Raw genomic sequence first — 137,054 nt, 5'->3', positions numbered from 1 at the left:
GCGTGATATCGGCTCACTGCAAGCTCCACCTCCCGGGTTTGCGCCATTCTCCTGCCTCAGGCTCCCGAGTAGCTGGGACTACAGGCGCCTGCCACCATGACCGGCTAATTTTTTTTTGTATTTTTAGTAGAGACAGGGTTTCACCGTGTTAGCCAGGATGGTCTTGATCTCCTGACCTTGTGATCTGCCCACCTCAGCCTCCCGAAGTGCTGGGATTACAGGCCTGAGCCATCATGCCCGACCTGAGCTGTAGTTTTTAACCAGCTCTAGAGAACAGGAGATTGAAGCCTCTCATGGTTTAGTCAGGCCACCGAATGAGGGACTTGCTTGCTCTTCCGGGATCCATCTTTTTTTTTTTTTTTTTTTCTTTTTTTGAGATGGAGTTTTGCTCTTGTCGCCCAGGCTGGAGTGCAATGGCGCGATCTTGGCTCACTGCAACCTCTGCCTCCTGGGTTCAGGCCATTCTCCTGCCTCAGCCTCCCAAGTACCTGAGATTACAGGTGCCTGCCGTCATGCCCAGCTAATTTTTATATTTTTTAGTAGAGATGGGATTTCACCATGTTGATCAGGCTGGTCTCGAACTCCTGACCTCAGGTGATCCACCCGCCTCTGCCTCCCAAAGTGCTGGGATTACAGGCGTGAGCCACTGCGCCCAACCTGGGATCCATCTTTGTAATCTTTGTCCCATGCTTTCAAATCTGTGCCTTGGGGCCCCGGTGAGCCTCATTTTCCCCATTTGTAAAATGGCAATACGATGCCATTGATGATAGCAGCTTACCATGTGCAGTTCACATATATCATCCCATTTTGTTCTTACAAGTTTGTGAGGTGGGCTCTGTTATATCCCTTTTACAGATGAGGAAATTGAGAGTGAGACAGGAGGGGCCAGGCCAGGCGTGGTGGCTCACGCCTGTAATCCCAGCACTTTGGGAGACTGAGGCGGGCGGATCATGAGGTCAGGGGATCGAGACCATCCTCGCTAACACAGTGAAACCCCCGTCTCTACTAAAAATACAAAAAATTAGCCGGGTATGGTGGCAGGCACCTGTAGTCCCAGCTACTTGGGAGGCTGAGGCAGGAGAATGGCGTGAACCTGGGAGGCGGAGCTTGCAGTGAGGTGAGATTGCGCCGCTGCACTCCGGCCTGGATGATAGAACGAGACTCTGTCTCAAAAAAAAAAAAAAAAAAAAAAAAAGGAGAGGCCAAACAGCTAAGAGGCAGAGCCTGGATTTGGATCTATGTTGCCTGACCTTAGTACCTGTGTTGACAGCCAGCCTCACTTGTGACAATTCAGTTTGATGAAACAATGACTGTCATGATGCTTTTTAGCCTAGAAACTGCAAACAAGCTGAATTTATTATTGTAAAAATAGAATGAGAGGTCCAAGAAACCTGCTTCCCCCCTCCACTTTTTTTTTAGGAGACAGGTTTCCCTCTTTTTCAGGCTAGAGTGCAGTGGGATGATCATAGCTTGCTGCAGCCTTGAACTCTTAGGCTCAAGTGATCCTCCCACCTCAGTCCCCCAAGTAGCTGAGAGAACAGGCATGTGCCACCATGCCCGGGTAATATTTTTTATTTTTTGTGGACACAGGATCTTGCTATGTTGCCCAGGCTGATCTTGAACTTCTGGCCTCCCAAAGTGCTGACATGAGTCACCGTGCCCAGCCCTCCTCCCTTTTTAATTGGAATCTATTTATTTATTTATTTCTCTCTGTGGCCCAGGCTAGATTGCAGTGGCATGATCATAGCTCACTGTAACCTCAAACTCCTGGCCTCAAGCAGTCCTCCCACCTTGGCCTCCCAAAAAGTGCTGGAATTACAGGCATGAGCCACCTTGCCTGACCACTCTTCCCTTTTTAACTGGCCCTTCTCTCCTCCCTTCATGGCTGTTATCCCACAAATCATGGGAGGGTAGAAGATGCCGAGGAGTTGATACCAGTGCCCTAGCATTTCCTGTTCCCTTGCTGGGAAGCTGTGTAGGATCCTATCAAGGTTATTCCCTGATGTCTGGGTGAGCTCGAGGGGAGAGGCTGAGCCCTGGCACTACTCTCTCCTGCAGCGTCCCTGGTGTACCGCCTGCCCCAGTCGTGGGTGGGGCCCAAACTGCCATGGAAACTCCTCCATGCAGCGCTGCACCTGATGGCCTTCATCCTCACTGTTGTGGGGCTGGTTGCTGTCTTTACGTTTCACAACCATGGAAGGACTGCCAACCTCTACTCCCTGCACAGCTGGCTGGGCATCACCACTGTCTTCCTCTTCGCCTGCCAGGTGGGTTCTCTCTGTTCTCCTCCTCGAGGTTCCCAGAGCCATGAGCTCTGGTTGGGGGTTCACTTGCATGAGCACCAAATATTCCTTCTGCTCACTGCTTGGAGAGAGACTTGCAGGTTGTTATCTTGTAGAACTGACAGTTTATTCAAGGGCTGTGGGAGGTCAGTGGCCTGAACTTACCCTGTTCCTTTTATCCCTCCCATTGCCCGTCTCTCGTCCCAGAGCCCTCTCTGCTAACTTGTCATGGCACGCACTATTCTGACTCTAATCAGCCATCTGGCTTCCACTTTCCCCACTCCCACCTCTGTGAACCAAAAGAATTCTTGAAGTGGTTTCCATATTCTGATCTCAGGCCTGTGCGAGTGAAGAGTTTTATGAGCAAGGACTGGAAGGAACCAGAGACAAACAAGGTGGTTGGGTTTGCTGGGAGTGGGATGGTAGCTAAGCATGTCATTTACTGTTCTTGTTGCTTGGGTAATAGGCCACAATGAGGAAGCTAGCACAGTAGTGGGCAATGCCTGGTGGGAGGGTTTGAGTTGTGAAAGAAGAGCCAGGGAGCAGAGATGGGGAGGAGGCGCTGATGGGGTGGGATGTGCTTTGGTCACACATAGCACAGTCGGGTGCGTCCTCCCTTTTGTCCACAGTGGTTCCTGGGCTTTGCTGTCTTCCTCCTGCCCTGGGCGTCCATGTGGCTGCGCAGCCTCCTAAAACCTATCCACGTCTTTTTTGGAGCCGCCATCCTCTCTCTGTCCATCGCATCCGTCATTTCAGGCATTAATGAGAAGCTTTTCTTCAGTTTGTGAGTGCAGTGGGGTCCCCAACTCTAAGGTGAAGAGGAGGGAATAGGGTCTTCAAAAGATACACCCTGTGATCACAGGACTCACCCAAGGGAGGAGAGCTTTTGGGGTTGGGTCCACTCCTGATCTGGAAGGTAACAGAATTGATCTTTCTTTAGGTTGAAATTGATAAGTCAGCAGATATTTATTGAGCATCAGTTTGATTTAGCACCTGCTGTGTGTCAGAAACAGTACTAAGCACCTTACATTTAATCCTGTCAACCACCCTACATCATTGGTATTGATTGGTATTGTTGTCATTGCCATTTTCTTTTTTTTTTTTTTTTTTTTTTGAGATGGAGTCTCACTCTGTCGCCCAGGCTGGAGTGTAGTGGCACAATCTTGGCTCACTGCAACCTCCACCTGCCAGGTTCAAGCAATTCTCCTGCCTCTGCCTCCCAAGTAGCTGGGTCTACAAGTGTGCGCCACCATGCCCGGCTAATTTTTTGAATTTTTAGTAGGGACGGGGTTTCACCATGCTGGGCAGGCTGGTCTCGGACTCCTGACCTCATGATCTGCCCGCCTCGGCCTCCCAGAGTGCTGGGATTATAGGCATGAGCCACTGCACCCGGCCGTCATTGCCATTTTCAATTGAGGGAACAGATTCTGCAATAGGACTGTTCAGGTAAAAATAAAAATAAAAAAAAATGAGGGAACAGAGGGGTTACGTAACTTACCCAAGGGCACACAGCCAGTAAGTGGCAGAGCTGGGACTCAGGTTAGGCAGTCTGACTCTAGAGCCTTACATGCCTGACCACTACTGTCCATTCTTTTGAGGCAATGGGGTGTAGTGAAAAGCAACTAGGACTTAAGGTCAGACCTTGGTTTCGATCTTGGCTGTGCCATTTACTAGTTATGCAACTTTGGGCAAGTTAATTTCATTGCTTTGAGCTTCAGTTTCCTCACGGGTAAAAGGATTATTACAGCTGGGTGCCGTGGCGTGCACCTGTAGTCCCAGCTACTAGGGAGGCTGAGGTGGAAGGAGTCCAGCCTGGGCAACATAGGAAGACCCTCTCTCTCTCCTTTTATCCCCCCCGGCCAAGAGATAGCATCTCACTCTGTTGCCTAGGTTGGAGAGCAATGGTGTGACCATAGCTCACTGCAGCATCAAACTCCTGCACTCAAGCGATCTTCCCAATGTAGCCTCCTAAGTAAGGTAGGACTACAGGCATGGACCACCTCACCGAGCTAAGTTTTATTTTTGTAGAGACAGGATCTCACTATGTTGCACAGGCTAGTCTCCAACTCCTGGGGTAAAGCAATCCTCATGCCTTGGCCTCCCAAAGTGCTGGGATTACAAGAGTGAGCCACTGCACCTGGCTCATTATACAAATATTTGCAGGGACTTAGAAAGGGTGTTAAAATTCAGCTGGGCATGGTGGCTCACGCCTGTAATCCCAGCACTTTGGGAGGCCGAGGCGGGCGGATCACGAGGTCAGGAGATCGAGACCATCCTGGCTAACATGGTGAAACCCTGTCTCTACTAAAAATACAAAAAATTAGCCGGGCGTGGTGGCAGGCACCTGCAGTCCCAGCTACTTGGGAGGCTGAGACAGGAGAATGGCGTGAACCCAGGAGGCAGAGCTTGCAGTGAGCCGAGATCATGCCACTGCAGTCCAACCTGGGTGACAGAGCAAGACTCCACCTCAAAAAAAAAAAAAAAGGGTGTTAAAATTCTAGATCACATGTGGACCCGGGAAGGTTTTCTCACCCTCTGTTAGTGACATCGAGTCTCCCACTAGACAAAAATAGGTGGAAAAATCTCTCGAGGGCTCACATTGTTTTGTCATCTTCAGGAAAAACACCACCAGGCCATACCACAGCCTGCCCAGTGAGGCGGTCTTTGCCAACAGCACCGGGATGCTGGTGGTGGCCTTTGGGCTGCTGGTGCTCTACATCCTTCTGGCTTCATCTTGGAAGCGCCCAGAGCCGGGGATCCTGACTGACAGACAGGTATGGGTTCCAGTCCCACATTCCAGGGTGGGACAGGGCCAGGTCTAGAGAAGGATCTCCCACGAAAGTCTGGGGCCTTGACAAGAAGACTTACCCTGTGGCACAGCAGGAAACCAAATAACTTGAGGGTGGAGTTAGGGTGGCTGATGGGGAGCACTGGTCCCAAACCAGCGCATCCCAGTGAAATGCTGGAACTCCCCAGTCTGTCCATTGGAAGACAGAATTTCCCCCCCAAATCACTGTGGTTCTGTGAGGTGAAGTGTGGCCTTATCTTCTTCCCTAAGGAAGGGCTTGACTGTGACAAGGGTGTGTGATTTCTCCTTTACCAGCCTGGGGGCTAGTCTAGTGGGATGGGTGCCTGGTGACCAGCTGAGTGCTCAGAGCAGGTCTTGATGGGATGTAGGGAGATGGGGTGTGTACCAGGCTCAGGGACTTTGGGGCTTCCTTGAGGGATTTGGTGGCTTGGATGGGGACCACCCTGCAGGTTGGGGGTCTGTCTGAACAGCTTGGGCCTGGTGTGACTCCTGCATCATGTCATTAACTCCTGGGCATCTGCCTCTCTTTCCAGCCCCTGCTGCATGATGGGGAGTGAAGCAGCAGGAAGGGGCTCCCAGGAGCTCCTGGTGGTGCAGCCTGTGCTCCCCTCAGAAGCTCTGCTCTTCCCACGGCTCCCGGCTGGTTTCAGCAGGCGACTTTCTTTGAATGCTGGGCCCAGACTTCTTGCCTGGGTGCTGGCCTGCCCTCTCCGGCCGCTTGCTGCCTGTCTGCTTTCCTTGGTGGCTTTGCCTGGGTGCTGGGCCTGCCTTCTCTGGCCACTTGCTGCCTGTCTGCTTTCCTTGGTGGCTTTGGCTTCTGCACTCCTTGGCCTCAGCCTCTCAGGTCCTCCATTCACACGAGGTCCTCCTTGCTCTGGCCGCTCTTGCTGCTCCTGTCTGAAGAAATCAGACTGATTTCCTCTTAAGACTCCTAGGGGATGTGGTGAAGAGCTGGGACTCAAGTGCAGTCCACAGTGTGAACCATGTGGGAGGTGAGGTGTCCGTCCACTTCCCCCATAAAGGTGTGCATTTCAGTTAGGCTGCCCCGCCACAGAGCAGGCTTCATCTGCTTTGCCATCCAGCCCCATCTGGATGTGAGGTGGGGTGGAGACATCATGGGGTGATTGCAGAAGGGGGGAGTGGCGGCCCACGCAGCTTCTGCTGAGGAGCTGACCGCTCTGAGCTGTTCTGTTTCATATTGCTGCTCTGTGTCTGCATGTATTGTGACCGTGCGGCTCCACCTCTTCCAGCTGCTGCTACAGCTGAGGCCTGGATCCCAGCCTTTCCCTGTGACTTACATGTCTGTCACCGGCAGGCAGCCCTACAAATCCTGGTGACCTGCTCTCCCAAGAACAGAGCCTGTCCCCAGATGTCCCAGTAGCGATGAGTAACAGAGGTGGCTGTGGACTTCCTTTACTTCTCCTTGCTGGATCAGGGCCTTCCTGCCTCCCGCTGGGCAGGTCCGGCCTTGCTCTCTTGGCAGGGCCCCAGCCCCTCTGACCACTCTGCAGCTCACCATGCAACTGATGCCAAAGTTGTGGTGTCCTGTGTGCAGCAGCCCTGGGAGCCACTGCCACCTTCAGAGGGGTTCCTTGCTGAGACCCACATTGCTTCACCTGTCCCCACCATGGCTGCTTGCCTGGCCCAACCTAGCGTTCTGTGCCATGCTAGAGCTTGAGCTGTTGCTCTTCTTCAGGGGAGGAAATAGGGTGGGGAGTGGGAAGGGTCTTGCTCCTCTCCTAAATGTTGCTGCTGTGGCTTTTTTGCCTTCTCCAAAGATGCACTGCCAGGTCCCAAGCTTCAGACTGCTGTGCTTAGTAAGCAAGTGAGAAGCCTGGGGTTTGGAGCCCACCTACTCTCTGGCAGCATCAGTATCCTACTCCTGGCAACATCAGGCCAACGTCCACCCCAGCCTCACATTGCCAGATGTTGGCAGAAGGGCTAATATTGACCGTCTTGACTGGCTGGAGCCTTCAAAGCCACTGGGATGTCCTCCAGGCACCTGGGTCCCATGACCAGCTCCCCGTCTCCATAGGGGTAGGCATTTCACTGGTTTATGAAGCTCGAGTTATATTAAATATGTTAAGAATCAAAGCTGTCTTTGTTCAGGCTGCTATAACAAAAATATAATAGCCTGGGTGGCTTAAACAACAAGTGTTTATTTCTCACAGTTCTGGAGGCTATAGACATCCAAGATCAAGGCGCTGGCAAATGTGGTGTGTGGCAAGGGCCAGCTTCCTCAGAGACCGTCTTCTCACCGTAACCTCACATGGTGGAAAGGGCGTGAGAGCTCTCTGGGGCTCCACCCTCATAACCCAATCACCTCCCAAAGGCCCCACGTCCTAACACTACCATAGTGGGGGTGAGCCTTTCAACACAGGAATTTGGGGGGGACACAAACATTCAGTCTCTACTAACAGCCCTCTGATGAAATGATGCTGTGGTTAAATGAGTTCTGGGCCAATTTGTAAAAGCCTCAGGACAGGTCTGACCCTCACAGACCTAGGGAGGGGCCAACCGGAAGGCACCAAAGATCCACATGATCCTCTGTCTTCATGGAATGGCATGTGTGGATTCACATGCAGCTCATTTATGTGCAGATGTCCTTAATAGCTAATGGCACGTGCTTATCTCACGAGGAAGGAAATTTTTCCTATTTCATAATCTGAGAAAACAAGACTCAAAAAGGGTGACTAGGTTGAGGTCACCCAGCCAGGAAATGACAGAGCTGGGATCCACAGGCCACTGTCTGAGACCAGCCTCCTTCCCAGCTGCTGGGCACATACTCCTGTGCACTTGGATGCCTTGTGGTCAGGGACGTATGGTGCAGCCGACAGACAGGACCCTGGGTAGAGAAGCCCAGGCACTCGGGGAGCCTGCAGCCAAATTTGGGCCAAGTAGGTGACGGGGGTTGGGGGGGCAGGAGGCTCTTTCCTATCAGCTAGTGGTAGAGCAGATGACCTGGGAGGGGCTGGGGGCCCAACCCTTGTGATAACCATAACTCTCAGTGAGTGAGCACTTGGACTGTGCTGGGCTTTATGGCCCATCTTCATCAATTCATTTGAATCCTTTCATGTCCCCGTGAGGTGGGTACCATTCTGATTTTACAGATCCCAAAGGGCTAAAAAATAGGCCTTAGCTCCTGTAGCCGGGTTAAAGCAGAACCAGATTTCAGATCATGTGTATGAGTCGACAGCCAGTGCCTTTAACCACTCCCTACATGTGTGCCAGGCATGTGCTGTTTGTCTCCACATGCACACAGTGCCCCTGCTCACCCTGGTGCCATCAGTGATCGCTCTAGAAAGAGACCTAGGGGCTGGCTTGGCTGCAGTTTCTTTTCTTTTTTTTTTTGAGACAGGGTCTCGCTCTGTTGCCCAGGCTGGACTATAGTGGCATGCTTATGGCTCACCGCAGCCTCGACCTCCTGGGCCCAAGCCATCCTCCCAACTCAGCCTCCCAAGTTAGGACTACAGGCACACACTACTATGTCTGGCTACTTTTGTATTTTTTGGTAGAGACAGGGTTTCACATGTTGCCCAGGCTGGTTTTGAACTCCTGAGTGTAACGGATCCGCCTGCCTTGGCCTCCCAAAGTGCTGGGATTGCAGGTGTGAGCCACCGTGCCCGGCCTGGCTGCATTTTCTGATCTACAACTGAACCTTAGACTATGATGATTTCTTTTCCTTCTGGTGTCCCAAATGCCCATTCGACTCCTGAGGAGCCACTGAATTGTTAATTGAATGCTGAGAAAAGCCCCTCTACCATTCTTACATCCATCAGGTGTGTGTACTGGAAAGGGGATGGGTCGGCGGTCTCAGTGGAAGCAGCCCAGCTGAGGAGACACTGCCTTAGGGGCTCAGGTAATCAAGATCTGCCTGGTAGAAGATGGGTCATGATGCCTGCAGCCAGGGCTGTGGGCCCCCTTGTTTACATGCTTGGGAAAAGGTCCCTCAGAGGAGGCAGTGTCTTTCTTGCTTCCATGTACTATAGTTTATTAACTTTCTTTTTCACGCTCACTGGGGTTAAGGTGCGGAAGGCATTTCACAGGGAGTCTTAAAACCAAATTAGGATTGCCAGGTAAAGGCTGCACAAGGAAAATGCCTTATCTCTGAAGCCCAGAGCTGGCAGGGGAGGGCATGACCCAGGGACTCCACCCTCCCGCAAAGGGAAAGGGCATGCTGGAGAGGCACGGGGACCCACTCCAGCTCGCTCTGGGTGCTGTCTGTAGTTCTGGAAGCTTGGTGGAGGATTTCCTGCTCAACTTAGAGGGTGGGCCAACAGGGCCAGGCTGGGGGAAGGTGAGGGTTGGAAGGCAGAAGGAAGTGACAAAGGCCACCTCAGCACAGCAGTGAGAGGAGCTGAGGCCAAGGGAGGCAGTCACACACCCTAGCTCTGCAAGACCTCCAAGATGGCCCGGAGGATGGCAGCAGCTGCCACCGCCCCGGGGTCTGGCTGCTCCAGCCGTGCTGAGCTGATATAACTGGCTCTTCCGGCTCCAGCTTCCATATCCTTGGTGGCCTCGGCTGCAGCTTCGGCACTCTGGAGGATGGGGTGTGGGAGCAGGTTCAAGGGCAGACCACCAGGCCGCCTCCTTCCTGCCATGGGCAGAACGTCTCTGCTGTGCAGCCTGGCCCTGCACGCCCTTGCCCTGGCTCTGCCAGCACCCTCTGCTCTGTCACCAAATGGAAAGTCACTTCTCATCTACTTCCAGCAGGGAAAAGGGTCACCATTCACTGAGGCCCTGTCACATCCCAGGCAGTGTGCGGGGCTCTACATATTTCCTTAGCCGCATAACCACCTTCTGAGATAGGTGCTCATCTCCATTGTACAGAGAAGGAAACTGCGGTCCAGGAAGGTTATTAACTTGCTCAGGGTCACATGGAGACAGGAGTCTGCTGGCTAGAAGCCTGTCTCCCCAGGTGGCTGGGCCCAGCCTCACTCACCTTGACTGCTTTGGTCAGGACTTGCAACAGATCGGCTCCTGGGCTCTTCCAGGCTTGGAGCTCCTGCCCTGCTGCCCACAGAGAATCCAGCTGGACAAGGTGAAGCAAAGGGGGCTGAGCATGGGCCCTGCAACTGAGGGTGCTCTTTAGACTTACAGGGCCAAAAGGAGAAAGGTCTGGGGCCACAGCCTGAGTACATACCATAGTCCTGTCCCCTGGGGCAGCCTTTCCATACCTGGCAGGGAAAGAGAATGAAAGAGGCTCACTATAGGGTACCAAGGGAATCACTCTGAGGGTTGGGCTAGGGCCTGGTAGGGCGCAGATGTCACCAACCACCTCCTCCAGCCCACCCCTGGTCTGATGCACAGGGCTCCGGCTCACTTCTGCATGGCTTCCAGGCCGGCATCCATGGCAGCAGACCAGGCTGGGAGGCTGGTCTTGGCCTTCAGGGGCTGTGTAGCCGCAGTCAGGAACAGGCCGTAGAGCTGGGGAAGATGACAACGCTGAGCATGTGGTGCTGGCCTGGACCCCAGCCAGCCCAGCCACCTCCCTGTCAGCCCTTCAGCCCCCAGGCACCCACCGCCCCAGATGAGCCTCCCATCTTCTCCAGGAGCAGGACAGACAACTTGGAGAGCAGCTGGGCAGGGCTGGCAGGGGGTGGGCCCTCCTTCAGCCACTCCCGGATTGCTGCAGGCAGAGAGATGGGGAGGAATTCAGAGATCCTCCCTCCATCTGCCAGACTTCCAGCCAGCACCAATGAAGGCTGGAAAAGGCCGACAGGGAAGTGGAATGAAGGCTTCCCAAGATCCCTTTCCACATCCAGTGTGCAGTCTGGAGAGGGGCTGGGCTGCGTAACCGAAAGGGGCCTGGGGAGGTGAGGCCTGCCCCAAAGCCCTCCATTTGACACGCTGTACTCTGCTCCCCGGCTTGGTTTTTTTCTCCTTAGCCCTTTGTGCTAACATCCTCTGTGTTTTACTGATTTATCTGGTTGACTGTCTTCCACCCAGAACATAAGCCATGAGGGCAGTGATTTCTGTCTGTTCTGTTCACTACTGTATCCACACTTGAGAGCAGTGCCTGCCCCACGGCAGGCACCAAATACCTTTTTCTCAAATGAATGATGCTGGACAGTTAAGAGCTTTTCACTGGCGTGGGTAAACTGAGAAAAATGAGGACAACAGAATAAGTTCGCCTTGAGTTGTAAGTTATTCACTGTGAAGGATTTCATTTAATTCTAAGATAACAACCTCATACATTTGTGGTGTTAAGAAGGTCCCTGTCGGCCGGGTGTGGTGGCTCATGCCTGTAATCTCAGCACTTTGGGAGGCCAAGGCGAGCGGATGGCTTGAGGTCGGGAGCTAGAGACCAGCCTGGCCAACATGGCGAGACCCCGTCTCCACTAAAAACACAACAATTAGCCAGGCGTGGTGGCACATGCCTGTTATCTCAGCTAGTCGGGAGGCTGAGGCAGGAAAATCACTTGAACCCGGGGGGGCGGAGACTGCAGTGAGCCGAGATCACACCATTGCACACTCCAGCCTAGCGACAGAGTGAGATTCCTTCTAAAAAAAAAAAAAAAAAAGAAGGTCCCTGCCTTCAGGGAAACAAGTGGAAGGGGGGCTAAGGTTTTGTGAATGACCTCACTTGGCAAAGTCCCTGGCACCAACCTCTGGCCGCACGGCTGTGGGTGGTGCCACAGTCGCCGTCACCAGCAGCCCGGTCCAGGGCATTCAGGTGTTCCTCCAGGCCCAGGAGGGTGCTGCACACCCGTTCCAGCACCAGCGCCATCCGCTTCGAGGCTGAGCCTAGAAAGGGAGGATGCTGAAGAACAGGCCCACCAGGCCCTTCTCACAACCACACTTGACTATGGTGGGAGGTGTGGGTGCCAGGGCCCCTACCCGCCCCACCGTATACTCCTGCATCCTTTGGGAAGCCTGTCCCTTCCCCAAAGGCAGGGGTTGGTACCTCCTGCAGCAGTGGAATCAGGGGCCTCCTGGGGCTCGGCAGGGGCTACCCGGCTCCGCTTCCGCCCAGTAATGGAGACTGCAGCCACGTTAGGCCAGGCTGCTGCAGTGGTTTCAGCATCTAAGGGCAGCAAGATAACTCTCTTAGACACGGCTGTCCAGCCAGGCATTCAGCAGGGCTTGGACCCTCCCATCCTGACCCTGGTGGCCTGGCTTTCTCAGCAGCCCTGGAGGAAGGGAGTCCACCGCGACAAGCATGGACTGAGTGCCTACTGTGTACAGGGGTATGGAGAGAGGGTCCCTGGGAAAGGGTCAGGCCTCTCTGAGGAGGATCCTAATACCAACTCCTCCTAGTCCAGTGAGAGCTGGAGAAGGCTGGAGAAGCCCAGGAAGAGCCTTCTTCACAGGCCCCAGAGCCCTGATTGTCACGGTCAGCCCTGATGGGGTCTCCAAGTCTCCCTGGCTCCTTCCAGTTACAAGCAGCCCTGGCTTGGGTGACCCCAGGTTCCAAGTCTCACCTATCAGTTTCAGGAGAGGCTCATCCACCAGCAGGAGGGTGAGAGAAATGCCAGGCATCTCCAGTGCTGACATGAAGGTGCCCACCAGGGCACGGGCAATCTTCACCCCGCGGCCCTCTGCAATACCAGAGTGTGGCAGTCCAAAAGGGAAAAATGGGCATCAGGGAAAGAAAACAACAGAAAAGCAAGGACCTTGGAAGCTGGGGCTCTGAGGCCGGGAGGGAGATGTCCTGATTTCCTCCTGGCAGGCATCCCTCAATAACCCCACAAATGACCACGTTCACTGGAGGTGTCCCCTACGTCGGGGAAGATGAGTAATTACAGGTCTCATTTACTCAGTTCGTGCCAGGTGCTGGGCGCTGTGTTGAGTGTCTTACATATGTTTAATCTCACTTAATCCTCACAACAACGGTATAAAGCAGGTACCATTATTATTACCCCCAATTTGCAGACAAGAAAACAAACAGAGGCTCAAGGTATCCGGCAATTAGGTGGCAGAGAGACGATTTAACTCAGGCTTATCTGACGCACAGTCCGTGTTCTCTGCCATCACAAGACCCTCCCTCAGCCCTTTCCAAAGGGCTGTAGGGTCCCCTTCCCAGTGCATGGCTCACCCAGGGAGCGGACGGTAGCGTCGGCTATGATACCCAGTTCCAGGAATGACAGGCCACCCAGGTTGTTGACCATCATCACAACTGAGGAGCCTGCGGGTAGACATGACACCCCAGGTGAGACCCTCTGGGCGTCTCCTGCCCAGAGGTGTAGGAGGGGTTGGGAGACGCGGGCGAGAGGCTACCCACCGGGCTGCACAGGCACATGGGACGCATTGGTGGTGTTTGTCATGTGGTCGAGCATGAGTTTCACAATCTCATCGGCGGTTGCCATCTGTCAGAGGGAGCCAGGAATGAGCTGCATCTGGGGGGCCTTGGCCTTAGGGTGGCCTGTGCCAGAGGGACCACCTACCTTTATCCGGCGCACACCAGCTTCTCCGTGGATCCCTGCGGATAGATGTGGTCACTGCTGACCCACTCAAGGCCTGGGGATTTGCTCATCGTTTTTATCAAGGACTCACACAGTGCGGGACTCACACAGTAAGTGGGCGGGAGTGGGGGATGGAAATGGACAGAATAATGAAAAACACGATCTCTGTTCTCTGGGAGCTCGTGGCCTGGTGGTGGAGATAGCTTTAACTAAGACAGTTAAGGTAGAAGCACAGGGGAGGAAAGAAAGCTTTGCAGCCAGGTGATCTTTGAACAGCCCTTGAAAGAAGGGTGTATTCTGGCAGGGACAGGAGGACCTGGGAATGGTAGGCAAAGGCTAGGAGGTGGGCAGTGCACAGAGCTCCACATGGCCAAAGCCGTGGGTATAGACAGCAAAGCAGGTAGAAATCAGGCAGGTTGGGCCAGGCTGGGCCTCAAATGACCAGGTAAAAATACTAAGACCACCTGGGGAGAGGACCAGGTTGATGGCTCTAAGGGTATGCAAGGTGGGCAAAGTCCAGGGCCAAGGAGCAGGCAGGGCTGGGATGGATGGCCACAAGCTTACCCAGGCCCAGCTCCACCTCGTCGGCTGAGAGCTCGAAGGTGGGTTTGGAACCAGGGACGCTGCAGGAGGATAAGCTCACCCCCAGGGTACCTATGAGAAACAAGGCATGAAGGGATGACTGTTCCACTCTTAGCACTGGGCATCAGGAAGGGTGGCAGCAGCATCTCAGAGGCCCTGCCCATAGGTACCCTCTTCTCTGAGAAAGGCTGCCAGACTCTCCACCTCAGCCATGGTACCCAAGGCCACCAGTCCCCAGGAGCTCCCCCAGGGATACATTCCCTAGACCCCTGGGGAATAACCTGGGGAGCACCGCTAGGCAGCCAACAGGAACCTGCTCCTCGTCCCAGGGCTGTCCAACCTTCCCCACTCTCTTCCCCAACTCCCAGGCCAGCACTCACCCATGGCCTTGGCGACCATGTTCACCTGCTTTGTGATCTCCTCCAGCCCCACACCAGCCTCAGCCAGAGCACCTGCCACCTGCAGCCACAAAGAGGTAAAAGCCCCAGGGGGGAGGGTATCACTGTACCATGTGGGGTAGAAGACAGGCAGGGGATGAATTTCTTGTTGGGAAGGGGGAACCTCAGGATTTCCACACTCAACCTGGCCCATCACATTTAGGGCAGAAGAGCAAACTCCCCTCATTCACAGTGTACCTGCCAGGAATCTTCAAGAATTCCAGTCTGTTGGAGTCAGAAGAGACTTTACAAATGGGGAAATGGACCCAGAGAGGGGCGGTGACTTGTCCAATGTCACACAGCCAGTGGGTGGCCAGTTTCCCAACTCTAGAGTTCCAGAGTTCTCTCTCCCATAGCCTTGCTATTTTGGGTCACTTTACCCATCTATCCATCCATCCATCCACCCAATTTTTACCAAGCATCTAGTATATGCTGAAAAGGAAAAAAGGCGACTAAGTCACAGTCTCCACCTTCAAGAACTCACAGCCTGGGGAGAGGCTAGGGAAGCAGATACCCATAAATTGAAAATTTATGTGAGGTGGTAATTACAGTGATGGAGTCCACACTAGGACTGGCTGCCAACCAGCTCAGGGTAGTGGGGAGATGGAGATCAGGGAGAGCCTTCCAGGTGGGGAGACATCAGAGCTGGGCCTCTGTAGAATGGTAGGAGTTAGCCAGGCCAAAAGGAGGCTGGACAAGGAAAGAATTTTCCAGGCCACAGACACTGCATAAGCAAAGCCAGAGATGATCCATAGCCTGGCAGGTACAGGAGCTGGCGTGAATAGACCATAAGAGGAAGGCAGGGATGGCTGGGCGCGGTGGCTCACGCTCGTCATCCCAGCACTTTGGGAGGCTGAGGCGGGCAGATCATTTGAGGTGAGGAGTTCGAGGCCAGCCTGGCCAACATGGTGAAACCACGTCTCTACTAAAAATACAAAAATTAGCCGGGTGTGGTGGCAGGCGCCTTGTAATCCCAGCTACTCGGGAGGCTTAGGAAGGAGAATCACTTAAACCTGGGCAGCGGAGATCGCAGTGAGCCAAGATCGCGCCACTGCATTCCAGCCTGGGCAACAGAGTGAGACTCTGTCTCAAAAAATAAATAAATAAATAAAAAATAAATAGAAGAAAATAAAAAAAAGAGGAAGGCAGGGATGATGGGAGATGAAGGTGGGGAGTCAGGGAGCTACGGTGAGGGCTTGTATTGATTCTAGGCACCTAAGGCTTTCAGTGGATGAATAACCTAGTCAGATACACATTTTAAAAAGACACCTCTGGCAGTAGTGTGGAGAATGGATGAGCAAGGCCAGAAGGCAGGAAGCAGGCAGGGGAGCCCAGTGAGGAGGTGGCTGCAGCCATCAGGCATGAGTAGATGACCCCCAAACCAAGGCAAAGCAGGAGGGCGGGGTCTGAGGAGGATGTGTGTTATGTACACTTGGGAGTAGAAGCACCAGGACCGGGCAACTGATTGGGTGTGGAGAAGAGAAGGGGACGAGTCTGGGAAAATGCCTGTATCTGGGCTTAGGTAGCTGAGGGGATGGCGGGGCCTTCTGAGATCAGGGAACACTGGAGAAAAAGAACTAGTTTCTTGGGGAAGGGCTGGAAAGGTCCAGTTACTGGGTGCTGCCAGGCAAGGGAAGGCTGGAAAGGGCTGGCCAGTCTCCACGTCCCCGGTGGAAGCCCACCTTGTGTATAAGCACCGTGCCGCACAGCCCCCGCCGGCCTGCCTTCTTCAGGACAGTGAAGGCGCTGTCGTCCCCAATCACCACCATCTCCACCGGGATGCCTTCAGCCCGGGCCTGCTCCCGGGCCAGGCCGAAGTTGAGCCGATCCCCAGTGTAGTTCTTCACGATAAGGAGCGTCCCCACTGCGGGAGCAGCCGGCAGGGCTCAGTTTGCTTACTGTGCCCTCCCTGCCGCAGCCCCTCCTGCATGCCAGGCTTACCTGTGCCAGCCTGGGCCACGGCCCTGATGGCTGCCAGGATGCTGCCCACTGCCGGGGAGGTGAACACGGCTCCCGCGATGACCCCAGTCAGCATCCCCTTCCCTATGAAACCTGGAGGTGGAAGGAGTGGAGTGAGCATGCCAGGTGGGACTCGCGCCTGTAGTCACTGGGACTTCCCACACTCCGGGGGTCATGGTTTGGTGAGCCCTACTGTGTGCTTGGTGCTCAAAGATTCCCCAGGTCTTCACATGGCTGACTCCTTCTTAGGAGGCATCTTAGAGAGGCCTTCTGTGACCTCCCAGCCTGAAGCAGTCACCAGCTCCCTCCCCAGGGACTCACTGTTCCTTTGCCCCATTTTACTGTCTTTACTAAGTCACTTAGCACCCTCTGAAATGATCTCATTTACTTTCGTGTTTACCTGGTTATTGTCTATCTCCCCTAAGTAGAATATAAGCTCCATGAGGGCAGGGACCTTGCCTGTCTGGTATCCCTAGTGCCCAGTACAGTGCCAGGTACACAGTGGGCTCATGAGTGTTTGCCAAATGAATGGATTTTGCTGAAGGAAGACAGGAAGCGGACAAATGACGCGCATCCTAGTCCCTGCCCTCCAGCAGCCCTCAAGGAGAGTCTGCGTCCCTGGCTCCACACAGGAAACAAGCCAGGACAGTCCACACGTGGGACACAGCAGGTGGGAATTCAGAAGAGGGGTGCTGCTCTAGGCTGGAAGAGTCAGGAAGCCTTCATGGAATCGGGGTGGGTCTGCTGGGCTTGGAGGGTCCAGAAGATTCATGGAATCACCGACTCTCAGAGCTAGAAGGACTTGAGAGATTGTTTGGCCCAACTTCGTAGTTTTGTAGATGTAGAAACAGATTCAGAGAGGCCGTGATGGGCCCCTGATCCCAGCCGGAGGAAATGGGAGAGTGGGAAGTGGCCCCAGTTCCTGATTCTGGGCTGAGCTCCATCCTGCACTTCATGGCAGCACTAAGGATCCCCCAGGAGGCCCTGTCCACTCCACCAGTACCCCCTGCCCCACCCCAGGATACTCACCAGCATGGGCAGGCTCATGGCCAGAGCCCCCACCTGACAGCAGTGCCACCCGGCCCTTGAGGCTGTCCAGGTCAGAACGGAGGGCCACGCGGTGGCCCTGCAGGAGCTGCAGGTTGGGGTTGCAGGCCACCAGGCCAGCAAGAGCGTCATCAGCACAGCCAGCCACCGAGTTCACCAGCTTCTTGGAGGTCTGCAAGGGAGGAGTGAGAAGGAGGTCAGAATGTGGTCAGTACAGATACCCCCATCCTGCGCAGCCACACTGCTGTGGTGTAGACCCCTCTCCCACATCCACCTAGGAACTCCAGGAGCACAGGACTTCCTTGAGTTGGGCGACATCTTAGGTGGGTATTTCTGTGAGTTTTCAATAATGTGTGACTTTCTATTCAGTACCTAATTTATGAAGTGTCTTGTACCATACCTTCAATTTATTCTGAAAAAATGGCTGCAATACAAATAAAATGGGGGAGTGGTTGCCTGCAGTGTAAAATATTTTAATAAAACTGGGGCCCAACACCTTCTTCTGTCAAAAGGAAGAAAAGCCTCAGGCTGAGGCTCCTATGCTGGGGGAGGAGCTGAGCAGGTTCCACAGCCACCGCTGCTCCCTGGTGCTCCAATGCGGGGCAAACATTTCCCCAGCCTCTTGGTATGCCAGGCTCAGCGCTAGACACTATGTGTAGAGATAACAGCTCAGGTGCAGTGGCTCATGCCTGTAATCCCAGCACTTTGGGAGGCTGAGGCAGGCAGATCGCCTGAGTCCAAGACTTTGAGACCGGCCTGGGCAACATGATGAGACTCCATTTCTACAAAAAATATGAAAAATGATCCAGGCATGGTGGTGCATGCCTGGAGTCCCACTACTCGGAAGGCTGAGGTGGGAGGATCACTTGAACCTGGGAGGTCATGGCTGCAGTAAGCTGTCATCGTGCCACTGCACTCCAGCCTGGGTGACAGAGTGAGACTCCATCTCAGAAATAAAAAAAGAGATAACAACGCTGTTCCTGCCCTCAGTGGAAACACAGCAGAGGTTACAGCCATGTGCAGTGGGCACTGCTACACGAGGAGTGCACGTGCACCATGGGAGCACAGAGGAGGGGCCGCAGCCTCCCGAGGGGCCTGGAGGTCTCTGGGAAGGATAAGCAGGACCGGGGTAGGCAAAAGGGGGCAGGAGACATGGGAGGAGGGAAAAGGGAGGCTCTTCCAGCCAGAGGGGGAGCATAAGCCAAGGCCTGGATGAGTGAATAGTGTGGTGGTGCCAGGAAGCACGGGTGACCAGCAGGAAGGGGTGGGGAGGAGAGGACTGGCCTCAGGAGGGGTTGTAGACAGGCTGGTGGGGGGTTACAGAGCAGTGCCGCCAGGCTTGGCTGAGTGGATACAGGGTGCAGACAGAAGTGAGTAGCGTGGGGGCCACAATGGAGTGTGGCTTGAGCTCTGCTGTTATAGGGACTTGGGTTCAAATCCCACTTCTGCCTCTCATTAGCTGCAGGAACTCAGGGAAGATACATCATTGTCGGGAGCTAAAATTCTTCCTCTGTAAAATATGGATTTACTAGAACAGAGTATATGCCCATGATATAGTGGAAACTCAATCAAATGAAGCTACTCCCTTTTTCAAACAGGCTGTGAAAAGCCAGAGTCTGCTGAACAAGGGCTGCAGCCCCTGGCTTTGTCCTGAAGACAGAGTGAGACTGGGGCCCAACGTGGACTCAGAGGGCTGGGCTCCCACCGCCACCTGGTGGCCCGGTGGGAACCTGCAGCTGAGCCAGGTCCTGGCAAGGTGAACTTCCGGCTGTGGCTTCTTCCTGAGCTTGCTAGCACCAGCTCCTTTGTACAAAATTTGGCTCTGCTGCCTCCCTGCCAACCTGTCCTGCATCTGGCCAGGGCCAGGGCTAAGCCACCTGCTTCAGAGTAGCCTAGGTCTGTAGGGAGCAAGAAGAACAATAAGATTGGTTCCATTTGCTGAGCAGTGACTAAGAGCCAGGCCCAGTTCTAAGTGTTTTTGAGCATGTCTCATTTAATCTTCCCAACAGGCCGGGTGCAGTAGCTCATGCCTATAATCCCAGCACTTTGGGAGACCAAGGCGGGTGGATCACCTGAGGTTGGGAGTTCGAGACTAGCCTGACCAACATGGAGAAACCCCATTTCTACTAAAAATACAAAATTAGCTGGGCGTGGTGGCACATGCCTGTAATTCCAGCTACTCGGGAGGCTGAGGCAGGAGAATTGCTTGAACCTGGGAGGCGGAGGTTGTGGTGAGCCGAGATTGCGCCATTGCACTCCAGCCTGGGCAACAAGAGCAAAACTCCGTCTCAAAAAAAAAAAAAAAAAACCAAACTAAAACAAAACAAAACTTCCCAACAGCCCTATGGAGGAAAAATGAGCCCAGTGAGGAAACTGAGGCACAGTTAAACTATTTTGCCCAAGGTCACACAGCCAGCAGGTGTCCAGGTCTGCCTGGCTCCAAAGCTGGTTCCCTTTTGGCCATATCATGCTGCTTTCTCGAGGGGCTGGAGGGAAGTGGAGGGTGACAGAGGTTGCCCTAGAAAGGACATGGGTTTGTGGCTCTCAGAGCCTACCAGGGACTGGAACACACAATGAAGTTGTGAGTTGGCCTCACTCCAAGCCCAGCCTCCAGCACCACTACCCTCCAAGAAAGTGGCCTGCTCCCCATCTTGATAATCTGTCTTTTACACAGCCAGAAGAGGGTTTAGGGACCAGTGCTATCCCTGGTTTCAGTGGCCTGAAAGGATGGAAAAGGAAAGGAAGTCAGGTGAGGCCTCCAGGACTCTGCTTGATCAACACCACACAACCACTGGAGGTAGGCCTTAATTTGCCTTATAATGCAGATGAAGAAAAAGAAGCGCAGAGAGGTCTGTAAAAGGTCATGCAGCTGGTCAGTGGCAGGCTGAAATTTGAATCCAGATATGTTCAAGGCTTCTTTTGGTTCAAATCAGTGGGCCTGGAGCAAAGCCCAGGGACATGGCCAGCCTCCCACACTGTAGATCCCAGCTCCAGACCAGCCCACATAAGCCCCAAGGTTAGGAACGGTCACATGGTCATTCTTTACGATTCCTTCTGTGACCGGTACAGTGTCTATTACAGAGCAGGTAACTGTTACTGTTTTACTCTGAATGCAAGACCCAGATAAGCGGCAGAGTGGCTCTGAAGGGACTCAAGAGGCTGCAGCCCCAGGCCTGGCTGGGACCAGCGGCCTCCAGGAAACGAAGAAAAGCAGGGATCAGACCCTGGGAGAGAGGATGACCCTCTCTCTTCACCCGTGAGCCTCAGGAGGCAATAGCATCTCTCAGTCAAAGTGTAAGGAGCTTTAGCTTGCCCAAGGCTGGGATCCTGCTTTGAGACCATGCTGCCATTCCCCTGTCCCGGCCCTGTATGACTCACCATGGTGTGGAGGCTCTGAAACAGGCTGAGTTCACACCGTTGCACTGAGCTGCTGGAGGATGGACAATCCTGTGCTGCCTGGGTCTGAGTACAGTGGAGGCAGCAGCAGCACCTGCAGGAGTGGGTAACGATACAAGCTGCGGAAGGAACTCGCAGTCGACTGGCACAATCACGCCTTCAGCACCCTAGTAATTAGGGAGCTGCCCCAGACTTCGGTCCAAGTCCAAACTCTAGTACATGGGCTACGGATGGAGAAGAGTGTGGGGCTGACCAAGGTTCATGCCTGCACTTCACTGCTAGAAGACAGATCAATCCATGTCAAGCACAGGTCTGCCTTTATGTCCAGGAACAGCACCCACTTCATCACTAAAGGACAGTGATCCTCAGAATAACTATCTTTTACACGGGCATCACATGCAGCGAAAAAGTTAACAAAGCTCGTCACACGCTTGCCGTCACTGGCCTTGGCACCAAAAGGGAAGGGAATGGGGGGAGCTAGCCAGGTTTGTGACCCATTTTACTTCTGGGAAACAGACTCAGAGAGCTCTAGGGACTTGTCCAAGGTAATACAGGTAACAGCCAGAATCTAAAACAATGTCTAGTTTTTCTACAGAGTGTGTTTTTACTACTGATAATTCAGTGCCTCCAAAGTCAGGCAGAGTCTCTGCTATGGGAAAGGCAAGATGTAAACCACGATGACTTTCTAGCTTTTCCTCAGTTCAGCCTGGTTCAGCAGCGTGTTGGCCTCAGTGTGGGTGCACAATAGGAAGAATCAATATAGCTCTGCCTCAGCCTACTTGGGGTTGTGGGGAGGGTCTTAGGTAAACCAATTCCTCCCTAAGCCTCAGCTTCCTCATCTGTAAAATGGGGGTTGGCTCCTCTCTGGCATTCTGCGAGTGTGCCAAGCCACGTGGTATTCCCCTTGTTCCCGGCGAGCCTGTTTGATGTGGGGTACCCTGGAGGCTGCAGGGCTGACTGCTCTCCTGGCTCATTAAGGTTCCCTACGGAGAAATATCGGTTTTGTGTTTGAGGTTCGAATTTGTAGAACAATAGGGGCACTAATAACGTTGGGCAAGCAGACCGGTGGGCCCTTCGAAGTCTGAAGAATCAACGCGCAAAAGGGAGGAGGTGAGCAGGTGGTCGTTCAAACGTCAGGCGAGGGCACCAGCTGGATCTGGAGGAACTGAGACAGTGAAACGAAAGCAGGCAAGGTTCTAGTCTGGGATGTGCACGAATCGCGGTCTCCCTTCCCTCTCTAGCCCTCCGCAGTCCTTCCCGTTCCCAAAGGAGGAACAGCCCGAGGGCTCCTGGAGCAACGTAAGGAGGACTGGATGCGGGGAAGGGCAAAGGGCGCGGAACGGGGTGGGGAGTCTGCGGGCGAGCTCGGAGGACACTGGCGCACCTCCCCCGCCGGCTCACGGCCGCATCCGCCACTTCCGAAGGCGCCGCGACTTCCCGGAGACCCCGAAGCGTGCGCTCTCATCCGGGTCCTGCGGGCGCTGGCGGAAAGAGGCGAGGCGGCGCCTCCGGGGGCGGGGCCTCCTTCGGTTGGCGGCCTCGGGCTTCGGGAGTCCTCCAAGAGGGCTGGTGAGGCCGTCCCGTGATGCCCCGCGCCCCGGCCGCTCTGGCCTGCAACGTGTCTCTGGGGCGGAGGCAGCGGCAGTGGAGTTCGCTGCGCGCTGTTGGGGGCCACCAGTCTTTTCGCTTGTGTCCCTCTCTCTAGTGTCGCGCTCGAGTCCCGACGGGCCGCTCCAAGCCTCGACATGTCGTACAACTACGTGGTAACGGCCCAGAAGCCCACCGCCGTGAACGGCTGCGTGACCGGTGAGGCTGCCGGGGCCGGAGACCCCGGCGAGTGAGGGAGCTGGGGGGAGCCGCGGCCTAGGGAGGCCCGCGGCCCCGGGGGCGGCCGGGCAGGAGTGGGCCCGGCGAATGGAAGGCGCTGGCGGCCGAGGAACCTCCCCCAGCACCGCGACCTCGAAAGAGTCGTCCCTGTACGCGCTTTTTGGGGGTTGGAAGCCGCTCTCGAGGGTCTCTTTTCGTCCTGGGGAGGTCATTCGGCCTCGAGAACAGGGCGGGCCCAGTGAGACAGAGGAGTGTGAGTTGGTTGTGCGGTGTCGTTTGGGCCCGGAGATTGGCCGGGAAAAGGGGAGGTGGTAATGATGACTTTGGGGTCAAGATTTTCCTGTGGGGAAGTCTGGGGGGCCCAGGAGGTGGAGGGATGTGAGGAATGCCCGCATTATCCCACAGAGGGAGAGGAGCCCTCTTCAGGCTAACCCCTTTGCCTGGGGCTGTTGTTTACATGAGGGCCCTGCTGGAGAAGAGGGTTTGGTTTGCCTGGCCCAGTGCTGGGTTTGCCTTGTTGACGATGCGCTTGGATTGTTAAGGACACCGATGTCCAGAACCCGGGAAGAGTCATCTTAACCCACATTCTCAGCTGAATATGCAGACCCCAAGCTTGCGTGTTTATATACACCCTAATCATGATTCCAAAACAAAACTGTTGTTCAGAGTTGGAGGTAGCTGAGTGTGGATGGAGGTATTGGTAGACTGCCAGGAGGGCAGGGGGTGTGGACAAAACAGTGTTTTCATATAAAGCTCTGGGACTTTTCTTCATTTGACTTGGTCTGTCAGATAAAAGTTTTGTGAGACTTTAGATGAAGACTGGAAGAAGTGAACACTTTCTCCGGCATTCTCAATTAGAGCCTGCCACTGTAACTGTAATAGAGTAAAATTTGAGGGGCAAGAGCCATGAGAAGGGATTACGCAGTCATTGTCATTTGGAGGACACACGGCTCTTAGGTCCAGTCCAGTTTTCTTAGTCTGATTAGGGAAGTAGCTTTGTTGAATGCATGAACTGAGACTCTGAGGTGCCGGATTTGGCAAGAAGGGGAGTAGCTGGAGGGAGTTGGAGAAATATGTGAAGTAAATGAGAATTCTGGAGGTATTCTCATAAGTGATAGGATAAGACATAAGTGATAGGATTATTTTGAAGGGATGGGAGGCCCTTCCCCTGAGTTCAAAAGTTAGAGGGTCTGTTCTTTCAGGACACTTTACTTCGGCCGAAGATTTAAACCTGTTGATTGCCAAAAACACGAGATTAGAGATCTATGTGGTCACTGCCGAGGGGCTTCGGCCCGTCAAAGAGGTGGGCATGTATGGGAAGATTGCGGTCATGGAGCTTTTCAGGCCCAAGGTAAGTGTTGCAGTTGGGACAAGCAGTGGAGGGGGAACTGTTGGTCGTAGGTTGTTTTATGTTATTTTTGTTTGTTTATTTATTTTCTTTGAGACGGGGGTCTCGCAGTGTTGCCCAGGATGTCTTGAACTCCTGAGCTCAAGCAATCCCTCCACTTTAGCCTCTGGAGTAGAGTAGCTGGGGGATTGTAGGCATACCACCGTGCTTGGGCTGTGTTACGTTGTTTTGCGAATTCTTGGGATGGGTGGAATATGCTTTAGGAGAAAAACTCTTCTCTTTTTTCTCTCTTTGGATGGCAAATTTCAGTGTGTACTCTTGACCAAGCTTTCTAGAAGTAAAAGGAGAGATTCATTAGGGAAACATTTATGAAGTTGACTTCTTTAGAAGGGAGAAATTAAAGCAGTTTGTTTCAGAGGATAGGCTACAGAGTGGGGCAGTCCTGGCTTCATTTCTTAATTCTGACTTTAGGTGCCACTTAAGGCACCTTTCAGATCAAATCCCCTGGGTTGTTGTGAAGATGAAATGATTCAGTAACATAGGTCCTATCATATAGCAAGCATTTACAGTTATGTTAACAATTACCAGGCCGGGCATGGTGGCTCACGCCTGTAACCCCAGCACTTTGGGAGGCCGAGGTGGGTGGATCACCTGAGGTCAGGAGTTCGAGACCAGCCTGGCCAACATGGTGAAACCCCATCTCTACTAAAAATATAAAAGTTAGCCGGGTGTGGTGGCACGTGCCTGTAATCCCAGCTACTTGGCAGGCTGAGGCACAAGAATTGCTTGAACTCAGGAGGCGGAGGTTGCAGTGAGTGGAGATGGCGGCCATTGCACGGTGACAGAGCGAGACTCCATCTCCAAAAAAAAAAAAAACACCAAACAAAAAAAAAAATTACCATCAGTATTTTCATTATTTTAGCGCGAATGTTTTCATCCAAATCACCACCACATTGCTTTATGTTGTCTTAACTGAATCTGGCAAGAAAGCAGTGGGTTCAAAATTTTAATTATAACCCTTTGAACAAAACAGTAATTTTTTGGAGTCTGTGTTAAATAAGTAGGACTTTGTTGATCCATTTTAGCTTCCGTTGTTATTCCCACATTTTTTTTCTCTTTCTTCAAATACTTGGGGAGGAGTGGAGGAGGCATTACATTCATCTTTCAGAATTTGAATGGGATGATTGAGATTAGCTTGAGATTGAAATAGATGAAGACTGTATGTAGAACAGAGAGATGGAGAATCATGAAAGTGAGAACTAGATGTTTACCAGCTTCAGTTCTGGCTTTTTGTACATGCCCTTAGGGTGTATGTGTACCTAGTGTGGGTTACAAGCTCACCATGTATTTTCTCTTTAGGGAGAGAAGAATTTGGAAAATTCTTAAAGAATTTGGTGTGCTTAAAGACTGGACAGGTTGTTCCTGTTTTAAAAAGAACCTCTTTTGATAGCATAATATTGGTTTCCAGGGGGAGAGCAAGGACCTGCTGTTTATCTTGACAGCGAAGTACAATGCCTGCATCCTGGAGTATAAACAGAGTGGCGAGAGCATTGACATCATTACGCGAGCCCATGGCAATGTCCAGGTGAGGTGGCTGCTTTAGGCCAATGAAAGTTTTCTAAGTAGGGCTGTCATGATTCATGGAAAAAATTAAAGTGCTGGGGGCAGCTCTCTATTCGATCAGAGAAATAAGGAGAAGACACTATGGGTTTGAGCTTTTTGGAGAAAGGACTCCTGTAGTTCACTCAAGGCCCAAGGGACAGGGTAATAATTCATTGAGATTCAGTGTTTCATGAAAAAGGCATGCACTGACATTGGGGCTCCAACTATTTGGCCTATCAAATAGATCCATTAGTTTTACTACCTCTCCTAAAATTTTTCTGCACAAGTGGTGCCCAGTGTCCTCTGTTGCTCTGTGGATGTTGAGGTTCTTCCCTAATCCCAATTTTGTTTCTCAGGACCGCATTGGCCGCCCCTCAGAGACCGGTATTATTGGCATCATTGACCCTGAGTGCCGGATGATTGGCCTGCGTCTCTATGATGGCCTTTTCAAGGTTATTCCACTAGATCGCGATAATAAAGAACTCAAGGCCTTCAACATCCGCCTGGAGGAGCTGCATGTCATTGATGTCAAGTTCCTGTATGGTTGCCAAGCACCTACTATTTGCTTTGTCTACCAGGTACTAGATCAGGAAGAGAGAGGGAGAAACTGTGAGGTTGATGTGATAGGAGTTGTTTTTGCTAACTGGCATGTCTGGGTTTGGTAGGGTAGAGAGAAGTGTTTAATGTGTTTGTCCTGAAATGTTTTGAACAACACAATTAATATGGGTCAGACTTTTGTTGCTTCTTGAGTGCAGTAGTACTTATTGTGGAGGCAGCAAGCTCTCTGGGGCTTGTAGCAGGTTTTAATCCTGAGATTACACTCTGGTTGTGGGCCTTGGGAGATTTCATAGGATGACCCAGTTTATACTTTGATTCTCTTACTGGAGTGCTAGGGGATTATTAAAACTTAGTTGTCAAGAAATTATCTAGATCTTGCCTTTATATTAAGCAAAGAGAAATTGTCTTGGTGATGCCTTATATGTGTTTTTTAAGAAGAGGTTTACATTTTGTCCAGTAATCACTTACTGGTGACTTGCTGGCTTATTTTAATTTTATTTTATTGTTTTTTTTTGAGACAGAGTCTCACTCTGTTGCCCAGGCCGGAGTGCGATGGCCTGATCTTGGCTCACTGCAACCTCCGCCTCCTGGGTTCAAGCGATTCTCCTGCCTCAGCCTCCTGAGTAGCTGGAATTACAGGTGCGCGCCACCACGCCCAGCTAATTTTTGTATTTTTAGTAGAGACGCGGTTTCACCATGTTGGCCAGAATAGTCTCAAACTCATGACCTCGTGATCCGCCTGCCTCGGCCTCCCAAAGTGCTGAGATTTCAGACGTGAGCCACCGTGCTCAGCAACTTGCTGGCTCTTAACTTCTATTTTAGTCTGCCTAAAACTGTAGCAGAGCTGATCCTGGGCAGCTGTTCTCTGGTCCAGATCTGTTAAGCGGGGGTGGGGTGGTAGAGCACCAGACTAACATGCCAGTATCTTGGTAAAATCTCAGCCCTTTAACAAAGGGCCATGCAGCGTAAGATCATTTCATTTGCATGTGGCTGAATAAGTGATGGAAGGAAATGATAGTCCAGTTCCACATAGAGTGTGTTGGCACATAAACAGTTTGATAGCCTTGTTATATATTGGAGGTGCTGATATATTTTTGTATATTTCTTAGTGTTACTGTAGTTCTGAAGCTGTTGGAATAAGACCCAATTGAATAAGGTTGAAACCAGGAGATTTTGTTTGATCTTACTAAGTATGAGTTAAAATAAAAACTTAGAATTTCTCTATGTTCTTTAGTTTTGTAATATTAGGTCATTAAAACTTTGATGTTGTTGATTATTCAAGGCTGGTTGTTTTAAGCTTCAGGGCTGCCAGTTGTGATCAGTTTCTGCATGTGTGTCTCAGAGGCCCAAATCCACACTTGAACTTTTTGCGAAGTTGTGTCATAACCCTACTCATTGATGGGAAAATGTTTTCATCAGCCAAAAATTACTATCTTCTGTTTTATGCCAAAAATTCAATTTGACAAATATTTAGGTACTTAATGCTATGTGAAAGGTATTCATGCTTCAGGAGCTGTAACAGTGACTAAGATGTGATCCCTGCCCTGAAACACATTGCTGAATTCCTTCCATAACTTCTTTGTTGAAGCTATCTTCCACTGGCTGAGTGTAGCTTTCTTCCGGTCCCTGCTTTTTAGCATCTTAAAGGTGACCTTGGCAGTCTCAGGACTGACATGAGTCATAATGCAGAAAAAGGAGGGGAAGATGATGTTGACAATGGCAGGACTGAAAGTTTTGACAACTTTAGCGGAGCAATCAATTGTGTTCTCTCTACCATTATTCCATCAGAATGCTTTTAAGAATTGTATCAATTTAAAAAAAATCTCACAGGTGTAGCTTATCAGTGTGTGTTTCACTTAGCTATTTTGTAAGTTTCTTGAGGCTAAGGAACACAGACAGGCACACACACCGTATCTCTTTTTTTTATTTTCTGAGATGGAGTCTTGCTCGGTCGCCCAGGCTGGAGCTCAACCTTCGCCTCCTGGGTTCAAGTGATTCTCCTGCCTCAGCCTCCCGAGTAGCTGGGACTGTAGGCATGCGCCACCATGCCGGCTAATTTTTGTATTTTTAGCAGGGATGGGGTTTTGTCGTGTTGGCTAGGCTGGTCTTGAATTCCTGACCTCAGGTGATCTGCCCACCTCAGCCTTCCAAAGTTCTGGGATTACAGGCATGAGCCACTGTGCCTGGCACACAGTATCTCTTATAGTACCTAGTGCAGTGTGACAAGTTCATTTTTCTAATACTTTAAACCTTTCTTGGTTGGTTGAATTGTTAAGAATGGTAGATCTCAGATGCTGCAGTCTACCTAGGAATTCATCCCAGGCTCAGCTGGTGATTGTCAGTATACTGATGGATAAGGGTGGGAGGGCTGACATGACAGGACTGTCAGATGCTGGGTAGTGGTGGCTTGTCCCTTACAGCACCTCTGTCTAGCCCAAGGCTCACCCTTCCTAAAGGCTAACCATTTTACCTTTCCCCTCCAGGACCCTCAGGGGCGGCACGTAAAAACCTATGAGGTGTCTCTCCGAGAAAAGGAATTCAATAAGGGCCCTTGGAAACAGGAAAATGTCGAAGCTGAAGCTTCCATGGTGATCGCAGGTTGGTTGGGGGTTTAGGAAATGTGCCTCCACCTGGGTCTAGGCTAGTTCCCTGTTCTTGTTCGCTCCCTCACCTTCTCTGCCCTTCGTTTTGGCGCTCAGTATTATTGAAGGTGTGCATTGTTTACCACTCCTTTATGTTTTCTTTCTCTAAATTGTGCTTTGTTTTTTTCTGTCTTTGAGATTTTCTGTTTTTCACTTCTCCCCCCAAAAGTATAACTTGTCTTTTACTTGGGTGGAGGGATTGACTATAAAACATTGAGATTGATTTGCACAGTGGCATATGGAAATGAGTCTCATTATTTTATTGCTGGGCATAACATTTAAAACTGAAAGGAAGCCAGGATCTATAGTCCCAGCTACTCAAGAGGCTGAGGTGGGAGGTTCACTTGAGCCTAGGAGTTTGAGTTCAGCCTGGGCAGCATAATGAGACCCCATCTCTTTAAAAAAAAAAACAACAACAAAAAACTGAAAGGGAGCAGTAGAGCTTATCTGATTTCTTTACCTCATAGATGAAGAAACAGGGCCAGAGGGACCTGCCCATGCCTGTCCATGATTGACAAAGTCTGGGCTAGAATCCAGGCCTCTTCACTCCTTGTCCTAAAGACGTCTGCCCCTACATTATGTTTGTCTCACTCAGTAGGGAAGTTTTAAAACTCTTAAGAGAAAATTGGCTCTTCTCAGTGGTAGCCCTGATAATGGGGGGAAGTTAAGCTAAGGAACAAGAGTGGAAACCAGGAAAAAAAAGTAAAAGCTTTTACTTGGAAAGGATTAGAAGTTGAGAAGAAAAATGGGGGAGAATGCATGGGGAAGAACACGGAGAAGACTCCCCACCCATAGGAATAGTCGAACACCAGAAGAGTGGCAGTAAAAATACTACCAGGATTAGATAATGGCCAGTTAACAAATTCTAAGAGTCTCGTAAAGGCTATCATGTTCCCTGGGCTTTGATGTCGTTTTTAAAATAATGATGATCTTAAAGTTTGCCTTGGGGCTAACTAGACCTGTACTCTTGCCAGTCCTGGTTTGGCAGACCCAGAGTGCTGAGCATTCTAATTTTGCTGTCTTTCCTGCAGTCCCAGAGCCCTTTGGGGGGGCCATCATCATTGGACAGGAGTCAATCACCTATCACAATGGTGACAAATACCTGGCTATTGCCCCTCCTATCATCAAGGTGAGCGCAGTCCTACCTTTTTTTCCTTTCATCTTTTCTTTCCTTGTCCTCACCTTGCTCCTCCCTTTCTCTCATTTGTCAAAAGGAGATTCACAGATGCCTGTTAGACAATTTACTATGCATATAAGATATTGCATTGGCCATTGGGAATACAGAGAGAGATTAGCCTGGATTTGCATACAGAGAACTTGCTTGCTAACTTAGATAAATGATAATCAAAATAGGCTTCCCCTTTTCATTGACTGGGGCAACTTTTTTTGTCAAAGAGACAGGGTCTTACTCTGTCGCTCAGGCTGGAGAGCTAGAATGCAGTGGCATGATCGTAGCTCACTATAGCCTTGAACTCCTGGGCTCAAGTGATCCTCCTGTCTCAGCCTCCCGAGTAGCTAGGATTACAGGCATGAACTACCACATGGGGCAACTTTAAGAGGGGACATTTTGGCTTTTTTTTTTTTTTGAGACGGAGTTTTGCTCCTGTTGCCCAGGCTGGAGTGCAGTGGCACGATCTCAGCTCACTGCAACCACCGCCTCCCAGGTCCAAGCGATTCTCCTGCCTCAGCCTCCTTAGTAGCTGGGATTACAGGCATGTGCCATCACACCCGGCTAATTTTGTATTTTTAGTAGAGATGGGGTTTCTCCATGTTGGTCAGGCTGGTCTCGAACTCCCGACCTCAGGTGATCCATCCGCTTCAGCCTCCCAAAGTGCCGGGATTACAGGCATGAGCCACTGTGCCCGGCCGTAATTTTGGCAATTTCTATTGCATGTAATGTTTTCAGGGCTCAAGTCATATAAAGTAATATATTGATAAATTATAAAGGCTAAAAAAGTCAAAAATGTCAAGGACTTAGAATATCAAGTTGTAAAAATTAAGCCTTAAAAGTTTCATTTTACTTTCTTTTTGAGAAAAAAGAACAAAATCTAGCTGGCTACAGTGGCAAGTGCCTGTAGTCCTAGCCACTTGGGAGGATGGCTTGAGTCCAGGAGTTTAAGGCTACAGTGCACTGTGATCATGCCTGTGAATAGCCACTGTACTTTAGCCTGGGTGACATAGAAAGACCCTGTCTTTAAAAAAAAGAACAAAATCTGTGGTAGCATTGCCGCAGTGGTAGGGGGTAATTAGTGGTATTAAGAATAAATAACAACATTTGTAGTAGCATGCATAGTTCAGTAAATTTTGGCAGCAGCTTCCTATTCTGTGTATTTCTATTTTCCTGCAGAATGACGACATATCAGTAAACATATAAGATATATTGATGGAGCTCCTCAGAAAATTATCTTCAAAATAAAAAAGCTCCCCATTTTCTATTAATGGGCAATAGGATCTATCCTCATTTTCATGTAATGTTATCTGAGCGATTTGTCTGCTGGTAAAATGGCTGGGTTTGGTAAAGGGAGTGGTCCGGTAGGGTTTGTTTTCTGGTGTAGAAGATGCTGAATCTCTAATGACTGTTTCCTTCCAATTGGCAGCAAAGCACGATTGTGTGCCACAATCGAGTGGACCCTAATGGCTCAAGATACCTGCTGGGAGACATGGAAGGCCGGCTCTTCATGCTGCTTTTGGAGAAGGAGGAACAGATGGATGGCACCGTCACTCTCAAGGATCTCCGTGTAGAACTCCTTGGAGAGGTAGAACTTGTTCTCCCTGTTCCTCTACAATGTTCTTTTAGGTTCCTAAAGACACCAAATGTGTGGTCCCACACCTCAACTCTGGGAATTATGTTACTTAACACCTAACAACAAACTGTTGTTCCTGCTGTGGAAGTTGACTATTGAATGAGTTAGGTATTGGAGCATCTCACAGGATCCTGTGATAATCTACCCAAGCAGCCTGTGAGAAAAGGAAAAGAAAGGGAAACAGAAAAGGATATAATCTGGAATTAAAGATCAATCTAGCTGGTTTCAGTGGCTCACACCTGTGATCCCAGCACTTTGGGAGACCGAGTCAGGCAGATTGTGTGAGCCCCAGGAGTTCGAGATTAGCCTGGGCAATATGGCAAAACCCCATCTCTACAAAAAGTACAAAAATTAGGTGGGTATGGTGGTGTGTGCCTGTAGTCCCAGCTACTTGGGAGGCTGAGGTGGGAGGATCACCTTAGCCCGGGGAGGTCGAGATTGCAGTCAGTGAGCCATGGTGGTACCACTGCACTCCAGCCTGGGTGACAGTGAGACCCTGTTTCAAAAAAAGAAAAAAAAAAGATTATTGCTGATTTCAGTTCTGGGAGGAGGCTCCCAAAAAGTTTAATATTAATACTTAGGCAGTATCTTTTGGAGCAGGAATATGCAAGACAAATTATAGATTTTTCTGAGTGTAGGGATGCAATAGATGAAGAATCAAAAACTTCAGAGATTTAGAAACATTTGCTTAGTGTGACCTGGGAATTTGAAACAGAACTGTTCTGAATTATGGCTGCAGTTGGGAGTTTTCTCAGCAGATGTCTGAGATGTGGGTAGTATCTGGATCCTATGTAGGGTCCATTCTCATTTCTTTCACGTTGCTGACTTTCTTCCAGACCTCTATTGCTGAGTGCTTGACATACCTTGATAATGGTGTTGTGTTTGTCGGGTCTCGCCTGGGTGACTCCCAGCTTGTGAAGGTGAGAAGACACTTGTTTCTGGTTTCTTTTTCGCTGTACTCACTGTTTCTTCATCAAATTTCTCCTATGTTTGGCGCCTCTCAGAATCTCTCCATTTTATCCACATCCCTACTATCCAGCTTTCTACTTGGTTAATTTAACATCCTACCCCTGACTAGCTCTTTGCTTTTGTGGTTCATTCAGCAAATTTGCCAGGCAAGGTGCTAGGTGCTGTGGATACATTGATGAACAAGACCCAGCTCCTACATTCAAATAGGTCATAGTTTAATGTAATGGACTTCTTCTAGAATATGAAAACTTCGGACCTTCTCTGCAGAAAAATGCGTGCAAACATTTTACATTAATTTTCAAACATTCACTGCTTCTCTGAAATCCATCCGTGGACTCTAGGTCAGCAATCCTTGGCTGATTAATGGGTCACCTGTGGGACAACCATATTCTTTCGTCAATAGTCCCCTTCTGGAATCATCCCTTGGAACATGAGAATGGCAGATCTAGAAACTAGTTATTGAGAGTTTCTTTTGGACAATAACCATCTCTTTTGGGTGGGTCTGTTAGGGTGTTCTAGGACTAACATAACATTGTTCTTTCTTCTTAGCTCAACGTTGACAGTAATGAACAAGGCTCCTATGTAGTGGCTATGGAAACCTTTACCAACTTAGGACCCATTGTTGATATGTGCGTGGTGGACCTGGAGAGGCAGGGGCAGGGGCAGGTAAGGGCCATTCCGAAAGTGGATAGTTGGTATATGCCCACTCAAACTGTGTCCTCCTAGCTATGCTTATCTAGAATGGGGAGGGTGCACTGAAAATACTTTTAAGAGCCCCCTCATGAATCCCAGTGATATAAGGATAACTACTGTTTATTGAGTGCCTATCTTGGTCTGCCAGGCACTTTATTTACATTATCTCTAATTACACAAGTACCCTAGATAGGGATATTTGGCCATCTCAGAAGTGAGGAAAATTAGGGCTGAGAAAGATTAAGTAACTTTTTCCAAAGTCACCTAACTTAATAAGTGGCAGGTGTATCTAGCAGATCCTGTGCTCATTCTAGTAAACTAGGTCCCAGCGATCTAAGCAAGCTTGCTAGGAGCAGTGGTAGAAGCTTTTTGCTTCCTGGACTAGGATGTCCTGTCTGCTCTGTAAATTTGAAAGACTTTGGAAATCAACCTCTGCCAAGTCTGCATCCTCAAACCTAGCCCCACAATAAAGATTCTTGGATTTAGGTATACTGTGTTTACTTTCTGGGCATCAGTATGACTGGCCCAGTATCTTGAGGGGGTTCTTTAGAAATGTTTTCTCTGCTTGCAGCTGGTCACTTGCTCTGGGGCTTTCAAGGAAGGTTCTTTGCGGATCATCCGGAATGGAATTGGAATCCACGAGCATGCCAGCATTGACTTACCAGGCATCAAAGGTAGCTTTTTTGGTGGACATAGGATGCAGATCTTACATGAGGGACTTTGGCCTTGTTACATGTTGTGAAGGCGTTTTGGTGGGAGCCAGAGGAAAGCAGATCAAGTGAAGAGTGAAAGTCGTAACAACAGATCAGAAGCTTAAACATATCTGAAAGTATAAAAGTAAACTTTAGAAAAAAAAAAAGAAAATACTACTGATCAAAATTGGTAGTGGAATAGAGGACTAGGGGATTAAAAGATTATAAATTAAAATTAATGTTGTTTGTATGAGGCAACTGATAGAATTCATAAAGGAGAGACTGAGGATATTTTATGAAGATATAAGTATAAATGTGGTTTCTAGATAAAAAATATAAATCTTCCTAAATTCCAGGAGAATTTTAATAAAAAAAAGATCAGAGGCCAGGCGAGGTGGCATGGCTCATGCCTGTCATTACAGCACTTTGGGAGGCCAAGGTGGAAGGATTGCTTAAGCCCAGGAGTTTGAGACCAGCCTCGGCAATGTAGACCTCATCTCTATAAAAAAAATTAAAAATTAGCCAGGGGTGATGGTGCATGCCTGTGGTTGCAGTTACTTGGTTCTAGCCTAGGTGGAAGATCACTTGAGCCCAGGAGGTTGAGGCTGTAGAGAGCCATGATTGTGCCACTGCACTCTAGTTTGGGCGACAATGAGACCTTGTCTCACCAAAAAAAAAAAAAAAAAAGAGAGGCTACACAGTGAAAGACATTTAGAATGTATAAGCGTAACCTAAAACAGTATGACAGAATTGATATGGAACATAGCTGTCATGTCAGTAAATGTAAATGTCTTGTTTGAGGACAGCATAATCAGATTAAATCATAAAACAAAACCACCTTAAAGTTGTATATAGGAGGCACATCTTTAAAAGAGTAATTCTGAAGGTAGGTGCAGTGGCGTGTGCCTGTAGTCCCAGCCACTTGGGAGGCTGAGGCAGGAGGATTGCTTGAGTCCAGGAGTTTGAGACCAGCCTGGGCAACATAGCAGGATCCCATCTCAATTTAAAAAAAGGAGTAATTCAGAATATGAAAAAAAAAGTATGGGAAAAGGTGAATAAAGAAATAGAAGTATGGCCAGGCATGTTGCCTGACACCTGTAATCCCAGCACTTTGGGAGGCCGAGGCGGGCGGATCACTTGATTTCAGGAGTTTGAGACCAGCCTGGCCAACATGGTGAAACCCTGTCTCTACTAAAAATACAAAAAATTAGCCAGGCATGGTGTGGGTGCCTGTAATCCCAGCTACTCGGGAGGCTGAGACGGGAGAGGCACTTGAACCTGGGAGGCGGAGGTTGCAGTGAGCTGAGACTGCGCCACTGCACTACAGCCTGGGCCACATAGTGAGACTCCATCTCAAAAAGAAAAACAAAAAAGAAATAGAAGTATATGAAATTGCAAAGGAAGAGATCATGTAACTACAAACCCAAGATAATCAACTAAAAAACTACTATAGACAATACAAATTCACTAAGATAGCAGGATGTAAAAGTAATGTACTGAAATTAATAGCTTTCATGTAAACACAGTCAATTAGAAAGCATAGTAGAGGAAAGGGGGCAATTTACCATAACAAGAAAATGATAAAGTACCAAGGAGTACATTTAACAAAATTGTGCAAAACCTATACAAGGAAAACTTAAAGATACTCCTGAAGGAGGAAAAGAACAAGTTGATCAAATGAAAAAGACACACCAAGTACTGCAAGTCAGTATTATAAAGCTGTTCTCTCTTTATATTTAATGTACCTGAATATGTATACAATTTTTCCTTGACTTAGACGAGTCCAAACGGAAAAAGGAAGAAGCAGGCATAACCAGGAAAACTTTAAAAAGAGCAATGAGAGGCCGGGCGCAATGCCTCATGCCTGTAATCCCAGCACTTCGGGAGGCCGAGGCGGGCAGATCACAAGGTCAGGAGATCGAGATCATCCTGGCCAGCATGGTGAAACCCCATCTCTACTAAAATACAAAAAATTAGCCGGGGGTGGTGGCGCGTGCCTGTAGTCCCAGCTACTCGGGAGGCTGAGGCAGGGGAATCACTTGAACCCAGGAGGCGGAGGTTGCAGTGAGCCGAGATTGTGCCGCTGCACTCCAGCCTGGCGTCACAGCAAGACTCCATCTCAAAAAAAAAAAAAAGAAAAAAAAAGAAAAGGGTAGTGAGACATGTTATCCCTACCAGATACTGAAGCATACTGTTAAGCCTCTATAATTAGAAGTGTAGTATTGCTGATGAATAGGCAGAGTCTAATGGGCAGATTCAGAAGTCCAGAAATGACATAATTACATGTGGAAATTCAGTGTATGATAGTGGTGGCTTCTCAGTTCAGTGAGTAAAGTTGGGACTTTTTAAATTTTTATTTGTATTCATTTTTTGAGATAGGGTCTCACTCTGTCACCCAGGCTGGGGTACAGTGGCATGATCACGGCTTACCATAGCCTCAATCTCCTGGGCTCAAGAGATCATCCCTATGTCAGCCTCCCAGTAGCTGGGACTCCAACCATGCGCCACAACGCCTGGCTAATTTTGTTTGTGTTTGGTAGAGACAGGGTCTCCCTATGTTGCCCAGGCTGGTCTCAAACTCCTAGGCTCAAGCGGTCCTCCTGCCTTGGCCTTCTAAAGTGCTGTAATCACAGGCATGAGCCACTGAGCCTAGCCTAAAGTTGGGACCTAATAAATGGTGTTTTTGGGATAACTGATAGTCATTTGGGAAAAGACAAGTTTGGGTTCATACTGCCTGCCAAAGGTACACTTGGCTAGAATCTAAATGGATGAAAAACTTAATGTAAAAAAATGAAGCCATAACTATGACTCAAAGTACAGAAGCCAAAAAGAAAGATTGATAAATTCCAACTATATAAAAATAAAACACTTCATAGCAAAAGCAAAACAAAACACTATTAGGTAAGTCAGAAGAAATGACAAACCAGATAAAAATATTCTGTAGTTCATCTTATAGACAAAAGGCCCAGTCTTCCTAATTTATAACACATTTATAGAAAGATCACTGAATTTTCTGTCCCCAGACTAGCAAAGGACGTGAATGGACAGGCAACAGTCCTGAGAAATGCACATTAACACCAAACAGCGGTACTCTACTAGTTGACCAAAATCCAGAAGTTTGACCACACATTATGTTGGTCGGGCTGTGAGAAAATAAACATGCTTGTGCATCCTCTATAGAAGGGAATTGGGCAATATCAAAGACAGCAGTTAGCAATTTACTTAGTAGTCCCAGTTCTGAGCTTCTACCTGACCTTTATATGTATAAAGTGACATAAAAATACAAGCTTATTTCTTGTGGCATTGTATGTTATAGCAAAATACTGAATAAATGTAATGAGAAGGGATTTGTTAATCTGCATAATTTAATAATAATGTATAGATAAATGATTTACACAATTAAATACTGTGTTCTGATAAGGGCTTCTAGCATATATTGTTCAATGAAAGAACAAGGTGCCAAATAGTGCATGATAGACTATTTTATATTTGTATTTGTTTGTAATACTCTATTTCCTTAAATTAAAAAAAATTAAGCTTAGTGTTGCATAGTGGGCCTGTAGTCCTTACTGTTCAGGAGGCTGAGGTGGGAGGATCATTTGAGCCCAGGAGATCGAGGCCAGACTGGAGCAACATAGCAAGATCCTCCCACACCCCATCTCTTTACCAGAAGGCTAAACAAGATGCCTTTATTGATTACTTGTTTGGGGGATGGGTTGGAGGGAGGTATGGGAATGAGACTTTTCTGTGTACTTTTAAAAAATAAATTTAGGCTGGGTACAGTGGCTCACACCTGTAATCCCAGTACTTTGGGAGACCGAGTGGGCAGATCATGAGGTCAGGAGATCGAGACCATCCTGGCTAACACGGTGAAATCCTGTCTCTACTAAAAATAGAAAAAATTAGCCAGGCGTGGTGACACGCACCTGTAGTCCCAGCTACTCAGGAGGCTGAGGCAGGAGAATCGCTTGAACCCGGGAGGCGGAGGTTGTAATGAGCCGAGATCGTGCCACTGCGCCCCAGTCTGGGTGACAGAGCAAGACTCCGTCTCAAATAAATAAGTAAATAAATAAATAAATAAATTTAGACTTTGGGTCATGGAAATGTATATCCAATCCCAAATTTAAAATAGGCTCAAAACAGCTTTAAAATTATCTAACTTTTGGCCCGGCGTGGTGGCTCACGCCTGTAATCCCAGCACTTTGGGAGGCCAAGGTGGGCGGATCATGAGGTCAGGAGATCGAGACCGTCCTGGCTAACATGGTGAAACCCTGTCTCTACTAAAAATACAAAAAATTAGCCAGGTGTGGTGGCGGGCACCTGCCTTCCCAGCTACTCGGGAGGCTGAGGCAGGAGAATGGCGTGAACCCGGGAGGCGGAGCTTGCAGTGAGCTGAGATCGGGCCACTGCACTCCAGCCTGGTGACAGAGTGAGACTCCGTCTCAAAAAAACAAACAAACAAACAAAACAAAACTAACTTTTTAGAGCCTTAAAACCAAGAAGGAGCAGAGAGGGGGTTCCAGCTCAGGACTCCAAGTTCCAGCCCTTCCAGTGGTGTCAGGCTGCCATGTTTCTATATATATATATGTATCCTTTTTTTTTTTTTTTTTTTTTTTGAGACAGGTTCTTGCTGTGTCACCCAGGCTGGAGTGCAATGACATGATCATAGCTGCAGCCTCTTTCTCCTAATCTTAAGCAATCCCCCCACCTCAGCCTCCCATGTAGCTGGGACTATAGTTTTGTGCCACCACACCTAGCAAGTTCTTTTGTATTTTTAGCAGGGACAAGGTCTCTCCATTTTGCCCAGGCTGGTCTAGAACTCCCAGTCCCAAGCAGTCCTCCTGCCTCTGCCTTCCCAAGTGTTGAGATTACAGGCATGAGCCACTGCCCCTGGCCTGCCGTGTCCGTAGATATGCATGCTAAGTGTTGGTCTGTCCTATGCATCTGAATCCTTGGTCCTTGTTCCAGGATTATGGCCACTGCGGTCTGACCCTAATCGTGAGACTGATGACACTTTGGTGCTCTCTTTTGTGGGCCAGACAAGGTAAGGATGGGTCTAGTGCCAGCTGTAGGTGCTGGTGAGAAGGTTGTGAGGTGGGGAAGCTGGTCCCAGGCTGACCCAGGCCCTCCATTCTGCTGCAGAGTTCTCATGTTAAATGGAGAGGAGGTAGAAGAAACCGAACTGATGGGTTTCGTGGATGATCAGCAGACTTTCTTCTGTGGCAACGTGGCTCATCAGCAGCTTATCCAGGTGATAACTGAGAAAGGGGCAGGTGTTACCATGTACTTGAATTGACCTAGATGCAGTACAGAGCACCACTGGATTTTAAAACAACCAATTTTTATGGCTCCAAAAATAATGTAAAAATTCTAGGGGAAAAAATTATAGATAATCCACTACTCAGAGATCACAACTCTTAACCTTAGAGTTGCTCCTTTTAGCTTTATTTTTCTTCTGCAAATGTCTGTGTATTTATTTACATTTTCTTTTATAGACTCGGATCATTATATATATAAACATAAAAATATAGTTTCGGATCCTATTTTAGCACTAATTGTATCTTCCGAGACACTGAAATTTTTTCCCTTTGTTAAAATAGTGATACATCCTTATTTATAAAATTAGAAAATACCAAAATGCACAAAAAAAGAAAAAAATCATGATGCTACCATCCAATATGACTCTTGGCAGCCCTTTCCACATATTAATTATAACCGAAGCTTACCCTATTCTGATCCTTACTTTCAATCTATCTGCAATACGGGGGCAGATAGCCGCCTGGCATTTTTGTTATCCACGAGAGCCTCATTTCTGACACCCTTCCACCCCTCAGCAATTTTTTGAAGTTTGGAGTGACCCTGACATCCTTCAGCTTTTAGCACTCTCTCCTTACCTTCTGAGCTGTTCTTCACTCTGTGGCCAGAGTCCGTCTTGCCTTTGGTGGGTAGGGCACTGGAGTGCCTAAGGATTAATGAACTGTCTCTGTCTTTTTATCCACCTGGTTTTCCTTTTAGCCACCTGGCAGTGGTAGATTGGTAAAACCGGAGGGAAAGTTCTGTCAGTTTGCAGACCAAGTGTGGGACGTGCCCAGATACTGAGTCATTGCTTTGTCAGTGTTAGATCTAACTATTGGCCTGAAGACTGGCACCAGCTCACCTATTTATTATTAAAGAGCTTTCATCCTTATATATAAACTCAATTGTGCTAGGTAAGATAAATGAATAGATAACAGTGTCACCAACCTACTTCCTGTTTTATTTCAGTGATAAATTTATACAATATATTTCTATACAATTTTGTAATCTTTAGTAAGGAACTTTAAATAATTTAAATGGCTCATACACAGTAAAGAACTTAAGATATTTTAGAGGTCTGATTTGGGGGTTGAGAAAAACCTGCTAAGACTGGTGGTCACAGTCAGCATAGTGGCTCACGCCTGTAATCCCAGCACTTTGGGAGGCCGAGGCAGGTGGATCATGAGGTCAGGAGTTCAAGATCAGCCTGGCCAACATGGTGAAACCCCGTCTCTACTCAAAATACAAAAGTTAGCCAGGCATGGTGGCATGCGCCTGTAATTGCAGCTACTTGGGAGGCTGAGGCAGGAGAATGGCTTGAACCTGGGAGGCGGAGGTTGTGGTGAGCTGAGATTGCACCACTGCACTCCAGCCGGGGCAACAGAGAGAGACTCTGTCTCAAAAAAAAAAAAAAAAAAAAAAGCCAAAAAACTGGCGGTCACAGGGTCTTACTCTATTCATATCTTCCCACAGGATGCAGTTTGTATTACCCAAGTAAGTCTCAGTTAGAATGAAATAGGCCTTTTCCCCACCAGCTGTAGGTTTGTAAGCTGTAAGCTACTTTTAAGCTGGCCTCCTTCAGGCATTCATGCAAAAATGACATCTATTGTAATCATTAGCAGGACTTTGGGGAATAAGAAATAGAAGCCTCATGTAGCTTATTCATAGGGCTCTATTAGGGCTGCGTTTACCACCTTTCCACTCCTGTGTGGACCCTGGCAGGTGCTTGGAGACATTTGTTCATCTGCTGTTTATCTAGATCACTTCAGCATCGGTGAGGTTGGTCTCTCAAGAACCCAAAGCTCTGGTCAGTGAATGGAAGGAGCCTCAGGCCAAGAACATCAGTGTGGCCTCCTGCAATAGCAGCCAGGTGGTGGTGGCTGTGGGCAGGGCCCTCTACTATCTGCAGATCCATCCTCAGGAGCTCCGGCAGATCAGGTGTGTGTGTTTTTCTGTCTGCTCGCTTTCCTCCTCTTTTCTCTAGGACTTCTTTGATCCTTGGATTCCTTCCTCTGCTGTATTCTTCTTTGTTCAGCCACACAGAGATGGAACATGAAGTGGCTTGCTTGGACATCACCCCATTAGGAGACAGCAATGGACTGTCCCCTCTTTGTGCCATTGGCCTCTGGACAGACATCTCGGCTCGTATCTTGAAGTTGCCCTCTTTTGAACTACTGCACAAGGAGATGCTGGGTGGAGGTATGTGTCATTTAGGGACCTGGGTTGGGACAGAGTCAAAATGTGGAACAAGAACATAATGTCCCCCTTTCTCACAGAGATCATTCCTCGCTCCATCCTGATGACCACCTTTGAGAGTAGCCATTACCTCCTTTGTGCCTTGGGAGATGGAGCGCTTTTCTACTTTGGGCTCAACATTGAGACAGGTGAGAGTAGTATTTAGAGTGAGGGACTCTTTCAAAAATAGAGTATTAGAGTTACACAGAATTCTTAGTCCCAGGGTTCTGCTTTTGAACTTTCACAGGCCAGCTTTTTGTCCTGTTTTCTTTCTTCCTTTCTCCTGATGTCATTCTCTCTGTAGGTCTGTTGAGCGACCGTAAGAAGGTGACTTTGGGCACCCAGCCCACCGTATTGAGGACTTTTCGTTCTCTTTCTACCACCAACGTCTTTGCTTGTTCTGACCGCCCCACTGTCATCTATAGCAGCAACCACAAATTGGTCTTCTCAAATGTCAACCTCAAGGAAGTGAACTACATGTGTCCCCTCAATTCAGATGGCTATCCTGACAGGTTGAGTCTCTTTTTCCTTATTTAATGAGAGCTATTGATTGAGGGGGTCATGATGTTTTCCTCAAACCCTTACCTCAAAGCGTTTTTCCGGTGTCAAAATCATAACTGAGATGGGAAGTATAGTGCAGAGGTTCTCAAAACTGGCTACCCAATAGAAACACTTGGGAAGTTTTTTAAAACTACAGGATTTTTGGAATCCTCAGTGGGTCTGAGGTTGAGCTCTGGAATCTGTATTTTCAGAAAACTTATCAGGTGATTCAGATGATTGTTTCATAATCCCTAATTTAGAGATCATTTTGTGTCCCTCTAGAGCAGGAATTCTCAAAGGGTGTCCCCAACCAGCAGCTACAGCATTACTTGGGAACTTGTTAGAAATGCAGATTCTCTGGCTGGGCATGGTGGCTCACGCCTGTAATCCCGGCACTTTGGGAGGCCGAGGCAGGAGGATCATTTGAAGTCAGGAGTTTGAGACCAGCCTGGCCAACATGGTGAAACCTTGTCTCTACTAAAAATACAAAAATTAGCCAGGTATGGTGGTGTGTGCCTGTAATCCCAGCTACTTGGGAGGCTGAGGCAGGAGATTCCCTTGAAATTGGAAGGTTGCTGGGTGCAGTGGCTCATGCCTGTAATCCTAGCTCTTTGGGAGGCTGAGGTGGGTGGATCACCGGAGGTCAGGAGCTCGAGACCAGTCTGGCCAACATGGCGAAACCCCATCTCTACTAAAAATACAAAAGTTAGCCGGGTGTGGTGGCAGGCACCTGTAATCCTAGCTACTCAGGAGGCTGAGGCAGGAGAATCACTTGAACCCAGGAGGCAGAGTTTTCAATGAGCCAAGATCCCACCATTGCGCTCCAGCTTGGTGACAAGAAAAAACTCTGTCTCAAAAAAAAAGAAACTGGGAGGTGGAGGTTGCAGTGAGCTTAGATTTCACCGCTGCACTCCAGCCTGAATAACAGAGCTGAGACTCTGTCTCAAAAAAAAAAAAAAAAAGAGAGAGAGAGAGGAAAGAAAAGAAAGAAATGCAGATGCTCAAGCCCCACCCTGACTCACAGAATCAGAAACTCTGGGAGGGGGCCCAGCAGACTGTTTTGACAAGCCCTCCAGCCGACTCTGACACAGGCAGTAGTTTGAAAGTCACATTCCTGGAGCGTTGATTTTTTTAACTGGTTGCACATTATCATTAAATGGAAAGCTGTTAAAAATCTCAGCCTAGGCTCACCCAGACCAATGAAATAAGAGTATCTTGTGGATGGGACCAGGAATCAGAATTGTCTGTCTCTCCAGGTGATGTTTAGCATGGAGTCAAAGCTGGTGTAATCCTGCCTTGTTTTTCTTCCTCTGTGGAGTTGCCTCATAGAATCTTTGCCTTCCTTGAGTCTCCTCAGTCTAAACCCAGACCCTTCTTTCCAGCCTGGCGCTGGCCAACAATAGCACCCTCACCATTGGCACCATCGATGAGATCCAGAAGCTGCACATTCGCACTGTTCCCCTCTATGAGTCTCCAAGGTGAGGCCCAGGGTGGGAGAGTGGGATGTGGGGGTTGGTGTAGGGTGCTTCTGACTTTCTAAGTGACACTGTTGTTCTGTACTTGTTCTGCAGGAAGATCTGCTACCAGGAAGTGTCCCAGTGTTTCGGGGTCCTCTCCAGCCGCATTGAAGTCCAAGACACGAGTGGGGGCACGACAGCCTTGAGGCCCAGCGCTAGCACCCAGGTAAAGGCAGTGGTCAAAGAAAGATGACCTTAGAGCAGGGGCCAACAAGCTTTCTGTACAGGCCAGGTAGTGAAGGCTTTCGGCTTTGCAGGCAGTGTGGTCTCAGTTACCACTGACTGTTCAACTTTGCCATCGTAGCCTGAAAGCAGCTGTAGGCAACAGGTGAGCATAGCTGGCTTCTATAAAAGTTTATTTATAAAAAACAGTTCCTACTTGGTGGCCTTGCAGCATCTGTCACCATCAGTTTGGGTCCTTTGTAGGGCAGAGTGGTCGAATAGAGGAGGAACATGGGGTTTGGAGTCCGACAGAACGGGCTTCCAGGTTTGTTTGTTTTTTTTTTTTTTTAAGACAGAAACCAGCTTTTCAAAAGTGCCTACTGGGTTTATTTTATTTTATTTTATTTTATTTTATTTTATTTTATTTTATTTTTTATTTTATTTTATTTTATTGAGACGGAGTCTCACCCTGTCGTCCAGGCTGGAGTGCAGTGGCACGATCTCGGCTCACTGCAACCTCTACCTCCCAGGTTCAAGCGATTCTCCTGGCCCAGCCTCCTGAGTAGTTGGGATTACAGGCGCGTGCCACCATGCCCGGCTAATTTTTGTATTTTTAGTACAGATGGGGTTTCACTGTGTTGGCCAGCCTGGTCTCGAACTCTTGACCTTGTGATCTGCCTGCCTCGGCCTCCCGAAGTGCTGGAATTACAAGCGTGAGCCACTGTGCCTGGCCTGGCTTCCAGGTTTATTGCTAGCTGTGTGACCTTGGGAAAGCCTAAACTTCAGTTTTCTTATCTGCAGAATGAGGCAGATAACAGTCTGGAGCTACACATACTAGGCTCAGTGGTGATACCAGCTGGTCATTTTCTTCCATGTATTCTCTGCCTTTCATGTTTCCACATATCTGCGATAGGACCTCCCTCCGTAGTCCAGAGTTGAAGTCTTCATGGCTTCTGTTTTTATTTGAAGTGCCCCCCTCCTCTTCCCATTGAGGGTAGTGGAGTCTGTCCCTTTATTAGGTCACCTGAGTTCCTTTTTAGCTGTGCTTGATTGACTTGAAGCATCACTGTTTTGTCTTTAATGACCCTTAGATTTTTACTGTTTGGGATTGATGTTTCAACTACATGCCTCCTCTGAAACACTCTCCTCAGGCTCCTTGAGCTGCCAGCCATCAGAGTTCTTGGCTAGCTGCAGCCTTTGTGTCCCGATCTGACGGGTCCCTTCACAATGATGTCTCAGCACTTCTTCTGTGTTTGAGAAGGATGATGTGCATTCTCTCTGTTTGCAGGCTCTGTCCAGCAGTGTCAGCTCCAGCAAGCTGTTCTCCAGCAGCACTGCTCCTCATGAGACCTCCTTTGGAGAAGAGGTGGAGGTGCACAACCTACTTATCATTGACCAACACACCTTTGAAGGTGCACATGAGCTCTTTCAATAATTTTTATCTACGCCCTCCCTAATCCAGGCTGTTCTGGGCTCTGGTACCTGCAAAGCCTGACAGATGTGGCAGACTATCCTAGGAGGAGCAGAAAGGAGGGGTGGGAACTCTGTGAGATGGCAGTGAGTTTGGAGGGCTGGGCATCCTCTCCTTAGCTTAGGCTGGTGGGGGATGGATAATCTGATGAGACAGGGACAGCAGGTGGTACATGCTTTGTCACTGCCTAAGCCACAGGCCTCAGAAATACGGGGTTATGTGTGCGTGCAGATATGGGTAACCTGTCATCACGTAGTCATCTCTTTACTCTCTAGTGCTTCATGCCCACCAGTTTCTGCAGAATGAATATGCCCTCAGTCTGGTTTCCTGCAAGCTGGGCAAAGACCCCAACACTTACTTCATTGTGGGCACAGCAATGGTGTATCCTGAAGAGGCAGAGCCCAAGCAGGGTCGCATTGTGGTCTTTCAGTATTCGGATGGTAAGTGGGTGCAGTCTCCAGTTTCTGAGGGATGTGAAATGCTGAGAAAGTCAGCAGGCCATTGTGAGGTTTCAGAGAGCCTCAGTTAAGCAGTAGAAGAAGTTGGGTTCATTGCTGTAAAGAGCTATTCTCTTCTTTATTTGATTGAATTTTGGAGCATGTGAACAGTACACAGTAAAATTTAGCTTACATTTCTTTCTTTGCTACTCTTTGAAAGGCCAAAAGAACAAAAGGGAGGGGTGGGAGAAGTGAACGATGGGTAAGGGAATCTAGTGACAACAGGTATAAAAATTCAGAATCTTAGGTTTGTTTTCCACTTGGTTGCTCAGGCATTTAGGTGCTCTTTCCAGCTTCAGCTGTGTGTTTATATTTTAATATCTTTTCTCGTTACACCCACCCAAGATGGCTCTAAAGACTATCAGCCCGGAAATCTCAGATCAGATAGCTGAAATGGGATTTGGTTTCCATCTTGAGAGAGAGATCTAGAGTTTCAGGGCGGGGGGGCAGATCGTAGATACCAACTGGATTTCTCTGCACATTATCTTGGGGCTCATACTTCACGTGGTCGTTAACTCCAGTAGATACTGAGTCTGTGTTGTTTTTTTAGATGAGTGGTTTTGGGGGGCAAGAATTAGTACCACAGGGGCAACCAGAGGATTCTTTTGATGAGGTAAAGTATGGGCTCATAGAGACTCAAACATATTTTTTCCGCCCCCAGGAAAACTACAGACTGTGGCTGAAAAGGAAGTGAAAGGGGCCGTGTACTCTATGGTGGAATTTAACGGGAAGCTGTTAGCCAGCATCAATAGCACGGTGAGGCCTGGACCACTTGGTACTTACTTTAGGCTGCCCATCATTGTCTGCAGAATGTGTCTCTCTTAGGTTGTCTGGGGCCGCGTGTGTGTCAGATCTGAAGGAGAACAAAGTAGTGGGTGTGGAGGATAGAGCTCTGAGTTGAGAATCTCGGAAACTGAGGTTGAACCACGCATTAGACTAGGTTACGTGAACCCCCATGTGTTTCAGATCCTGAGTGCTGTGGGACTTGAGAAACGAGTGAGACCTATGGTCCCTGCACGTAGGATGTTCCATGCCAAAAGAAAATGAGCCAAATCAGAATATCCTGAGTGCATTCCTGAAAGCTAGTCCTTTGAAATATTCCACTGCTTATGCCATGACCCTACCTCCTCCCTTGCTAAAAAGTTTTTTTCCATCTTTATTGAGGTATAGTTGACAAAAATTTTGTATATCGAAAATGGACAACTTGATGTTTTGGAGTAGGGAGATAGCAGCAAACAAAATGGACAATGAGCTGCCCTTTTGGAGTTTATGAGCAAATAAAGTACATAGTACGTGAAATGGTGAGAAGTAAAAGGGGTGCAGGACTGAAGGAATGCCAGGATGAATGTGGGAAGTGGGGTTTGCTGTTTCATATCACATGGTCGGGAGGGTCTTGTGGATACACAGTGGCATTTGAGCAGATTCCAAAATGAAGGGAGGTAAGAACCCTACCTGTGCTTGGGGAAGACAAGTGCAAGGGGTGGTAGGTCATAGGTGAGAGTGGGCGGGCCTGGTGTCTGTGGGGACTGAGCTAGTGTTCTGGTGAGAGATGAGTCCAATGGACAGCCAGGGGCCAGAACGTGCAGAGCCTGGTAGGCCATATCAGGGTTTTATTCAGAGCGTGATGGCAACCTCTGGAGGGTTTGAGCAGGGGTTTGAACATGATTGAACTTGTATTTTCAAAAGATCATGTTGCTTCTCTGGAAAGGCTGTAGGGGAGCAGGGGTAGAAGCAGCGGTAGAAGAGGTCAGTTAGGGGAGGCTCTTGTAGTAATCTGGATGCAGTCGGTGGTTGCTGGGACCAGGTGGTGATGGAGGAGAGGAAGAGTAGTCACATTCTGCTTATGTTATGAGGGTAGGATTGAAGGACTTTGGTGATAGATTGAAGATGAGATGTGAGAGGCAGAGGAATAAAGGGTCAGGGGTTTTGGCTTTGCCATTTACTGATGGGAAAGATAGTGCAGCAGGTTTGGAGTGGAAACCAGAGGTTCTGGATATACTCAGTTTCAGTGGTTATCTAAGTGGAGATGTTCACTAGATAACAATGAGAAAGGTATGGAATCCAGGGAAGAGGTACACTGGAGATACTAGCGTGGCAGTTAAAGCTGAAAGTCTGGATGACATCACCTAAGACCACCCATCTGCTGAGAGCCCATAGAGACAGGATCTGAAGATAGCCCTAGAGCTGTCCAGCATTTCAGAGATAGGGTGAAGATCCAGCCAAACAAAGGGTGACTTGTGAAATAGGAGGAGAACCGAGAGAATAGTGTTCTGGAAGCCATGGAGAAAAAGTTATCTGAAGCAGGAGGGAATTGGTAAACTCCAAGTGTTGCTGGCAGGTCAGGTAACATAAAGATTAGTAACATGGAAGTCAGTGGTAAACTTGATCAGAGCTCTTGGTTGAGTGGTGGGGCTAGAAACCTGATTGCAGTTGGCTCAACGGAGAGTAGGAGGAAAGGAAGCTGGTACAGAAAACCCCTCAAGGAGTTTTGCAGTAAAGGACAGAGTGATGTGGACAGTGAAATTTCAGGATAAGAATTTTCTGTTTTTAATTTTTCAAGCTGGGAAACACTGCTGCATGTTTTCTATGCTGATGGGACTGATGTTAGAAAGAGAGCCATTGTTCTTGGCCAGGCAAAAGGAGGTGGGATCTCAAACCCAGTGACAGAGAAGGGAACAGACATGGAAGTTCATGGAAATGCCCTTTTGGCTGTGTCTCTGTTCTCTGTGAAATTGCTGAGAGAGAAGATGGGAAGGAGGTATTGGCAATTTGAGTAGAGTGGAAAAGGGATGAATTCATTGTTTTAGGACCAGAAGAGTGAGTGGAGTAGGAAAATGCATTATTTCTGAGAGGTTTAGGAACCCCCTTTCAGTTAGTAGTCTTGAATTTAAAAGAACAGTCATCCTGTTGGTTGGTTTTCCTTACCTGGAGTGGAAGATGAAAATTTAATACAAGTCGAGTTTTGTTAGGTGAGCATGAGAAAGGGGAGAGGGGTCAGGGCGTTGGAATCTGCAAGACAGTTATTATGTGATTATGGTGGTGGACTATGAGCATCTGAGAAGAGGCAGAGCGGAGGACACGAGATTCAGGAAGAGTGCAGTTACTTGTAATGCCAGGCTTTAAGAGGTGGTCATAAGAATGGACAAAGTAAGTGGGAAAGAAGGGGTCAGAAAAGCTAAGAGGTGAGGGTATTAGAAGGACCTTCTCTGTGAATATTACAGTCATCAAGACTTATAGGAGGTTGTGTGGGAGAGAGTGATGGGTGGGGTGGGGATTCAGGTGACTGCTTTAGTGGGTGATGGTGGTTGTGTGGTCTGGTGGTGTGAGCCTTAAAACTGTGGTGTTTCAGGGGAGGGAGTGACAAGTCTGAAAGAGCAGACGAGGAGCTTGGGAGACTGTGCTACCTCCTGGTCAGTGCTATGAGGGACAGTGGAAGAGAAAACAGACAAGTTAAGAGGGCCACAAGGCCCTTAGGAAAGAGCCATGGATATGAGTTAGAATGAAGTGAAGGGTTTGCCCAGAGAAGAGGCTGTCCATGGTTAATGACTGTGTTCCAGAGGGTGCAGTGAGTGGGCACAGGGATCAGGAGGGTGGAGGGTGGCATTTGAGGTCAGGTGAGGACATAACTATTCTGTTGCCAGCCAATAGAAATATTATATGAGCGATGTATGTCATTCTCAATTTTCTAGTAGCCACATTAACAAATGCAAAAAGAAGCAGGTGAAATGAATAAGGTATTTTATTTAACCCAATATCTAAAATATTAGCATTTCCACATGTAATCAGTATAAAAATGCTTATTAAGATATTTTACAGTTTTTCATACTAATAATTCAAAATCTGGTGTGTATTTTATAGTCAGAACACATCTCAACATGGACTAGGCACATTTCAAGTGTTTCATAGCCATGTGTGGCTAGTGCCTACCATATTGGACAGTGGAAGTCTACAGCCTTTTGGGAAGAGAATGGGAGTCTTGGCCTTCTGGTGGTGTCTGGCTTTAGTCTTGACTCTCTCCAAGGCGATGGGGAGGTTGAGAGCGTGGAGAGAGAGTGGTGGCAGGTGTTGGCAGGAACATGTGGAGCTCTGAGGCCCCCCGCTTCACTCTCTCTGTTGGAGGTGTGGAGGCCCAGCAAGGTGGGCTTACCTGAAGACGGGGCACTCTGGAGGTACCTTTTACCCTGTGATAGAGGTGTGGTAACCATAGTATGTATGTATGTGTTTATTTATGAGATGGAGTCTCACTCTGTCGCCAGGCTGGAGTGCAATGGCGCAGTCTTGGCTCACTGCAACCTCCGACTCCCTGGTTCAAGAGATTCTCCTGCCTCAGCCTCCCGAGTAGCTGGGATTACAGGCACACGTCACAATGCCCAGCTGATTTTTATATTTTTAGTAGAGATGGGGTTTCACCATGTTGGCCAGGATGGTCTCAATCTCCTGACCTTGTGATCCGCCTGCCTTGGCCTCCCAAAATGCTGGGATTACAGGCGTAAGCCACTGCGCCCTGCCAACCATTGTAATTATTACAAATGATTCTTGGGATATATTCCTGTGTAGCTAGGGTTCTTTGGACAAATCTTGAGAAATTGTGGTTTGATTAATATGTTCTGCCCAGGAGTTTCTAGATGTGCAGAGGCCATGGGAATTATCTGGATCCCGAAGGATCTGCCAGGGAAGGCTTGTCAGTTCAGATGGGTTGAGTCTGTCTACTTTAGCACTGGGCCGTGCCAAGTAGCTCTCTATTTGTCTACTGATGATAAAGCATTTTCATTCTTTTGGAGACGTGGTTGTAATTGAAGAAGCACTGCGGTGGAGACAGAAAAAAGCAGTTTCTTTCTTTTTTTTTTTTTTTTTTTTAGGTGGAGTCTCGCTCTGTCCCCCAGGCTGGAGTGCAGTGGCCCGATCTTGGCTCACTGCAAGCTCCGCCTCCTGGATTCGCACCATTCTCCTGCCTCAGCCTGCTGAGTAGCTGGGACTACAGGTGCCCGCCACCACGCTTGGCTAATTTTTTTTTTTGTATTTTTAGTAGAGACGGGGTTTCACCGTGTTAGCCAGGATGGTCTCGATCTCCTGACCTCACGATCCGCCCGTCTCGGCCTCCCAAAGTGCTGGGATTACAGGCGTGAGCCACCGCGGCCGGCTGCACAGTTTCTTTTTCCCTCTTGTGGGGTGGTAGAGGGTGGCCGTAGAATCAAGTTCTTCAAGTTCCTTTAGTTATTTGTCAGTGTTTCTGTTGGACTTTTCTTTCTTTCTTTCTTTTTTTTGAGACAGTCTCGCTGTGTCTCCTAGGCTGGGATGCAGTGGCATGATCTCAGCTCAGCTCACTGCAACCTCTGTCTCCTGGGTTCATGCAATTCTTGTGCCTCAACCTCCTGAGTAGCTGGGATTACAGGTGTGCGCCACCAAGCCTGGCTACCCACATTACTGTTTCCTTTACGTGGACTCATTTTTTTATGTAAAGGAAAACTTGGGAAGTTTTGTATTCCTGGTTTGGTGTGTTCATTGTGTTTTCATATTTCATAAATATGTAATAGTGAAATAATAAATGTTCACCCCAGTGCCTCATAAAACCGTTTCCCGTCCCGCATTGCACTTTGAGAAGTAGTGCTGCAGATGAAGGGTCGAAGAGTTGGGGGGAGTCATTCTGAGAGAGCTCTGGCCCCTTTGGCTGAGAGAGACAATGCCCTTCCCAGGTGCGGCTCTATGAGTGGACAACAGAGAAGGAGCTGCGCACTGAGTGCAACCACTACAACAACATCATGGCCCTCTACCTGAAGACCAAGGGCGACTTCATCCTGGTGGGCGACCTTATGCGCTCAGTGCTGCTGCTCGCCTACAAGCCCATGGAAGGAAACTTTGAAGAGGTGATGCTGGTAGGGGGATGCGAGCAGACTTCTTGCTTGAGCCACGGCCCCTGCAAGTGTCTCTGGTGGGGAAGGATAAGCCAGCCGAGTATTAGGGGCAGAAATGTTTTCCCCGGAGCAGACATTCTACATTGATTAAGTTTTTTTTTTTTTTTTGAGACGCAGTCTGGCTCTGTCGCCCAGGCTGGAGTGCAGTGGTGCGATCTCGGCTTACAGCAAGCTCTGTCTCCCAGGTTCACGCCATTCTTCTGCCTCAGTCTCCCAAGTAACTGGGACTACGAGTAGCTGGGACTACAGGCACCTGCCAACACGCCTGGCTAATTTTTTGTATTTTTAGTAGAGACGGGGTTTCACCTTGTTAGCCAGGATGGTCTCGATCTCCTGACCTCATAATCGGCCCGCCACGGCCTCCCAAAGTGCTGGGATTACAGGCGTGAGCCACTGTGCCCGGCCCTGATTAAGTATTTTTAGAGACTCCCAACTCGAACTCTGACTAGGCTCCATCTCTGGGCAGTTGGCAACCAAATGGGCTGTGTTGGCAGAGAGGTCGGGGAGAATCCCTCTAGGGTGACACTTGTTGAACACCATGCTATATCTTCTGCAGGGTGGGGCCTTGCTCCTGAATAAAGGAAACACAAGTCCCAGAACTGGATTCCATGCAAACTGCTGATTATGCTTTCTTCTTTCACCTTGTCTGTTTTAAGATTGCTCGAGACTTTAATCCCAACTGGATGAGTGCTGTGGAAATCTTGGATGATGACAATTTTCTGGGGGCTGAAAATGCCTTTAACTTGTTTGTGTGTCAAAAGGATAGGTGAGTAGTGGCCAGCTCTGGGAGTGGTGGGGAGGGCTGGGAGTTCCTTGGTCTCTGGTGGATGCAAGCATTGGGTTCTGTGTCAGGTTCAGGTGCTCCTGTTTACAGAGATAGAACTTTCCTCGTCAGGGAATAAAAGGTGACAGAAATCCACCTCTTTAGACTGGCTCCCCTACTGTGGAGTATGTCAGCTCCCCAGGGAAATTGAGCACCGTGACCACTGCACGTGGTCCTGTCTCAGGGCCTATGGTGGAAACAGGAGGTTCAGAAAGTGACTTTCTCACCGCCTTTCAGCGCTGCCACCACTGACGAGGAGCGGCAGCACCTCCAGGAGGTTGGTCTCTTCCACCTGGGCGAGTTTGTCAATGTCTTTTGCCACGGCTCTCTGGTAATGCAGAATCTGGGTGAGACTTCCACCCCCACACAAGGCTCAGTGCTCTTCGGCACGGTCAACGGCATGATAGGTAAGGTCACCCCTGTGGGGCACACCCTCACACAGTCCTCCTTCCTGATACCAGCATTCTGAGGGACTGGGGAGAGCAACTGTACAAGACCTAGGCGTTTACTAGAGGAGGCTGCAGCACATTAGCCCTCCCTGAGCTGCTCACCTGGGCTGCCCTTTACGTAGAGGATACATGCTGTGGGGTTGAGCTCTCTGCAGCTCACTGCCTCCTTCACTTCTTCAGGGCTGGTGACCTCACTGTCAGAGAGCTGGTACAACCTCCTGCTGGACATGCAAAATCGACTCAATAAAGTCATCAAAAGTGTGGGGAAGATCGAGCACTCCTTATATCCTTCCCAGAGCCATCCCCTTGCTGGGAAGCACATCCTGGCATATGTGGCACACGGAGTCACATTACCCGGAAGCTACTACATGTCTTGATTAGGTTCCTGTACAGAACAGGTTTTTTGTTTTGTTTTGTTTTTGACTTTTTCATGTGGAAAATTTCAAACATACACAATAGAACAGTATATTGACTCCCAAAGTACTTATCACCTAGCTTCCGCTGGTCCATCTTGGAAATGTACATTTATATTCCTGAAACGTGTCCGCCTCTGGCCCTCTCGGTGTAGCAGGCCAAACGTGAATTTAGATCACAACACAGGAGCACATCCTTTCAGGGATTTGGTTGAGGGCAACAGTGTCTGAGACTAGAGAGACTACCAGAAGAAAGGGAAAGGTGAAGAAGCGGAAAACACTGAAAGAATCTGCCACCCTGGGACCCCCAGAATCCAAGTGCTATTGGAAGTTTGTTTAGTACAGGAGACATAAAGGGCCCTCCCCGCCCCCCTGGAGGTGGGAGGAGCTCCTGTCTGTGACTCTGGCCCTGCTCTAGCCAAGGAGGGCTGATGGGCTGGTTTATTGGTTTTTTGCTAACAAGACTTTTGGCAGCCTTGTCTCACTGAGTCTCAGTTTATTCATCAACGGAGCTGCTGCTTTTATTCTTCTTCTTCTTCTTTTTTTGTTTTAATTGGAGGTGGGTTCTTGCTCTGTTGTCCAGGCTAGAGTGCAGTGACATGATCATGGCTCACTGCAGCCTTGACATCCTGGGCTCAAGTGATTCTCCCATCTCAGCCTCCCGAATAGCTGGGACTGTAAGCACGTGCCGGCTCACCTGGCTAATTAAAAAAAAATTTTGTTTTTTGTAGAGACAGGAGTTCATGGTGTTGCCCAGGTTTGGTCTTGAACTTCTGGACTCAAACGATCCCCCTGCCTCAACCTCCCAAAGTGTTGGGTTCACAGGCGTGAGCCACCACCACAATGACCCCTCTATGGAGCTTTGAGGCTAGACTTAGGTGGTTCTTGTGCATCAGCTTTGCCTAGAGCACTTTTAAAGAACTTCCATACACATACGGGCTTCACATTAATAGACTCTGATCTGTACTTTTAAAAACTATTTTGAAGATCACCCCAATTGAGAACCAATTAGATTAGGTCATATTTTTACATTTTTTTCAATTCCAAAAATGTCCGAATAAAAGCAAGGCGAAAGGAAGTGTCATTTCCTTTCTAATCCTGATGATTGCTTTAGATTGTGGTCTTATTCAAAGGTGGGGATGACTGAGGAGGGTGTTTCCTGATAAGCACATGTTCCTTAACTCACCCATCCACCTGGAGATCCTTTCACACCGAGCGGAAGACAGAACCAGCCACAGGTTTCATCGACGGTGACTTGATTGAGAGTTTCCTGGATATTAGCCGCCCCAAGATGCAGGAGGTGGTGGCAAACCTACAGGTGAGCTGTGTGGTGTTTAACCCTGGGCCAGACAAGTCCACTGCAGGTTGGGGCATGCCAGGAGACTGTCTCTGGGCACCTCTCCTCCTCAGTTCCAAGGTGCGAGGGGACCTCTGTGTAATCCTTACCAGATGGAAGGTGGAGTCTGAGGGAAAAGAGATGTTTGTAGTTGTGGCTCGTGGGTACCCACTAGGTACCAGATGCTATGCTAGTAACTCTACCCATGTTAACCCCGTCCTTGAGCAATGAAGACACATCTGGGATCTTTAGCAAGACCCAAAGGTGGGAGGCAGGGTCAGGATCCCGTAGGGAGGAGAAATGGCCACAGTTCTGGAGTTTGGGATATTGCTCACTGGAGATGGTGTCTCGGGGATAGCAGAAGAGGGAGAATCTTGAAGAGGGAGAAATAGACCAGGTGGTGTCCTTGCTGACCTGTGCCACCCAGGGGGAGGCGTGGGTTTCTGGTGAGTCCTTCCTCTGCCATGACAATGGTGGAGTCTTGTGCCTCCTTCACTGGGGGCATTCCCTTCCCCACCTGTGGGAGAGCACCCTCTTGGTCCTCACAGCCCCGCCCATCTTCTCATTGCAGTATGACGATGGCAGCGGTATGAAGCGAGAGGCCACTGCAGACGACCTCATCAAGGTTGTGGAGGAGCTAACTCGGATCCATTAGCCAAGGGCAGGGGGCCCCTTTTCTGACCCTCCCCAAAGGCTTTGCCCTGCTGCCCTCCCCCTCCTCTCCACCATCGTCTTCTTGGCCATGGGAGGCCTTTCCCTAAGCCAGCTGCCCCCAGAGCCACAGTTCCCCTATGTGGAAGTGGGGCGGGCTTCATAGAGACTTGGGAATGAGCTGAAGGTGAAACATTTTCTCCCTGGATTTTTACCAGTCTCACATGATTCCAGCCATCACCTTAGACCACCAAGCCTTGATTGGTGTTGCCAGTTGTCCTCCTTCCAGGGAGGGATTTTGCAGTTCTTTGGCTGAAAGGAAGCTGTGCGTGTGTGTGTGTGTATGTGTGTGTGTGTATGTGTATCTCACACTCATGCATTGTCCTCTTTTTATTTAGATTGGCAGTGTAGGGAGTTGTGGGTAGTGGGGAAGAGGGTTAGGAGGGTTTCATTGTCTGTGAAGTGAGACCTTCCTTTTACTTTTCTTCTATTGCCTCTGAGAGCATCAGGCCTAGAGGCCTGACTGCCAAGCCATGGGTAGCCTGCGTGTAAAACCTGGAGATGGTGGATGATCCCCACGCCACAGCCCTTTTGTCTCTGCAAACTGCCTTCTTCGGAAAGAAGAAGGTGGGAGGATGTGAATTGTTAGTTTCTGAGTTTTACCAAATAAAGTAGAACATAAGAAGAAAGGTACATTTGTTTTTGCTTTTATTCACCCTGCCCAGCTATCCAGGACTCCAGGTTAACTATTCCTAATTTACTGCAAAGCAGTATCCTCCCCTTTATGGCAGTTGTTGCATTCACTTGCCCTTGCTGTTAGAACAGCTCTTTTCAAGTAGTAAAAGTGAAGACATCTATACCTCTTCTTCATCACGTGATTGTTTGATGGGATCCCAAGGATGATGGGCTTAGAAATTCACTGGTCTTTTTGGTTGTCCTTGACACCATTTGATTCTTACTTGCCTCTGTCGGTAACCTGCTGGGCCTGGGGGTTGCCTGGACTGCCTTTCCTGGTTTTATAGCCAGCTCTGTGTGCAGTGTCCAGTCATCTAGCCCCCAGGCCACCTAGTAGCTCCTCATGTACCTCCCAGCTGCTTGTTGCCACATGCCCTTTGGACCCTCATTTTGTTTCCTCTGATCTAATCAAGTGAACCTTTGGTGCTTTTGGTTTGAGAATACAGCAGGAGTAGGGCACATATGGGATTCACTCTTCTGTCTGGCAAACAAAGCCTGTCTTCTTTTCAGCTTGGTGGGCCAGTATCTGGGCCCACGTTTCTCTCAGTGATCCGGTGGGAAGAAAGGCTGCTCTGTCCCCACGGTGGAGTAGGGTTGATACTAGGCATATTGGTGGCTCCTTTAAGACCAGCCTTTGATACAGTGTCAGGAAAATTGTGGTTACAAGTTCAAATTGTGGTTTTGAGAGATTCTAGTTTAAAAGGAAAAGAGCTAAGAAGCATCCCTGGTTTGAGGGTCTTCTGGAGGAAGTTTCCTTCCCTGAAGGAATTCCTTGTGTTTTATTACCTTTTTTTCCCCTTACTCTTCTGAGAGTTCTGGGGGTGGGGGATAAGGGTCTTAACAAAAAATAATCAGCCTCTCAAAAACCACAGTTTGAACTGGAAACCCAACACTGTGATTTGAATTCTAGAAGTCATAGTTTGAATTTGAAAGGGCCTGCCCCCCTGCCAGAGGCCAGCTTTAATGAGGCAGGCAAGCAACAGTCTCCACATTGTGATTATTTTAAAAATTTAATCCTAGATGGGAGCGCTGACTATAAGGTGTCATAATCAGAAAGACAGAATGTGATGGGATGATCATTCTGGGGCACTTTTGTGGTCTGACCTGCAGCTGCTGAGACCTGCTATTGAGAAGAAGGTTGTCAATGACTTGTCTTGAATTTGGAAGCTTGTGGAGTCCTTGCTATGTTTTGCTGATTTTTTGTTTTGTACACTCTTGGGTATATTCACTCGGGATTGAATTCCAACTTTGGAAACTGATGTTCTGCTGCCATACTCCCACATCCCCTCTTAAAAACCATTAATCACCTCTCTAGGGGTGAAAGGTTGTCTTTGGAGCGTGGCTGTAGCCAACTGGAACAGCTCCATTCCATGTAGGCGCTGATGAACTAGCATCACTCCAGGCCTCTGCACGAAGGGACCTTTGGGAGAATAATAGAAACACTGACTCATCACATGACCATTTGGAGGGATCACAAGCCAGAGGCTGTCATTCTGCAGCCAACAACAACTTGGATCCTCCACCCTCAGTGGAGGGTCCCTTTTGTTACTGAGAAACCACAAGCCACAGAAGTGGGAAGAAACACAGGAACTGCAATCAAGGGATATGCCCGAACTAGTCTTGAACAATAGTAAGTTAGAGACTCTGTGTCCAAACTGAGAAACCTCAGGGTCAAACAAAAAGACAAGAAAAACAAAAACCAAACTAAAGGGGCAAATGTTGATAGGAGCAAGGTGAATGCCATAAGGTCACAGAAACTTCATGGGGAAATGAAAGAAATGCCAAGGGCAGTTTGGATGTTGTTTGGAGATTCACTAACAGGAATTTACTGTGTACTAAGTATCCTAAATTCCTTAGGGTAGATGTGGGTTTTCTTCAAGCACAAAGTTGCATCTCAGCTATTCCAGCTGTTCATTGGCCAATATGGAGCAAACTCTGCCAGGGAGTGAGTTTTACAGGGTGAGGTGGAGCGGGTGGGGCTCCATAATGTAGCTAAGAACAGAGGTAGCTGAGGTGTGCTGGAGTGTGAGAAGATGGCATGAAATATGGAAGCCATGTGGACACTTGTTCTGTGTATGCCTGTTGAAAATTTGGGTAGCTCCCCTAGGGCCAGGAAAAAAGAGCACCTATTTGACATTGGTGGTTTAGGGGCAGTGGAGGGGGAAAGTGTAACCTTCAGATGTTTGGGGCAAGAGAGAAAGATGCCTTAGGATTCCGAGGGTCCTTGGGACTCAGAATGGATATGACGGAAGTTGCATTCATCTTATGTTACAGAATATTTTGGCTCCTACTTGTTGAGAATATGTTGATAAGAAAATGGGCCAAAACAAACAAGGTGAGATACGGCCTCAAGGTGAATGTCTGCAAAAATGTAGCCACAAGCCGGGTGCGGTGGCTCACGCCTGTAATCCCAGCACTTTGGGAGGCTGAGGCGGGTGGATCATTTGAGGTCAGGAGTTCAAGACCAGCCTGGTCAACATGGTGAAACCCCGTCCCTACTAAAAATACAAAAATTACCCGGGCATGGTGATGTGCGCCTGTAGTCCCAGCTACTCGGGAGGCTGAGGAAGGAGAATTGCTTGAACCCAGGAGATGGAGGTTGCAGTGAGCCAAAATCATGCCAGTGCATTCCAGCCTGGGCAACAGAGAAAGACTCCATCTAAAAAAAAAAAAAAATGTAGCCACACAGCTTCAGGTAGGGAGACCACTTGGCAGCTTGTGTTTAAATAACATGAAAGCACAACAAAAAATGCCTGCTTTTTTTCTTTTTTCTTTTTTCTTTTTTTTGAGATGGAGCCTTGCTCTGTCGCCCAGGCTGGAGTGCAATGGTGCAATCTTGGCTCACTGCAACCTCTGCCTCCTAGGTTCAAGTGATTCTCCTGCCTCAACCTGAGTAGCTGGGAATACAGGCGCCCGCCACCATGCCCAGCTAATTTTTGTATTTTTAGTAGAGATGGGGCGTCACCATATTGGCTAGGCTGGTCTGGAACTCCTGACCTCAGGTGATCCGCCCACCTCAGCCTCCCAAAGTGCTGGGATTACAGGTGTGAGCCACCGCACCCGGCCACCTGTGGTTTTTCTTTACTGCAAACTCAATGTGTCATAATTAACATCATGGGGTTGCCAAAAAAGTAATATTAGGGTGCATTAGTAAAAGTATGGTGTCTGCAGGAAGGAGGCACGAGTCCAGGCCACCGCTGGTACGCCATGTCCATTTGTGGCCACCAATGTTAAGCACCTCAGTAAAGGCAGAGGTAGCAGGAAGGCCAAAGGAACACGGATTGTTCAACTGGGAAGTGAAGATACTTTAAAACAAATGTGGTTCAAAACTGGATTGGGCCGCTTCTTAACAGGTAGTGAGTTTCTTACCCCTGGAAGTATTTAAGCAAAATCTTGACTAATTGTGGGTGGCTAAGGGAAAGATTACTGCATGGAGCAGAAGGTAAAATCAGTTATCCTTTCAGCTTTCTCCCAGCGGGATGATTTTGATTTCCGCACCCCTTCTTTGCCTAAATCCCTAGGCAGCCCCACAGTCTCTGACAACGGCCTGGGGCAGCTGCAGAAGGGGCAAAGAGGAGCCTTCCAGATCTGCTGCTGCCTCTCCACTGCCAATGGCACCAGCTGCTTCCTCGTCTTGCCACCAGCAGTCGGGAGGCCGGCCATCTGCCCCCTGGGTGCCCAGAGGAGCCCGGGGCTTCAAAAGTGGCTAGGGCCCCCGGCCAGGGAGCGGTTGGACCCACAGATCAATGCACTCCGGCGTTAGGGTGCAGACCTTCTGGCAGGCTGGGGGCAGGCCTAGAACTGCTCAGCGGCACAGCGACCTGGCGTCGTGGGTTCGAATTTCCACGGTTCCCACCTCGTGACAACAAGGCGTCTCGGGTCCCACCGACAGGGGCCATGCCTGGGGCGCGCAGCCTCTGGTGCTAGCCTTGTTCCCGAAGTCTGTTTCCTCCCGGGGCCTCGGTCTGACGCCTTCAGTCAGCGCTTCGCAGGAAGCCGACTCCCAAACCGGGGCAGGGGGTGTGGGCCGAGGGCGAAACCCCGCCCCCAGGGGTCCCTGATCTTTGCCCCCGCCCCGGGCTCCGCGCCTCTCGGAGAGGCATCAGCAGGCGGGCGGCGTTGCCTTTGTGTGTTTCGCTTCGAGGTGCCAGAGACCCTCCCCACAGTCGTCCGCCGCGTCCCCTAGCGGCCCTCGGCCCCTCCTCTCGGCGTCCCCAGCCCCCCTGCTCAGCTCCGCGTGCCATTTCGGGGATCGCTGGTTCGCTCCCCACGGCGCCAGGAGGAGGGGCGAGGGCCGGCAGCCCCCTCTCCCGCGCGCGGCGCAGGAGCCGAGCCCAGCCCGGGGGACCCGCCGCCGCCGGTCATGTGGGCCGGACTGCTCCTTCGGGCCGCCTGTGTCGCGCTCCTGCTGCCGGGGGCACCAGCCCGAGGCTACACCGGGAGGAAACCGCCCGGGCACTTCGCGGCCGAGAGGTAAGCGCCCGGAGCTCCTCCCCGCTCCCCCGCCCGGGAGAGCGCTACCGGCGTGCAGTCGAGAGGCGCGGAGGGGCGCTCAGGAGCCGCAGGCAGCCGCGTGTCGGGGCTTCCTCTGGGGTGCTATCAGCGCGGGCACAGCTCGGGGACGGCACAAAGAGTCAGCAACTTGTGCCTCTGGGCGGGTGCTCATCGTGCGCCCCTGGATGGGGCTGTCCAGACTGGGACCTGGGAGATCGGAGGTCCAGGCGTTGGGTGACTCCTAATGTGCCCTGGAGCGCGGACCTCTGGAGAGGGGAGCCCAGGACGTGCCATCTGGTCTCCGGACTGGCTGGCTCACCCCCCAGCGTGCCCGTGGCTCTGCCCGGGCAGCGCCTGGCCTCCCCTGCCGCGCGGGGCTTTCCCTGGGTCTTGGCCCTACGAACTTCATGGACCTTGGAACAGCCGGGGTCTCTGGGTCACTTTTCGTTTTCTGTCCGTGCGTGTGCGCGCGTGGGGGTGGGGTGCATGCCCCTCCGCTGTCTTTCGCGATGGATGCCGCCCTCCGCACGTGCTTTCCCCCGGGCCGCGGTGGGGCCGTGCGCGTGTGTGCGTGATGCTCGGAGCTAGGGAACACTGTGTCAGCGGGCGGCCTGGCCCGCGGCCACGTCCTCCGGGGGGCGCGCAGCGGGGGCGGCCCGGCCAGGCTTGTAGCTCACACGTGTGTTCCACAGCCACCTCCAGTTCCTGCTCAGATCCTGTCCCGACTCCCCGGCGTTCCACAGGCTCCCACCACCTGTCCCTCTGTCACCAGCCCTAGGAGGCTCCTTAGGGCGCTCTGGCGGGTGCTCGGTCCCTGCCCACCTGAGAGTTCGACTCCATAAGCCTCCCTGGGCACCCTTTTATCTGCCGCCTTGGTGGCACTGCCTGTCCGTTTCTGAGAGACCCAAGGCTCCGCTCGTTCGCCCGGTCCCCTCCTTCTCAGGCTGCTGCCATAATCACTCCAGCAAGGGGGTGGATGAGACTTCACTGCCGGCTCCCGCCAGCAGGAGGCCCCCCCCCCCCTTTCTTCTGTGATGACCTCAGAGAGGGAAAAAGGCCCCAGGGACAGCTTTCCTCAGACTTTTGTGTGCTGCCATTGCGCCCTGAGCTTCCCTTTCCGGAATACTTGTCACATTTTGGCACAGATTTTTCTCCCCAAGAACACAAGTTTGCCTTGTCCCATGTCCCCAGTGCCCAGCGCAGAGTGGGTGCTTTACAAAGTGCCTGCCTCGCAGAATCATCTTCCCTCCGCTCTGAACACTGGTGGAACCCCGTTGGGAAGGGGTTTCTTGTCCCTTTCCCTTGACCCGTTGCGGTGGGGTTGGAAGCTCAAACCAGGCTGGATTTCATCACCCTCTGTCCAGTCCATGACTGGAGCTGGTTGCAGTTGTCCTCTCTGTCCCCCTCCAGGCCTGCAGTTGTGCTGTTTCCCCTGCTAGAACACCCTCTCCCTTCCTCTTCTTTTGCTGGCTGCCCTACTTTTTTTTTTTTTTTTTGAGACAGAATCTTATTTTGTCACCCAGGCTGGAGTGCAGTGGTGCGATCTCGGCTCACTGCAGCCTCTGCCTTCTGGGTTCAAGCGATTCTCATGCCTCAGCCTCTCGAGCAGCTGGGACAACAGGCACATGCCACCACACCTGGCTAATTTTTGTATTTTTTTTTTTTTTTTTTTTTTGAGATGGAGTTTTGCTCTTGTTGCCCAGGCTGGAGTGCAGTGGCGTGATCTCAGCTCACCGCAACCTCCGCCTCCCAGGTTCAAGCGATTCTCCTACCTCAGCCTCTCAAGTAGCTGGGATTACAGGCATGCGCCACCATGCCCGGCTAATTTTGCATTTTTAGTAGAGTCGGGGTTTCTCCATGTTGGTGAGGCTGGTCTCAAACTCCCGACCTCAGGTGATCCGCCCGCCTCGGCCTTCCAAAAGTGCTGGGATTACAAGCATGAGCCACCGCGCCCGGCATGTATTTTTTTTTTAGTGGAGACAGGGTTTTGCCATGTTGGCCAGGCTGGTCTCAAACTCCTGACCTCAAGTTATCTGCCTGCCTTGGCCTCCCAAAGTTTTCTCTCTCACTTCAGCCTAGATGCTGCCCTTCCAGGAACCCCCCCGACCCTCCTCAGGGCTCCACAGCCTGTCCCACTGTGGCATTTGTCACTCTATGCTGTTATCACCTAGCTCCTGGTCTGCCCTACTTTCCTTGAAGGTGGGGGCAGTAGTTTGTTTATGGCTGTATGGTCACGCCTTACTCAGCACCCAGCACCAGTTGGATGCATCTGGCTTCCTGCCCTTTCTGGACCTCATTCCTGCTTGAACAGACCCCTACTGCCTCCAGTTTTGGGCAGCTCATTCATGACCCCACACCCACCCAAGAGATGTCACCTATGCCATTGCCCTTCTCAACCTTTCCCTCAACAGCCATTTATTGAGCACCTACTACATGCCAGGCACTGCTGTAGGTGCTGGGGTAAATAGATAAGAAACCCTTGTCATCAGGGAGTTGTAGGGGAGACAGTGAATTAATAAATTAAAAACTAATGTCGCAGGAAGTAAATGTTGTGGAGAATAAAGCAAGGTAAGGGTGGACAAGGAAGGCCTCTCTGAGAAGGTGCCATGGGCAGAGATCTGGGTGAAGGGAGAGAGGAAGCCCAGTGTGTGTCTGAGGAAGAATCTTTCTCTCTCTCTCTCTTTTTTTTTTTTTTGTTTTGAGACGGTCTGGCTCTGTCACTTAGGCTGGAGGGCAGTGGCGCCAACTTGGCTCGCTGCAACCTCTGCCTCACAGGCTCAAGCCATTCTCCCACCTCAGCCTCCCGAGTAGCTGACCCTACAGGTGTGTGTCACCATGCCCAGCTAGTTTTTGTGTTTTTAGTAGAAATGAGGTTTCACCATGTTGCCCAGGCTGGTCTCAAACTCCTGGGCTCAAAATGATCAGCCTGCTTCGGCTTCCCAAAGTGCTGGGATTACAGGCGTAAGCCACCACACCCAGCCATAAGAACCTTTCTTATACCAGGAACTGCAAGTGCAAAGGTCCTGAGGCAGCCACCCCTGGGGCTCCTCATCTATTGCACAGCCTTTCTTCAACTCTGAGGGCCCTCTCCTGGCCACTCTGCTGTGTGTTCATGTGGCAGATATCTGTAGGAGGCCAGTATCTATTGTCTCACACTTTTGTCTCTGTCTTGCCTCCAGGAGAAGACTGTTTGGGTTATTTTTCTTTGGAAACTTCCCATTGCCCCTCCAGACAGTTCTCGAGAATTGTTTGTTGATTCACTTACACACTGGCTGGGAGACTTTCCTGTTGACCAGTGTCTCCCCCAGTATAGAATGAGGAAAGTGCTCTCTCTTCTCTTGCAGACGCCGGCTGGGCCCCCACGTCTGCCTCTCTGGGTTCGGGAGTGGCTGCTGCCCTGGCTGGGCCCCCTCTATGGGTGGTGGGCACTGCACCCTGCGTAAGTGCTTGTCCCTGTGCCCCAAGTCTTCTCCTCCAGCAGTGTGTGTTGCCAGCCCTCAGTCCCTGGTCCGAGGGGCAGACGGGGGGCCCCAGTTCCTCGTCTCTCACCTGCACTTCTCCTCTCAGCCCTCTGCTCCTTCGGCTGTGGGAGTGGCATCTGCATCGCTCCCAATGTCTGCTCCTGCCAGGATGGAGAGCAAGGGGCCACCTGCCCAGGTAACTGGGGATGGGAAGGGGCTGATGGGAACAGATGAATGAGCATTGAGGTTATGTCCTGGGCAGTGGGCACTTGAGATGTGTCCTGGCGTCTCAGCTTCAGACAACTCCATTAGGTAGACATTTTGTGTCCATTTTATAGATGAAGAAACTGAGACACAGAAGTTGTTGTCTTGCCCGGGGTCACACAGCTGGTAAATGGCAGAGCTGGATTTAAACCCAGGCCTGTTTGCCTTCAGAGCTACCCTCTCAACAGAATTCAGGAGGACCCTGGTGAAGTGGGGATGGCTGGGACTGCCACGGGGTGCATGCTCACTGGTGCGATGCCTGCTCTAGAAACCCATAGACCATGTGGGGAGTACGGCTGTGACCTTACCTGCAACCATGGAGGCTGTCAGGAGGTGGCCCGAGTGTGCCCCGTGGGCTTCTCGATGACGGAGACAGCTGTTGGCATCAGGTGTACAGGTGAGACGCCTGGGAGTGGTGGGGGAGGGGGACAGCGGGAATTATATCTCCTCCCCCTCCTGCCGGGATGGTCTCCAGTGTATTGCAAGAGCCAAGCTGAGCCAAGACAGGCTCTGATGTTTGAGAGTGGGCAGAGAGACATGAGAACAAAAGAAATGTGTCACTTCTGTTATTTTACAATTATTTATTGAGCACTTCTTAGGGGCAGGAACTGAGCTAGGGACTGGGGTTATGGGAACCACAGTTGATCCCTGTTAGGGAGTTTTTTTTTTTTTTTGAGACGAAGTTTCACTCTTTTGCCCAGGCTGGAGTGAAGTAGCATGGTCTCAGCTCACTGCAGCCTCCACCTCCTGGGTTCAAATGATTCTCCTGCCTCAGCCTCCTGAGTAGCTGGGATTACAGGCGCGTGCCACCACACCCAGCTAATTTTTGTATTTTTAGTAGAGACAGGGTTTCGCCATGTTGGCCAGGGTGGTCTCGAACTCCTGACCTCAGGTGATCCACCCACCTCGGATTCCCAAAGTGTTAGGATTACAGGCGTGAGCCACCGCACCCAGCCCCATTAGGGAGTTTCTGAATATGAGGAAGGAAGACAAGTAACAGGACAAGAACAGCTCAATTGTCATGGGGACCTTAACTGGGAAGGGCAAGGTGCCAGGGCCCACAGAGGGGCATGGAACCCAGAGTTGGGAGGGTTGGCCAGGGGAGGCTTCTTGGGAAAATGACATTTAAAAGATGAGGGACGCTAAACTCAATAATTATTTTGTGAATGTATTATTTGCTTGTGATTTTTAAAACATTTCTACGGACAAAATCTGTTACCTTCCCCAGAAACAGTCACTGTGACCAGTTTCTTGTCAATCTTTCCAGAGCAACAAAAGCCTTTTTGGAGTTTTAACTTCGTAAAAGTAATATTTCTCCCCCTGAATAGAAAAGCAAGAGATAGTTCATTGTAGAACATTTGGAAAGTAAGAGGAGAAAGATGAAAATAAGCATTCTCTGGAAGTCCCCACCCGGAGATATTTGTTACTAAAATGAAGTTTTTTTTCCTGCCCTTTTCCCTGGGTGTGTCTGTGTTTGTGAGTGTGTGTACGTGTGTGTATGTATGTTAAGCATGCAGCATATATGTACGCTTTATAAAATTGGGATTATATCTTATCTGTAGCTTTTATTATTTTTCCCATCTAATTTTATGTTGTAGGCATCACTAACAATTCCTTGCAACATAATTTTTTTTTTCGCTAGGCTTGGTGGCTCACGCCTGTAATCCCAGCACTTTGGGAGGCCGAGGCGGGTGGATCACTTGAGGTCAGGAGTTCAAGACCAGCCTGGCCAACATGGTGAAACCCTGTCTCTACTAAAAACACAAAAACTAGCTGGTGTAGTGGTACATGCCTGTAATCCCGGCTACTCAGGAGGCCGAGGCAGGAGAATTGCATGAACCCAGCAGGTGGAGGTTGCAGTGAGCCGAGATCACACCACTGCACTCCAGCCTAGCGACAGAGCAAGACTGTCTCAAAAAAAAAAAAAAAGAAAAAAAAATTTTTTTTTAGCAGTTACATATGTGGTTGCTGTAATTGAAATAACTATTTGTCTGTTGTCCCTTATTTAAGAGGTTTGCAGTGTTTCACCAGTATAAATAATGCTGCCATAGGGCCGGGCACGGTGGCTCACCACTGTAATCTCAGTACTTTGGGAGGCCGAGGTGGGTGGATCACGAGGTCAGGGGTTCGAGACCAGCCATGACCAACATGGTGAAATCCCGTCTCTACTAAAAATACAAAAATTAGGTGGGCGTGGTGGCGGGCGCCTGTAATCCCTGCTACTCAGGAGGCTGAGGCAGGAGAATTGCTTGAACCCGGGAGGCGGAAGTTGCAGTGAGCCGAGTTCGCGCCACTGCACTCCAGCCTGAGCGACAGAGTGAGATTCCGTCTCAAAAAAAAAAAAAAAATGCGCCATAAAGAGGCTTCCTGTCAGTTTCTCTGATTATTTCCCAGAAGGATGCTGTTGGGTCCAAGGGTCTCAATAAAGGGGTCTTGGAGCTCATTGCTTGTTGCAGCATCTCCTCCAGATAGGAAAACCAATGGAAGCAATTGATCTGCTCCTGAATGCCTTTCACTTTGGGACATTTTCTGCATGTACTTCTCATTGCAGAGGCAAACGGAACCAAGGAAAAGCCAGAGAACAATGTCAAAGCACTTGCAGGACAGGGTGGCACTGACTGTAGCCACGAGACATCCCAGTGGAATGGGGTTAGTCAGAGTGGGCTTCTTAGCGGTGTTGAGCATGGTCTTGACGGTCCAGCTGTTGGGAAGAGTGGGTAGCTGCTGGGTAGAAGGCTAAGTAGGGGATAAGGAGAGTGGGGGTGTCCCATGGGCTTGGGGGCCACAGTGGCGAGGCTTACTACACAGTGAGTGCAGATTGAGTAGACTGAGCTGAGCCCGTAGGTCCTCAGAAGCTGTCGCGGATCTTTGGCAGGGAAGGCATGGCATGAAGCATGATTTGGGGAGATCTGTCTCCCAGCTCCTATCATCCCTCAGATCAGAACATCTCACTAGGCTCACCTTCGTAAAGTACTACTTGGATTTAGTCACCGCAACTTAGTCTCATCTTTTTTTTTTTTTGAGACAGAGTCTTGCTCTGTTGCTAGGCTGGAGTGCAGTGGTGCGATCTCGGCTCACTGCAACCTCTGACTTCCTGGTTCAGCGATTCCTGTGCCTCAGCCTCCCAAGTAGCTGGGATTACAGGCACGTGCCAGCATGCCCAGCTAATTTTTGTATTTTTAGTAGAGACGGGGTTTCACCATGTTGGCCAGGATAGTCTCAATCTCCTGACCTCGTGATCCGCCCACCTCGGCCTCCCAGAGTGCTGGGATTACAGGCGTGAGCCACTGCACCTGGCCTTAGTCTCCTCTTAATCCATATCTTCAGTCCTGTCTCCTGCTGCCTCAAAAGGAACCCAAGCTTCAGCTAGTCTGGGCCTCAGTACAGTTTGCAAGGAGCCCAGCTGCTGCCTGGAAGCACCTCAGACCCTTTCTCCACCTGGGCAGTCCTTCTCCCGATACTCCTGGTCCTCTCAGCCAGTCACTCTTCCAGGGCATGCCTGCCTGGGCCAGTCTGTCGCTGGTGGGGCATATATCATCCCAGCAGGCACTGTTCTCCCCTGGGTTTGTGTCTTGGCTCCCGTGTTATCAGACCGTGAACATCTGGAGTCAGCGCTGTGTCTTAGTCACATATGCGTCCTCAACAGCACCCCTCTGGGTCTGCTGCACGCAGTTGGTGCTCTATGAACCTTTAAGAGAATGACTCTGTTGATTATTTAATCAACCTCCCTGTCCACTGCCCTCTGCCCTTTTGAGGGCCCTTTGGGGTTGCCCTGCGGGCCAGGACCATTGGAAACAGTTCGGTCTCAGCCATCTTCTCTCGTCATCTGATCTTCATGGGTTAAAGGGGGCCCCAGTCCCTTGGCCTCTTCCTTCCTGGGGTTTCCTCATAGCCAGTGACCTTCCTGGTGTCTGCTCTTTTTTCCTGGGGTGCAGGTGGGGATTCCATGCTGCTGAGGGCAGGCTTGGTGTGGGCTCAGGGTCCTTGTGGGGTTGATTTGTTCCTGAGTCACAGTCATGTCAGAGAGGGCCGTGCAAGGGAGATTTCTTTTCTTTACTTTTTTTTTTTTTTCTTGAGATGGAGTCTCGCTCTGTTGCCCAGGCTGGAGTACAGTGGTGCGATCTTGGCTCACTGCAAGCTCCGCCTCCTGGGTTTACGCCATTCTCCTGCCTCAGCCTCCCGAGTAGCTGGGACTACAGGTGCCCGCCACCATGCCCAGCTAATTTTTTGTATTTTTAGTAGAGATGGGGTTTCACCGTGGTCTCGATCTCCTGACCTCGTGATCTGCCTGCCTCAGCCTCCCAAAGTGCTGGGATTACAGGCGTGAGCCACCACGTCCGGCCTTCTTTTTTTTCCTGAGATGGAGTTTTGCTCTTGTTGCCCAGGCTGGAGTGCAATGGCGCAATCTTGGCTCACCGCAACCTCCACCTCCTGGGTTCAAGTGATTCTCCTGCCTCAGCCTCCCGAGTAGCTGGGATTACAGGCATGCACCACCATGCCTGGCTAATTTTGTATTTTTAGTAGAGACGGGGTTTCTCCATGTTGGTCAGGCTGGTCTTGAACTCCGACCTCTGGTGATCCGCGGGCCTCGGCCTCCCAAAGTGTTGGGATTACAGGCGTGAGCCACCATGCCCGGCCTGCAAGGGTGCTTTCTTCCCAGACACTGACAAATGTGTAAGTTCCTCTTGCGAGGACCACTGTGTAAACACGTGCTTTCTCTCTTTCCAGACATTGACGAATGTGTAACCTCCTCCTGTGAGGGACATTGTGTGAACACAGAAGGTGGGTTTGTGTGCGAGTGTGGGCCGGGCATGCAGCTGTCTGCCGACCGCCACAGCTGCCAAGGTGAGCTGCAGAGAAGGAACGGCTGCTCTGGGAGGGGTAATGGGGATGCCACATTGAACACTCAGCCCTGCCATGCCCAGCGCAGTGTGCTCTGTGCGCCACTGCATTGAACCTTCACCACCGGCTTCAGAGGGAGATGCTATTATGCTTCCTGTTTGACTGATGTGGAGACTGAGGCTTGCCTAAGGCCAAGTCGTTAGTAAGAGGTGGAGTCAGAGTTTGAATCCCAGCACATCTAACAGTTAGAACCGACTGCTGCTGGCCTGGCGGGTTGGCTCACATCTGTAATCCTTGCACTTTGGGAGGTCAAGGCGGGAGGATCACCTGAGGTCAGGAGTTTGAGACCAGCCTGGCCAACATGGTGAAACCTCGTCTCTACTAAAAATACAAAAATGAGCCAGGCGTGGTGGCGAGCACCTGTAATCCCAGCTACTCGGGAGGCTGAGGCAGGAAAACTGCTTGAACCCAGCAGGTGGAGGTTGCAGTGAGCCGAAATTGCACCACTGCACTCCAGCCTGGACGACAGAGTGAGACTTCATCTCAGAAAACAAAGTACCTGCTGCTGCTGTTGCAGGATAAAGGGATGGTGATGGAGGAGAGGCTGTGAGGAGAGCCAGGGCAGAGTGGGCCGACCAACCTGGGGAAGGAGGCCACTGAGATGAGGGAGGGCCGGGAGAGACTCAGGCCATGAGTCCCGAGGAGCCATGGGAGGGGCATACCGGGATGGGGTCATTCACTGACTACATTCATCAGTTTCACCTGCCCCACTGCTGGCCCAGGCTCTGGAGCTACCCTGGGGAGTAGGATCCCCCAAGTCTGATGGGGAGCAGAAGAACAAGCTTAGGATAAGTGTTGGGAAAACCCAGGGAAGAGAAGGAATCCTACCTCTTCAGTTTGCAGGATGAGAGATCTTACAATTATTACTCATTCTTTTAAAATGCCTTTTATTTACGCATTATGGAAAGAATCTCACAAGGCCGATAATTGTGAGCTCCCCCTGAATCTTACATTATTATTTTCTTTATGTTTGACATTTTCATAAATTATAAGAAAAAATTTGAAAGCCATGGTGCTAGCCCAGGCCCTCTTTCCCACTGCTGCCCTCTGCTCTCCCTGGAGAATAGCCTGCGCGTCTTAGTCTGCTTGGGCGGCCATGATAAAATTCCACAGGCTGGGGGCTTATACCACTGACATTGATTCTCATAGTTCTGGAGGCTGCAAAGTCCAAGATTAAGGCACTGGCTAATTCAGTTTCTGGTGAGGGCTCTTCCTGGCTTTCAGAAAGCAGTCTTCTTTCTGTGTCCTCACTTGGAGAGAGAGCTCTCTGGTATCTCTTCTTCTTTTTTTTTTTTTTGACATGGAGGAGGACAGAGGACACTTCCTCTGTTGCCCAGGAGTGCATTGTTGCAATCTCAGTTCACTGCAACCTCCGCCCCCTGGGTTCAAGGGATCCTCCAACCCTCCCAAGTAGCTAGGGTTACAGGTGTGCGCCACCACGCCTGGCTAATTTTTGTATTTTTAGTAGAGATGAGGTTTCACCATGTTGGCCAGGCTGGTCTTGAACTCCTGACCTCAAATGATCTGCCCGCCTTGGCCTCCTGAAGTGCTGGGATTACAGGCGTGAGCCACCCAGCTAGGCCTCTCATGTCTCTTCTTAAAAGGACACTAATCCCATCAAGAGGGCACACCCTCATGACCTCATGTAACCCTAATTATCTTCTTATCTACTTATCTTACCTGCATATCTTCCAAATGCCATTACATTGGCGGTTAGGGCTTCAACGCGATTTTTGAGGGGACAGAGTTTAGTCCATAGCACTCAGGCATTGGTCTGCTGTGTGCCCTCCCTGCCCCTCCCCATGATGTGTACGTATGTACACGGGCACTTACAGAGATAGGATAGTTGCTGAACTCTCAGGTCCTGGGTCCTGGGCTAAGCACTTTACACGCATTTTCTCCTTTCGCCCTCACAATTACCCAGTGAAGTTGGTATTATTTATCTCCATTTTATTGAAAGGAACACTGAGGCTTAAGGAAATTGTTACTTGCTTAAGATCACATTAGAGCTAAGGTTTTTTTCTTCTTTCTTTCTTTCTTTCTTTTTTTTTTTTTTTTGTAGAGATGAGGTCTTGCTGTGTTGCCCAGGCTGGTCTCAAATTCCTGGCCTTAAGCTATCTATCCTTCCCCCTTTGGCCCCCAAAGGGCTGGGATTCCAGGCATGAGCCACTGCACCCAGCCAGAGTTGGGATTTGAACCTAGTCATTCCTTTGCTTGTTCCCCTTACCCCTGCCCAGTGTTGGTCTTGAAGATGTTTCCACATCAGGGTAAATAGACTTGCCTTGTTCCTTTTAACTGCTGACTCTGCAGTGCAAATATTTCATAGTTTACTAACTCTTCTCTTATTGATGAACATGGAGATTATTTCCAGTTTTTCACAATTTCAAACAGCACTAGGGAACTTTTACAGAGGAGGTTCCACTGAAGCTGAGTTTTGAAGTATGAGTAGGAGTTTTCCAGCCAGACAAGAGGGAAAGGCATTCGAGGCAGACAGAGAACATGGGCAAAAGGGGAGCACCAAAAGAGCGTGGTGCATTTGGAAGATGGCAAGAATTTAAGCCAGTGGCCAGGTGCAGTGGCTCATGCCTGTAATGGAGGCCAAGGCAGGTGGATCGCCTGAGGTCAGGAGTTTGAGACCAGCCTGACCAACATGGTGAAACCCCATCTCTACTAAAAATACAGAATTACCCAGGCATGGTGGTGCATGCCTGTAATCCCAACTACTTGGGAGGCTGAGGCAGGAGAACTGCTTGAACCCAGGAGATGGAGACCGCAGTAAGCTGAGATTGCGCCATTGTACTCCAGCCTGGGCAAAAAGAGCAAAACTGTCTCAAAAAACAACAACAACAACAAAAAAGAATTTAAGCCAGAGTGAAGGTCATGGGCAAGGAAGGAGGTGGGCAAGGCAACCAGGACTGTGTTCAAAGGCGTCGTGAGCTATGGGGCAGCATTGGTGTCTTACCCTAAGATGAGGTCTGTGGCCTGTGGGAGCAGCGGAGAGGTTTTGAGCAGAAGGGCCCTGATTAGAAATGCCCTTTGGTCAGAACATCCTGGAGGCTGTGCAGAGGATGGCTTGAAGGAACTTAGGTAGAGATAGAGAGACACACTGGAGGCTCTGGCTATTCTCCAGACTAGAGATGAATGTGGCCGGGCTAAGGGGTAGCAGTGAGGATGAGAGACGTGGGCTGGTCCAGAGAGTATTTAGGACTGGATGTGGGCAGTGCAGAAGAGGGGCAGCTAAGGTGGTTCCCCACAGCCCTGTGTGTATAGGAGAAGGATATGAGGGAGGAAGAGGGGACCACATATTTCCAAAGTTCGGTTGGGGAAATGAACCCCAGTCTTGTCCCTTTTCCTGCCAGACACTGACGAATGCCTAGGGACTCCCTGTCAGCAGAGATGTAAAAACAGCATTGGCAGCTACAAGTGTTCCTGTCGAACTGGCTTCCACCTTCATGGCAACCGGCACTCCTGTGTAGGTAAGGTGGGGAGGACCCTGTGGTCTGCACACTTAGGCTGCCAATCAGGAAGATGGACAGGGAGCCCAGGGACCTGGGAAGGTTAACAATTAGACTTTCTGGTCCTCTGGAGCTTGAAGGGGCTTGAGCCTTTGGCTCAGAGCCTGCCTGTCCCTGGGGTTGGCATGGCTCTGCATGAAGACCCTGTCTTGGACTTTTCCTGGCCATTTGCCACTTTCATCCTGTTATGTTTCTCTTCCACTCCTCTCCCAGATACACCCCAAGGATTCCTCTCTGCTCACCCATTTTCTTGGCTGCCTTTGCTCCCCTTGGTAAATAAAGCACGTTATGTCTTGGTTCCTCTGGTTTAGAAGGAGACCCTGTTTTCTCAGCCCATTAGCAGAAATTTCCAGAAAGGGATTGGCATGTTTGGTTTGAGCTTGGCTCATGGGTTTAAGGTGGGGTCCCATGGGCCTGAAAAAAGACCTTGTTCTAGCGGAGTTAGGTATTTGTCCCGAAGCCTACCTTGAGCAGCCCAGTGAGTTTTGAGACTTTTTTCGGAAAGAAAAACGGGAGGGTGGAAGGTTTGGAGATGAGCTTCTCATTGGGGCTTACCCCTACCAGGCAGCAATTAATTACCGCTGCATAGTGCTGGGGCTGAGTCTCTGATACTCGCATTAAATACCTGCTCGATGTGTGAACCTATTAACAAGACTAGCACTAGATTTCAGCCCCGCTCCCAGCTGTCTGAGTCACATCCCGCACCTTGGGGCAGGGATGGACCCTGTAAGAACATAGCAGAGAAACTCCCCAAGTCTTTTGAGCTAAGGGATGGGCGGAAGAAGGGCGCCGTAGCCCAAACAAAGCAGCTGTCCGCAGCGAGGCTCTCCCGCAGATGTAAACGAGTGTCGGAGGCCATTGGAGAGGCGAGTCTGTCACCATTCCTGCCACAACACCGTGGGCAGCTTCCTATGCACATGCCGACCTGGCTTCAGGCTCCGAGCTGACCGCGTGTCCTGTGAAGGTGAGCGCCAGGCCCCTCCCTCCCGGCGGCTGGCCACGCCCCCCCAGAGCCTGGCCCCTCCCCGTTCACGCCCTCCCGGCGCCCAGCCACGCCCTCTCAGCGCCTGGCCCCGCCCTACCCCGGCCCCGCCCACCTGGCGCTAGGCTCCGTTTCCGCTCTGCGCTTGTTTTCAGTTCATCTTGTTTGTTACTTTCAACACTCCACTTTCTTCCTCGCTTTCTTTTTCCACTTATTTATCCATTCTTCCTTCTTCTTTTCACTGTTTCCCCAGCCCTTCTGTTTTTTTCGCAAATGATGAAAGGATAAAACCCGACAGGAGTCCGAGTATCCTGGGCTACAGGGACAGCCATTTCCGTGGTTCGCCCTGCCAAACGGCGGCAGTGTCCCCATAAACATAGTAGAATGTTGCGCAGACCACGGGGGGTGAACAGGGACTTGTGGTGGTGGAGCCGAGCCCAGGTCTCCCTAAACCCTGCCTCCTGTCTCTGCTGTCCACCCCAAGAGACCTCCGTGCTTCTGTTTCAGCTTTCCCGAAAGCCGTGCTGGCCCCATCTGCCATCCTGCAACCCCGGCAACACCCGTCCAAGTTGCTCCTGTTGCTTCCTGAGGCCGGCCGGCCTGCCCTGTCCCCAGGACATAGCCCTCCTTCTGGGGCTCCAGGGCCCCCAGCTGGAGTCAGGACCACCCGCCTGCCATCTCCCACCCCACGACTACCCACATCCTCCCCTTCTGCCCCTGTGTGGCTGCTGTCCACCCTGATGGCCACCCCAGTGCCTACTGCCTCCCTGCTGGGGAACCTCAGACCCCCCTCACTCCTTCAGGGGGAGGTGATGGGGACCCCTTCCTCACCCAGGGGCCCTGAGTCCCCCCGGCTGGCAGCAGGGCCCTCTCCCTGCTGGCACCTGGGAGCCATGCATGAATCAAGGAGTCGCTGGACAGAGCCTGGGTGTTCCCAGTGCTGGTGCGAGGTGGGTACTAGGGGTCCCCGGAGCTTCCTTGGTCTGGGGCCTTGTGGTGGCTCTAACTCCTGCTTGTGCTTCTAGGACGGGAAGGTGACCTGTGAAAAGGTGAGGTGTGAAGCTGCTTGTTCCCACCCAATTCCCTCCAGAGATGGTGGGTGCTGCCCATCATGCACAGGTGAGAGCTGGTGCCAGGGAAGGACGTAGTCCTGCCTCTTCCTTTCTCTGTGCCCTCTTGCAGCCAAAAGGCTGTTCTTTAACATTAGCATACATTAGAATCTCCTGGAGGGTTTACTAAGCCACACTTCCCTTGGCGCTGCCCCCAGAGCTTCTGATGTAGTAGGTCTGGGATAGGGCCAGAACATGTGCGTTTTGAACAGGTTCCCAGGTGATACTGACGTGGCTGGTCTAGGGACCATACTTTGAGAACCACTCATTTATGCTGTAATATGCCTCAAGGGGGACTTTTCATCTTTTGGGCATCTGTTTTCAGCTTCATTCGCTCATTCATTTATTCATTCATTGAGCCTCTTTAAATCCACTGTGCAGTCCCCTTCTCCTGCCCAGTTACCCTCCTACAGGCGGAGGAGTAGTTGTTTCTAAATTCTGCCCCCTTTTTGACTCGCCCCCGCCATCTGCTGATGGTTTTTCATTTGCTTCCCATTGCTGGAAGGATAGGGACCCAAATTCTTCACAGATCCTTAACAGAGCTTCTCGAAACTTGCTCTGCAGTTGAATCAAGGGGATTCTTATTAAAATGCAGATTCTTGGCTGGGCATGTTGGCTCAAGCCTGTAATCCCAGCACTTTGGGAGGCCAAGGTGGGCGGATCACTTGAGCCCAGGAGTTTGAGACTAGCCCCGTGTCTATAGGGAGAACCCATGTCTACAAAAAATACAAAAAGTTAGCCAGGTATGGTGGTGTGTACATGTAATCTTACCTACCTGGGAGTTTGAGGTGGGAGGATCACCTGAGCTCAGGAGGTCGAGGCTGCAGTGAGCCATGTTTGTGCCACTGCACTCCAGCCTGGGCAACAGAGTGAGACCCTGGCTAAAAAGAAAAAAGAAAAAAAGCAGATTCTCATTCAGTTGGTCTGGGAGGGGATTCTTTGTCTGATGGTCTTGGTGATATAACACTGAGGTTGCTGGAGATTGAGCAGTAGTTAAAAAGTCTTCCTAAGGGTTAAAATGGAAATGCACTGTTTTTTTTTTTGTTTGTTTTTTTGTTTTTGTTTTTTTTTGAGATGGAGTCTTGCTCTGTCGCCCAGGCTGGAGTGCAGTGGTGTGATCTCGGCTCACTGCAGCCTCCGCCTCTAGGGTTTAAGCAATCCTCCCAAGTAGCTGGGATTATAGCCACCCACCACCAAGCCTGGCTAATTTTTGTACTTTTTTTATTAGCGACGGGGTTTCGCCATGTTGGCCAGGCTGTATTGAACTCCTGACCTCGAGTGATCTGCCCGCCTCGGCCTCCCAAAGTGTTGGGATGACAGGCATGAGCCGCTGGGCCTGGCTTGATTTTCTTAATGACTGTTGTGGGCTATGTCCCCACTACACGCTGAGTCTTGAGTGCGAAGTATCGGGTACTTTATTGCCCAGGTTTTGGATCCTTCCAAGATCCCTGCAGGGTACATGGTGGTGTTTTCATTTTGCAGTGAAGACAAGCTGGGTACTAGAGAGGTGAAGTGACATGTCCAGGGACACGCTGGTTAACGGAGCTGGAGGGCCAGTTTTTTTTTTTTTTTTTTTTAAGACGGAGTGTTGCTTTGTCACCCAGGCTGGAGTGCAGTGGCACGATCTTGGCTCACTGCAACGTCTGCCTCCCGGGTTCAAGTGATTCTCCTGCTTCAGCCTCCCGAGTAGCTGGGATTACAGGCACACGCCACCACGCCCAGCTAATTTTTGTATTTTCAGTAGAGACGGGGTTTCACCATGTTGGCCAGGCTGGTCTCAAACTCCTGACCTTGTGGTCTGCCCGCCTTGGCCTCCCAAAGTGCTGGGGTTACAGGTGTGAGGCACTGCGCCTGGCCTCAGGTTTTGAAACCAGGCTGCCTTTCCTGCCCTCTGGGAAGAAAATGTTGTGCTCTCCAGACAGTTGTGGGTTTGTGAGACATGAATGGACCCTTCTGGGGCCACCAGGGCTGATCCTTGCAGGACCACACAGTCAGAGTACCCTGAATCTACCACTCCTGGGACACCTAGGGCAGTGAGAGAATGTTCCAGGTACATTAAGCATGGAGAAGCAGCGAGACCTCAAGCTTCCTCTTCTTTGAAGAGGTCTGATTCCTCTACCTCCTATTTGTCCTTCAAAGGCTGTTTTCACAGTGGTGTTGTCCGAGCTGAAGGGGATGTGTTTTCACCTCCCAATGAGAACTGCACCGTCTGTGTCTGTCTGGTAAGCGTCACAAGATCCTCAAAGCCTCGTGGGTGTTTTCTTAACCTTTGGGGGTTTTAGAGGAAGGGGAAAAGACCGGATGTTAAAGGTGAGCTTGTTGAGTGGAAGGGAACGTTGTCAGGTTGTGGAATTTGGTTAGAAGCTGTAGAATTTAAAAGGGGGAGGGAAGTGTAAAACACGAAGGTTGGTGGAGTAAGGGAGGCTTCTGCTCCGCAGCAGACAGCCAGCACGCACACAGGGTCCGTCTGTTTAGGAAGGGGAGGACGAAACTCCCTCGGAAACTTCCCACCAGGGAGGCTGTTTTTCTCTCCAGGCAAAATATTTGCCAGCACAATAAAGGTCTCCACATTTGGGAGAAAGAAGGCTCATTACCAAACTCAGCTTGTTAAAAGTATTTGGCTTTGGGCAAATTCACTCCTGCAAGAATAGTTATTAAGCACCTACTGTGTGCCTGCCCTGCCAGATGCTGATGTTGCAGTGAGCTGAGATCGCGCCACTGCTCTCCAGCCTGGGCGACAGAGCGAGACTCTGTCTTAAAAAAAAAAAGAAAATGCTGATTAGGAGCATCTACTAAGTGCCAGGCCCAGGGTTGGTGCTTCTCATCTCTTTCTTCACTGAGGCTCCCAGCAGCTCTTCGGGGTCAGCTTTACTGCCCCTATTCTGCAGATGAAAAGACAGAGGCTGGGAGGTGGCAGAGCTGGGATTTGAGGTCTGTCTGAGCCCAAAGTCAGGGCTCTGTCTACCAGCCCTCACTGCCACCCTCTGACCATCTTTATTTTTTATTTTAGAGACAGTGTCTTGCTCTGTTGCCCAGGCTGGAGTATAGTGGTGCAGTCATAGCTCATTGCAGCCTCGAATTCCTGGGCTCAAGCGATCCTCCCATCTCAGTCTCCCAGGTAGCTGAGACCACAGGCTCATGCCATTACACCCGGCTAATTTTTTTTTTTTTTTTTTTTTTTGTAGAGGCAGGGTCTCGCTGTGTTGGCCAGGCTGGTCTCAAATTCCTGGGCTCAAGCGATCCTCCCACCTTGGCCTCCCAAAATGCTGGGATTACAAGGATGAGCCACTGCACCGGGTCATGACCGTCTTTAAGTGTCTTTTGCTCTGGCATCAAAGGTGGATGCTGCAGTGTGAAATCAGGGGCATGCAGACAACCACCAGCACCCCTTATCGAACTCTTCCTATGTGCTACATGAAAGCACAGCAGCCAAGTTCCCTCCCTCCCTCCCTCCTTTTTTCTCTCTTTTTCTTTCTTTCTTGTTTCTTTCTTCTCTTTCTCTCTCTCTTTCTTTCTCTCTCACTTCTCTGTTTCTCTCTTCCTTCCTTCCTTCCTCTCTCCCTTCCCTCCGTCCGTCCCTCCCTTCCTTCCCTCCCTCTCTCCTTCCTTCCTTCCCTCCCTCCCTCCCTCCTTCCTTCCTCTCTCTCCTATCCTGCCCCTCTCCTCTCCTGCCTTTGCCCTCCCCTCCCCTCCCCTCCCCTTCCCTGTCTTCTCCTCTCCTCTCCTCCTCCCTTTCTCCTCTCCTCTCCCTCCCCCTCCCCCATCCCTCCTCTCTCCTTTCCTCTCCTCTTTTCTTACTGATGGCATCTCATTTTGTTGTCCAGGCTGGGGTGCAGTGGTGCAATCATGGCTCACTGTAGCCTTGACTTCCCATGCTAAAGCAATCTTCCCACCTCAGCCTCCCGAGTAAGTGGGACCACAGGCATGTGCCACCACCCCAGCTAATTTATTTTTATTTTTGTTGTAGAGACAGGGTCTCCCTATGTTGCCAGGCTGGTCTCAAACTCCTGGGCTCAAGCAGTTCTCTTGTCTCGGCCTCACAAAGTGCTGGGATTACAGGCGTGAGCCACTGCACACAGCCCCAAGTGCTTTCATGCATGATCTCATTTCATGTAATCTTTGGAAACCCCTGAGAGACACGCCAATTCCAGCCTATTTCTTAGATGGGGAGACCGGGGCTCAGAGATGTGATGTACTTGGCCCAAAGTCTTTACAGGGGAGGAGCAGATGTTGGAACTCAGGTGTGGCTGACTCCAAAACTGGGGGCTCTTTGGTCTCAATGTCAAATTTAAAACATTTATTTTGAAATTTAATTCTTTGACTAGCCAATATGAGCCACCTGATTCAAAACTCAGATGATGGGAAGGTGTGTGGGGGTCTCCTTCCCTGCAGGAGTCAGCTCTGTTCTCTGCTCCCCAGCACCTTCCAGAGCTCCCAGGCACATTTGCATAAGGAAGGGAGCATGCTCTGCCTGCTGGGCTGCCCTGACCTTTTTCCTGGAATGGTGTGTTATGGCATGGAGGTGTGCTAACCACACCATATGTATTAGTCCATTTTCACACTGTTGATAAAGACACACCTGAGACTAGGTAATTTATAAAGAAAAAGAGGTTTAATGAACTTACAGTTCCATGTGGCTGGGGAGGCCTCATAATCATGGTGGAAGGTGAAAGGTACGTCTTACATGGCGGAAGGCAAGACAGAATGAGAACCAAGCGAAAGGGGAAACCCCTCATAAAACCATCAGATCTTGTGAGACTTATTCACTACCATAAGAACAGTATGGGGGAAACTGCCCCCATGATTCAATTCAATTCAACGTGAGAATTACAGGAGCTGCAGTTCACGATGAGATTTGGGTGGGGACACAGCCAAACCATATCAGCATCATAAACACCGGGAATTTGTCCCTGTGACACGGCAGCATTTAAAGGTTTCTTGTGGCCTCCTTTAGGCAGCTTTCCTGTTCGAAGGGCCTGCTGTGAGATGGGGAATGAACCCTGTTCCACACCCGCACCCCCAGTGCCCTCTCTTGCCTCCTCCTCAGGCTGGAAACGTGTCCTGCGTCTCTCCTGAGTGTCCTTCTGGCCCCTGTCAGACCCCCCCACAGTCGGATTGCTGTACTTGTGTTCCAGGTAAGTGACACTCTTGGAGCATTTTGCTTTTTTTTTTTTTTTTTTTTTAGATTTTTTGTAGACCTCACTATGTTGCCCAGGCTGGTGTTGAGCCTCAGGTGGTCCTCCTGCTTCAGCCTCTCAAAGTGCTGGGATGACAGGCATGAGCCCCCAATCCCAGTTTTGCATTTTGCTCCTTTTTTTTTCTTGAGAGGGAGACTTGCTTTCCAGGCTGGAGTGCAGTGGCATGATCTTAGCTTACTGCAACCTCCGCCTCCCAGGTTCAAGTGATTCTCCTGCCTGAGCCTCCGGAGTAGCGAGTAGCTGGGATTACAGGCGCCTGCCGCCACACTGGGCTAATTTTTGTATTTTTAGTAGAGATGGGGTTTCACCATGTTGGCCAGGCTGGTCTTGAACTCCTGACCTCAGGTGATCCACCTGCCTCGGCCTCCCAAAGTGCTGGGATGACAGGCGTGAGCCCCCGAGCTCAGTTTTACATTTTGCTTCTTTGTGTGTGCAGGGGAGCATGTCTTTTGAGTATGCAATGGGGTGGAGTGAGTGGAGGAGTGAGGGAGGAGATTGCTTTCTGCTTTACAAACTCAGATCAAGTGAAGCATTTCAAAGTGCCTGTTTTTATTGTGCACTTATGTGCACAGCAGTTTGAGGCTAGACTGTGCTCACAGCCCAGCTTTCCCCTGCCTTAGGAGGCACCTTCAGCTCAGGCAGGATGGAGTTTCAGTCCACCCTTGTCATTGCTGTCCCAGGGCAGGAAAGGGTCTCTCCTTAGCCACTAATGAGTTGGTCCTTTGTTAAAAACAAGGTTTTCTTTCCTGGGATGGCTTCATCGCTGTCATGGATGTTCCCTGCTGACTCTGTGCCCCTTGCTGTGTGGGGCGCTTGCCAGAACTCCATCTCATGGAACCCTTATGTTGCCACTGTAAGGCAGTACTATTTATTGCCCCATTTTATAGATGGGAACACTGAAGCTTGGAAAGTACAAGTCACTGCCTAAAGACACACAACCATTAAGTAATGGAGCAGAACTTGAATTCAAGTCTACCTGATTTCAAAGCTGGTGTTCTTTTTAAGTGTTTTTTTCTTAATGTTTAAATGTTACATTATTTTTAATTGACTTACTTTTGCATAGTCAGTGTAGTCTCTGTGAGATAGGAACCCTTATCGGTCCCATTGTACAGATGAGAAAACTGAGGCTTAGAGAGCTTTAAGTGTCTTGCCCAAAGTCATTCCCTGGTGAGTTGTATAGCTCGGATTTGAGCCCAGGGCAGTCTGACTAGTGGCAGGTGGGACTGGGCAGTTTCTAAGGCTGTTTTTTTGCTGGAGTGGATCTTCAAATCAAAGGCTCTCCCCAAATTCTCACAGCCTCCAGGGGGTGGTAGCATCATTTGTCTAAGGTGGCACCTTTGTCTTAGGTGTTGGACAGTCTCTTTTTATTTCTTTTTTTCTGTTACTTTTTAGTTATTTAGGGCTTCCCCTGCCTTTTTGGCTGAGGACCTCATCTTACATGTGACTCATTCTTTGTCAGATTTTTTTGTTGTTGTTGACATGGGGTCTTGCTCTGTCGCTCAGGCTGTAGTAGAGTGGTGCAATCACTATAACCTCAATCCCTGGTTTCAAGCCATCCTCCTTCCTCAGCCTCCTGATTAGCTAGGACAACAGGCACGCACTGCTGCACTCAGCTAATTTTTTAAAGTTTTTGTAGAGATGGGGTCTCGCTGTGTTGACCAGACTGGTCTCAAACTCCTGGGTGCAAGAGATCCTCCCACCTCGGCCTCCCAGAATGTTGGGATTACAGACATGAACTGCCACACCCACCCCTTTGTCGGCATGACTTGTTTTGTGTCTGGGGTTTGGAGGGGGAGAAGTGCTTTGGGTTCCTGGGCACGGAGCATGCTGTGGAGTGTCGTGGGTGTGTGTTAAGTGCCCCGGGGCTCCCTACCCATTTGTTCCCCCTTTTCTTTAGCTGCCTCTGCCCAAAGACCTTGAGCTGCTTCTTCCTTTCTCTGCAGTGAGATGCTATTTCCACGGCCGGTGGTACGCAGACGGGGCTGTGTTCAGTGGGGGTGGTGACGAGTGTACCACCTGTGTTTGCCAGGTATGGTGGCTGAGTGTCCCGAAGCCTGTGGAATTGATGGAGAGGGGAGCGAGGCACAACACTTTACTCAGGTTGACATGACTAGGAGAACATGAGTTGCCATACAGCAACAGGGAAACTGAGGAAGCGAAGGCACTACGGGGATCCCCCATGTCTTCCCACAGTCTCTTTGAACTTCATCTTTCAACACTGCTATTTACAGAGCACCTACTGTGTGCTGGGGACACAGCTAAGCACAAGGAAGCCCCAGTCCCCTTGGTCCAGAAGCCCACTGCCTAGGTGGGTTGATGGCCGGGTGCCCGGGCTCCTGATGCCTTTTTGGAAGGCAGGATGTTAAGTAGAGACCTGGAGGGTGGTAGGGACTCATCAGGTGGGGAGCTGAGGTTGCTGTACCCAGCAGAGGGTGGAGGATTGGAGATGGCCATTCTGCCTGGAGCATGGAGAGAGTCAGGCAGGTGGCAAGGCTGCAGGTAGGGGTTGCATCTTGGGTTGTGTTCCCTAGAAGCAGGGCCAGTGCAGGCGACTTACCAAGGGAGTGCTCTCAGAAGAAACTGGCGAGGGAAGAAGGGTGGGGCAGGAGAGGAAGCAGGATGAAGGTGTGGTCTCACACTGATCCCTGGGAAGCTCTGGGCAGTGGACCATGCTGGGGAGCAAGGCTCTTGCACCTCAGGGCCAGTCAGTTATAGAGACTCTCTCTGCTCCCCAGGGAGTGGGGGTGGTGACCATCTAGGCATCTCTGGAGGACGCAGCTGCCGTCAGCCACTGGCAGTACTTTGGAGACAGGACCTGGGTGGGCACTGACAGCCTCTGCCCCTGACTCAGTCCTGAAGGGCTCCACCAGCTGCATTGAGGGCTTTGCACTCAGTGAAGCTGCTGAATGGTTTAGGCAGTAGGGAGCCTGGATGGAAGCGGGAGGGTGAGAGATGGTGAAGGCCGTGCCTATTCCCAGGATGCCCTCCTGGGCTCACACCCAGCCCCCACTGTAGGACTCCCGGTTGCCCCCACCCCACTGTTGTGCTCCTTGGAGATTTCTTTGTCGGTTTCACTTGAGTAGATTTCTTTGTCAGTTTCACTTGAGTAGCCGGGAGGGTGATGGCAGCCTGCGGCCTCCTCTAGCTCTCCAGGGTCCCCAGGCGGGGTGCCGCCCTCATCATTCTGTGCCTGGGCTCTCTTCCAGAATGGGGAGGTGGAGTGCTCCTTCATGCCCTGCCCTGAGCTGGCCTGCCCCCGAGAAGAGTGGCGGCTGGGCCCTGGGCAGTGTTGCTTCACCTGCCAGGAGCCCACACCCTCGACAGGTGAGCTGGTCCAGGGCTGCCCCGACACAGGGCATGGATGCTGGGGAGAGAGGCTGAGCTTCACCTGCTGCTGAGACTGCTGGTGTGTGTGCTGTTTGTGTGTGTGTGTACATGTGTCTTTGTGTGCATGTGTATGAGTGTGAGTCTGTTTTGTGTAGTGTGTCTGAGTGTGTACCTGTGTAAGTTTGTGTGTCTCTGAGTTTGTGAGTGGTTATCTGTGTGTTGGTGTGTTAGTGGTACCTGCATATGTGTGTCTTTGTATTTATGTATATGAGTGTGTGTCTGTGTTTTGTGTAGTATGTCTATGTGTCTCTCTGTGGGTGTGTGTGTATGTGTCTGTGTTTTTTGTGTGTGCCTGTGTGAGCATGCATCTTTGTGTCTGTTGTGTCTGCATATGTGTGTGTGCATGTAAGTGTATGTTTGTATGAGTGTGTCTGTGTGAGAGTAAGTTTGTGTGTCTGTGTGTGAGTAGTGTGTGTCTGTGTGAGCATGTATGTGTATGTGTGCATTTGTATGAATGTGTGTAAATTTGTGTACATGTGTCTTTGCCTGTGTACGAGTGTGTATCTGTGTTTTGTGTAGTATGTCTTAGTGTGTGCCTGTGTGTTTGTGTGTTTGTGTGTTTCTGAGTAGTTTTCTGTGTGTGTGTGTCAGTGTGTTAATGGTATCTGTGTGTGGGAGTCTGTGTACATGTGTCTTTGTGTATGAGCATGTGTCTGTTTTGTGTAGTATGAGTGTGTCTCTGTGGTATGTATGTTATGTGTCTGTTTTTGTGTTTTTGTGTGTGCCTGTGTGAGCATGCATGTCTGTATGTGTGTATGTGCATGTAAGTGTATGATTCTATGAGTGTGTCTGTGTGTAAGTTTGTGTCTCTCTGTGTGAGTAGTATCTGTGTGTGTGTGTCTGAGCATATGTATGTGTATGTAAGTGTATTTGTATGAGTGTATGTGTGTCTGTGTGAGTTGTATCTGTGTGTGTATGTAAATGTGCATTTGTATGAGTACGTGTGTGTCTGTGTGCATGTGTGTCTGTGTTGTATCTGTGTGTGTATGCAAATGTACATTTGTATCAGCATGTGTGTTGTATCTGTGTGTGTATGCAAATGTACATTTGTATCAGTATGTGTATGTCTCTGCATGAATGGTATCTGTGTGTACATGTATGTTTAAGTGTGCATTTGTATGAGTGTATGTTTGTGTATCTGTGTGAATTATATCTGTGTAAGTGTGCATTTGTATGAGTGTGTGTAAGTTTGTGTGTCCATGTGTGTGAGTGATATCGGTGTCTGTGTGTGTTTGTGCGCATGAGGCGTCTGTCCTTGCTGCTGTTGTAGTCTAGGTCTTGTGCCGTCTTTTCTCTGCCATTGTCCTCATCCAGGATGCTCTCTTGACGACAACGGGGTTGAGTTTCCGATTGGACAGATCTGGTCGCCTGGTGACCCCTGTGAGTTATGCATCTGCCAGGTGAATGACAACCTGCTCGCCTTCAGCTGCTTTACCTGGCTGCCCCACCTCACCCAGAGGAGACAAGCGTCCTGGCCCCTCCAGAGGTTGGCCTCAGGCTGGCCGCAGTCTCCCTCCAGTGCTGTCAAGTTCCACTTTCACAAAAAGGGTTGGACCGAGTTTATCCTGCTCTCAGTAGATGTGTGAGGACGATGGTGCTTGGCAGTTGGCCTTAAGAAGTGTGTATTGTTGGCCAGGCGCGGTGGCTCACGCCTGTAATCCCAGCACTTTGGGAGGCTGAGGTGGGTGGATCACAAGGTCAGGAGATCGAGACCATCCTGGCTAACATGGTGAAACCCTGTCTCTACTAAAAATACAAAATATTAGCTGAGCGTGGTGGCAGGTGCCTGTAGTCCCAGCTACTTGGGAGGCTGAGGCAGGAGAATCGTTTGAACCTGGGAGGAGGAGGTTGCAGTGAGCTGAGATCGTGCCACTGCACCCCAGCCTGGGCGACAAAGCAAGACTCTGTCTCAAAAAAAAAAAAAAAAGTGTGTATGGCCAAGAGTGGTGGCTCACGCCTATAATCCCAACATAGCTGAGATGGGAAGATTGCTTGAGCCCAGGAATTTGAGACCAGCCTGGGCAACATGGTGAGACTCTGTCTCTAAAAAAAAATACAAAAATTAGCTGCATGTAGTGACATGCCCCTGTGGTCCCAGCTACTTGGGAGGCTAAGGTGGGAGGATCGCTTCCTCAGCTCCTGAGGCTGACCCAGGAGGTCGAGGCTGCAGTGAGCCGTGATCACATCACTGCACTCCAGCCTGGGCAGAAGAGAAAGACCCTGTTTCAAAAAAAAAAAAAAAAAAGTGTGTGTAACACACTGTGCATGTGCAGGGAGCTGCTGGCATGAGGAGTAAGAATTAGGAATCTTCATAGAAGGTTTTCCTCAGGCATGGATAACTGAGGGAGTGGGGTAGCCTGAGACCCAGTTGTTGAGGCTATTTCTGTGAAATTGCAATGTTTTCTTCATGACTGCAAAACATGTGACCTCACTATTTCAGAAATGGGTAAGGAGGTGCATGAGTTTGAGTCAGATCAACAACAATGCAAACACAGCTATCCACCCAGAAATACAATTGTTTTAGCTCATTATTGAAGTACTAGTAATTGCGGTTTTTTACCATTGCTTATAATGGCAGAAACCGCAATTACTTTTGCACCAATCTAATACATGCTGGCTTTCCTTTCTACTTTAAGTGCTTCGAGTCTTTTAGAGGTTTATTTCTCAAAATGAGGTCCCTTGCACCTGCGTTGGGAGCCCTGGTTAGACGTGCAGCCTTTCGAGGCCCTGCCCGCACCTCTGCTCTCACAAACTGCATTTTAACCTCCAGGTGATTTGGGTGCACTTTCATGTGGGAGAAGCCCAGCCTTCTAGTGCCTTCGATGAGCCATTTGTTAAAAAGCTGTAAGCTGGGCTGGGCGTGGTGGCTCACTCCTGTAATCCCAGCACTTTGGGAGGCCGAGGCAGGTGGATCATGAGGTCAGGAGATTGAGACCATCCTGGCTAACACGGTGAAACCCTGTCTCTACTAAAAATACAAAAAAAATTAGCCGGGTGTGGTGGCGGGTGCCTGTAATCCCAGCTACTCAGGAGGCTGAGGCAGGAGAATGGCGTGAACCCGGGAGGCGGAGCTTGCAGTGAGTCAAGATAGAGACACTGCAGTCCAGTCTGGGCGAAAGAGTGAGACTCCGTCTCAAAAAAAAAAAAAAAAAATGCTGTAAGCTGAACACGTCTCATTGAAATTAGAGTTGGGAGGAAACTCCTTCCTGTGCTGTCTTCTCCTTTATGACTGATTTCGGGCACCCATAATCAGTCACCAAGAGAGTGATACAAAAGGTTCAAACTGTCAGATTGTTTTTGTGTTTTTTTTTTTTTTTTAAAGAAAAAGAGGCCGGGTGCAGTGGCTCACACCTGTAATCCCAGCACTTTGGGAGGCCAAGGCGGGTGGATCATCTGAGGTCAGGAGTTCAAGACGAGCCTGACCAACATGGTGAAACCCTGTCTCCACTAAATATACAAAAATTAGCCTGGCGTGGTGGCGCATGCTTGTAATTCCAGCTACTCGGGAGGTTGAGGCAGGAGAACCATTTAAGCCTGGGAGGTGGAGGTTGCAGTGAGCCAAGATTGCGCCATTGCACTCCAGCCTGGGCAATAGAGTGAGACTCCGTCTTAAAAAAAAAAAAAAAAAAGAAACCTTGTATGGCACTTTGGCTCTCTGAAATAGACACTTCTGGTGGCATTGTTTTTTCTAAAAATAGGGTTTTATGGTACTCTGTAGGTTCCTGGTGAGCCAGGGTTCCAGGGAAAAGCTGAGAAAGGATTTGGATGGTGGTGACAGTGCAGGCTTTGGCTGCTACAGGAAGCGGAGGAGACCAGAATCCCAGCCCTGACCTTCCTTCTCCTTAAAGATGCATAGACTTCCTGGAAGGCTCACATGGCCTTTCTCAAGTAGCCGGTCCTCTTTAGCGGAGACCTGCTATCTTCAAGCCGCATCATGTTGCCTTTCAGGGCAAGCCTTGGCCAGTTTGCAGCGTTGCTGTTTCTTTTGCAGGGCGGGGAGGCAGGGGCCGGTGTCACTGGTGGGGTCTTGGTGAAGTTCCTCCTTCCTCCAGGCAGATGGCTCGGTGAGCTGCAAGAGGACAGACTGTGTGGACTCCTGCCCTCACCCGATCCGGATCCCTGGACAGTGCTGCCCAGACTGTTCAGCAGGTAATCCCCTGCCTCTGCCCCAAGCCCCCAGGGCAGGGCATCTCAGGCATCGGGCTCCTTAAGCCCTATACAGCCTTCATCTCATGTCGTCCTAACAACCCCAAGGGACAACCCCGTTGCACAGATAAGGAAACTGAGGTAGAACAGTTTACCTAAGTCAGGCCCCCTCTGAGTGCTCGAGGCAGGTCTGAAGACACACAGGGCTTACGGTGCAGGTGGGTGGTGCAGGAGCTGCACCTGTGAGACAATTGGAGAACAGCAGGAGGAGAGAAGTTTTAACAGTCATTTTTGCCTTTTAATAGTCATTTTTACCTTTTCCATGATTTCAGAAGTAATGTTTTATTGTAGAAAATTTATCTTATTTTTTTGAGACAGAGCCTTGCTCTCTTACCCAGGCCGGAGTGCAGTGGCGCGATCTCAGCTCACTGCAACCTCCACCTCCCGGGTTCAAGTGATTCTCCTGCCTCAGCCTTCCGAGTAGCTGGGATCACAGGTGCCCACCACCATGCCCGGCTAATTTTTGTATTTTTAGTAGAGATGGGGTTTCACCATGTTGGCCAGGCTGGTCTCGATTTCCTAACCTCAGGTGATCTGCCTGCCTTGGCCTCCCAAAGTGCTGGGATTACAGGCATGAGCCAATGCACCCAGCTCCATTATAGAAAATTTAGAAAAAAAGTACAGAAAGCAAAAATAAAGAATATTAGCAAGGACCTATTAGCACTGTTAAATTTGTGTTTATGTCCTTCTAGTCTCTTTTTGTGATGCTCACACACATTTAGTAGATGTACATTATATATATATAATATATATATACACATACATATATTTATTTATTTTATTTTATTTTTTTTAAAGCTTCTCCTACTGTCTCATCACCTGCTTTTACACTTAGCAGTATGTGATAGTATCATCCAAGGTGGCATCACTCACATCAGGCTTCTGGGGCTGTCAGGAATCAGAGAGGGGAGTAGTGTTGGGGAATGTTCTGGACAGGCGGGGTTGGTGGTTTGAGTGAGTTTGGAGGGCAGAGAGGAGGTTGGGAAGATGCTGTGGGGCCTCACACACACCTCATATTTCCCAGTTCTTCCGCCTGATCCCCCCTGGTGAGGAGGTAGAGGATGAATCTCCCCACTCTTCAGGGTGAGGACACTGAGGCCAAGACACTTGATCCTTTTGCTGAATCCAGTGGGAAAAAAGTCAATACCCGATTCAGACAATCCAGACAGGCGTTTTGTCCCTTCCCTAACTCCCAGGGTGACTGCCTGGGGAGGCACATGGCCTCCCCTTTGCCATCCAGATAAACCTATGACCTTGGCCCTGGCGGGGAGCCTGGTCCCTGGCCACTCCCAGCTGGTGCTCAGCGTGTGCTCTCTCTGGCAGGCTGCACCTACACAGGCAGAATCTTCTATAACAACGAGACCTTCCCGTCTGTGCTGGACCCATGTCTGAGCTGCATCTGCCTGGTATGGACCACCCAGATCTGACTCCCGCCTCTGGAAACTCCCCCACAACTGACATCGGCTCCTGAATCCCAGAGGCAAAATCCAGAGACCTCCAAGACAAGGGATGCTTCTGGTTCATGGTGGAAGTCAGCTCCCTCCAGTCCTGCCCAGGGTGACCCTTTAGACAGGGCCAGATAAATTTTTTTTGTTTGTTTTTGAGATGGAGCCTTGTTCTGTCACCCAGGCTCCCAGGTTGGAGTGCAGTGGTGTGATCTTGGCTCACTGCAACCTCTGCTTCCCAAGTTCAAGCGATTCTCCTGTGTCAGCCTCCCAAGTAGCTGGGACTACAGGCATGCACCACCACACCTGTCTAATTTTTGTATTTTTGGTAGAGACGGGATTTCGCCATGTTGGCCAGGCTGTTCCTGAACTCCTGACCTCAGGTGATCCGCCCACCTCAGCCTCCCAAAGTGTTGGGATTACAGGCACGAGCCACTATGCCCAGCCCAGAGAAGTATTTTTAAACCTGGCTGGCAAAGTCCTCTGCTTCCGGGTTACCCCCTAGAGAGAGTCTTAGGGATTCTTGATGAGGGTGGAGGTGAAACGCACAAACCCAGAACCCAGTACTGGAACCTTTTCAGTAGACCCATGTGGTCAAGCTCTTGCCGTGTGCCACACCCTTCATAGGCATGCACTCAGCTAATCCATTCAAGAGTTTATCATCTCATTCTTCCGGATGAGAAAACCAAGGCACAGAGAGGGTCTTTGCTTAAGATCCCGTAACTAGTTAATCAAAGTACTGAGAATGGAACCCTAGTATTGTGATTCCGAGATGCATATTTATTCTCCTGGGTCATACTGCCTCTCAGTCTGAAAAAGCATGTCCCATAGTATCATTTAGTTTTTGGAAAATGAAAAAAAATTGTTTTTTTTTGAGACAGGGTGTTGCTCTGTCACCCAGGTTGAAGTGCAGTAGCGTGATCTTGGCTCACTGCAACCTTGACCTCCTGGGCTCAAGCGATCCTCCTATGTCAGCCTCCCAAGTAGGTGGGATCACACCCAGCTGGGATTACCACCACACCTGGCTAATTAAAAAATTCTTTTGATAGAGATGGGGTCGTGTTGTATTGCTCAGGCTGGTATGGAACTTCTGGGCTCAGGCAGTCCTCGCACCTTGGCCTCCCAAGGTTTGGGGATTACAGGCATGAGCCACTGCACCCAGCCAAAAAGTTTTTTTTTTTTCTTTTTTAAAAATGTATCTAAAAAAATTTTACATAAAAAAATACTGAGACAGGATCTTGCTCTGTTGCCTAGGCTGGTCTTGAATTCCTGGCCTCAAGTGATCCTCCTACCTCAGCTTCCCAAAGTGCTGGATTATAGGTGTGAGCCACTATGCCTGGATGAAAAAATAATTATTTTATTTTATTTTATTTTTTTTGAGACAGAGTCTCGCTCTGTCGCCAGGCTGGAGTGCAGTGGCGCAATCTTGGCTCACTGCAACCTCTGCCTCCCAGGTTCAAGTGATTCTCCTGTCTCAGCCTCCTGAGTAGCTGGGATTACAGGTGCGCACCACCACGCCCAGCTAATTTGTGTGCTTTTAGTAGAGTCGGAGTTTTGCCATGTTGGCCAGGCTGGTCTCGAACTCCTGACCTCAAATGATCCTCCTGCCTCAGCCTCGCAAAATGTTGGGATTACAGGTGTGAGCCACCACTCCGGGTAAAAAAATTCTTCATGCTTATCATGCTGACGCCCTGAATGCGGGATGACGCTGCTTTGCTGGTGTGGGTGCAGATGCGGTATTTCTTTGGTGATCAGTGAGCCTCAGCAGAGTACATGCGTGACAAGGGACACGGTCTGCAGAAAGATTGAGAAACTCAGGGTAAACAGCCCTGTGCATGTAAACAGCCCTGGGCTACTTACCCTGAGTGACCCACTGCACGTAGGCCCTAGTTGTTCTCAGCCTTGGGCTTTGGGAAACTTTGGCCCCTGGATCTTTCTCTATCGGGTTTTGGTGCTTATCTTTTCTGGGCAGTTTATGCAACAGGCACCCGTTAACAGATGCCCTCCGTGGACAAGGCCATGTTCTTACCTTCGAGGGGCTTGAATTCTAGTGGGAAGTTGGACCCCAACAGAGAAAATGCGCCCCCTGCCCCACTGCCCCACCATCATGGACTCCTCCCACAATGTTGATTGTTCTGATGGGCACTCAGTGGCTATAGGAGCGGCATCTTCCTGAGTGTCTTGTCAGCTGCCCTGAACCGAGGGCATTGTGTGTTTTCTGTGTCCTGCAGCTGGGCTCAGTGGCCTGTTCCCCCGTGGACTGCCCCATCACCTGTACCTACCCTTTCCACCCTGACGGAGAGTGCTGCCCCGTGTGCCGAGGTGAGTGGGACCAGCTGCCCCACGTGCCAGGCTCCCGGCCAGGCCTCGGCTCTCATGGGCTCCTGTCTCCTCTGCCTCCACAGACTGCAACTATGAGGGTAGAAAGGTGGCGAATGGCCAGGTGTTCACCTTGGATGATGAACCCTGCACCTGGTGCATGTGCCAGGTGAGCTGGGCCTGGGAACCCAGGAGCGGCCCCGCCAGAGGGCAGCTTCTTGCCTTTTGTCCCTTTGCAAAACATGGAGCCCTTTAGCCAGCATAAGTCCATCCTCCTGCCATCCTCCACCTTTAATTAACTGCCAGAATATCTTTGGTTTTGACCATCTCCTCCCTCTGTGGAAGTCCAGAGGGAGAAGTGGTTTCCCTAAGGGGGTCCTGCCATGGGTGGCTTTACCTGTTCTCCAGGCGAGGGCTCAGGCACTGCAGCCTCTGTCCCGGGATCTTTCCGTGGGTCCTGCTGCTGGTGCAAGAGGCCCTTGAGGGCACTGCCCAGGGCAGGCAAGATGCTCTGGGCTTCCTCATGGGGTTCCTTCTGCTTCCCCAGCTGGGAGAGGTGAGCTGTGAGAAGGTTCCCTGCCAGCGGGCCTGTGCCGACCCTGCCCTGCTTCCTGGGGACTGCTGCTCTTCCTGTCCAGGTAAGTGGGTCTCTGGGTCCTGGAGTTTCTCCGCCATCTTCTTCCATTTTACTTTTCTTCCCCAGTACATAGAACTTGTAAAGGGCTGGATAAGAGAAAGGCATGTTCAGAGAGGGAACACGGCTCGCGCAAGGTTGTACAGCTGTGCTGTGGCCTGCTGACCCTCATCCTGTGCTCATGATGCCACACACGATGATGTTTGTTTATTTGCACTCCCTTTTTCTTCTTCTTCTTTTTTTTTTTTTTTTTTTGAGATTGAGTCTCGCTCTGTCACCCAGGCTGGAGCGCAGTGGCGCTATCTCACCTCACTGCAAGCTCCGCCTCCCGGGTTCACGCCATTCTCCTGCCTCAGCCTCCGGAGTAGCTGGGACTACAGGTGCCTGCCACTACGCCTGGCTAATTTTTTTGTATTTTTAGTAGAGATGGGGTTTCACCGTGTTAGCCAGGATGGTCTCGATCTCCTGACCTCGTGATCTGCCTGCCTCAGCCTCCCAAAGTGCTGGGATTACAGGCGTGAGCCACTGCGCCCGGCCTGCACTCCCTTTTTCTTCTTTATCCCCTTTGTTAACCTCTTCCTATGCTTTCTTCTTTATTTTAAATTACAACATGGGAACTAAGTCCGTTTTGCAGAAGAGTAATCTCTAATATGTGTTGAGCACCCACTGTGTGCCGGGACACCTCATGTGTCTACACCCCTGCAATACTCTTGTCATCCTCCTGTGCCAGGTGAGAAAACAGGCCCAGGGAGGTGAAGTGCTGTGCTCGAGATCACATAGCTGATTGGTAGTAGAGCCAGGATTTCAGACTGGAGTCGATGCTTTTAGATAGGACAGTGGATTGATTCCCAAGAACTGACACCACTGAACTCCAGCCTGGGCCACAGAGAGACACTGCCTGGGCCACAGAGGGACACTGTCTCTAAACAACACAAAACACAACACAACACAACACATATTCCTCCTGTCTAACTGAGATTGTGTACCCTTTGACAATCATCTCCCCATTCCCCTCGCCCCTGCCAGCCTTCGTAACCACGATTCTATTCTCTGCTTCTTTGGCTTCAACCTTTTTAGATTCCACATAAAAGTGAGATTTTGCAATAGTTGTCTTTCTGTGTCTGGCTTATTTCGCTTAGCATAATGTCCTCCAGTTTCATCCATGTTGTTGCAAATGACAGAATTTCCTTTTTTTTTTTGAGGATTCTCACTCTGTCACCCAGGCTGGAGTGCAGTGGCGCGATCTCAGCTCACTGCAACCTTTGCCTCCCAGGTTCAAGTGGTTCTCTTGCCTCCGCCTCCTGAGTAGCTGGGATTACAGGCGCACACCACCACGCCCAGCTAATTTTTGTATTTTTAGTAGAGACAAGGTTTCACCATGTTCATCAGGCTGTTCTCGAACTTCTGACCTCAAGTGATCCACCCACCTCGGCCTCCCAAGGCGCTGGGATTACAGGCATGAGCCTGTAATTTCCTTCTTTTAAAAGGCTAAATAGTATTCCATTCTGGATAAAGAAATGTGGTATATGCACACAATGAAGTATTATTGATGGACGCTTAGGTTGGTTCCATAGCTTGGCTATTGTGAATAGTGTCACAGTGAACACAGGACTGCAGCTCTCTTCCCCAAACTGACTTTAAGTCTTTTGGATAAATACTCAGCAGTGGGATTGCTGGATCTATTTTATGTTTTTTAAACTTCTAGGAAGACAGGGAATTTTTTTCACTGATGGTGGCCTGAATTTCCTTTTTTATAAAATATTTGTTTAACTCCTTTGACCTTTTGAAGAGTATGTTCTGTTTTTGGGGGCAGCTCTTCAGATCTGTGGATGATGAGCTTTTAGGGCGGGTGGCGCCAGGAATATCCATTGAGCCTTCAAATCCATCATGTTGGGGACATTATAGATTGTACTTCATTGTAACCACCACAAACCTCTCTGCATGCTAGTGGATATTAGTCCCCTCACTGTCTAGAGACTGATTGCTAGCTAATGTGCCAGGCAGCATACTGAGCATTTTATACCTTATTTAAATGTATTACCTCATTTAAATGTTCATGGAGTGTTCCAGCGTGGCTGCTATGTTATCTCCCTTTTGCAGGTGGGGAAATGGAGGCTCAAAGAAGTTAAGTTTCTAGTTGGTGTGTAAGACTTAAGCCTAGGTCTCTCTTATTTCCTATCCTGTCCTCTTTCCCACCGTGCCCTCCTACCTCCACCTGGGGAAACTGAGGCCCAAAGAGTTGACCTCCAGGCCTGGCGTGGTGGCTCACGCCTGTAATCCCAGCACTTTGGGAGGCTGATGTGGGTGGGTCGCCAGGAGTTTGAGACCAGCCTGTCCAACACGGTGAAACCCTGTCTCTACTAAAAATAGAAAAATTAGCCGGGCATGTTGGTGCACACCTGTAATCTCAGCCATTTGGGAGGCTGAGGCAGGAGAATTGCTTGAACCTGGGAGATGAAGGTTGCAGTGAGCTGAGACTGCGCCCTGCCCTCCAGCCTGGGCAACAGAGCAAGACTCTGTCTCAAACAAAAACAAAAACAAAGAGGTAACCTCCAGAGCCCAGCTCCTTCTCCTGAAACACACTATGTTTACCACCTACCTCTTATTAACAAGAGCTCCCTTTAAGGAAAAACAACTTTTTATTGAAGTAGAATATGAATTGCTTTCTTTTGATGATTTTTTTTTTTTTTTTGAGACAGGGTCTCACTCTGTTGCCCAGGCTGGAGTGCAGTGGTGCGATCACAGCTCACTGCAGCCTTGACCCCCTGGGCTCAAGCAATCCTCCTACTTCAGTCTCACAGGTAGCTGGGACTACAGGTGCATGCCACCCTGCCTGGCTAATTTTTTGTTTCTATTTTTGTTTTATTTCCAAGCCCATGAAGTGATAAACGCTTGGTTAATTTTTTTACTTTTATTTTCTTAGAGACAAGGTCTTGCTATGTTGCCCAGGCTGGTCCCAACTCCTGGACTCAAGCAATCGTCCCGCCTTGGCCTCCCAAACTGTTGAGATTACAGGCATGAGCCACTGAGCCCAGCCTCTTTTGATGATTTTTTAAAAGTATAACAGCTTTCTAAGGATAAAGTTCATATGTCATACAATTCACACATTTAAAGTGTATGATTCAGTCATTTTAAGCATATTTTTAGAGTTACGCAACCATCTATTAATATGAATAGTTGATTTTTAAAATATAATCATTCCAGTTTTTTATGTGCTTGACAGCGTCTGATTTTTCCTTGATCATACCTTCGATACTCTTTCTTCTTCTTCTTCTTTTTTTTTTTTTGAGATGGAGTCTCTCTCTGTTGTCCAGGCTGGAGCGCAGTGGCATGATCTTGGCTCACTGCAACCTCCACCTCCCGGTTTCCAGCAACTCTCCTGCCTCAGCCTACCAAGTGGCTGGACTGCAGGCACCACCATACCTTGCTAATTTTTGTATTTTTAGTAGAGATGGAGTTTCACCATGTTGGCCAGGATGGTCTCAAGCTCCTGACCTCAAGTGATCCGTCCACCTTGGCCTCCCAAAATGCTGGGATTATGGGCTTGAGCCACTGCGCCTGGCTCGATACTTTTTCTTTTTTTGCTTCTTCACTCTTCATTTTCTTTTTGCTGAGCTTCTTCCTTCTTTCACAGATGATTCCTGACTTTCTGGTGGTTTATCTTAATGATTTTTTGACTTTACAATGATGTGAAACCATCAAAATTTTGCTGTATTTTGAATTTTGATCTTTTCCTGGGTTATCAATATGTGACACATGGATATTCAGCACTTTATTAAAAAATAGGGATTGACTTAGATGATTTTGCCCAACTGTGGGCCAGTATAAGGGTTCTGAACACGTGTAAGGTCAGCCAGGGTAAGCTGTGGTGTTCAGGAAGTGAGCTGTATTAAATGCATTTTTGCTGGGCACCGTGGATCACACTTAGAACCCTGGCACTTTGGGAGGCAAAGGCAGGAGGATCACTTGAGCTCAGGAGTTTGAGACCAGCCTGGGTAACAAAGTAGGATCCTGTCTCTACAAAAATAAAATAGAATAGAACAGAACAGAACAGAACAGAATGCCAGGTGTGGTAGCATGTGACTGTGGTCCCAGCAAGTAGGACAGCCGAGATGGGAGGATCGCTTGAGCCCAGGAGGTTGAGGGTACAGTGAGCCATGTTTGCACCACTGCACTCCAGCCTGGACAAGCGAGTGAGAACCTGTCCCCCCGCCCCAAAAAAAGCCTTTTTTTTTTTTTATTTTGGTGAAACGGAGTCCTGCTCTGTCTCCCAGGCTGGAGTGCAGTGGCACGATCTCAGTTCACTGCAACCTCTGCCACCTGGGTTCAAGTGATTCTCGCGCCTCAGCCTCCCGAGTAGCTGGGACTACAGGCACGCGCCACCACGTCCGGCTAAGTTTTGTATTTTTAGTAGAGATGGGGTTTCACCATGTTGACCAGGCTGGTCTCGAACTCCTGACCTCAGGTGATCCGCCGCCTCAGCTTCTCAAAGTGTTGGGATTACAGGCGTGAGCCACTGCGCTTGGTCAGAAAAGCATTTTTGATTTACAGGTTTATTGGGACGTGACCCCATCGTAAGTCAAGGGGCATCTGTGTTTATTTTCTCCTTGTGTACTGAGCCTTTATGATATGCCAGGCCCTAGGCTGAGACTTTTTAACAAATTATTCAAAGAAACTATTTTTTAGAGCAGTTTGATGATCATGGCAAAATTGAGTGGAAAGTACAGAGAGTTCCCATATGCCTCAGACTCCACATGACACAGTGTCGCCCCCTATTAGCACCCCATACCAGCGTGGCATGTTTGTTATAATCGGTGATCCTACACTGACACTGACATGTCATTGACATCCAATGTCTATAGTTCACATTGAGGTTTAGGCTGAGACTCTCCGTGCACCCTTTCATTCACACTCAGTCCTTACTGCTGTGCCCATTTTACAGATGAGGAAACAGAGGCCCAGGAGAGTTGCATGCCTTGCGTGAGGTCACACAGCTAACTGCCTGCCTCCCTCCGTTCATGGCTCCTTCAGTCTTCCCTTCCTGGAGGCAGGAGCTGGCTCGTCCTCACCAGGTGTGCTGAGGCCCCTCTGAGGACAGAGCTTGGGTGTCCCTGGTATACCTTGTCCCAGAGCCACCTTGGCCACTGGAGAGAGCCATTGTGCATCTCGTTTCACCCTCATCTCTCTAGATTCCCTGTCTCCTCTGGAAGAAAAGCAGGGGCTCTCCCCTCACGGAAATGTGACGTTCAGCAAAGCTGCTCGGAGCCTGCATGGAGACACTGAGGCCCCTGTCAACTGTAGCTCCTGTCCTGGGCCCCCGACAGCATCACCCTCGAGGCCGGTGCTTCATCTCCTCCAGCTCCTTTTAAGAACGAACTTGATGAAAACACAGACTTTACCCACAAGCCCGGCAGGAGCTCATGGTCCACACTCACCCGCTTTGGGGCCAACAGGCACTTTCCCAGGGGAGCCTGGGGCCTCCCCTCGACTCTCACCAGGGCCTTCGACCCCTCCAGGAGCCCCCACTCTACCTCTAGCTTCCCCAGGGGCTCCTCAGCCACCTCCTGTGACTCCAGAGCGCTCGTTCTCAGCCTCTGGGGCCCAGATAGCATCCAGGTGGCCTCCTCTGCCTGCCACCCTCCTGACGGAAGCTTCAGCACTTTCCATGATGGACCCCAGCCCCTCGAAGACCCCCATCACCCTCCTCGGGCCTCGCATGCTTTCTCCCACCACCTCTAGACTCTCTACAGCCCTTGCAGCCACCACCCACCCTGGCCCCCAGCAGCCCCCAGTGGGGGCTTCTCGGGGGGAAGAGTCCACCATGTAAGGAGGTCACTGTGTCCGGGAGACTCTGGAGAGAGGACACTCTGCCAGTGGCCCAGGGTGTGTGCAGGGCGGCTCCAAGGATGAACCTGGTGGGGATGCCTGGGCTCCCTCCTGCAGGGGCCCTGGTGAGGATGGAAGACCCCCAAGGCTGGATGTAACCTTGTTCCCAAGAAGTGTTTGGAATGTGCTGTAAGAATGGAGGAAGTGGTTTCCACTGTCAGCATCCTCCCTGGACCGCGTGGCTGGCTCATCTTTTGAGAAGGGTTGGGACTGCCAAGTTCTCCTGGAGGAAGAGTTGCGTCCGGCTGGGATTCCACTCACTGGGACTGTACCGCCAGGTGTCATGCGTCTCTCTGAGGTTTCCTGATTAAAGGTTGTCTCGGTTTCCCCACGCTGCGCTGCTCATTCACCGCTTACCTGTGGGAAGGTGGGAAACGTGACCCCAAGCCCACAGGTGGTAAGTGAGCATCCACCTTTACCCCACTGCTGGGGAGAAAAGCTGGCACCAAATTGTGACTGGGCTGGGGAAGGGTCTCCTGTAAGCACTTGGCGGCCTTTTATATTGGGAGACTTCTTTTTTTTTTTTTTTTTTTTATTGATCATTCTTGGGTGTTTCTCGCAGAGGGGGATTTGGCAGGGTTACAGGACAATAGTGGAGGGAAGGTCAGCAGATAAGCAAGTGAACAAAGTTCTCTGGTTTTCCTAGGCAGAGGACCCTGCGGCCTTCCGCAGTGTTTGTGTCCCTGGGTACTTGAGATTAGGGAGTGGTGATGGCTCTTAACGAGCATGCTGCCTTCAAGCATCTGTTTAACAAAGCACATCTTGCACCGCCCTTAATCCATTCAACCCTGAGTGGATACAGCACATGTTTCAGAGAGCACAGGGTTGGGGGTAGGGTCACAGATCAACAGGATCCCAAGGCAGAAGAATTTTTTCTTAGTACAGAACAAAATGAAAAGTCTCCCATGTCTACCTCTTTCCACACAGACATGGCAACCATCCGATTTCTCAATCTTTTCCCCACCTTTCCCCCCTTTCCATTCCACAAAACCGCCATTGTCATCATGACCCGTTCTCAATGAGCTGTTGGGTACACCTCCAAGACGGGGTGGTGGCCGGGCAGAGGGGCTCCTCACTTCCCAGTAGGGGCGGCCGGGCAGAGGCGCCCCTCACCTCCCGGACGGGGCGGCTGGCCGGGCGGGGGGCTGACCCCCCCACCTCCCTCCCGGACGGGGCGGCTGGCCGGGCGGGGGGCTGACACCCCCACCTCCCTCCCGGACGGGGCGGCTGGCCGGGCGGGGGGCTGACCCCCCCCACCTCCCTCCCGGACGGAGCGGCTGGCCGGGCAGAGGGGCTCCTCACTTCCCAGTAGGGGCGGCCGGGCAGAGGCGCCCCTCACCTCCCGGACGGGGCGGCTGGCCAGGCGGGGGGCTAACCCCCCACCTCCCTCCCGGACGGGGCGGCTGGCCGGGCGGGGGGCTGACCCCCCCACCTCCCTCCCGGACGGGGCGGCTGGCCGGGCAGGGGGGCTCCTCACTTCCCAGTAGGGGCGGCCGGGCAGAGGTGCCCCTCACCTCCCGGACGGGGCGGCTGGCCAGGTGGGGGGCTAACCCCCCCACCTCCCTCCTGGACGGAGCGGCTGGCCGGACGGGGCGGCTGGCCGGGCGGGGGGCTGACCCCCCCACCTCCCTTCCGGACGGGGCGGCTTGCCGGGCGGGGGGCTGGCCCCCCCACCTCCCTCCCGGATGGGGCGGCTGGCCGGGCGGGGGGCTGGCCCCCCCACCTCCCTCCCGGACGAGGTGGCTGCCGGGCGGAGATGCTCCTCACTTCCCAGACGGGGTGGCTGCTGGGCGGAGGGGCTCCTCACTTCTCGGGCAGGGCGGCTGCCGGGCGGAGGGGCTCCTCACTTCTCAGACGGGGCGGTTGCCAGGCAGAGGGTCTCCTCACTTCTCAGACGGGGCGGCCGGGCAGAGACGCTCCTCACATCCTGGATGGGGCGGCAGGGCAGAGGTGCTCCCCACATCTCAGACGATGGGCGGCCGGGCAGAGACGCTCCTCACTTCCCAGATGTGATGGCGGCCGGGAAGAGGCGCTCCTTGTTTCCTAGATGGGATGGCGGCCGGGCAGAGAGGCTCCTCACTTTCCAGACTGGGCAGCCAGGCAGAGGGGCTCCTCACTTTCCAGACTGGGCAGCCAGGCAGAGGGGCTCCTCACATCCCGGACGATGGGCGGCCAGGCGGAGACGCTCCTCACTTCCCAGACGGGGCGGCAGCCGGGCAGAGGCTGCAATCTCGGCACTTTGGGAGGCCAAGGCAGGCGGCTGGGAGGTGGTTGTAGCGGGCCGAGATCACGCCACTGCACTCCAGCCTGGGCACCATTGAGCACTGAGTTAACCAGACTCTGTCTGCAATCCCGGCACCTCGGGAGGCCGAGGCTGGCAGATCACTCGCGGTTAGGAGCTGGAGACCAGCCCGGCCAACGCAGCGAAACCCCGTCTCCACCAAAAAAATACGAAAACCAGTCAGGCGGGGCGGCGCGCGCCTGCAATCGCAGGCACTCGGCAGGCTGAGGCAGGAGAATCAGGCAGGGAGGTTGCAGTGAGCTGAGATGGCAGCAGTACCGTCCAGCTTCGGCTCGGCATCAGAGGGAGACCGTGGAAAGAGGGGAGAGGGAGACCGTGGGGAGAGGGAGAGGGAGAGGGAGAGGGAGAGGGAGAGGGAGAGGGAGAGGGAGAGGGAGAGGGAGAGGGAGAGGGAGAGGGAGAGGGGAGACTTCTTTTTATTTTTTTCCCCAAGATCATGATTTTCTTTTCTGTTTTCTTTTTTTTTTTTTTTTACTTTTATTTTAAGTTCAGGGGTACATGTGCAGGTTTATTATACAGTTAAACTCGTGTCACAGGGGTTTGTCATACAGATTATATTATTTCATCACCCAGGGATTAAGCTTAGTACCCATTAGTTATTTTTCCTAAGTCTCTCCCTCTACCCTCCCTCCACCCTTCCATAGACCCCAGTGTGTGCTTTTCGTGTCTATGTGTCCATGTGTTCTCATCATTTAGCTCCCACTTACAAATGAGAACATGCAGTATTTGGTTTTCTCTTCCTGCGTAACTTTGCTAAGGATAATGGCCTCCAGCTCCATTCATGTTCCTGCAAAGGATATTATCTCATTCTTTTTTATGGCTGCATAGTATGTACACCATGGAATACCATACAGACACTGGGGGGCTTCCACAGTGAGAAGGGAAAAGATGATGGAGAGGACTTGCTTCTGGGAAGGAACCTCTGAGACGAAATGACAGACCAGCAGTTTCTTTTTTGAGATGGAGTTTCGCTCTTGTTGCCCAGGCTAGAGTGCAATGGCAAGGTCTTGGCTCACTGCAACCTCTGCCTCCTGGGTTCAAGCGGTTCTCCTGCCTCAGCCTCCTGAGTATCTGGGATTACAGGTGCCCGCCACCACACCTGACTAATTTTTTGTATTTTTAGTAGAGTTGGGGTTTCACCATGTTGGCTAGGCTGGTCTCGAACTCCTGACCTCAGGTGATCTGCCCACCTTGGGCTCCCAGAGTGCTGGGATGACAGGCATGAGCCACCGCGCTGGGCCAGGCCAGCAGTTTCTTAAGATGTGTTTTCAGCATGAACACCTATGGGCAGGGGGGAAACAGCAGGGAGGGAGAGTTGGGGCTGCTGGGCCTTCTCGAAGCCTCAGCCAGCCCCCTCTGGGAGCTCTGGGGCTATGCTGGCCCTTCGGAGCTGTCCTGAGCTGCGGCCACGGGGCAGGGCTTTCTGCCTCATACTGACCAGAGAGCTGCTATCAACCACCTTCCCAGCAGCTGGGAGACTGATCCTTCAGTCCTAGTGGGGGGATCTGGGCAGTGTAGCACAGTGTGCATGAGAGACAGAAAGAGGACAGTGCCGTCATGAATGGGGGGATGCGGATTTGTGATAAGGGAAGTGATGTGGGGCTGGAAAGCAGAAGCTGCCCTGTCACCAAGTCACCACTTGCTACCATTTTTTTTTTTTGAGACAGGATGTTGCCCTGTCATCCAGGCTGGAGTGTAGTGGCATGATCACGGCTCATTGCAGCCTCAACCTTATGGGCTCAAGCCTTCCTCCCACCCCAGCTTCCCGGGTGGGTGGGATTAGAGGCACATGCCACCATGCCTGTCTAATTTAAAAAAAAATTTTGTAGAAATACGGTCTCGCTGTGTTGCCCAGAATGTTCTTGAACTCCTAGGCTCAAGCGATCCTCCCACTTCAGCCTCCCTGAGTACTGGGATTACGGGCCTGCAGCCCCACAGTTGCTACCACTGAAACCCATGGAGGCTGTGGAGTGAAAGCACCCCCAGTGCATGGCCCATCGCTTTGCCAAGGCCGCCCTCTTCTGAGCCCTTCTCTGACCTGCTGCTCACTCTGTGTCCCAGGGCGAAGAGTCTGCTGAAGTGTTTCCTGGCTGCAAAGGCAACCTGGTATCCAGTCCAGACGACAGTGTAGTCCTGGCCTCTAACCTGTGGCTGGTGGCAGGAATAATGAATGTGGGAGATAGGAGCATGGAAACCAAACAGTTTAGAGACCGCAAAGGACTTAGAGGCCGTTTTGTCCAGTAAGATACAAAGGGTCATGGTCATGAGCGGGGTCTGCAGCCAGTGAAACTCAAGTTGGAGCCTTGCTCAGCTGGACTAGCTGTGGGATATTAGGTCTCTGCTCCCTTATTATTATTATTTTTTGAGACAGAGTCTTGCTCTGTTGCCCAGGCTGGAGTACCGTAGTGTGAGCTCAGCTCACTGCAACCTCCACCTCCCAGGTTCAAGCGATTCTCCTGTCTCAGCCTCCCGAGTAGCTGGGATTACAGGCACACGCCACCATGCCCAGCTAGTTTTTGTATTTTTGTAGAGATGGGGTTTCACCACATTGGCCAGGCTGGTCTCAAATTGACCTCAGGTGATCTGCCTGCCTCGGCCTCCCAAAGTGCAGGGATTACAAGCATGAACCACCGTGCCAGGCCTCTGCTCCCTTATTTGGACAATGGGGATAATAACAGGCCTACTTTATGGAGTTGTGACAATGAAGTCTGATAATGCCTCCATAAGTCTCAGTGGTTTGCACTTGTGGCCCTGTGGCCCCTAAGCTTGCTACAGCCCACCTGGCTTGGTGATGCCACGTGGGGTCTGATTTCAGGATAAAAGCGTAGAATGCTCATTGCCCCCATGCTGCAACTTTTCAAACAAGTCCATCTGTCAAAATGGTAGTGGCTAAAAATTAGTGCCAATTTCCTCATTGCTGTTCCTTTATGCAATAAGTTAGCATGCAATTTAAGTTTAATACTAGTCCCCCCCACCTGCCTCTGCAAATAGGACTCATGTCAATGATGTTCATTTTGAATGTTAAAAAAAAAGGAGTCCGGGTGCGGTGGCTCATGCCTGTAATCCCAGCATTTTGGAAAGCTGAGGCGGGCGGATCACGAGGTCAGGAGTTCAAGACCAGCATGACCAATATGATGAAACCCCATCTTTACTAAAAATACAAAAATTAGCCAAGCGTGATGGTACGTGCCGATAGTCCCAGCTACTCAGGAGGCTGAGGCAGGAGAATCGCTTGAACCTGGGAGGCAGAGGTTGCAGTGAACCAAGATCGCACCACTGCACTCAGAGCCTGGGTGACAGAGCGAGACTCCATCTCAAAAAAAAAAAAAAGATTGGTTGGGGGTGGGGCAGGGGGACAGCTGTAAACACTTTTCCCAAGTTTTTCCAAGTATAAAAACATGTTTAACTGGACTGTTCCCCACCCAATATTACAGCTGAGAAGCAGAGGCTCAGAGAAGTTAGGAGAGTGTTCTAAGGCTGCACAGATTATGATGGCTGAATGGGAAGAGAGCCTCATTCGTCTGACTCCCAGTCCAGGTGTTTTTCCTTCGCTTCACATTTCACCTGATGAGGTTCTCCTGCTGGTGTTTGGAGAGACAGCTGATGGCCCACAGTTTAGGAGGGGCCCTGTGAACACTATTTTAGTTTGGGTTCCCCCTAAAGCAGACCCAGAGATAGTATTCGGGTGAGAGCCAAGAGAAAAAGACCAATCAAGGGGCATTGATGAACCGGTTGCAGCTATGGGCAATTGGCACTTTGTCCTAGGGACCTTCTGGGAGACTGTGGAGCCCATGCCTTGCCTGAGGATTGTCCCCCAAGGGTGTGAAGATGCACCAGTAGTTGTCCCTCAACTTTTCGTCCCTCACTGGTCGAGCCTTGTCCTGGGCTTTTGGCTCTCTAGCACACCCTGCTGGCCTTGCCATAGTACTGAGCCTGCCTTTCTGCTTGTCCCCAGGCACCAGAAGGCTCTTGGGGCAGAGGTGCAGGAGCCATTGGTGGCGGGCTGGGTCAGGGCTCTCACTGGGCCATGTAAGCACATGTTCTGTCCACAATAAACCGCAGTGCACCAGGAGGCAGGAGTCCACCTGAAGCCCCCAGCGGGGCGCGCAGTGCCTTTAATGGGATAAGCTGCTCTGAATTCTTGGCAGCCTGGGCTCCAACAAGCAAGGGAGTGTTTGTTCTTGGATGGAGACACCTTGCATTTTTCCTGAGCTAGGATTCCACTTTTAGGGTTCTGAGAAACAGAACAGAATGGGGGTGTGTTGGAAGCTTATTCTGTGGCCTCAGTTTCCCTTGCACCTGGCAGCTTTCCGAAGGGCAGAATGATCAGACCTGTTTCAAGAGACCTGATTTTAAAGGTTATTAGATGCATGGCCTGAAGGCAAGTCACAGTAGGTTTCTAAGTAGGACAAACTTACAGAGGCTCAAAATCGCTGCAATTCACTTTGTTTTTTTTTTTTTTTCAACTTACCCTCTTTTTAAGATCTTTCCGAGGCTGGGAGTGGTGGCTCACATCTGTAATCTCAGCACTTTGGGAGGCCGAGGTGGGTGGATCATGAGGTCAGGAGTTCCAGACCAGCCTGGCCAACATGGTGAAATCCCGTCTCTACTAAAAATACAAAAATTAGCTGGTGTGGTGGCAGGTGCCTGTAATCCCAGCTATTCGGGAGGCTGAGGCGGGAGAATTGCTTGAACCCGGGAGGCCGAAATTGCAGTGAGCTGAGATCATGCCACTGCACTCTAGCCTGGGAGACAGAGCAAGACTCCATCTTAAAAAAAAAAAAAAAGGTCTTTCCATCTTAGCACCTAGTGAGCACATTTGCTTCTTCCTTTTACAGCTGTATATTGTGTGGATGCACCATAAGTTGTTGAACCAACTCCTGTGGATGGACTTTTGGGTCATTTCAAATCTTGCTTTTCCACATGACGCTACAAAAAATCATGTCCTTACATCGCTTTGCACATCTACAAGTGTATCTTTCAGGTAAATTTCCAGAAGGGAAGTTACTGAGCCATATGCTTTTTTTTTCTTTCAGACGGAGTTTCACTCTTGTTGCCCAGGCTGGAGGGCAGTGGTGTGATCTTGGTTCACTGCAACCTCCGCCTCCCAGGTTCAAGCAATTCTCCTGCCTCAGCCTCCCAAGTAGCTGGGATTAGAGACATGTGTCACCACACCTGTCTAATTTTGTATTTTTAGTAGAGATGGGGTTTCACCATGTTGGCCTGGCTGGTCTCTAACTCCTAACCTCAGCTGATCTGCCTGCCTTGGCCTCCCAAAGTGCTGGGATTGCAGGCGTGAGCCACCACACGCGGCTGGGAAGTGACATTTAAGCCACGTCTGCAGATGCTAGGTGTTAGCAAGTCAAGAAAGAGGGAAAAGCAACCGTGGCAAAGGGAACAGCATGTGCAAAGTCTGGAGGTGGGAAAACACATGGGCTTTTGTGGCTGTGGGAGGCCAGTGTGGACGGAGCTCAGGGTAACGGGATCAGAGTGAAGCAGGGAAGGTTTGGAGGGAAAGGAGCACACAGGCCCTGGAAGTGTGCCAAAGGTTTGCTGTTTTATTCCAACGGCAATGGCAAGAAGGCATTAGGAGTTTAAAGCAAGGAAGGGATGAGATGAAATTTATGTTTCCTAAAGTTTATTCAGCTCTGGAAAATGGGCTTGGGAGGGTGAGAGTGACCCTGGGGAGACTGGGTGTTGGAGCTCACCCCCACCCTTCCTAGAGCCCAGCTCCAGCCTCTGGGCTTGTGTCTTCAGCAGAAAGCCTGGGTTGGCTGTCACCAGAAGCAGGAGCTATGGGAATTTTCCCAGCATGCATGCCGGGGAGCCCAGGGCTGTAATAGACTTACTAGCAAGAGAGAGTCTGAGATGAAGCTCAGCTGAGTTAAAATGAAACAGATCACTTTGCAGCAGGGCTTGTCAGAGCTTTTGATTGGGAACTGTAGCTGGTGAACCCTGGGGAAGGGCCTAGAATGTAGCATGTTCTATACTTATTTTGAAACTGTGTTTTCCATTGAACATTTTGCTACCAAGCCCAGTCTGAGAAACTGCTCCATTTCCTCTTTGCCTTTCTAGGGCATATATGCTAATGAACATGCTTAATTCTCTGTCTCACAACCTCTGCTCAGGGAAGTGGAACACCATTCTCTTTGGTTACAGATGGGGAAACAGATGGATTCAGTGTCTTATGCCTGGGACTTGGGGGAGATTAATTGTTAGTCTTGGTAGCCAGCGAATCACAAGGGCATCCTACAAGGTTGTGGGGTGTCAGCTTCTTCCACTTCTCTTGTCCATGTCTTGCAGACAACACTGCCCTGTCCTATCTACTTAGGGACATCACCATTAGTGTCCGCCTTTCCTGACTCTCCTGATTGCATTCCTTTCCTCATGAGCTCTTTTTTTTTTTTTTTTTTTTTTTTTGAGATGGAGTCTTGCTCTGTCGCCCAGGCTGGAGTGCAATGGTGCGATCTCAGCTCACTGCAACCTCCGCCTTCCAGATTCAAGCGCTTCTCCTGCCTCAGCCTCCCAAGTAGCTGGGATTACAGGCACGCACCACCATGCCCAGCTAATTTTTGCAATTTTAGTGGAGACAGGGTTTCACTGTGTTGGCCAGGCTTGTCTCAAACTCCTGACCTCAGGTGACCTGTCTGCCTCAGCCTACCAAAGTGCTGGGATTACAGGCGTGAGCCACTGTGCCCAGCCTTCTCATGATCTCTTATTGGCTTTGGGAGAAAGAAGAAGTTGACTCCCTCAACTAAGAGCTTCAGTGCCCTATTTTTTTTTTTCTTTGAGCTGGAGTCTCTCTGTGTCACCCAGGATGGAGTACAATGGCAGGATCTCAGCTCTGTGTCCCTTCTATGAGAAGACAATTAGCCCAGTATTTTGGCCCCCAGGTCTTTTTATGATGCTTCCAGCACAACCCCCTGAAGCCTCTCTGTCTTCCTGGCTCCATCATGAAGTGTTGGCTGCTGGGGTCACTATGTTGGGTGCCATCCAAGTGGATGTGGTCATTTTCATCCCTGCCCTGGCGTTCTAACCCCAGTAATGTGAAGGAAAAAGACCAGCAAAGAGAAGCAGCTCCACAAAACCTGTTTCAGTGGGTTATGTTTTTATTCTACGTTATTGGTAGGACAGGGAACAGGGCCAAGACCTCCACACTCCCCTGGGAAGAACAGTCAGGAGAATTAGATACATCTAAAGTGGGCACAGGACGGAGGCCAGATCTTCCTGGGAGGTGGCTGAAGAGACTTCGGCTTAAGCCACGGCAGCCAGGCCGACCTGGTTGTTTGCCCTGTCGAAGACGGTAAAGTACTGGCGGATGAAGACATCACCCAGGATCCAAAGCTCTCCAGATTCGGTGGGGACGTTCATGCCCTGGAAGCCACTGATGCAGCTCCCCTCGCTCTGGAGAAAAGGAGAATAAAAGTGGAGCTGGGACACCGATTCAGCAGTGATAGGCGCTGGGTGATAAACATCCAGGGCGCCCTGGTCCAGCTGTAAGGCACGTGCAAGGAGGAGATTCCTGGCTCAGTGTCCAGGGATTCGGCTGTTCTTGGCCTGGAGTCAGCCTGTAGAAGCCGTCCACTGAACGACTGGTTTCTACGCATTACTGGACATTATCTGGTGTTTCTGGCAGGCACACGAACCCTGACATCAGCATTGGTGCTAATGGGCTTAGGTAGAATTCAGCTGCTAGGAAGGAGTTTAAAAACCCTGCCACCACAGCCTTTTCTCATTATTATTCTTATCTCATCAGGGACAAACCGGATGAGGTATTAGCCCTCTTGCCTCACCAAGTCACTGGGCTGCGACCTTGTCTGCACATCACCTGGGGAGCTTTGAACCCCCGCAGCCCCATCCCATTGCTGAGGCCTTGCCCTCTCCTAATGTAATCAGAATCAGTGGGGGAGCCCAGGCATCAGTGCTTCTTGTTGAATAACTTGAGTCCACTGGCAAAATTCGTTTTCCACCTGACGTTATGATAACAGAAGGGAAAGAGTTTTCTTGTGGCTCGTATAGCTAAAGATTTGCTACTTGGTAGAGATGGTAGAAGTGTCAGAAGCCCCAGCCTATGGAAATTAGGATTTCCATTTGCCCAACCCTTGGTAGGGCTGATGTGATCAGTCTCACTTGGTTGACCTAACCGCACTCTGAGGGTGGGGAAAGCTGCCATCTCTACCTTTTGGATGCGAAAACTGAGGGTGAGATGAGTTGTAGCTTGCTCAGAATCAATGGGCTAGTAATTCAGACCCAGGACTTGGACCCAGGGGTCCAAATAGAATCCTCTTTTCATTCCATTAACTTTTGCTTCACTTGTTCCCTTAGGGGGCTGTATCCGAGTTCTTATTCCTGCATTTGTTTTTAATATATTCTTTTTCTCTGGAGGCTGTCTAGGGCAGATGTTCGTCTGCCTCTGCCTGTTGGCTTCAGCTCGTGGAAGTGTACTTTCCCTCTGCAGAGGGGGACTCTGTGTCCACATTCTGTGTGAACCCCTCTAGTGGTTGGTCCAGAGCCTCCTCACCTGCAGGATGTAGGCACTGGGTGGCACGGGGTACTGGACTCCATTGATGGTGAAGACGATGTCGGGCAGGCTGCTGATGGCTGAGCAGCTGACCACCATCTGGAAAGAGTGAGAGTGAGAAAAGTTAGAAGGGTTTTCATCCCTTCTGCCTGGCACACCCACTACTTGAGTGTAGAACAGAGCAGTCGGGGCTGGACTCACGTCGCCGTCTGAGTTCTCGCTGGCTCCGATGTCGCTCTGGATGTTGGCAATGGGGCTGGTTGGGCCAGTCAGCAGAGAGGTGCCGGTGTCAACAATGGCCTGGCAGCCCTCAGCGCAGGCGATGGTCTCTCCGTTCATGGTGATGCTGAGGGCAAGAAGCAAGTTAAGCTCCCTGAGCCCTCAGGGGTTCATCTCTCCAAGGAGGAACCAGGAGGTGAGTGAGCCCAGACATTTCTTCCCCACCCATCCATTGGCCAATGCGTGAAATTTCTGTTCCTCTCGTTCACGCACTCATTCATCCCGCATTCATTTACCCTACAAATATTTCCCAAGTGCCTACTCTCTGCCAGGCGTGGGAAACGCAAAGCGAAACAAGACAGCCTCACAGTTCCAGGCTGCAGGGAGCTCCCGGCCTAGCTGGCAAGATAAGTTACGTTGGCAGAAGGGCAAATGACCAGTCAGGCATGTGGTAGGGAACAAAAACAGGGTCCAGGGTGAGAGGTGGTGGAGGGGAGCAGCCAGGTGAACTGACACCCAGGGATGCCAGGCAGGTGAAGAGAGAAGGAGGACATCATCAGGGGATGGTATGCGGGGAGGGACAGAGACCAGAGGGCTGGGGCAGGTGTTGGAGGAACTGGTGAAATTCTAGCATGGCTGGGCAGACATGAGGTGATCCGTGTGTCCTGATTTGCCTGGGCTGGTCCCAGTTTTAGTACTGAAAGTCTCTGTCCTGGGAAATTATTCATCCTTGGGAAAACCCACACCACTGAGCACCCTAGCAGGCTAGCTGTGGGAAGAACAGCATGGAAATGAAGCTGCAAGGGAGACCGGGGAGGCCCTGAAGGGGAGGGTGGAACGAAGTGACTTCACACAATTTCTTAGCCATTTTGCCCCACTTCTAGACTGAAAGTGACATGTTTCCTCGAGTGGGAGGAGCATGTGGTGGTTCACAGGCCCCTTAAATTGTGAGATGCGTGGACAGGTGGGTCCCCCAGCTCTCCCCAGGGATGCTGGTGGATGGTCCTGCCTCCGTGACTAGGAGGACAGTGGCTATCTCACCCTTGCAGAGTCTTGGCTTCCCAGACAGCTCTTCCCTCCTCCTGCAGGGAGGTGTCTTTCTAGGGGTCTCTTTGGCTTGGCCAACTTCCACCTTCCCCCTGGAGTGTGTTCCCCTGTGCCAGCTGTTCCTGGGGGGATTCTGGAAAGCTGATTGGCTATGAATCCATAAGGAAATGGGATCTGGGGCCCAGGCCTGGATGCTGCCTGTCCATGGCAGTCTCACCTGTCCACGGTGATCTGCCAGTAACCCTCGACGGTAACAGGCACCCAGTTCAGACTTCCGGTGTAGTAAGAAGAGTCAATGCCACCAAATATCACCACGCTGCCACTCTTGTCATCGCTATGGAAAGTGAGGGGAGAAGACATGAATCTTTTTGTTTGTCCATTTGTGTGACCATCTGCTGTTGCCTCCTCAGAGCGACCGTTGATTGGGCACTTTCCAGGGCTGTCCTGGGGTGTGACCAATGTGGTTTCTTTTCCTCTTAGGCCAGGGCCCATGCAGTGGGCACCGTCACTGTTGTTTCCACTTACCGTGAGGAAACTGAGCCTGCGGGAGGTGAGGCCACCTGCCCAAGGTCACACAGCGTGGGAGTGGTGGAACTACGTTTGGAAGAACACAGGCCTTTTAGGTTGAGTGTGTGGTTTCCATGGTGGTACCCACTCTGGTTGCCATGGGGACCCCAGGGAAGTGAATGCGTGACAGTGTTGACTCTTAAGGACTTGATGGTGGAGGTCACTGGTTCTTAGCTGGGAGCAGTTTTGCCCCCAGGGGAATGTCTGGAGACATTTTGGATTGTCATGATTGGGTGGGGGTAGGGGATGCTGCCGGCATCTCATGGGTAGAGGCTGGGGATGCTGCCAAACATCCTACAATGCACAGGACAGTCCTTGGCGGCAAGGACTTATGGTGGTCTGAAATGTTAATAGTGCCCAGACTGAGAAACTGGGATCTGGCTGGGGAGATACAGTGGCCCCACATGAAACATTTAAGTGCTCATAAAGGCAGATGATGTTTCAGAGCCACCTTGAACATTAACTGGCCAAGAGGAATACATGACAAAGAGCCTTCCTGTTGTAAATTGCAGGAGTCCTTGTTATTGCAATATTCATTTTCTAAATCTCTGCAGTTTCAGGTTAGATGTGGAAGGAAATGTAGACGGCAATAAGAAATTAATTATCCGGGGCTGGGCGGGGAGGCTCATGCCTGTAATCCCAGCACTTTGGGAGACCGAGGCAGGTGGATCATGAGGTCAGGAGATCGAGACCATCCTGGCTAACACAGTGAAACCCCGTTTCTACTAAAAATACAAAAAATTAGCTGGGTGTGGTGGCGGGCACCTGTAGTCCCAGCTACTCGGGAGGCTGAGGCAGGAGAATGGCGTGAACCCAGGAGGCAGAGCTTGCAGTGAAGGGAGATAGCGCCACTGCACTCCAGCCTGGGTGAGAGAGTGAGACTCCATCACACACACAAAAAAGAAATTAATCATCCGAGAACTGGCCATTTATAAAACATGACCCCACTCACTGAACCCACCCCACCTTTGCTGCGAACATCTCACAGGGCAATGCAATATAGTGAGGACCTAGACATGTAGTTACCAACCGAGGAGACACATGAATGACGGCGAACCCTTTCAAGAGAGGACGACGTACGTGAGTGTTAGAGGAAAGCTGAATGTCTTAAGAAAGTGGAGGATGCCCTCAGGTATTCTTGCATAACACTCTACTCAGCCCAAACTGACATTTGATTTATTCTTTGTTCATTTGTTTGTTTGCTCACTTATTCTTTGTTCATTCCTAGAATTAGCCCCCATCACAAATGGAACCTAGATTTTATTAAATCATAAAAGAAACTTGCTTTCATGATTGAAAAATGTCATCATTCATGATACGTCTTGATCAAATCTTTTCATTTTTGTGCTATGGAATTTTGGTCTAAGTGTATTCACTTTATTTTATTTGTTTATTTATTTATTTATTTATTTATTTATTGAGATGGAATCTTGCTCTGTTGCCCAGGCTAGGATGCAGTGGCGCAATCTTGACTCACTGCAACCTCCACCTTCCAGGCTCAAGCGATTCTCCTTGCCTCAGCCTCCTGCGTAGCTGGGAGTATAGGCGCCTGCCACCCTGCCTGGCTAATTTTTGTATTTTTTAGTAGAGACAGGGTTTCACAGTGTTGGCCAGGCTGGTCTTGAACTCCTGACTTCAGGTGATCCTCCCGCCTCAGACTCCCAAAGTGCTGGGATTACAGCCATAAGCCACCATGCCTGGCTAAGTGTATTCACTTTAAATGGCATCTTTGGGGGCCAAGGATGGGGGAACTGGCACTGAGGGGCAAATGGCTGATGACATTTGAGTTGTACACATCTAGGGGACAAAGATGCTGGTAAAATAAGATGGAGTGCACATGGCCCGTCAGAGACAGACTTGGCACTATTCCTCTCCAAAGACACACTTCTCCAGCCTCAGACATTGACTTTCAAATCCCTTGCTTCCCAAGACCCTCTCCATCGCAGCCAGCCTTGGACAGCTCCTGCTGGGCAGGATCACTGTGACCTCTGGAGGGGGAGGTGGGAGGAGGCCCCTCTCCACTCAACTTACGCGCTGAGGTAGACAGAGAAGAGGTCCTGAGAAACCAGGCCCTGGTTCCAGATGTTGTCAAAGACGGGTGTGGCCCCAGAGGAGGAAATGCTGGGGTAGGCCAGCCCCAGGATGCCGTCGAAGGGAGCGAAAAACAGGAAGGAGCCGGGTTCCGTCTCGCTCAGGCCGAAGATCTGATTGGTGTCAGAGATGCCTCCAACCTGGGTGGGGAAACCGAGATGATGTTCACCATCGGGTCATGTTCACTGAGCTCTGGGTGCCAGCGTCAGGCCCAGAGCCACCCTGGTTCATCTCATGCAGGACTTGGCTTCCAGGGTATCAGTCCGGAAGGAGGGCAGAGGGACTGTCTGCTGGAATGCTGGTTCCTCTGCTGGAGGTAACCATGGCAGCTGATCTCCAGATGGCCACAGTCGATGACTCAGGGTGAGATTTTGCTGGAGAACAGATGGTCACTGTGTGTCTGTGTTTCTGATGAACAAATGCAAAACAGACCCCAGACCCCAGGCCTTTGACCCCTGCCATGCCCCGAAAGTAGCAGGGAGGGCTTGTGGAGATTGCATGACTTGGGGTGCTGCATGTCGGGAGAAGAAGGAAGAGGAGGAGGTGCTAGTAGAGAATTGAGCCTTTACTGACTCTCCCCACACTCCATAACATTCTGCTTGGGTGGAGCTGAGTCTGGGTTATGGCTCCTGGCACCCCACCCTTTTACTCACTGCCACCAGAGCTAGCAATGTCTGTGACATCTCTGCTGCTTCTCCCCACACCCCGCACCCCCAATCAGGTTACATTTGTGATCACCAAGACCCGTCTTGCTGGAATAAGCTTATTTTGGGGGTGCCTGATGGGTGGATGCAGCGGCAGCCTGCAGGTGCCCACCTGGACAGTGTCGTATCCGAGGATGCCTGTCATGCTGCCAGTGCCATAGGTGATGGAGACTGTCTTGCTGGTGGACTTGTAGGTGGAGGAATCGTGAGGGTTGAAGCGGCTGTGGTCTACTGCAAGGACAAGTGGTGAGTGTTATTCTCTGAGAGCTGGGTGAAGGTCATGGACTGGATGTCTTCCTGGGATGGGGTGTCCTGGCCCTGGGATGGGCTCTGGAGGTGAGCAGTGACCTTTCCCCCTAGACCCTTGGAGCCCAAGAGACCCCAGGTCCTGTCCTGTCTTGTTGAACTACTGGGACGATTCACTGATGGCAGGTCCCAAGCCAACCCCAAGGACCTCCCGGGGACCCTTCCAGGCCAACATTGAGTGGAGCAGGCCCGTGGCTGCCCAGTGACGAGCGCTTTCACCCTCAAGCCCCCAGCCAGTGCTCCCGTTATTATGTGGATGATGCCACAGGCACCTCATTTTCATTAAAACTTAGAAGAGGAAGGAACCTGCAACACACATTGTTCATGACTTCCAAAGACAAACTCTCTTTCATTAGCAAACCAATGTTTTTTTTTTTTGTTTTTTTGTTTTTTTGTTTTTTTTTTAACGAGCTCAGCACTGACCTCTAGCGTGTTCTAGCCAGGCTTTGGAGCCATTTTCTCACACGGACTGGACTCTTTCCTGGTGGGCTATTCTACAGCCCTTTGGCCCTGTCTTGCTTTGGGCCCCCCATACTTCCTCTCCCAGCCTGTGGTTATTTAGGAGAGCTTCTCTCTGCCCTCAGACTGTGTAGTCTTTGACCGCAGGGATGATATCACTCATCCCTTTACCCCCTGGAGCACCTGAGCCCAGTGCTTGGCACGTAGTAGGTGCTCAATAAATGCCTGTTGAGTGGCTCCAGCAGGCTTGAGGTGGGAGCTGTCTGAAGCCCACGGGTGTCCAGGGTTCCCCAGGGTCGGCTGGTGCTGGGGAGCGAGAGTGGGGTAGGGCGGGCTGGGCACTTACTGCAGGCAAGACTGTAGCAGTAGACTGAGGGCACCCACAGGTTGGAGGAGCCGGTGTCAAAGACGACAGTGAAATCCTGGGCAGGAGTTCCGATGCCGATGGTGCCGAAGTACTCCACCTGCGGAGGTCAGGACAGGGCAGTTCATGGACCGGGGTCTCTGTTTTGGGGCCTCCCTAGGGGCTGTCTCTGGGTCATCTCCTCAGTCCGCCTCTCCACCTTTTCCTTCATTCCTCACAGTTCTTGTCTTTCTCTTCCCAGCCACTGCCTTCATCCTTCAAAGCCCAGCTGTGGCGTCCCTTCTTCCTTGAAGTCTTCCCTGATTGCTCCCCCAATTTACCCTCTGATCTCTGTTAAGCACCACAAGCACCTAACAATCTGTTGTTCCCTCTTCAGCTGTTGTCTTGTCTGTCACAGTCTTCCCATCCTTACAGCCCATGTTCTCAGAGGATGGGGGTGGAACCTTCTAGCACCGGGCAAGTGACAGCTTAAGTGCTTGTGCCTTAAATTGTTTATCAGAAGCTAAGCAAGCCACTTAAAGATGGAAACCTGTCCAGTTTTCTTATTTCTACATCTAGATGTGTACAGCAGGTTTCAAGAAATGGCATTGCCAGAATTTTTATTCTTTTTTTTTTTTTTAAGGCAAGTCTCGCTCTGTTGCCCAGGCGGGAGTGCAGTGGCGCGACCTCGGCTCACTGCAGCCTCCTCCTCCTGGGTTCCAGTGATTCTCCTGCCTCAGCCTCCCAAGTAGCTGAGATTACAGGTGTGTGCCATCATGCCCGGGAAATTTTTGTATTTTTAGTAGAGACGGGGGTTTCACCATGTTGCCGGGCTGGTCTCGAACTCCTGACCTCAAGTGATCCACCCGCCTCCGCCAATCAACTAGTATTTTTCTTGTTAGTGGCAGCATTTCCCCCTGCCGGCTCTGTTCCCGCCACACTGGTCTGCTTGCTGTTCTTTGGCAATGACCAGTGACTCCTGCCCTAGGGCCTTTGCACTGGCTATTCCTTGTGCTAGGAAATGTTTATTCTAGATCTTTCCTTGGCTGATCCTTTTTTCAAAAATCAATCATTCAGCTCTCTAGTCAAATGTCCCCTCTGCCAACAGGCCTTCCGTGACCACTTTATCTAAATTTGCCCCCTCTCTATCTTCTTGTTCCCCATACTCCCATTAATTAATTTGCCAAGGCCCTTATCATTACCTGAAATTATCTTACGTGGTTGTTTATTTGTCATCCCCTTTAGAGTATAAGCTCCAGGAAGTTTGATTATTCACCATCATTTTGGCAACTTGCATAGCCTCTGGCACATAGAGAGGTGCCAATATTTGTTAAATATTTGTGAACTAAATAAATGGGCTAACTAAGCCTCTTACCAAGGGCCTGCCAGACCCCATGCTAAGCACTCCAGAAAACATGATTGTGTTAATTCCTGGCAACAACCTCTGATGGTAGATATTAGTGGTTCTGTTTTCCAGACCAAGACACGGGCTCAGAGTATTTAAATGACTTGGCCAAGGTCCTGTGGCTTAGAGGCACTAGGACCCATATTTGCACCAGGTCTTCTGGATGGCAGAGGCCAGTCTCTGAACCACGGGCATCACTGCTTTGTGCCCTGTGCCCTGTGCCAGTCACAGAGGGGACATACAATATCTGCAGGAGGGCAGGGTGTTTGCTATCGGGTCTCAAATAACAAAGTCAGGGTGATCTTTCTGAAACTCAGATCTGATCTTGTCACCCCCCTGTTTAAGATAAATCAGAGGCAGTTAGGATGGAGTCTCTCTGCGTCCACCCCTCAGCTCCTCAGACTGCAGTCTGCAGCACCCTTCTTCCCTCCCTCTCGGCTCCCCTTCAAATGCACTGTGCTCCCGCCTGCTACAGGGTTTGGCACAAGGGATCAGGCTATGTGGAGTTCTGTCTTGTTCTCTTGGAAACTGCCGCTCTTCCTGCGTGGCTCCAGGGAGGCTCCCTGCCCAAGTGGCAGACTCTCGCAGTGTGACACCGTCACTCTGTAGTCCTCCTGCTGCCTGTTCTTTTCATTGGTTTGCGAGACCCCTTGATGACTGTGTTTGTCTCCTAGGCTATGAGTTTGCTCACCGCTGTCTCCCCCTGAGCCCAGCACAGACCCTGAAATAGAATGAGGCGCTCAGGGAAATTAACATTGCATGAACGAGTGAACGAATGAATGAATGAACAAAAGAGCAACAGCTCTGACTGTGAGCTTTCCTGCCTGCCCTGGGCCACTGACATCTAGGGGGCAGACTCTGCATCACTGCCTGGAGCTGCAGAGCCCAGGCCCATCCTCCAAGACCCCTGGGACACCCTCTTTCCTGCGGACCAAGTCCTCAGAGCTGGCCCCACCACTTGGCCACACACTCACATCCAGGTAGTTCTCCAGGGGCTGTTCGTGTAACAGGGTGGGAGCCTCCCACTGGGGGAAGTACTTTCTGGCTGGATTGAGGTTGTGCTTCTTCAGGAAGTCCTTCAGCAGGCCACGCTCAGACAGGGTGCGCCTCAAGGACTTCTTTCTGATGAGGGGGACCCTGTGGTTTGGAGAAGGAAGAGGAATTAGGCAAGGATTCTGCTGACCGGGTGCTGTGGCAGCCCCAGAAGGGAAGGGAAGCTGGTCTAAGAGAGGAAGAAGGAAGGAAAGGAGATGCCCCCACTTCTGCCCCATAATGCAAAGAAGTTAAGCCAACTAGTGGTGGAGCTGGGAACCAAACCCAGGCTGGACTCTTAACCAGCTGGTTTAAGAGAGGAAGATGGAGGGAAGGGAGAACCTCCAATTCTGCACAATAATGTAAAGAAGTTTAGCTAACTAGCGCTGGAGCTGGGAACCAGATTCAGGCTGGGCTGGAGTTTTAACCATGTCTGCAGGGCTGCCTCCCAAAAGGGCAGAGAGAGAGAGAGGCAGAAAAGGGGGATGGAGACAGCTGAAGAGAGAGAGAGAAAAAAGGGAAGAAGGAAGACACGGGAGGAAAGAAAGGTGATGTGAGAGGCAGCGTCTTCACACCCACACCACCCGGACTCACTTGTACATGATGCACTCAGAGAGTGCCACCAGACCCAGCAGCAGCAGCCACTTCATGGTTCTTCCTGGATCCCAACTCGAGGGAGAAGGCAAGACGGGAGGAAGGTGCAGAGCAGCAGCATGAGCTGCCCCTTATATACAAGTTGGGTCCCGCCTTATCGGCCTCAGAAAGTCACGGGTTCCCCTGATCCCAAACAGAAAAGCTCCTGATAAGATTGTGGCTGCCCTGAGCCACATTCTGAGATCTTTCCAGCTGAGGCACTTTCCATTGTAACCTTGCACCATGGAGAGAGGGGAGGGTGCCATGGGGATGGACCCGCAGAGAGAGAGAGGAGCAATGACCTGGAGGCTTTTTTCTTTTCTTTTCCTTTGTTTCCTTTCTTTTCTTTCCTTCCTTTCCTTCTTTCTTTCCCTTTCTTTCTTTCTTCCTTCTTTCTTTCCTTCCTTCTCTCCTTCCTTTCTTTCTTTCTTTCTTTCTTTCTTTCTTTCTTTCTTTCTTTCTTTCTTTCCTTCCTTCCTTCCTTCCTTCTTTCTTTCCTTCTTTCTTTCTTTCTTTCTTTTTTCTTTCTCCCTTTCTCCATTTCTTTCCTTTCTTTCCTGATGGAGTTTTGCTCTGTCGCGCCGCCAGAGGCTGATTTCTGAAGCATTGACAAGGGCCTACGTTAAAACTTTACAAGCTGAGCATTTCGACAAAGTTGGTTAAAAGTGCATTTAACGCAGCATTGGACAGATGTGAAGGAGCCCCAGGTGGCCTGATTTGTCCCCGTGGTCACGCAGCTGGGGTTCTTAGAGAGGAGCCCCCCGACTCAGTCATAGGTGGTACTGGTTGTGGTCACTGCTTATTCACAGCACATTGGGGGGTCAGTCGTTTGGGACTCAGGACACAATTCCCCACATAAGTGTCATTGTGTGGGGTTGTTGGGCGTCTGACTAGCCTATGGGCCTTGCGGCTTGCTTTTGGTGCAACTGGGCTGAGTCTGGGAAGGAGATGTGCACAGTACACGGGGGAGGAGGGAGAGAGCACCGGGAGAATGCTGCCTTCCCTTCCTGGAGGAGGCAAACTTCAGACAGGCCAGGTATGTCTTTGGAATCTGTGTCTCTCCCTTTCTGCACCCCTTCTCTTTCTTTTGCTCCTTTCCCACCCTCTCCACCTTTGAGATCCCACCTGGGTCTGATTTCTCCAGGTGCTCCAGGCTTACAACTGGGTTGAAATCAGCTACAATGGAGCGAAGCAATCTGGGCAAACGATTCATACTCGTGGCTGAGTGACTTAGAAAGAGGATGCTTGGCCGGGCGCCGTGGCTCACGCTTGTAATCCCAGTACTTTGGGAGGCTGAGGCAGGTGAATCACCTGAGGTCAGGAGTTCAAGACCCGCCTGGCCAACATAGTGAAACCCCGTCTCTACTAAAAGTAGAAAAGTTAGCTGGGCATGGTGGTGGGCGCCTGTAATCCCAGCTACTGGGGAGGCTGAGGCAGGAGAATCGCTTGAACCCAGGAGGCAGAGGTTGTGAGAGGTGAAGCCGTCTGGGCTTCTGAGTCGATTAGGGACTTGGAGAACTTTTGTGTCTAGCTAAAGGATAGTAAATGCACCTATCAGCACTCTGTGTCTAGCTAAAGGCTTGTGAATGCACCAATCAGCACTCTGTGTCTAGCTGAAGGGTTTGTAAATGCACCAGTAAGCACCAGCTGTTACACTCACCGCGAAGGTCTGCAGCTTCACTCCTGAAGCCAGCGAGAGCACGAACCCACCAGAAGGAAGAAACTCTGGATACATCTGAACATCTGAAGGAACAAACTCCGGACACACCATCTTGAAGAACTGTAACACTGATCGCGAGGGTCCACGGCTTCATTCTTGAAGTCAGTGAGACCAAGAACCCACCGGAAGGAACAAATTCAGGACATAGTTGCAATGAGCCAAGATCTTGTCACTGTACTCCAGCCTGGGTGACAGAGCTAGACTCCGTCTCAAACAAAGAAACACCAAAAACCAACAAAAGAAAAAAGAAAGAGGATGCTTACCAACCCAATGGATCCTCCACTTTGTGAATTTTTATTCAGTGGACAAAGTAGAGTGAAAACTCTGATGCAGAAATCACTGGGGAGGAGGACAGGGGAGCGGGGAGGTCACCAGGTAGACAGGAAGCCCTGTCTCAGGGTCTTGATCTGAAATCGGATCCCCTGGGGCATCCTCAGACTGTCCAGCCATGAGAGCCACAGGTTCTATAAAAGCTCCAAGTGCCCCCAGTGCCTCCAGGTGAGTATTGAGGAGTGGGCAGTGTGGATAAGTTCAGGGACAGTGGTGGTTGGTAGAAAACACATTGACATTACAGACTCCCCTGTTAGTTGACATCTTTGTGCCCCAAATGTGTATCCTGGGCCCATTTTCTTTTCTTTTCTTTTTTTTTTTAACTGTGAATCTCACTCCAGTATGGCTAGCCCTTGTATTTTCCACATTCATGTCTTCTGGTGCCTCTTTCTCTTCCTCTCTCTTTCCTCCCTCTCAAGCCTCTCTCTCTCCTTTTTGAGACAGGGTCTTATTCTGTCACTCAGGGTAGAGCGTAGTGGCATGAACATGGCTTACTGCAGCCTCAACCTCCCACGCTCAATCAGTCCTCTGGCCTCAGGCTCTGAATAGCTGGGACGATAGGCATGAGCCACTACACCCAGCTAACTTTTGTATTTTCTGTAGAGACAGGGCTTCACTATGTGGCCCAGGCTGGTTTCGAACTCCTGGGCTCAAACGATCTTCCTGCCTCAGCCTCTCAAAGTGCTGGGATTACAGTGAACCACACTGCACCTGGCCCTCTCTCTCTTTATGGATACATAATATTTTACATATTTTGGGTACATGTGATATTCTGTTACATGCATAGAAAGAGTAATGATGAAGTCAGGGTATTTGGAGTATCCGTCACCTAAGTATGGGTTGATCCTAGCACTCATGTGAAGAACCTGATGGTCCTGAAGATGCTGCCTGAGTTCTGGGGGCACCGGATGGAATCCCCTCACTCAAGGCTGCCACCAGATGGAAGGGAGGGAGCTTGGAGCCCAAAGATGGGCACTGATTTTGGGGGCACAGCTTGTCTGGGGCCCACATGGGAATTTTGAGCAGAGGAGAAGTATATTTGGGAAGCAGAAGGAAGATTCCCCAGGCAGAAACCTGCAAACCCCTTTACACATCCATTCAAATGCCTTATTGTGCACTTGCTGTGTACCGTGCAGGGATGCTCTAGCTGCTGAGGGTACATCCCTGAGCATGGTAGGACTAGGCCGTGCCTTTGGCGCGTTTGTGGTCAGTCGAAGGGAAAGCTGGTGTGGAAGGGGCTCTTTCTTTCCACCTGGATGGATATTAGGATCACATTGAGGGGAAACTCTCAGATTGGTGAAGATGATAATGTTTCTCCACATTAGAGATTTTAGCACCCTGAGAGACGCTGGCATGCTTGCTGACACCAATTCAGGGGTATGGCAGAGAGACTCTAGGATGGCCCCCAATTATTCATGCTGCTGGTGTTCACACCCCTGTATAATCCCCTCCCTTTTTGTGTAGGCAGGACTTACTTCTAACTAACAGGGTACAGCAAAGTAGATGGGATGTCAGTTTTGTGACGACATTATACAGGCTTGTAGCTTGTGTCTTGCTAGCACACTGTCTGTATAGACTCTTCCCCTTGCTGACTGTGATAAAGAAAGCTGCTCTATAAAGAGGCCCAAGGGGAAGGAACCAAGGGTGGCCTCCAGCTGACAGCCAGCAAGGAACTCAGGCCTTCAGTGTGACAATCTGCAAGTAACTGAATCCTGCCAGCAGCGTGTGAGCATGGGAGCGGATCCTTCTCTAGTCGAGCCTCAGATGAGACCACAGACCAGGCTGACATCCCTGACTGAGAGAGGCCTCAGCTGAACCGAGCCTGGATTCCTGACCCACAGAAACTGTGAGATAGTCAGTCAATGTGAGTTGTTATAAGTCATTCAATGTGTGTTAACTTCTCATCAGCAATAGAAAACAGGACTGGAAACCTCGTTGATAACTCGAAAAGGATCCACCTGATTGCTTCTTGCTCTTCCCTCTTTTGGGACCATTTCAGTGCTCTGCTAGTTGTTTTTCTGCTCAGGTAATGTGAGTGATCTGAAAAGGGGGAAGGTGACATTGTTGGTCAGGTCATCTGCAAATCTCCCACCACACAGCAGTGCTTACATTTGTGTGCCTATTTGTGCTTTTCTGAATGCTTTGAATTATTTTAAACAAGAATTATTATACTATAACCCCCACTTTTTCCCAACTGATGTGGCTCAGAGGGGTTAAGTGATCAGTGCAGGTTCACATAACTAAGTAATGACACAGATGGGACCTGAACCTGGGTCTCAGGAGGCTCTGGTCCCCGGCCAGACTATGTGACCATGTACATCCACCTGGTTTCTGTTCATGGGTTAGTGTGTGACATGAACATGCCATGATGGCTGCAGCCTCCATCCCAGGCGCACTTGGAGAAGCCATTCCACTCAGCCCCCTTTACTAGAGGAACCCTTGGGATGGAAAAGGGAATCCTGATTCTGCAACCACGTGCGCCCATGAGATCTGATTGTCAGCCAGGGCTGATCCGTGGCTGCCAGCAAGGAAGCCACAACATCTCATTGTACCAGACTGGCCCGGCAGAAAGATTAGACAACAACGTTTGCTTTGCCATTAGCCCTGCCTGGCACTCAGTATGGTAGTGCCTGGCTTTCAGGGGCACTGGTAGCAGTGTCTCCGATGCAGGGCAGCCCCTGCCAATGGCACAGGTGTTCATAAATGTTCCACGAACCAATCAAATCAAGTAATGGAATGAGATCTAAGGAACCCAATCATGGCAAGGCTGAGATGGAGCACTTAAGCATGATAAGTGTTATCAAGCTGGTGTGATAGGCATTGGGGCAGCTGGTCCCCTAGCAGCTTTCAATCAAGGTCTCACCCCAGGGACATGATCTTCCAACACCAAAGAGAACACTGTGTTTTCCACTCCCCAGTCCCACACCTGCGCTGCTTCTCCAGAGATGCCTGCAGGTTTTCAAAGTTAAATTGATGATAACTTTTTTGGCTCAAGTATAGAAGTAATACATGATCACTGTAGATTATTTATAGGTAAATACAATTTTAAAAATGGCTTATAACCCGACTACCCAGAACTAACCACCACTGGCGTAGTAAATGAATATATTGATTTACTTACAAATATAGGACCACAAGATATGGCACATGTTGTTTTGCAAGCAACCCGCTTTGATGGGCCCAGCTCACTTCTGCTGCGCTACTCTATCTGCAACCTGAACCCGCTTTTAAAAGAAAAATCATGGTCCTGTATTTTACAAGTGATTTTTATAAATCTACATTATCATTTTAAAACTTTTCTCAAAATATGATATGCACACAGAAAGGTGCATATCATAAGAAACAGCTTGATGAATTTTCACAAACCAAGCACACACGTGTAACCAGAACCCAGACCCAGCAAAAGAGCATGTCAGGTACCCCTGGAGCCCACCCCAGGCTCTTCCCAGTCACTATCCTAGGGCCAAACCAAGCGTATCACTACTCTGATTTCCAAACAGCAAAGATTCGTTTCACCTGTTTTTGTACTTTTGCTAAGCAGTACCACATAACAAGCACTTTAGTTTGCATTGCGCTTCTTTGCTCAAAATCATGTTTAGGAGAGGCATCCACGAATGGCGGCGTGTGGAGTTGTTACTCAGTCATTTTCATTGCTGTGTATTATTCCTCTGCATCAATATACCCGTTATTTTCTCTTTTTCAGTTCATAGGCATTTGGGTAGCTTCCAGTGTGGAGTTCTTAGGAACAGTGCTCTATGAACGTTCTCTTATATACACATCTTCTTTCTTCTTTTATTTATTTATTAAAAACAATAGAAATGAAGTCTTGGTATGTTGCTCAGGCTGGTCTTGAACTCTTGGCCTGAAGCAGTCCTCCTGCCTTGGCCTTCCCAAGTGCTGGGATTACAGGCGTGAGGATTATGCGAGGCACCGTGCCCGGCCGGCATATGCATTTTTAATTTTGATAGATACAGCCACATCATGCTTCTTAGGGTGGTGCCAGTTTTCACTGCCACCAGCAGCGTGTGGAGTGATCATTTGGGACAGGTGAGGATGGATGGGGCAGGAGACCTGTGAGATTAAAATAACACTCCTGGACGAGTGTGAATGAAAAGGATGGAAGGAGCTGTGCTTTGACCCCCAGGGCCCTTCGAGGAAGATGCATGGAGCAGAGGCCTGAGACTGCAGGAAAGGATTGTGAATTCATCTTCTGTTGTGCAGCAACATGAGGAGGATGAAATCAGATATGTTGGCACAGGGCTTTCTGGTCAAATGATCTGTCTGATGAGGAACCTCTTTAGATTGTGACTGGGTTCAGGAATCCCAGGGTGGGAATGGAAGAGGTGCTGGGCGAGAGAGGCTGAGCTGCAGCTGCTGGGGTTGAGATGGGGGAGGAAGGAAGGTTGGGCCAGGTGCAGGAGAACAGATAGGATCCAGGAAGACCTGCCTTCCTATATCCCCGGAGCCTAGCACACTGCCTAGCTTCAAAGTAGGTACATGGGAAATGTCAGAAAAACAAATCCAGCAAAGAAGCCAGGATAGGGTGACATTCCTTCCCAGAAGCTTGAGAAATCCACCTGCTTATCCCATGACAGAATATGACGAGGATGGAATGTCGGTGGGGGTGGGAGCTGACCCACCTGTTGTTATTCACGTGGCCTTGGTCAAACCATATCCCCACTCTCATACTCTCATCCTATCTGAGATGTTTCCTTTTAAAAAGTCATCTCTAATCACTCTTTCAGCAAATATTTATTGACCTCCTAGTATGCGCCAAGCCCTGCTCTTGCTGCTTGGGCTTCAAACCTAATTAAAACCATCACCATCCCTGCCCTTGTGAATCTTAAACACTGAAATGCACGGTTACAGGTAGTGCCAAGTACCATGAGGGAAAAGGTAGGCCCAGGCTCTCTGAGAGAGTGGTGAGGGAGGGCTGATCACTTTTACAGGGAAGTGGCTTTTTTTTTTTTTTTTTTGAGGTGGAGTTTTGCTCTTATTGCCCAGGCTGGAATACAATGGTGCAATCTCAGCTTACTGCAACCTCTGCCTCCTGGGTTCAAGCAATTCTCCTGCCTCAGCCTCCCAAGTAGCTGGGATTACAGGTGCCCACCACCACGCCCAGCTAATTTTTTGTATTTTTTTTAGTAGGTATGGGGTTTCTCCATGTTGGCCAGGTTGGTCTCAAATTCCTGACCTCAGTTAATCTGCCCACCTCGGCCTCCCAAAGTGCTGGGATTATAGGCGTGAGCCACCAAGCCTGGCTGAGAAGTGACATTTAAGCCACGTCTGCAGATGCTAGGTGTTAGCAAGTCAAGAAAGAGGGAAAAGCAACCGTGGCAAAGGGAACAGCATGTGCAAAGTCTGGAGGTGGGAAAGCACTTGGGCTATTGTGGCCGTGGGAGGCCAGGGTGGAGGGAGCTCAGGGTAACGGGATCAGAGTGAAGCAGGGAAGGTTTGGAAGGAAAGGAGCACACAGGACGTGGGACTATGCCAGAGATTTGCTGTTTTATTCCAATGGCAATGGCAAGAAGGCATTAAGAGTTTAAAGCAAGGAAGGGATGAGATGAAATTTATGTTTCCTAAAGTTTATTCAGCTCTGGAAAATGGGCTTGGGAGGGTGAGAGTGACCCTGGGGAGACTGGGTGTTGGAGCTCACTCCCACCCTTCCTAGAGCCCAGCTCCAGCCTCTGGGCTTGTGTCTTCAGCAGAAAGCCTGGGTTGGCTGTCACCAGAAGCAGGAGCTATGGGAATTTTCCCAGCATACATGCCGGGGAGCCCAGGGCTGTAATAGACTTACTAGCAAGAGAGAGTCTGAGATGAAGCTCAGCTGAGTTAAAATGAAACAGATCACTTTGTAGCAGGGCTTGTCAGAGCCTTTGATTGGGAACTGTAGCTGGTGAACCCTGGGGAAGGGCCTAGAATGTAGCATGTTCTATACTTATTTTGAAACTGTGTTTTCCATTGAACATTTTGCTACCAAGCCCAGTCTGAGAAACTGCTCCATTTCCTCTTTGCCTTTCTAGGGTATATATGCTAATGAACATGCTTAATTCTCTGTCTCACAACCTCTGCTCAGGGAAGTGGAACACCATTCTCTTTGGTTACAGATGGGGAAACAGATGGATTCAGTGTCTTACGCCTAGGACCTTGGGGAGATTAACTGTTAGTCTTGGTCTTGGTAGCCAGTGAATCACAAGGGCATCCTGGAAGACTGTGGGGTGTCAGTTTCTTCCACTTCTCCTGTCCATGTCTTGCAGACAACACTGCCCTGTCCTATCTACTTAGGGACATCACCATTAGTGTCTACCTCTCCTGACTCTCCTGATTGCTTTCCTTTCCTCATGAGCTCTTTTCTTTTTTTTTTTTTTTTGAGATGGAGTCTTGCTCTGTCGCCCAGGCTGGAGTGCAATGGTGCGATCTCAGCTCACTGCAACCTCCGCCTTCCAGGTTCAAGCGATTATCTTGCCTCAGCCTCCCGAGTAGCTGGGATTATAGGCGCGCACCACCACACCCAGCTCATTTTTGTAAATTTGTTAGACAGGGTTTCACTGTGTTGGCCAGGCTGGTCTCAAACTCCTGACCTCAGGTGACCTGTCCGCCTCAGCCTACCAAAGTGCTGGGATTACAGGCGTGAGCCACTGTGCCCAGCCTTCTCATGATCTCTTATTGGCTTTGGGAGAATGAAGAAGTTGACTCCCTCAACTAAGAGCTTCAGTGTCCTATTTTTTTCCTTTTGAGCTGGAGTCTCTCTGTGTCGCCCAGGGTGGAGTACAATGGCAGGATCTCAGCTCTGTGTCCCTTCTATGAGAAGACAATTAGCCCAGTATTTTGGCCCCCAGGTCTTTTTATGATGCTTCCAGCACAACCCCCGAAGCCTCTCTGTCTTCCTGGCTCCATCATGAAGTGTTGGCTGCTGGGGTCACTATGTTGGGTGTCATCCAAGTGGATGTGGTCATTTTCATCCCTGCCCTGGCGTTCTAACCCCAGTAATGTGAAGGAAAAAGACCAGCAAAGAGAAGCAGCTCCACAAAACCTGTTTCAGTGGGTTATGTTTTTATTCTACATTATTGGTAGGACAGGGAACGGGGCCAAGACCTCCACACTCCCCTGGGAAGAACAGTCAGGAGAATTAGATACATCTAAAGTGGGCACAGGACGGAGGCCAGATCTTCCTGGGAGGTGGCTGAAGAGACTTCGGCTTAAGCCACGGCAGCCAGGCCGACCTGATTGTTTGCCCTGTCGAAGACGGTAAAGTACTGGCGGATGAAGACATCACCCAGGATCCAAAGCTCTCCAGATTCGGTGGGGACGTTCATGCCCTCGAAGCCACTGATGCAGCTCCCCTCGCTCTGGAGAAAAGGAGAATAAAAGTGGAGCTGGGACACCGATTCAGCAGTGACAGGCGCTGGGTGATAAACATCCAGGGTGCCCTGGTCCAGCTGTAAGGCACGTGCAAGGAGGAGCTTCCTGGCTCAGTGTCCAGGGACTCGGCTGTTCTTGGCCTGGAGTCGGCCTGTAGAAGCTGTACATTGCACGACTGGTTTCTACGCATTACTGGACATTATCTGGTGTTTCTGGCAGGCACACGAACCCTGACATGATCATCATTGGTGCTAAGGGGCTTAGGGAGAATTCAGCTGCTAGGAAGGAGTTTAAAAACCCTGCCACCACAGCCTTTTCTCATTATTATTCTGATCCGGTCAGAGGCAAACCGGATGAGCTATTAGCCCTCTTGCCTCACTAAGTCACTGGGCTGCGACCTTGTCTGCACATCACCTGGGGAGCTTTGAACCCCGGCAGCCCCATCCCATTGCTGAGGCCTTGCCCTCTCCTAATGTAATCAGAATCAGTGGGGGAACCCAGGCATCAGTGCTTCTTGTTGAATAACTTGAGTCCACTGGCAAAATTCGTTTTCCACCTGACATTATGATAACAGAAGGGAAAGAGTTTTCTTGTGGCTCGTATAGCTAAAGATTTGCTACTTGGTAGAGATGGTAGAAGTGTCAGAAGCCCCAGCCTATGGAAATTAGGATTTCCATTTGCCCAACCCTTGGTAGGTCTGATGTGATCAGTCTCACTTGGTTGACCTAACCGCACTCTGAGGGTGGGGAAAGCTGCCATCTCTACCTTTTGGATGAGAAAACTGAGGGTGAGATGAGTTGTAATTTGCTCAGAATCAGTGGGATAGTAATTCAGACCCAGGACTTGGACCCAGGGGTCCAAATAGAATCCTCTTTTCACCCCATTAACTTTCGCTTCACTTGTTCCCTTAGGGGGCTGTATCCGAGTTCTTATTCCTGCATTTGTTTTTAATATATTCTTTTTCTCTGGAGGCTGTCTAGGGCAGATGTTCGTCTGCCTCTGCCTGTTGGCTTCAGCTCGTGGAAGTGTACTTTCTGTCTGCAGAGGGCGACTCTGTGTCCACATTCTGTGTGAACCCCTCTAGTGGATGGTCCAGAGCCTCCTCACCTGCAGGATGTAGGCACTGGGTGGCACGGGGTACTGGACTCCATTGATGGTGAAGATGATGTCGGGCAGGCTGCTGATGGCTGAGCAGCTGACCACCATCTGGAAAGAGTGAGGGTGAGAAAAGTTAGAAGGGTTTCTGTCCCTTCTGCCTGGCACACCCACTACTTGAGTGTAGAACAGAGCAGTGGGGCTGGACTCACGTCGCCGTCTGAGTTCTCGCTGGCTCCGATGTCGCTCTGGATGTTGGCAATGGGGCTGGTTGGGCCGGTCAGCAGAGAGGTGCCGGTGTCAACAATGGCCTGGCAGCCCTCAGCGCAGGCGATGGTCTCTCCGTTCATGGTGATGCTGAGGGCAAGAAGCAAGTTAAGCTCCCTGAGCCCTCAGGGGTTCATCTCTCCAAGGAGGAACCAGGAGGTGAGTGAGCCCAGACATTTCTTCCCCACCCATCCATTGGCCAATGCGTGAAATTTCTGTTCCTCTCGTTCACGCACTCATTCGTCCCGCATTCATTCGCCCAACAAATATTTCCCAAGTGCCTACTCTCTGCCAGGCGTGGGAAACGCAAAGCGAAACAAGACAGCCTCACAGTTCCAGGCTGCAGGGAGCTCTTGGCCTAGCTGGCAAGATAAGTTATGTTGGCAGAAGGGCAAATGACCAGTCAGGCATGTGGTAGGGAACAAAAACAGGGTCCAGGGTGAGAGGTGGTGAAGGGGAGCAGCCAGGTGAACTGACACCCAGGGATGCCAGGCAGGTGAAGAGAGAAGGAGGACATCATCAGGGGATGGTATGTGGGGAGGGACAGAGACCAGAGGGCTGGGGCAGGTGTTGGAGGAACTGGTGAAATTCTAGCATGGCTGGGCAGACATGAGGTGATCCGTGTGTCCTGATTTGCCTGGGCTGGTCCCAGTTTTAGTACTGAAAGTCTCTGTCCTGGGAAATTATTCATTCTTGGGAAAACCCACACCACTGAGCACCCTAGCAGGCTAGCTGGGGAAGAACAGCGTGGAAATGAAGCTACAAGGGAGGCCGGGGAGGCCCTGAAGGGGAGGGTGGAACGAAGTGACTTCACACAATTTCTTAGCCATTTTGCCCCACTTCTAGACTGAAAGTGACATGTTTCCTCGAGTGGGAGGAGCATGTGGTGGTTCACAGGCCCCTTAAATTGTGAGATGCGTGGACAGGTGGGTCCCCCAGCTCTCCCCAGGGATGCTGGTGGATGGTCCTGCCTCCGTGACTAGGAGGACAGTGGCTATCTCACCCTTGCAGAGTCTCGGCTTCCCAGACAGCTCTTCCCTCCTCCTGCAGGGAGGTGTCTTTCTAGGGGTCTCTTTGGCTTGGCCAACTTCCACCTTCCCCCTGGAGTGTGTTCCCCTGTGCCAGCTGTTCCTGGGGGGATTCTGGAAAGCTGGTTGGCTATGAATCCATAAGGAAAAGGGATCTGGGGCCCAGGCCTGGATGCTGCCCGTCCATGGCAGTCTCACCTGTCCACGGTGATCTGCCAGTAACCCTCGACGGTAACAGGCACCCAGTTCAGGCTTCCAGTGTAGTAAGAAGAGTCAATGCCACCAAAGATCACCACGCTGCCACTCTGGTCATCGCTATGGAAAGTAAGGGGAGAAGACATGAATTTTTTTGTTCGTCCATTTGTGTGACCATCTGCTGTTGCCTCCTCAGAGCGACCGTTGATTGGGCACTTTCCAGGGCTGTCCTGGGGTGTGACCAATGTGGTTTCTTTTCCTCTTAGGCCAGGGCCCATGCAGTGGGCACCGTCACTGTTATTTCCACTTACCGTGAGGAAACTGAGCCTGCGGGAGGTGAGGCCACCTGCCCAAGGTCACACAGCGTGGGAGTGGTGGAACTACGTTTGGAAGAACACAGGCCTTTTAGGTTGAGTGTGTGGTTTCCATGGTGGTACCCACTCTGGTTGCCATGGGGCCCCCAGGGAAGTGAATGCGTGACAGTGTCGGCTCTTAAGGACTTGAGGGTGGAGGTCACTGGTTCTTAGCTGGGAGCAGTTTTGCCCCCAGGGGAATGTCTGGAGACATTTTGGATTGTCATGATTGGGTGGGGGTAGGGGATGCTGCCGGCATCTCATGGGTAGAAGCTGGAGATGCTGCCAAACATCCTACAATGCACGGGACAGTCCCTGGTGGCAAGGACTTATGGTGGTCTGAAATGTTAATAGTGCCCAGACTGAGAAACTGGGATCTGGCTGGGGAGATACAGTGGCCCCACATGAAACATTTAAGTGCTCATAAAGGCAGATGATGTTTCAGAGCCACCTTGAACATTAACTGGCCAAGAGGAATACATGACAAAGAGCCTTCCTGTTGTAAATTGCAGGAGTCCTTGTTATTGCAATATTCATTTTCTAAATCTCTGCAGTTTCAGGTTAGATGAGGAAGCAAATGTAGACAGCAAGAAGAAATTTGTCATCCAGGGCCAGGCACGGTGGCTCACGCCTGTAATCCCAGCACTTTGGGAGGCTGAGGCAGTCAGGTGATCGAGACCATCCTGGCTATCACGGTGAAACCCCGTCTTGAATCCCTGACTTCAGGTGATCCTTCTGCCTCAGACTCCCAAAGTGCTGGGATTACAGGCATGAGCCACCACACCTGGCCAAGTGTATTCACTTTAAATGGCATCTTTGCGGGCCAAGGATGAGGGAAGTGGCACTGAGGGGCTAATGGCTGATGACATTTGAGTTGTGCACATCAAGGGGACAAAGACGCTGGTAAAATAAGATGGAGTGCACATGGCCTGTCAGAGACAGACTTGGCACTATTCCTCTCCAAAGACACACTTCTCCAGCCTCAGACATTGACTTTCAAATCCCTTGCTTCCCAAGACCCTCTCCATCGCAGCCAGCCTTGGACAGCTCCTGCTGGGCAGGATCACTGTGACCTCTGGAGGGGGAGGTGGGAGGAGGCCCCTCTCCACTCAACTTACGCGCTGAGGTAGACAGAGAAGAGGTCCTGAGAAACCAGGCCCTGGTTCCAGATGTTGTCAAAGACGGGTGTGGCCCCGGAGGAGGAAATGCTGGGGTAGGCCAGCCCCAGGATGCCATCGAAGGGAGCATAATACAGGAAGGAGCCGGGTTCCGTCTCGCTCAGGCCGAAGATCTGATTGGTGTCAGAGATGCCTCCAACCTGGGTGGGGAAACCAAGATGATGTTCACCATCAGGTCATGTTCACTGAGCTCTGGGTGCCAGCGTCACGCCCAGAGCCACCCTGGTTCATCTCATGCAGGACTTGGCTTCCAGGGTATCAGTCCGGAAGGAGGGGAGAGGGACTGTCTCCTGGAATGCTGGTTCCTCTGCTGGAGGTAACCATGGCAGCTGATCTCCAGATGGCCACAGTCGATGACTCAGGGTGAGATTTTGCTGGAGAACAGATGGTCACTGTGTGTTTGTGTTTCTGATGAACAAATGCAAAGCAGACCCCAGACCCCAGGCCTTTGACCCCTGCCATGCCCCGAAAGTAGCAGGGAGGGCTTGTGGAGATTTCGTGACTTGGGGTGCTGCATGTCGGGGGAAGAAGGAAGAGAAGGAGGTGCTAGTAGAGAAGTGAGCCTTTACTGACTCTCCCCACACTCCATAACATTCTGCTTGGGTGGAGCTGAGGCTGGGTTATGGCTCCTCGCACCCCACCCTTTTACTCACTGCCACCCGAGCTAGCAATGTCTGTGACATCTCTGCTGCTTCTCCCCCACCCTGCACCCCCAATCAGGTTACTTCTGTGATCACCAAGACTCATCTTGCTGGAATAAACTTATTTTGGGGGTGCCTGATGGGTGGATGCAGCGGCAGCCTGCAGGTGCCCACCTGGACAGTGTCGTATCCGAGGATGCCTGTCATGCTGCCGGTGCCATAGGTGATGGAGACCGTCTCGCTGGTGGACTGGTAGGTGGAAGAATCCTCAGGGTTGAAGCGGTTGTGGTTGGCTGCAAGGACAAGTGGTGATTGTTATTCTCTGAGAGCTGGGTGAAGGTCATGGGCTGGATGTCTTCCTGGGATGGGGTGCCCTGGCCCTGGGACGGGCTCTCGAGGTGAGCAGCAACCTTTCGCCCTAGACCCTTGGAGCCCAAGAGACCCCAGGTTCTGTCCTGTCTCGTTGAACTACTGGGACCATCCACTGATGGCAGTTTCCCCAGCCAACCCCAAGGGCCTCCTGGGGACCTCCCCAGACCAACATTGAGTGGAGCAGGCCCATGGCTGCCCAGTGACGAGCGCTTTCACCCTCTAGCCCCCGGCCAGTGCTCCTGTTATGATGTGGATGATGCCACAGGCACCTCATCTTCATTAAAACTCCGGTGAAAACACTAGAAGAGGAAGGAACCTGCAACACACATTGTTCATGACTTCCAAAGACAAACTCTCTTTCATTAGCAAACCAATGATTCTTTTTTTTTTTTTTTAAAATGAACTCAGCACTCACCTCTAGCCTGTCCTAGCCAGGCTTTGAAGCCATTTTCTCACACTGGACTCTTTCCTGGTGGGCTATTCTATAGCCCTTTGGCCCTGTCTTGCTTTGGGCCCCCCATACTTCCTCTCCCAGGCAGTGGTTATTGAGGAGAGCTTCTCTGTGACCTCAGACTGTGAAGTCTTTGACTGCAGGGATCATATCATTCATCCCTTTACCCCCTGGAGCACCTGAGCCCAGTGCTTGGCACGTAGTAGGTGCTCAATAAATGCCTGTCGAGTGGCTCCAGCAGGCTTGAGGTGGGAGCTGTCTGAAGCCCGTGGGTGTCCAGGGTTCTCCAGGTTCGGCTGGTGCTGGGGAGTGAGAGTGGGGTAGGGCGGGCTGGGCACTTACTGCAGGCAAGACTGGAGCAGTAGACTGAGGGCACCCACAGGTTGGAGGAGCCGGTGTCAAAGATGACGGTGAAATCCTGGGCAGGAGTTCCGATGCCGATAGTGCCGAAGTACTCCATCTGTCCAGGCGAGGACAGGGCAGTTCACGGACCAGGGTCTCTGTTTTGGGGCCTCCCTAGGGGCTGTCTCTGGGTCATCTCCTCAGTCCGCCTCTCCATCTTTTCCTTCATTCCTCACAGTTCTTGTCTTTCTCTTCCCAGCCACTGCCTTCATCCTTCAAAGCCCAGCCCTGGTGCCCCATCCTCCTTGAAGTCTTCCCTGATTGCTCCCCCAATTTACCCTTTGCTCTCTGCTAAGCACCACAAGCACCTAACAATCTGCTGTTCCCTCTTTAGCCATTGTCTTGTCTGTCACAGTCTTCCCATCCTTACAGCGCATGTTCTCAGAGGATGGCGGTGGAACCTTCTAGCACCAGGCAAGTGACAGCTTAAGTGCTTGTGCCTTAAATTATCAGAAGCTAAGGAAACCACCTAAAGATGGAAACCTGTCCAGTTTTCTTATTTCTACATCTAGATGTGTATAGCAGGTTGCAAGAAAGGGCATTGCCAGTATTTTTATTCTTTTTTTTGAGACAAGTCTCACTCTGTTGTCCAGGCGGGAGTGCAGTGGCGCGACCTCGGCTCACTGCAGCCTCCTCCTCCTGGGTTCCAGTGATTCTCTTGCCTCAGCCTCCCAAGTAGCTGAGATTACAGGTGCGTGCCGTCACGCCCGGCTAATTTTTGTAGTTTTAGTAGAGATGGGGTTTCACCATGTTGCCAGGATGGTCTCGAACTCCTGACCTCAAGTGATCCACCCGCCTCCGCCAATCAACAAGTATTTTTCTTGTTAGTGGCAGCATTTCCCCCCTGCCGGCTCTGTTCCCGCCACACTGGTCTGCTTGCTGTTCTTTGGCGATGACCAGTCACTCCTGCCCTAGGGCCTTTGCACTGGCTATTCCTTGTGCTAGGAAATGTTTATTCTAGATCTTTCCTTGGCTGATCCTTTTTTCAAAAATCAATCATTCAGATCTCTAGTTAAATGTCCCCTCTGCCAACAGGCCTTCCGTGACCACTTTATCTAAATTTGCCCCCTCTCTATCTTCTTGTTCCCCATACTCCCATTAATTAATTTGTCATGGTCCTCATCATTACCTGAAATTATCTTACGTGGTTGTTTATTTGTCATCCCCTTTAGAGTATAAGCTCCAGGAAGTTTGATTATTCACCATCATTTTGGCAACTTGCATAGCCTCTGGCACATAGAGAGGTGCCAATATTTGTTAAATATTTGTGAACTAAATAAATGCGCTAATTAAGCCTCTTACCAAGGGCCTGCCAGACCCCATGCTAAGCACTCCAGAAAACATGATCGTGTTAATTCCTGGCAACAACCTCTGATGGTAGATATTAGTGGTTCTGTTTTCCAGACCAAGACACAGGCTCAGAGTATTTAAATGACTTGGCCAAGGTCCTGTGGCTTAGAGGCACTAGGACCCATATTTGCACCAGGTCTGCTGGATGGCAGAGGCCAGTCTCTGAACCACGGGCATCACTGCTTTGTGCCCTGTGCCCTGTGCCAGTCACAGAGGGGACATACAATATCTGCAGGAGGGCAGGGTGTTTGCTATCGGGTCTCAAATAACAAAGTCAGGGTGATCTTTCTGAAACTCAGATCTGATCTTGTCACCCCCCTGTTTAAGATAAATCAGAGGCAGTTAGGATGGAGTCTCTCTGCGTCCACCCCTCAGCTCCTCGGACTGCAGTCTGCAGCACCCTTCTTCCCTCCCTCTCGGCTCCCCTTCAAATGCACTGTGCTCCCGCCTGCTACAGGGTTTGGCACAAGGGATCAGGCTATGCGGAGTTCTGTCTTGTTCTCTTGGAAACTGCCGTTCTTCCTGCGTGGCTCCAGGGAGGCTCCCTGCCCAAGTGGCAGACTCTCGCAGTGTGACACCGTCACTCTGTAGTCCTCCTGCTGCCTGTTCCTTTCATTGCTTTGCGAGACTCCTTGATGACTGTGTTTGTCTCCTAGGCTATGAGTTTGCTCACCGCTGTCTCCCCCTGAGCCCAGCACAGGCCCTGACATAGAATGAGGCGCTCAGAAGAAATTAACATTGCATGAACGAGTGAACGAATGAATGAATGAACAAAAGAGCAACAGCTCTGACTGTGAGCTTTCCTGCCTGCCCTGGGCCACTGGCATCTAGGGGGCAGACTCTGCGTCACCGCCTGGAGCGGCAGAGCCCAGGCCCATCCTCCAAGACCCCTGGGACACCCTCTTTCCTGCGGGCCAAGTCCTCAGAGCTGGCCCCACCACTTGCCCACACACTCACATCCAGGTAGTTCTCCAGGGGCTGTTCATCTACCAGGGTGGGAGCCTCCCACTGGGGGAAGTACTTTCTGGCTGGGTTGAGGTTGTGCTTCTTCAGGAAGTCCTTCAGCAGGCCACGCTCGGACAGGGTGCGCCTCAAGGACTTCTTTCTGATGAGGGGGACCCTGTGGTTTGGAGAAGGAAGAGGAATTAGGCAAGGATTCTGCTGACCGGGTGCTGTGGCAGCCCCAGAAGGGAAGGGAAGCTGGTCTAAGAGAGGAAGAAGGAAGGAAAGGAGATGCCCCCACTTCTGCCCAACAATGCAAAGAAGTTAAGTTGACTAGTGGTGGAGCTGGGAACCAAACCCAGGCTGGACTCTTAACCAGCTGATGTAAGAGAGGAAGATGGAAGGAAGGGAGAAGCTCCCACTTCTGCCCCATAATGCAAAGAAGTTAAGCTTACTAGGGCTGGAGCTGGGAACCACAGTCAGGCTGGGCCCGAGTTTTAACCATGTCTGCAGGGCTGCCTCCCAAAAAGGCAGAGAGAGAGGCGGAAAAGGGGGATGGAGACAGCTGAAGAGAGAGAGAAAAAAAAGGGAAGAAGGAAGACACGGGAAGAAAGAAAGGTGATGTGAGAGGCAGCGTCTTCACACCCACACCACCCGGACTCACTTGTACATGATGCACTCAGAGAGCGCCACCAGACCCAGCAGCAGCAGCCACTTCATGGTTCTTCCTGGATCCCAACTCGAGGGAGAAGGCAAGACGGGAGGAAGGTGCAGAGCAGCAGCATGAGCTGCCCCTTATATACAAGTTGGGTCCCGCCTTATCGGCCTCAGAAAGTCACCGGTTCCCCTGATCCCAAACAGAAAAGCTCCTGATAAGATTGTGGCTGCCCTGAGCCACATTCTGAGATCTTTCCAGCTGAGGCACTTTCCATTGTAACCTTGCACCATGGAGAGAGGGGAGGGTGCCATGGGGATGGACCCGCAGAGAGAGAGAGGAGCAATGACCTGGAGGCTTTTTTCTTTTCTTTTTCTTTCTTTTTCTTTTTTCTTTTTCTTTCTAAGCAATGACCTGGAGGCTTATTTGTTTTCTTTTCCTTTGTTTCCTTTCTTTTCTTTCCTTCCTTTCCTTCTTTCTTTCTTTCCCTTTCTTTCTTTCTTTTTCTTTCTTCCTTTCTTTCTTTCTTTCTTTCTCTTTCTTTCTTTCTTTCTCTTTCTTTCTTTCTTTCTTTCTTTCTTTCTTTCTTTCTTTCTTTCTTTCTTTCTTTCTTTCCTTCTGTCTTTCTTTCTTTCTTTTTTCTTTCTCCCTTTCTCCATTTCTTTCCTTTCTTTCCTGATGGAGTTTTGCTCTGTCGCGCCGCCAGAGGCTGATTTCTGAAGCATTGACAAGGGCCTACGTTAAAACTTTACAAGCTGAGCATTTCGACAAAGTTGGTTAAAAGTGCATTTAACGCAGCATTGGACAGATGTGAAGGAGCCCCAGGTGGCCTGATTTGTCCCCGTGGTCACGCAGCTGGGGTTCTTAGAGAGGAGCCCCCCGACTCAGTCATAGGTGGTACTGGTTGTGGTCACTGCTTATTCACAGCACATTGGGGGGTCAGTCGTTTGGGACTCAGGACACAATTCCCCACATAAGTGTCATTGTGTGGGGTTGTTGGGCGTCTGACTAGCCTATGGGCCTTGCGGCTTGCTTTTGGTGCAACTGGGCTGAGTCTGGGAAAGAGATGTGCGCAGTACACGGGGGAGGAGGGAGACAGCACCGGGAGAATGCTGCCTTCCCTTCCTGGAGGAGGCAAACTTCAGACAGGCCAGGTATGTCTTTGGAATCTGTGTCTCTCCCTTTCTGCACCCC

General features: G+C 50.4%; 6 protein-coding genes across 26 annotated transcripts in view; 3 read left to right on the top strand and 3 right to left on the bottom strand.

Moving 5' to 3' along the window:
- The window catches only part of CYB561A3 (cytochrome b561 family member A3), a 13,466-nt gene extending 6,281 nt beyond the window's left edge, over positions 1-7,185 (top strand). For 3 of the 5 annotated variants that reach the window (XM_055354255.2, XM_063693201.1, XM_063693200.1), the window contains 5 exons: positions 2,059-2,267; positions 2,620-2,677; positions 2,912-3,038; positions 4,900-5,056; positions 5,625-7,185. In XM_055354255.2, the coding sequence (XP_055210230.2) occupies positions 2,059-2,267; positions 2,620-2,677; positions 2,912-3,038; positions 4,900-5,056; positions 5,625-5,648 (575 nt within the window). In that variant the 3' untranslated portion in view covers positions 5,649-7,185. Of the gene's footprint in view, positions 1-2,058; positions 2,268-2,619; positions 2,678-2,911; positions 3,067-4,899 lie in introns of all 5 variants that reach the window. The other 2 variants (XM_019036286.4, XM_063693202.1) reach the window with 2 other exon arrangements.
- Positions 7,186-9,057: 1,872 nt separating this feature from the next.
- TKFC (triokinase and FMN cyclase) lies at positions 9,058-22,520 on the bottom strand. Of its 7 annotated transcripts, none has more exons than XM_063693198.1 (19): positions 22,302-22,400; positions 21,981-22,082; positions 20,900-21,011; positions 17,504-17,693; positions 16,457-16,567; positions 16,198-16,379; positions 14,459-14,537; positions 14,061-14,150; positions 13,479-13,513; positions 13,316-13,400; positions 13,130-13,219; positions 12,516-12,632; positions 11,999-12,118; positions 11,701-11,838; positions 10,614-10,720; positions 10,415-10,518; positions 10,235-10,268; positions 10,034-10,123; positions 9,058-9,629 (listed from the first exon to the last, which is right to left on the bottom strand). In XM_063693198.1, exons 3-19 carry the CDS (start codon positions 20,900-20,902, stop codon positions 9,477-9,479), a joined length of 1,728 nt encoding a protein of 575 aa, XP_063549268.1. In that variant the 5' UTR covers positions 20,903-21,011; positions 21,981-22,082; positions 22,302-22,400; the 3' UTR covers positions 9,058-9,476. The 7 variants fall into 7 exon arrangements, with proteins under 7 accessions (XP_063549268.1, XP_063549269.1, XP_004051352.2 ...); XM_063693199.1 differs by having other exon boundaries at positions 9,058-9,685; positions 22,302-22,330; XM_004051304.5 differs by lacking the exon at positions 21,981-22,082 and having other exon boundaries at positions 22,302-22,520.
- Positions 22,434-56,042, top strand: DDB1 (damage specific DNA binding protein 1). Its single transcript, XM_019036283.3, has 27 exons — positions 22,434-22,723; positions 23,947-24,095; positions 25,561-25,677; positions 26,051-26,272; positions 28,736-28,850; positions 29,926-30,023; positions 31,492-31,650; positions 32,535-32,618; positions 33,217-33,333; positions 33,932-34,034; positions 39,021-39,096; positions 39,195-39,303; positions 41,107-41,285; positions 41,383-41,546; positions 41,624-41,731; positions 41,887-42,094; positions 43,505-43,600; positions 43,694-43,805; positions 45,090-45,213; positions 45,548-45,712; positions 46,431-46,525; positions 51,463-51,633; positions 52,338-52,447; positions 52,742-52,911; positions 53,134-53,236; positions 54,561-54,684; positions 55,274-56,042. The coding sequence occupies exons 1-27, from the start codon at positions 22,663-22,665 to the stop codon at positions 55,355-55,357; spliced, it is 3,423 nt and encodes a 1,140-aa protein (XP_018891828.3). The 5' UTR covers positions 22,434-22,662; the 3' UTR covers positions 55,358-56,042.
- Positions 56,043-60,145: 4,103 nt separating this feature from the next.
- VWCE (von Willebrand factor C and EGF domains) lies at positions 60,146-98,221 on the top strand. Of its 9 annotated transcripts, none has more exons than XM_055354248.2 (20): positions 60,148-60,561; positions 63,927-64,021; positions 64,150-64,239; positions 64,576-64,704; positions 69,036-69,152; positions 72,569-72,685; positions 73,560-73,688; positions 74,214-74,656; positions 74,732-74,825; positions 76,955-77,037; positions 79,863-79,950; positions 81,957-82,042; positions 83,220-83,337; positions 84,715-84,780; positions 87,457-87,549; positions 88,930-89,012; positions 91,283-91,373; positions 91,457-91,539; positions 91,918-92,008; positions 97,194-98,221. In XM_055354248.2, the coding sequence occupies exons 1-20, from the start codon at positions 60,452-60,454 to the stop codon at positions 97,829-97,831; spliced, it is 2,844 nt and encodes a 947-aa protein (XP_055210223.2). In that variant the 5' UTR covers positions 60,148-60,451; the 3' UTR covers positions 97,832-98,221. The 9 variants fall into 9 exon arrangements, with proteins under 9 accessions (XP_063549264.1, XP_055210225.2, XP_055210224.2 ...); XM_019036282.4 differs by having other exon boundaries at positions 84,715-84,800; positions 87,453-87,549; XM_055354250.2 differs by lacking the exon at positions 73,560-73,688 and having other exon boundaries at positions 60,147-60,561.
- A 9,062-nt stretch (positions 98,222-107,283) lies between these two features.
- On the bottom strand, positions 107,284-117,585 carry LOC101127800 (pepsin A-5-like). Its single transcript, XM_055354247.2, has 9 exons — positions 117,481-117,585; positions 116,829-116,991; positions 114,453-114,570; positions 113,454-113,572; positions 112,578-112,777; positions 110,197-110,313; positions 108,915-109,059; positions 108,714-108,812; positions 107,284-107,596 (listed from the first exon to the last, which is right to left on the bottom strand). The coding sequence occupies exons 1-9, from the start codon at positions 117,534-117,536 to the stop codon at positions 107,447-107,449; spliced, it is 1,167 nt and encodes a 388-aa protein (XP_055210222.2). The 5' UTR covers positions 117,537-117,585; the 3' UTR covers positions 107,284-107,446.
- Positions 117,586-126,601: 9,016 nt separating this feature from the next.
- LOC115936196 (pepsin A-5) lies at positions 126,602-135,321 on the bottom strand. 3 transcript variants are annotated; one of them, XM_063693193.1, is made up of 7 exons: positions 135,221-135,321; positions 131,863-131,981; positions 130,988-131,187; positions 129,520-129,636; positions 128,239-128,383; positions 128,039-128,137; positions 126,602-126,918 (listed from the first exon to the last, which is right to left on the bottom strand). In XM_063693193.1, the coding sequence occupies exons 2-7, from the start codon at positions 131,893-131,895 to the stop codon at positions 126,769-126,771; spliced, it is 744 nt and encodes a 247-aa protein (XP_063549263.1). In that variant the 5' UTR covers positions 131,896-131,981; positions 135,221-135,321; the 3' UTR covers positions 126,602-126,768. The 3 variants fall into 3 exon arrangements, with proteins under 3 accessions (XP_063549263.1, XP_063549262.1, XP_063549261.1); XM_063693192.1 differs by lacking the exon at positions 135,221-135,321 and adding an exon at positions 132,476-132,578; XM_063693191.1 differs by lacking the exon at positions 126,602-126,918 and adding an exon at positions 132,854-132,971 and having other exon boundaries at positions 127,540-128,137; positions 135,221-135,308.
- Positions 135,322-137,054: the final 1,733 nt, after the last annotated feature.

The sequence above is a fragment of the Gorilla gorilla genome, chromosome 9, assembly GCF_029281585.2.
Source record: "Gorilla gorilla gorilla isolate KB3781 chromosome 9, NHGRI_mGorGor1-v2.1_pri, whole genome shotgun sequence".
Lineage (NCBI taxonomy): Eukaryota > Metazoa > Chordata > Mammalia > Primates > Hominidae > Gorilla > Gorilla gorilla.
This window is presented reverse-complemented; position numbering and strand designations above follow the sequence as displayed.

Excerpts from the sequence above, each read along its gene's own strand:
- TKFC (XM_004051304.5), bottom strand. Across the intron at positions 14,151-14,458 it reads CATGGTCGCCAAGGCCATGG|GTACCCTGGGGGTGAGCTTA; the intron begins GTGAGTGCTGGC and ends TGTTTCTCATAG. Across the intron at positions 11,839-11,998 it reads TGATTCCACTGCTGCAGGAG|GCTCAGCCTCGAAGCGGATG; the intron begins GTACCAACCCCT and ends CTCCCTTTCTAG.
- VWCE (XM_019036282.4), top strand. The coding sequence starts at position 60,452 with ATGTGGGCCGGACTGCTCCTTCGGGCCGCCTGTGTCGCGCTCCTGCTG. Across the intron at positions 69,153-72,568 it reads CGACCGCCACAGCTGCCAAG|ACACTGACGAATGCCTAGGG; the intron begins GTGAGCTGCAGA and ends TTTTCCTGCCAG. Across the intron at positions 74,826-76,954 it reads GTGCTGCCCATCATGCACAG|GCTGTTTTCACAGTGGTGTT; the intron begins GTGAGAGCTGGT and ends TGTCCTTCAAAG.
- LOC101127800 (XM_055354247.2), bottom strand. The coding sequence starts at position 117,536 with ATGAAGTGGCTGCTGCTGCTGGGTCTGGTGGCACTCTCTGAGTGCATC. Across the intron at positions 112,778-113,453 it reads TCGGATACGACACTGTCCAG|GTTGGAGGCATCTCTGACAC; the intron begins GTGGGCACCTGC and ends TTCCCCACCCAG. Across the intron at positions 109,060-110,196 it reads TGGCAGATCACCGTGGACAG|CATCACCATGAACGGAGAGA; the intron begins GTGAGACTGCCA and ends TCTTGCCCTCAG.
- DDB1 (XM_019036283.3), top strand. The coding sequence starts at position 22,663 with ATGTCGTACAACTACGTGGTAACGGCCCAGAAGCCCACCGCCGTGAAC. Across the intron at positions 24,096-25,560 it reads TGGAGCTTTTCAGGCCCAAG|GGGGAGAGCAAGGACCTGCT; the intron begins GTAAGTGTTGCA and ends ATTGGTTTCCAG. Across the intron at positions 54,685-55,273 it reads AGGTGGTGGCAAACCTACAG|TATGACGATGGCAGCGGTAT; the intron begins GTGAGCTGTGTG and ends TTCTCATTGCAG.
- LOC115936196 (XM_063693191.1), bottom strand. The coding sequence starts at position 132,971 with ATGGAGTACTTCGGCACTATCGGCATCGGAACTCCTGCCCAGGATTTC. Across the intron at positions 131,982-132,853 it reads CTGCTCCAGTCTTGCCTGCA|CCAACCACAACCGCTTCAAC; the intron begins GTAAGTGCCCAG and ends TTGTCCTTGCAG. Across the intron at positions 129,637-130,987 it reads TTCTCTGTCTACCTCAGCGC|CGATGACCAGAGTGGCAGCG; the intron begins GTAAGTTGAGTG and ends TACTTTCCATAG.